Source organism: Vitis vinifera, chromosome 4 (assembly GCF_030704535.1).
Source record: "Vitis vinifera cultivar Pinot Noir 40024 chromosome 4, ASM3070453v1".
NCBI lineage: Eukaryota > Viridiplantae > Streptophyta > Magnoliopsida > Vitales > Vitaceae > Vitis > Vitis vinifera.
In genome coordinates this window covers 3,439,400-3,583,578 of record NC_081808.1, presented here as the reverse complement: position 1 = coordinate 3,583,578, position 144,179 = coordinate 3,439,400, and the positions used below count along the sequence as shown (strand labels likewise).

Here is a 144,179-nt window from a genome sequence, read left to right as displayed (position 1 = left end):
AGAGGTCCCAACACCCTCTCCATCATGGCCAAATGCTCCAAGTTCTCATGTGTCTGAAATAATGCTTCACCCTGTCAAAATTATACACAGTTTAGGAGTTCTGATCACAATGTTCCATATCACAACAGGGCTTAATACATCAGAATAAGTGGGGACTGACCACACAAAGTTCCACTAGTATGCAACCAACACTCCATAAATCACATGGATAACTCCATCCCAAACCTGCAATAAATGCATTTATAATGTGGATGAGAAAAAAGGAAATCACTAAAAACCGGGGCACTGATAAGCCACACAGGATTTAAAATGTGCTTCAACACGCAAAATTCTGACAAGTCTTGTATTGTCAATAAGCTGATCACTAGAATAATATCTCAAAATGAACAGGGACGCAAACAAAGTTTTCTTTCCAGAAGAAGAAGAAAAGAACAACTAGAACCACTCTAGCAATGAACTGATCCAAAAGTTCTGCCGACAAAAAGCAAATTGCACTATTGTACTAATTATTTTAACTGTATTATTTAATAGTTTTGTTCATTATTGTAAGTCTGTATTATCTAATAATTCTGTTCATTATGGTAAGTAGTTAAACCAATAGATTCAACATATCGCAATGCAGCCAAAGTAATGTGTGTGGTTGAAACAAAAACAAATTTATCTCTAATTGAGAGGAATCGTGGGATGTTTGGTCCTACGAATAATGTTAATGTGGTGCTGTTCTTATTAACCATTTTTGGGAAATGTGAGTCTCTGTTTATAGAGCCTGCAATGCATTCTTTTCTATTTCATTCTCTTTTAAATCTATTTCCAAGCACCAATTTGGAATACTGTTATCAACCACCAGAATTTGTGTGGTTGAAACGAGGACAGAATACACAAACGGAAATAACATAAGCAACAGATCTGTATTTTGCCAACACGATAACTAGTTACCTAGAATAACCTCGGGTGCTCGGTAATGCCTTGTGGAAACAATGGAGCTATGGTTCTGATTATCATATGCAGTACTACCAAAATCAATCAGCTTAATTGCACTCGACTTTGGCAAGCACCTGAAGTGAGTTTCATCGGAAGAAAACCTCTGTACCATTCCAAGCATTTATTTAAATATTATAAATGCATCTATACCCAAATCCAAAATGGAATGATTTTCCAATTGTAAAAGGCCAAATACCTTGGAGCTAGGAAGCTTTATACACTCAGATGATACAAGAAGTATATTTTCTGGCTTCAGGTCAGTATGGATTAAGCATAAATCATGCACATCTGTTGGATATTGTAAAGCAAGGAAAATCATGTTAAAACAAAAAGGACACAAACATAATACAGAGGTACAGTCCTGGACAAACAAAACAGGCCCAAAAAACAGATCTGGGTAATTGGTTAGGTTAGAAAATAAAATACAGAATGAGAGATAAAGCAAGGGCCAAGGACAATGCACACACATGCTACAGATTCCAAAAGCTGACGTCCAAATTCCCGAACAAGATCCACAGGAAATGGGCAGTATTTATTTCTCTTTAGAAAATCAAATAAACTTGGTCCAAGCTTCTCAAACACCTGGTAACACCATTAAAGTGCATTCAAAGGAAGATTTCAATGTTAAGTTTCCAGTCTTATGAATGAAGTCCACAGGGAGAAATTAATTCAAACTATCACAGCAAATTTTAGCAACTCTATTTATTTAGAAGGTACATATGAAAAAATCCACTAATACCATCCAACTCAATGATAGTGAAGAACAAAATGGCCAAGTGCAATCAACAAGGAGATAGAAATGAGAGTTAACAAATATTTCAAAAAACAAGTAAGCCACACATTGAATTAGACCCATCTGGATGTTAACTGATCCCCAATCACATCTTTTGGGAAATATGAGGACCTTTTAAGAGGTAAATAACATTCTCAAGATAGAACGCAAACTATACAAGAGGACAAGTAACATAATTTTCTTAACACAAGCAACAAAATCAACAGAGAGAAACAGGACAAATTTCATTGGAGTACTCACTATGCATATGTGATTCCGGTAATCAAACCAGTGCTGAATCTGCACACATCTGTAGAAAGCAAGAAAATTCATAAACATTAGAGCAGGGCATAAAGCCAACTAGCGTCAACCTTCCATTCAGCAGAAAATCTAGTGGATATGTACCGCAATCTGCATTTATCATTCTTAACAAGTTGTTGAAGCACACCAATTTCAACCATTGCTGCATCACGGTACTTGCTTATGCTTCGAACTACCTTGATTGCAACATATTCCCGTGTATCACGATCCCAACATTCCAAAACCCGGCCAAAAGTGCCTACAGTACTAGCAATTTGCTGAGATCATAGAAGCAGAATCACAAAAATATAAGATCTTGCAGACAGCAGAGCACTTGACAGCTAACCTTCACCCATCTTGCTGAGTATTTTATCTGCATAACAGAATATTAAAAGGAAGCACAATTGTTAGAATTTGGAAGGAAAAAACAAATAAATTGCCTAAAATATGAAAGCATGAGGTGGGTTGTATCATTAGCACTTTAGCATCAAACTTAAAACATAAGTTTACCCGCTTTTGATTTCCAAAATTCAAAGTGCTCAATGATGACACTTTCAGCCAGTTTGGATTAGAAATTTACATCTATTCCTCCAATAATTCAAAAAAAGAATTAAAACCAACAAAAATGAGTATAAAACAACCCAAAAAAAGGTTATTTGAGGCCGCATTGGTGTTTAGCTTCCCATATATCAAAATCTAGCATTCTAATTATCTATGAAAACCAAACAATGTTTCTTTAAAAATAGGCTGTTTTAAGGAAACTTGACACCATGTTTGGTTTCAATAAAGTATTGGACAAATGAACAAAAAGAAGTTGTTAAGGAAAATATTTTATCAAGAAAAATAAATGAAATGAGTTAAAAAAGGCATATACAAATCATTTATTTAACTTTAAATCTATTTTTTATTTTCCCTTTTTCATTTCTTCTATTTTCTTTTCTTTGCGTTTTCCCACAAATTTTCCGACAACCAAACATATGGTAAAGCCGTTATTTTTGGGGCTGAAAGAAAATTGTGCCTACTTCAAAAGATGAAAGTCGAAACCCACCCGAAAGAATTAGCTTTCAAACATGTTTTTTGGTTAGAAAATATTTTCCAGAAACTGGTTCTCATATCGCAGCCAAACAGTCCGAAACCACCACTTCTTTTGAAATAAATCCCAATTCATAACAGGACATCTACATGAACATAAATACAAAAAATCATTGAGAATCTGGAAGAATTGAGGAGAAACTCTTACATCTTGGAGTAAGATTTTCACCAAGACCGAAGACGTAATGGCCTTCACGATCGTCATCCCTCCTCGGCGGCGATTGGCGTCTCAAGCTTTCATGATTCACCGCGGTGGGCAGCCGATCAGCCTACAAACATTCACCGAACCATCCCACGCATGTCAGAATAATCAAATCCAGAAACCCTAGCTGTTTCTCTCACCAAATTTCAACCTCTGAGACCCCTAATCCTAACCCTAGGTTGATCCAAAAGAATGAACCTCTCGTTGCTGAGATGGAGCCACATCCCAGGCGAGACGACGTCGTTTCCTGCTTCTCTCCTTCTCCACCACTGATCCCAATCCCATGCTCACCATTAAGGCTACCGACTCTATTCCCGTCTCTCCGTCTGCATAAAAAATTTATGCAATAATCTAAGTGATTAGGGTTTGATTTATAGCAAAGAGGAAGTACTATTGCCAGAGGTGTTTTTTGCTGCTTCCACTCTTTTCACGCGCGGCTGTCCGTTAATGGGCTCGCATGTGAAGTTGTAGAACAGTAGACTGCTGAGCAAGATGGGCTGGGCCATGGACACCTTTATGGGCCTTGAAATAATTCATTTGTCTGCTATGGGCTTCAAGTTTGGGCCTAGCCCGTTTAATTAGGCTATCTTCATGTTAATATCATAATATACACTTGTATGTTTTTCTTTTTTTTTCCTTTTTTAACTTTTTGAAGACATAGATTTATGGATGAATATGTTTAAAAAGTATTTCCAAATAGATTTATAAGCACATAACCTTGGGCCGGGCCAAAATTCCGGATTGGACTGGGTTTTGAGCCATGGACACCCAATTAGAATTAAAATAATAATAATTTAATAGTATATGTGCTTATATATTTATATTCCTTTTTTATAATTAGAGATATTTCTATTAAACGATAATACGTCATATTTAGAAAAACGATTTCCACTATCAAAAATTATAAATTTAGAGTTAGTTCAATAATGATTTTAGAGAGTGTTTCTAATTTAAAAAAATTATATATTTGATAAAATTAAAAAAATATTTTTAAAAATATAATTTTTCATAAATTCAAAAGCCCCGTTTTCAATATATTAGAAACGCATCTTCAAAACGCGAATATAAGATAATATTTTTGGGCATGGAGGAGATTTTGGCTCCAAACAACTCTCCTTGCCGACGACAACACTGTGAGCTAACGATGAGACCACGAAAAACCGTGGTCCCGACAGCCAACAGTTTTTCTTTGCGATGGAATCCACGGTTAATCCAGTATTCCACTTCAAAAAGCGTGCTAACCACGCGACCACCACGAGCCACCCGCCCACCACTATAAAAGCCAACAGGGGAAGGAGTGTAGACTGTGGCCAACGAGATTTAAAATGCAGAGCCTACAGGAGAAGGCCTCGGAGTGGAGCGGAGTCTCCCAAAACGACGCCTTTGAAATCGACAACACCAATCTCTTTCAGAAATTGGGCCTTCAGACCTTCATCAACCTCTCCACCAATTTCTACACCAGGTTCTTTACCAACAATTACACAATTTTTTGTTTTTTAAATTGTTTTAATTTGACGTCTGTTTGATTGATGGGAGGAAGTCGGAAAATGGGGGAAAATTTTTTGAGTTGTATTATTTTGGTTATTTTGTTTAAGGAAATGTTTCTTATTTTTCATTTTTATTTTTTAAGTTTTTGTTTTAATTTAAGGTCTGTTTGGTTGCTGAGAAAATGTGTAAAAAAAGGAGGAAGTCTTTTGAGTCTTATGATTTATGTTGTTTTGGTTCATGGATGCTGGAGGAGGCTGATCAGATATTTTTGGTTGGTAGGTTCAAGGTAATGAAAAGAAAAATGTAAATTTTCTAGTTCTAAGTTTTTATTTTATGCTTGTATGATTCTCCGGAAAACTGAGATAGACGAAGAGAAGGAAAATTTTGTTTTAACGTTTTTTGGATTTTCAAGGGAATAGTTTATGGTTTCGATTTTAATTTTATCAAGTGTTTTGAAGTTGATTTTAATTTGTTCTCTGTTTGATTAATGAGAAAACTGAGCAAAACAAGCAGCTTGGCGTTAGTCTGGTTGGAGCTTTGTATGGATGCGTAGAAAATGCAGGAAAAAAATAATAATAATAGAAATTGAGAATTTGGATCATAGATTTTGCATTAGTTGGGATCCTCGAAAATTAAATGCCAAACTTCACTAAGCTCAATACAATCCGTTTGGTTTCTTTACAGAAATCTGGCAATAAAATTTTAGTTTTGAATCCTATTTTTTTTAATTATGAGAAGAACCTATGAGCATAGGACGATCATTTGCCTAAAAAAGAAATAGCTTTACTTTGTATTTTATCTTGATCTAAGTCTGTTTGGTGAGTGAATGAAGAAAAAACTAAGCAATTCATAATTCCCTCTTCTATCTTCTTTTTCTTAATTTTCTCAGCAATCAAATGGGACATTTTTTTAATTTAATTTTCTTAGGTAGTTCTATTCAATTTACGTGCTAGTTTGAGCTAATATAAGATTCTATATGATTATTTTGATATGGAAATTAGGGTTTATGACGATGAAGAGGAATGGTTTCGTTTGATTTTTGCTAATTCTAAGAAAGAAGAAGCAATTCAGAATCAATATGAGTTCTTTGTACAGCGAATGGGAGGGCCCCCTTTATATTCCCAAAGGAAAGGTAAGGAGCAATTTATTTGTTTATTTATGAAAATGCTATTCTTCGCATCAAATTCTTTTGACTCTAGATTGTGACTGGGATCATCACAAATCAGAAAAATTAGGGTTTGTACAACACAAACACCCGGTGCCTCCATCTTTCACTGTATCATATATTAATCATGTTAGTACCCAAAAAATTGTTTCCATGAAAGTTTTAATATCAGTAAGAAATCAGAACAGAAAGACATGCATATACATCATACCCACACAGAAATATCATCAGAGAGAGCTTGGAGAAAAAGATGTGGAAAAGAAAAAGAATTACATAACAGCCAAAGCCTCACAAATAGACTTCTGTCCCTCAAAACAAGCCCAGTATGTTAGCAATATAACACAAGGTAGGCAATAATTAGTTCACATGTTTTCATGATGTTCCTTAAGCCAAGTTTTCAAATCTTATCATACTTGTAATCAGATGTAGCTTCATAAAATGTCACTCTCATATCCACAGAACTGATACATATCCTTATTCTCCTTCATCATATCTTAAATTTATGGAATTTGAGTTGATATGTTCACCTCTTCCATGAAATATGTGTTCTTAGTGAATATGATTTCCAAAGCTGTTCTCATTCTTATTTCACCCTCTCAAGCCCCTGTTACAACCAGAACATAAACACTAGAGACAAAGTTGTCTCATCACAACTTTGTCATTTGCATTTCTTATAGAAAGTAAGTGATATCGGTGTCCTAGATTCTATCAGACTGAGGGTCACCACTTTCTTGAACTGCTTATGGAGCTAATTTTGAACATGCACTTTCACACAATTCTTGTTTTTAAAGGTTAAGATCAAATATATTAACAGCGCACAAAAGCATACACGATGTATGCAAAGGTATCAAAATGCCAAAACAAGGTGAGGTGGTACACAAAAAGCAACAACCATGCCTTAATTAGAATGTAGCCACTCCACAAAGTATCATGGTCAAGCAGCTATTACCTATATACACTTCAACCCACTCCAAAAAAATTACATGAAGGGCTATTTAATTGCTTGTTCTACTTTTTCAAGGTTTTCAAAAGCACTCCTACTTCTCTTCCTCCAAATAGTCTACAATAAGTAGTATAAAGGAGTAACTTTCCAAGCCTTTTCATTTCCACACAGAATTTAACTTGAAATTCAGCTTCCATGCTATGTTTTCATTCATAAAACTGCTACATTTCATATAATAGTACGAATAAATAGGTCTCCTAGATTCTCTTGCCAGGTGACTGCTGTGGAGAGGAATGTTAACTGAGTAACTTTTGTCCTTGGAAGATTATTTTGCATTCTTGTGGGTTTTTGTAATAGAATACAAGTCATGGTATGAGGTGGTCCACAATGCAAATTACCTATGTTAACAAATGTTCTCGACTGTTTGGGCGATGTCCTGTTTGTTTCTTAACATGATATTTTCTACAATAATAAAGTTTTGTATACCCATGTGCTATTTTGACACAATTACCTATGTTAACAAATGTTCTTGACTGTTTGGGCGATGTCCTGTTTTTTGTGTCATAATAGCACATGGGTATACAAAGCTTTATTATCATAGAAAATATCATGCTAAGAAACAAACACACAATGTCAAATAATTCTTGGTCATACTAATGGTTACTGCCGCAGATAAGCAGTAATGTTGAAATTGGCAGCAATGTAGTGGTAGTGATTCAGTAATGGATACAACTTGTGGTTCTTTATCAGACCTTAATTTGTTTGGCCTACTTACCTTGTGGGTTCTTATCTCACCTCTGGTATTCTATTTAGCTTCCAAATGAAGGCTTTGCAATAGATTGAACAATTTGGACTGTCAAAACCGTTTGATTTTGAGTTTTCTGTAAACTGAGGGAGAAGATGCCTAACATTTTGGATCAAGTGAATTAACCTTGTGATATGGCTTCTCTGGAAGCATTTTTTATCTACCAACTTTTATTTATTCTACAATAGTAAAGTGCAAAAAATAATATATATATGGAAAAATACACAACGAGAGAGAGGAGCAGTTTGCAAACTCTTTTGCAAGTCTAAACCCTAGTAAATTCTGAACTATGACATGATGCAAAATTACTGCTCATTTTGTGCATTCCAGTTAGAGAGTTCCTAAGATGCCCTTTAGTTCGGTTGTTACCTGCTTTGGTTCACTCCTCTAGCCATGAGAAACTGAAGTTCTTACTGATTAGAAGTAAGAGAAAGTTTAGCTCCACCATCATCTTTCTGGTTGTGCTTGGAATGCCAGAATAAGAAATAGAAATGGGAAATCCATTCCATTTCCCATTCATTACTACATCTGGATTACAAATTAGAAATAGGAATAGGAACAAAAATTCTTTCTCATGGAAACAAACCCACTCTTGTGAGGATTTTGATTTCTCTCCTGCACATGGTATTGTGATTCACACTCATTTCCATTCTCATACCTACATGCCAAACACTCACGGCTTATACTTTTTCCTCCTTCCTCCTGCTAATTACTGTGATTTAAGGATATAGATTCACCTATCAAGGTTATCTTTCAAATAGTATTAATAAGAAACAAAAATCTAGCAGCTTTGGTTCTTAACGTTAATGCCATCTGCAATTCTTTAGCTTCACAAATAATTAAATGGTATGTCAAATAAGATCCTTAAATTTATTTTCTGCAGGCCATCCAGCGCTGATTGGACGTCATCGGCCATTCCCCGTCACCCACCAAGCTGCGGAGAGGTGGTTGCATCACATGCAACAAGCACTGGATAGTGTCACAGAAATTGATGCAGATTCAAAAACCAAAATGATGAATTTTTTCAGGTAAATTAAACTCCCCCCCCCCCCTAATTAGCCTCTCATTGGTTGCTTTCTCAATTGATACCTAAACAGCATCTTTCATTTCAAAATTAGAACACATTGCATATCTGGTTTTGTTTTTCCAGGCACACTGCTTTCTTCCTTGTGGCTGGAGATGAGTTGAAGAATCGTAACCAAGGAGTTCCCTGTAAGCATGGAGCCAGCAAACCAGCTGCAGTATGACATAATTTCTTGCTTCCATTTTTAGAAGAACACATTTAAGATTTTACCATTTAAAAACTACTTTGATCTTATTATTATAAATGTGAAAAAGGGATAAAATTTTCACAGCCTTCATATCAAGAACAATCTTGAAAAGTGAATGTTTACATCCATATCCAGATTGATTCACAATATCTAATTATAGATCTGGGTTCTCGAGATTATTGAACATTTGCTTTTATCTTATTGCATTTTGGGAGCTTGCCTGTATCTGCCTTTCTGTGATTTGGGAAAGGGTTAAATGTGAGCTACTCTTGTATGATGTCTAAGATACAGCTGCATGGAATTACGGCAAACTTATTTTTCCTTTTTCCCAATGAAATTTCACACTATTTTATGAATTAAGAGTGCGTTTGACAATGATTCTAGGAAGTGTTTCTAGTATTTCTAATACTTGAAAAATGAATATTTTCAAGGGTTAGAAAGGCTAAAAACACTACCCACAACCACTGTCAAACACACTATAAGAGTGCATTTGATAATGATTCTAAAAAGTGTTTCTATTTTTTTTAATACTTGAAAAATAAAAAATTTCAAATGTTAAAAAAAACTATAAACACTTTCCTTAATCACTGCCAAACGTATTTTTATACTCAAATTGAAATGATTTCTGAAATTTAGTTCCTAAATGGGAATGTTTTTAAAAACAGTTTTTTAAAAATAGTTTCATGAATAAAATTCTATTGGGGAACTCAAAACATAAAAAATATTTTTCTTAGCTTATTCTTCTTAAAAGAACAACATATTTTCATATCTAAATTTGTTCTAAAAAATAACTTGCTTTCAAAATAAATTCTCAAAAATTTATTTTTTTGTATTTTTAAAAGCAGTTTCTAAATTAAATTCCATCGTTAATTTGAAGAAATGAAAACTTCTCAAAGAATACTTTCCAAAAATTGAAAAAATTTGATCAATGAAGGAATAATACCATTTGGCTAACTTTGATTAAAATAATTGGTTGAACCTCATGAAACTATTTTTGATATCTTTACTTTTACACAACAAATCTAACTTTGATTAACTTTAATGTGTAGATTAAATAGAGATTATCAGCATGTCCACACACACAAGCGCAACAAAAAGAATGGGACAATTTGATCAAAATGAAGATTCATGAAAAAGATGGAGAAAATTTAATCAAAATTGAAATAAAAGTTTGGTGTGGGGCCCATAGGTGTAGTCCTGCTCTAGAGTATATCATCAAAATATTTGACTAGTAATGGAAAGGTGGGATTCATGTCCATCCCAGTGTGGGCTTTCTTGGAATCTGATGGACTTCATTTTAATAAAGATAAAATTATTTAAAGAAAAAGGAAAAAAAAAAAAAAAACAACCTCTATTGGGTTTATATAACCATTTTTAATATTGGGATTAGATTTTATTTATATATTTTTTAATTTGAGTCTAATTTAGGTTGGGTCGGAAAAAAAAAATTGAACAATTATAATTTATAATATTCTATATAATAAAATATATATTATTTATTCTTCATTTTAAGGAAAAATATTAAATTATAATCATTCGAGATAGGTGTAGACCCCCTCAACTAGGGGCAGGTTTTTTTATTTTTATTTTTATTTTCATTCATTTTCTTTTTTCTTTTTCTTTTTCTGCTTTCTTGATCCACCCGAGGACGGCTGGAAGAAAGGGGAAGAGGAGAAGGACAGACCTGGGGGGACGGCTGGAGGTGAAAGGAGGGAGAAAGAGCTATCCTTAGGCAGCTTGAGAGTGGCGGAAGTTGATTTCATTGTTTGGGTTTGCTTTGCATGGCTACCTAGCCCACTTTTGAAGCCCACTAGCTTTCAAATTTTCAAAAGAACATTTTTTTTTAAAGTCCTAAGTTATTTCCCCCAAAACTCCTATTTCCTCTTTTTATTTACTTAATAATTGCTATAGTTTCCCATTTTATTTACTTAATAATTATTGTTTCCATTACTATCATTATACCGTTCAATCACTTATTTACTCATTTACAAAAATTCAACCTTTAAATAATACTTCAAAATTTCGATCTTTAAAATTCAATTCCTGAAAATTCTCATACTCACATTAATTTATTTAATCACTAATATTTATTTTATTTATTTTAAAATTCTATTTTGAACAATTCTTTAAAATTTCCGACTTCCAATTTTAAGTTCTAAATTCCAAAAATTCCGATATTCACATTAATCTGCTTAATTATTATTATCTTATTTATTTATTCTAAAATTCCATTTTAAACAATTCTTTAAAATTTCCGACTTCCGATTTTAATTTCTAAATTCCAAAAATTCCAATATTCACATTAATTTATGTTATTATTATTATCTTATTTATTTATTCTAAAATTCCATTTTAAACAATTCATTAAAATTTCCGACTTCCGATTTTAATTTCTAAATTCCTAATCCCGAAAATTTCCACATTCCCATTAATTTATTTAATCATCAGTATTTTATTTATTTATTTACTTCAAAACTCCAATTTAAATCAATTCTTTAAAACTTCTGATTTCCGAATTAAATTCATAATCCCGAAAATTCACGTATTCCCATTAATTTATTTAATCATCAGTATTTTGTTTATTTATTTTAAAACTCCAATTTAAGTCAATGCTTTAAAACTTCTGATTTTCGAATTATATTCATAATCCCGAAAATTCACGTATTCCCATTAATTTATTTAATCATCAGTATTTTGTTTATTTATTTTAAAACTCCAATTTAAATCAATGCTTTAAAACTTCTGATTTCCAAATTAAATTCCTAATCCTGAAAATTTCCACATTCCCATTAATTTATTTAATCATCAGTATTTTATTTATTTATTTGCTTCAAAACTCCAATTTAAATCAATTCTTTAAAACTTCTGATTTCCGAATTAAATTCATAATCCCGAAAATTCACGTATTCCCATTAATTTATTTAATCATCAGTATTTTGTTTATTTATTTTAAAACTCCAATTTAAATCAATGCTTTAAAACTTTTGATTTCCGAGTTAAATTCCTAATCCCGAAAATTCCTGTATTCCCATTAATTTATTTAATCATTAGTATTTTATTTATTTATTTTAAAACTCCAATTTAAATCAATTCTTTAAAACTTCTGATTTCCGAATTATATTCCTAATCTCGAAAATTTCCGTATTCCCATTAATTTATTTAATCATCAGTATTTTATTTATTTATTTACTTCAAAACTCCAATTTAAATCAATTCTTTAAAACTTCTGATTTCCGAATTAAATTCATAATCCCAAAAATTCATGTATTCTCATTAATTTATTTAATCATCAGTATTTTGTTTATTTATTTTAAAACTCCAATTTAAATCAATTCTTTAAAACTTCTGATTTCCGAGTTAAATTCCTAATCCCGAAAATTCCTGTATTCCCATTAAATTATTTAATCATTAGTATTTCATTTATTTATTTTAAAACTCCAATTTAAATCAATTCTTTAAAACTTCTGATTTCCGAATTATATTCCTAATCTCGAAAATTTCCGTATTCCCATTAATTTATTTAATCATTAGTATTTTATCTTTATTTACTTCAAAACTCCATTTTAAATCAATTCTTTAAAACTTCTGATTTGCCAATTAAATTCCTAATCTTGAAAATTCCAATATTCATATTAATTTACTTAATCACTAATAGTTTATTTATTTATCTCAAAATTCTATTTTAAACAATTCTTTAAAATTTCTGACTTCTGAATTTAATTTCCAATTCCAAAAATTCCAGTATTCCCATTCATTTATTCAATCATTACTTTCGTCCTTATTATTATTATTCCATTTATTTATTTGTTTCAAAATTCCATTTTTAAACATTTTCTTTTGAATACCAATTTCTGAATTTAATTTCCGATTTCCAAAATTCTAATTTCTTTCAAATTTAATATCCGAAATTCCAATTCTTAAATTTAATTTCCAAGACTCCAATTATCAGATAATCTTCGGGACTTCAATTTTCAAATAAATTTCAAAAATTCAATTTTCACTCGAACAGTTTCAATTCCACTTTGGTTTTCAAATAATCTTCTTTTTCTCTTAATTTTATATAAGCATGAATGTCATTTTCATAATTCCAGAATAATGGAATTTGTGAGATTAATTCGCGCAAGATAGATTGGGCTTTGGTGGGGGCCTCACATACATGATCTTATGATCTATTGATTGATTTGACTGATTGACTTGGTTATCATACATGATTTATTTTTCCTGCTCTCCGACATGCATGCTATTATTTCTTAATTGTGCACTAACCTCTCTCTTGATAGCGCATGGTGGCTCGTCGCCCAGGTACGCACCTACTTTCACTCTGGTAATTGTCCAAGCATATTTTGATTCTCACGTGTGCATGATTTATTCTGGGTACTCATTGATCTACTCGTCCACTGCCATGATTGCTTCATTTTATTAGTAGAGACCCGTTTTTAGGGACTTAAAAGGGTGCTACGGTTTTTACCGTACCTTCCTGATAAGTAACCTGACCCCCGAACTCGATCCGGTTTTTCACAGACCACCTTTTCCAAAACAAGGAGTCACACTTAGGGTTTTTCTTTTTTATTTTGTTTACCCTTTAAAAATAAAACAAAAATGAGTGGCGACTCCAAGTCATTTACTTTTAATCAACAAATCAATTTTTCAAATAAAAATCGAGCTCGCCATTCGAGTGGGAAACGCATGAGCCGAAATGCGGGGTCCACAAAATGGCGACTCCACTGGGGATTGTTTAGAGGGTCAAGCTTGAACTTAAGATGAAGCAAACATGGCATTTGATGAGTCTATCAGTGGGTACTCACTTCTTGATTGCACATTGAGGGTTCCCGAGTTTTCACTTGGGACATTGACATGATTGATTGTATTGGTTGATTATCTTGATTGGAGATTCTGACACAGTGATTTTCTTTGTGCTTCACTGATATATTTGTTTGAGATATTTGACATACTGATTATGATGATTGATTCGTATTGATAGAGGATTCCGAGATAGCTATTTTCTCTGTGCTTCATTGATATATTCATTTGAGGTTTTGATATGCTGATTATATTGATTGATCATTTCGTATTGCTTAGCACATTGATCCTGATTTTGCCATGATTATTCTGATCACTTCACATGCATACACTCACCACTGTATATCACTCAGTTTGACATGTTGATTCTTTGACTTGTATATCCTCTCGATCGTCTTTGAGCATGGTGTATATATTTATCGTTTTTTTATCTGTTTATCATGGTTTGTGTGGACATGAGTGATATACCTGTACTCTGCTTGACTGTATGGTGCATGACTACCCTTCTTTTGTGTGATTGCATGTTGCTTGTCCGTGTGGGCAGCACATATATCCCCTTACCTCCAACTCTCTTGGTTTCGGTCATTCCTTTCATCCCGGTTCTCACTATTGCAAGTGTGAGACCTTCTGTGCGTTTGCTCTCTGACCGAGCCAGAGATTAGGAGTAGGGTCTAGTGACGAGCTATACCGATGCACGGGAGCATTCTGGAGGAGAGCGACACTTTGATGTCGATTGGAGTCCGATCATTGAAGACCTGTATAGCCCGGAGCTAGGTTTCATGGATATTTGCGCGGCCAGTGTGTTTCCTTTCCCGTTTTAGCTTCCTAGGGTTTTCGGATGCACCCACACCGTCACTGTGCACTCTAGTTGACTATTGAGCGTTGAGAGTTTGAGAGGTTTCACCATAGGAAACCCCCTGGGATGCGAGGTAGTGCATGTGTGGAGGTGATGACCACCTTGCATGGAAGCGCCCCGTCTCTTCGGAGGCGTGCAGAGGGTTGCGTACCGTCGGAGGGTATGATCGCTTCTGCTAGGGGTCTTTAAAATCCACCCATATCCATTTAGAGCCACCTTGACCTCGTAGGTTGAGCCATAGATCTTTCGATTAGGACTCCCTCCCTACACGTGGGTGCATCTGAGGGCCTTCAGAGCCTCTTTAGTTACAGTTCGGATCCAGTGTTCCCTCTTTTTAGTCTCCAGTTGAGAGTGCTCGGAGATCGGTATGAGTTTGAGTACGGTTGGATCACCTTTCGTCTTGTCGCCTTAGTTCGTGTTTTTCATTTGATGAGTTTAGCATGTTTTCTCCCTAGGGCTTTTTTGTTCTCATTTCTTGGCTCGACACACCCCTCCACTTTGTTGTCACTCACTCGATATTTTGGGATATGTTCATTGATCATCTTTTTACACTGTATACCTATCATGGGCTCAGTACCTCATCATTTGTTTGATCCTTGGTTCGATTTTCGACTCGATGCTCATATTTTCATTATAGAAAGGTGAAAGACATATTTTCATATTCACACATTTTTCGAAGGATTCGCCTTGATCACCTTATCACTTTTTTATTATGGAGCTCGAGTTGGAGGTTGAATCAAGGATATTTTGGTCTAGATTGGGTATCGATCTCGTGTTAGTGTTGTTCTTCACACCCCATTCATTTTCTTCACACCTCGATCATTTTTTGGATCATCGATAGAAATTCTTTAGTCATATTTGTAGTTGTCTCACACCAGACACTCATGTGACTCTAGAGATTCTATCGTATATCCAAATTTTGATTGTCACCATATGATTGTGTATCGCACCCTGTCATGAATTGAGTTGTGTTGTATCATGCATTGGTCATTGTTCGTTACATCCCGTGTCGTTGCATGAGTCGTGTTTGGGTCGTTTTGCTCGAGTTCTTTTGTAGGGGTCTGTTTGTAGTCCCAGTCTTGGTTCAGTGTCCTGGTTTGAGTAAGAGAGATGTTGATTCGTATCGTTGAGCTGCTATAGACAGATTCACAGTCAGTTCCGATTGGTTAGCTTATCGCTTCTGTGTTTTCGACTCAGGAAGCATTGACCAATTTGAGCTAGAGGATGGATACTCAGTAGAGTAGGCATGTAGTGCTCGAGGACACGCCATCTGATTTAGTGACACCACCTGTTCTACCTGTTCAGATGCCAGCTACACAGACGTTGCCTACTGTTTCACATGATCATGCTGCCGACATTCCACCTATGGTCACACCAGTTACAGTTATTGAGGATCCTCATTCTCGTATGGACAGACTCGAGCAGAGGATTAGACGGATGAGAGATCTTGATGAGATGATTTCATGGGATGACCCCGGCGACGTGCCAGTGGCCACTTTGCCAGTCGGTTTCAAGATGCCTGATATAGAGAGATATACGGGAGTTGGATGTCCTCGTATTCATCTCAGACTTTATAGCACAGTTATGAGAGCTCTTGGTTCAGATGAGGCACAGTTGCTCACTTTGTTCCCATTGTCATTGAGCGGCATGACACAGAGATGGTACGCTTCATTAGAGTCATCTCGTCGGAGAACTTGGGAGGACTTAGCACAGGAGTTTCTGAGACAGTATTCCTTCAGCGGTGATACGAGTGTTACACGTAGAGAGCTTGAGTTTCTTAGACAGGGATCAGATGAGTCTGTTTCTTCTTTTCTCTCCCGCTGGAGGGAGAAGGCTGCAGAGATGATTGAGCGACCTATCGAGAGAGATCAGATGAGCATGTTTTTGAGGAGTTTGCACCCTAGGTTTGCTCGGCATCTGACAGGAGTCCCATTCCAGAATTTCAGATCATTGGTTCAGGCTTTGCTCGATGTAGACGATGGCCTATCTAGAGGATTATGGTCAGATATTATTCCTTCTTCAGATACTGAGGGGAAGAGAGTTGGTGGATCATTTGAGAGCTATGGAGACGTATGTTCAGCAGACTTTCAGCATCGACGACCTGGTTATCATCCCTATGTGAGATCATTGCAGATATCCAGGAGTGATTTCCCGCCTTTACAGCATCGTCATCCTCATCCAGTTCAGCAGTACCCTTCTACACATCCTCATGCTGTCACGGTGCGACCTTCATTTCAGTTTCAGCGTCCACAGACTGGCATCCCACGGCATGAGCAGTCTCGTCCCCATCGGCGACGTCAGAGGATTTATTCTGATTTGGGGACGCCTTTGGATAGAGCTTTTGAGCGACTCAGATCTACTGGTGTTTTAGTGCCATTGGCTCCTAAGCCACTCCCGAGTACCTTGCCTCCGCGTTTTCGTGCTCATGAGTTCTGTGCATTTCACCAGATGGCAGGCCACCGTACTGATTATTGTGCTTCTCTACGTCACACCATACAGGATCTTATTGAAAGTGGTGTAGTTAGCCTTCCCATATCGACCACAGACACTGATCTTGGTCCAGATATGACTGTGGATTCCTTTCTGGTTTATTCCACGCATGCGGTTCCTCCTCCTTCGGGCTTATACCATCACGTTTTGGACACCCAGGGCACTGATATTCACAGGACACTTTGATACCTTGTTGGTGTATTTTGGGACTACCTTGTTAGTTAGTTGTTTGAGTTTTTGTTCTCCTTTACTTTGTATTTGAGTCTTGTTTTATAGTTAGTGATTCGAGTCGTACCCTGTGTTTCGAGAGTAGACCTTACTGTCTTATTTTTCGCATGATGTACTCTCATTTCACTTAGTGATATTGTTGTTTTCTTGGGTATGTGTTTATGTCTTCTTTTTATTATTATCATTGTTTCGTATCATGCATTTTATGTGTTGTTATCTTGTGTAGCATCGTGTGGGTTTGTTTTGTCTCTTGCATGTGTTTGTTTTAGAGTCTTGGACAGTTTTAGTGTCGTGACTGGTCCCCGAGCAGAGATTGATGACATGATGGTTATGATATTTTCAGAGTACATTGAGATTAGATCTCTTCAGCTGAGGTTCACTATGTCGGACGAGATCACACCCATTACTCTTACTGCTCTTTATGAGATGATGGTGGATTTGACGCGGAGGGTTGAGAGGATTGAGCTTATTTTGTCAGAGCATCCATCGTCATCGAGAGGAGCTCCAGGAGTAGCGATGCCTTCATTGCCACATTTGACTTCACCGACACCTGTTACTTTGGGTGCCTCACATCCACGACCTCGCCCATTCCAGCAGCATTCCTCATCCATTTCATTGGCTACGTTGGCGCGACCTCCATCCCGGCTTCGGGGCCCTCCGGTCGTTACAGTTCCTCATGAGCGATTTCCCCCTCATCGACGATGTCGGAGACACTTTTCAGATTTGAGCACACCCCTGAGCAGAGTTTTTGAGACGTTCCAGGCCATGGGATTTTTGGCTCCTCTGGCTCCTAAGGCACTTCCAGATCCTGTGCCACCACAGTTTCGACTTGATTTATATTGTATGTACCATCAGTCAGTAGGACATCACATTGATCGTTGCACTGCTCTACGACATGCCATACAGGACATTGTTGATTCTGGGATGTTTGGGCATCCTCAGTCTGATATGTCTCTTATTTCTACCCCAGCTCAGGCCATGCATGCAGACGCCCCTTTACCAGCGGTCCCTGATCTTATTGATTTGGGCGATTGACTCATGATTGGCTTACCTTGGTGTGGTGGCACTTAGATTTTGTTCATTCTGTGGCCAGAGACGTGATGACAGGACCAGTCACTGTTTTTGTTTTTGTTTGTTTAGTCTTGTTTTGCTTTTGACTTTTAGAGACTATAACTCGATTCTTGAGTATTGTCTTTGTTTTCCTTCTTTTGCATGATGTACTCATCGGATTATCCCATTGGATGCATTTTCCTTTATGGACATGTGTTTGTGTTTTGTGATATGATGTGTTGTACTTTTGACTCGAGGCGTTTTTTTTTTTTTTTTTTTTTTACTTGCACATTGTGGTCTTGAGGATTTACCTATCATGGGGGACATTGAGCCTATTAGCCTAGGGTCAGAGATTTGACCTAGAGAGTTCGAGATTGTGATCCATCTTCTTATGATCAGAGCAGTACCTTGCTCACTTCCCGCACTTTGACTTTGCTTTGACCTACATCCATCCATTGTGAGATTTGCACAGCATCACCCTTTGAGACCATTATATGACCTTTCCATCCTCGGCTTTTCTAGTTTTGCATATCCCCTCTCTGATCCGACCAGGTAGAGTGTGAGGAGTTTGAGCCCAGGGTTGATCTTGCATGGCGAGGGATATCTTATGATCTTTGGGTGGTTTACGATATGTGGATTGGTCGATTGCTTGATGGGACTGTTACTTATTTTGCCATGAGTATAGAGATTGATATTGTATGATGAGAGTTGGCTTGTGATGGGCACTCGTGCCTGATGAGATCACCGTTCACTTTGCTTTGAGAGGATCATCTTTGAGATAATTATAGAGCATTTGGAGTACGATTTGATGCATGATTCTAGAGGTTTGACATGGTTATATCATATGGACATCGATCTTTAGTATTGATCAGTTGAGGACTTGATAGCACGATGTTTGAGACCGTGGTCGCAGGATGGGTGGCCTTCATTTCGGTTAGCTCACACCTTATTACCTTTATTGACATCTAGACCATTGCTAGCCCTTTGAGCCTCGCATGAGCATCATAACCTTTTATTTCTTATAGCCTTGCTCACCTTCTAGACCGGGATAGGGGCCCTTCAGTGTATGCATGCATTGTTTAGGAGTTCATGAGCCTTGGACCGAGGGGCACATCTTTCTCATTATCTTTTCCTATCATTGCGTCATTGCATTTCGTCACATCTCGTTGGTTCTTCATCCTCTTCTTTATTATATCTATCGTTTGTTCCGCTTCATCTTCTCCCATCCCGAGTGGTGATCCCCCTCGGTTCATTACATGGAGGGTAGTCACGTCATTTCCACTATCTATCATATGGACATTGATCCAGGGATCCTTAGCTTGAGAGGGTCACTTCGTCAGAGAGAGTTTATGCTACATTGGCATTTGAGAGTATGTTTATCCATTTTTACTTCGTCTTTAGATCTCTCTTGGTTTGCGTTCAGAGCATGTATATTTGTATATATGTAAAAAAAAAAAAAAAAAAAAAAAAAAAAAAAAAAAAAAAAAAAAAAAAAAAAAGAGGCTCATGTGTGTATTATTCTCTATCATTGAGTATGTGTATATTAGTGTTCGAGGGTCGCTTTGTTGGATATGTCTTGTTGACGAGAGTTCGTATGTGAGCTCCTCGGGACCTTTCATTCTTCGTATTCATTTTGTTGTATGTTTGGAGAGCGAGATGAGTGGCCTTCTCTTAGGAGCTCTGGGTCATTGTCCATTCCATCATTGTGTTCGTTATTGACGTGACCTCCTTTCATATTTGATTTGAGCAGATCATCACTTGTTGTCGTATTCTATGTTTCATCATCATCCTCATTTTCACTTCTGATTCATCATTCTCACTTCACCTCTTATTCTTTTCTTACAGTGACCCATCTCGGGTTTGATACTCTCTTCGCACCATCATTATACATCTCGTCATCAGTTCGATTTTTCTTCATTGCATCATCATTGTTACCATGTTCACAGTAGGCATCTTCATGTCCATGGCTCACGATATTTTCTATACATGTTGCATTTTATACATGAGGGCATGGGTTTTGATCATTGGGTATTTGGGCCTAGTTTCCCTTCATTTCTATCACCCTATCACCCTAGCCTACGTTACGTCCCGTGTCTTAAGACCACCCTGAGGCCATGACATCACACATTGTGTTTGATAGCTCTTATGTGAGCGATACTTGGGATTGATTCGGGAGCATTCTGTTTGTGATAGACCGGGAGTTATGGTATGACCCTACACTGGGGCATAGCCATCTCAGAGAGTTTTTTTTTATCTGATGACCATTATGTCGAGGCATACTCTTCTCAGTTGATGACGGATTTTTGAGCCATGTCCGTTCCCCGGAGGATATCAGATGTCATTTTTCTTCACATTGGAGCATGAGACATGATTGACGCATTTCATCTGGTGTACTTTACACAGAGGTATACCCCTTTCGGTCCATGATGGTTTTTAGGCATAGATGTTCCTTGGAGGCGATTAGATTCATTTTACATTGGAGTACGGGATATGATTGGGTGATTTCTTTGATGTGATCACGAGAGCATAGCATTCTCATCATTGTTGACATTTTTTGAGATGATTGGATCAGGACACGGGCACTTATGAGAGCATGCAGTATAGTTTAGTCATTCCAGGGTTTACCCTATACTGGGGCATAACCCTTTCATTGGAGGTTGATCTCAGAGACACCAGTTCACATCGAGACATGCTCTTTCTTTAGAGGAGATCAGATATCCTCTTCATATTACCACGATGACTTTGAGGAGCAGAGATTCATTTCGATCAGATGATGTATGATTGGTTGTACTCTTCTCATGGATGTTTGTTTTGGAGATGCTTACACTGGGGCATAGCCCACTCGTCTTGATGATGATTTTGTGAGATGACAGTTTATTGAGCACTTACTTTCCAGAGATCATTCTGCACTGAGAGCTTACCCATTCTGAGATGATGCATTCACACTGGAGCATAGCCACCTTGCCGATTTCGACATTGAGACTCCACCTCCTGTTTATGATTGTTGTTTTCGATGGATCATAGAGTCATTGACACCCTGGGCTCAATCTTCTCAGCATACCTAGTTTGATTTGGATATTCACTTACCTTTATTACACACCCATACATCCTACATTTGGCACCGGTATAGCTGCACCCATCTTATCAGAGCCTTACATCTTTTGAGCCCACGTATTTCATCGTCTTACATGACCTTACCCCATTCTCTTGATCAGAGGAAGATATGGGCTAGTCTTGAGCTTTCTGGTTGAGTTTTCACATGCCTTCGAACATTAGGTTCAACATCCCCATGATGGTAGGGCCTGTTAGATTGTTAATGCACTTGTGATGATGTACTCATATTGATAGTTGACATGTCGTGTTTTGATTTGCTTACAGTTCAGACCTAGAGTTTTGGTCAGCGTTTGTGTGATCCATTATTTTAGTTTTGCTTTGTCAGCATAGTTTCAGTGATGTTTGGACTTGTTTTAGCGTTTGTTCATTGAGGCTATGTATATCTTTTGCATTGCATCATCATTGAGCATATCCCAGAGTGTCTTGTATGGTGAGATTCCGTGTCTTATGTTAGTTACTATCCTACACTGGGGCATACCCCCATCCTTGAGTTCATCGGATCTTTTGCAGATTCTCTCACTACTCGATCTACTTCTTGATCTTCATGGGTCATCACACTGGGGCATACCCCCCATCCTTGAGTTCATCAGACTTTTTGCAGATTTTCTCACGACTCGGTCTATTTCTTAATCTTTGCGAGTCGTCATGCAGAGGCATACCCCCTTTAGCGTTTTTCTACTGGGGCATACCCCCTCCCGTTGGGTTTGTCATGTCTCGTGCTAATTTCATGATTGTCAGACGCATTTGTCGATCTTTGCGAGTTATCACCTAGGGCATCCCCCTACTGTCATCTTGTCTAGAGCATCCCCCTGTTGTCATCTTGTTTAGGGCATCCCCCTTCATTCAGTTATCACCACCATAGATCAGACATCTATGGGCATTTCAGATTCACCACCAGGGATTTTCATCCTTGGGCTTTGATCAGTTTATCACCACCATGGATTTTCATCCTTGGGCTTTTGAGATTATCACCACCATAGATCAGACATCTATGGGCATTTCAGATTCACCATCATGGATTTTCATCCATGAGCCTTTATTTCAGATTCACCACCATAGATCTTCGTCTATGGGCATTTCAGGTTTATCACCACCATAGATTTTTATCTGTGGGCATTTCAGATTTCACCACCATAGATCAGACATCTATGGGCCATTTCAGATTCACCATCATGGATTTTCATCCATGAGCCTTTGTTTCGGTTATTTCACCACCAGGGATTTTCATCCTTGGGCTTTCGGTTACTTCACCACCGTAGGTCTTCACCTATGGGCCTTCTAGTTTAGTGTTTAGGGTTAGGTTTTTTTGGTTTGGTTTGCAGAGCTTTATTTTCTTATTTTTCTAGTTTAGTGTTTAGAGTTAGCTTTTTGGTTGGCTTCCAGAGCTTTATTTTCATATTTTCTAGTTTAGTGTTTAGAGTTAGTTTTTTTGGTTTGGCTTCCAGAGCTGTTATTTTCTCAGTTTAGCGTTTAGAGTTAGCTTTTTGGTTTGGCTTCCAGAGCTTTATTTTCTTATTTCCTAGTTTAGTGTTTAGAGTCAGTCTTGTCATGCAGAGTCACAGCTCCTAGCATTCCTATTCACTGGCATTGCGTGTCTTACCTTCATGGATTTACACTTATTCTCACTCTCCTCACCTCGTTACCCTGTGCTTATCGCCTATTCATCTCGTAGTCCGCATAGGGCAGTCTCCTTTAGACGCATTCTTGTTCGTACTCCAGGGTGGTTCGACCGTTACTCACCTTTGACATCGATCTTCGGGTCACTTTTGGAGACGTTTTAGAGGGAGTTTGGATCCTTAGTGTGGCTTCAGAGGCATTTTGAGGCACCCATCTTTCTCTTTTAGGATTAGAGCCTTTGTGTTTGTCTTTTGGCCTGAGTGAGTTCACATCTCACTAGTGTCCCTATGGGGGTCTCCTTGGTTCTTCGGTAGAGTTCACTTCATTGCACTCACTATTCACACTTACTTTTCACTCCAGTGTTTATATTCTTTACACTCGTGAACTCTACCGAAGAGGGGCATATTTGTAGACCCCCTCAACTAGGGGCAGGTTTTTTTATTTTTATTTTTATTTTCATTCATTTTCTTTTTTCTTTTTCTTTTTCTGCTTTCTTGATCCACCCGAGGACGGCTGGAAGAAAGGGGAAGAGGAGAAGGACAGACCTGGGGGGACGGCTGGAGGTGAAAGGAGGGAGAAAGAGCTATCCTTAGGCAGCTTGAGAGTGGCGGAAGTTGATTTCATTGTTTGGGTTTGCTTTGCATGGCTACCTAGCCCACTTTTGAAGCCCACTAGCTTTCAAATTTTCAAAAGAACATTTTTTTTTAAAGTCCTAAGTTATTTCCCCCAAAACTCCTATTTCCTCTTTTTATTTACTTAATAATTGCTATAGTTTCCCATTTTATTTACTTAATAATTATTGTTTCCATTACTATCATTATACCGTTCAATCACTTATTTACTCATTTACAAAAATTCAACCTTTAAATAATACTTCAAAATTTCGATCTTTAAAATTCAATTCCTGAAAATTCTCATACTCACATTAATTTATTTAATCACTAATATTTATTTTATTTATTTTAAAATTCTATTTTGAACAATTCTTTAAAATTTCCGACTTCCAATTTTAAGTTCTAAATTCCAAAAATTCCGATATTCACATTAATCTGCTTAATTATTATTATCTTATTTATTTATTCTAAAATTCCATTTTAAACAATTCTTTAAAATTTCCGACTTCCGATTTTAATTTCTAAATTCCAAAAATTCCAATATTCACATTAATTTATGTTATTATTATTATCTTATTTATTTATTCTAAAATTCCATTTTAAACAATTCATTAAAATTTCCGACTTCCGATTTTAATTTCTAAATTCCTAATCCCGAAAATTTCCACATTCCCATTAATTTATTTAATCATCAGTATTTTATTTATTTATTTACTTCAAAACTCCAATTTAAATCAATTCTTTAAAACTTCTGATTTCCGAATTAAATTCATAATCCCGAAAATTCACGTATTCCCATTAATTTATTTAATCATCAGTATTTTGTTTATTTATTTTAAAACTCCAATTTAAGTCAATGCTTTAAAACTTCTGATTTTCGAATTATATTCATAATCCCGAAAATTCACGTATTCCCATTAATTTATTTAATCATCAGTATTTTGTTTATTTATTTTAAAACTCCAATTTAAATCAATGCTTTAAAACTTCTGATTTCCAAATTAAATTCCTAATCCTGAAAATTTCCACATTCCCATTAATTTATTTAATCATCAGTATTTTATTTATTTATTTGCTTCAAAACTCCAATTTAAATCAATTCTTTAAAACTTCTGATTTCCGAATTAAATTCATAATCCCGAAAATTCACGTATTCCCATTAATTTATTTAATCATCAGTATTTTGTTTATTTATTTTAAAACTCCAATTTAAATCAATGCTTTAAAACTTTTGATTTCCGAGTTAAATTCCTAATCCCGAAAATTCCTGTATTCCCATTAATTTATTTAATCATTAGTATTTTATTTATTTATTTTAAAACTCCAATTTAAATCAATTCTTTAAAACTTCTGATTTCCGAATTATATTCCTAATCTCGAAAATTTCCGTATTCCCATTAATTTATTTAATCATCAGTATTTTATTTATTTATTTACTTCAAAACTCCAATTTAAATCAATTCTTTAAAACTTCTGATTTCCGAATTAAATTCATAATCCCAAAAATTCATGTATTCTCATTAATTTATTTAATCATCAGTATTTTGTTTATTTATTTTAAAACTCCAATTTAAATCAATTCTTTAAAACTTCTGATTTCCGAGTTAAATTCCTAATCCCGAAAATTCCTGTATTCCCATTAAATTATTTAATCATTAGTATTTCATTTATTTATTTTAAAACTCCAATTTAAATCAATTCTTTAAAACTTCTGATTTCCGAATTATATTCCTAATCTCGAAAATTTCCGTATTCCCATTAATTTATTTAATCATTAGTATTTTATCTTTATTTACTTCAAAACTCCATTTTAAATCAATTCTTTAAAACTTCTGATTTGCCAATTAAATTCCTAATCTTGAAAATTCCAATATTCATATTAATTTACTTAATCACTAATAGTTTATTTATTTATCTCAAAATTCTATTTTAAACAATTCTTTAAAATTTCTGACTTCTGAATTTAATTTCCAATTCCAAAAATTCCAGTATTCCCATTCATTTATTCAATCATTACTTTCGTCCTTATTATTATTATTCCATTTATTTATTTGTTTCAAAATTCCATTTTTAAACATTTTCTTTTGAATACCAATTTCTGAATTTAATTTCCGATTTCCAAAATTCTAATTTCTTTCAAATTTAATATCCGAAATTCCAATTCTTAAATTTAATTTCCAAGACTCCAATTATCAGATAATCTTCGGGACTTCAATTTTCAAATAAATTTCAAAAATTCAATTTTCACTCGAACAGTTTCAATTCCACTTTGGTTTTCAAATAATCTTCTTTTTCTCTTAATTTTATATAAGCATGAATGTCATTTTCATAATTCCAGAATAATGGAATTTGTGAGATTAATTCGCGCAAGATAGATTGGGCTTTGGTGGGGGCCTCACATACATGATCTTATGATCTATTGATTGATTTGACTGATTGACTTGGTTATCATACATGATTTATTTTTCCTGCTCTCCGACATGCATGCTATTATTTCTTAATTGTGCACTAACCTCTCTCTTGATAGCGCATGGTGGCTCGTCGCCCAGGTACGCACCTACTTTCACTCTGGTAATTGTCCAAGCATATTTTGATTCTCACGTGTGCATGATTTATTCTGGGTACTCATTGATCTACTCGTCCACTGCCATGATTGCTTCATTTTATTAGTAGAGACCCGTTTTTAGGGACTTAAAAGGGTGCTACGGTTTTTACCGTACCTTCCTGATAAGTAACCTGACCCCCGAACTCGATCCGGTTTTTCACAGACCACCTTTTCCAAAACAAGGAGTCACACTTAGGGTTTTTCTTTTTTATTTTGTTTACCCTTTAAAAATAAAACAAAAATGAGTGGCGACTCCAAGTCATTTACTTTTAATCAACAAATCAATTTTTCAAATAAAAATCGAGCTCGCCATTCGAGTGGGAAACGCATGAGCCGAAATGCGGGGTCCACAATAGGTTTCTAAATTGTTTACAAATATATAAAAATTTATTTTTATTTTTTTATATTATCTTAAAATGATCTCATTTATTATTTAAATTTTGATATAAATATATAAAAAAAATGTAAAAAGTATTATAGGTGAAGTTCAAATCATATAATCTAATTAACCCGAGTTCCATCTGAAATTTAAAAAATTAAGATTAAGTAGAATTTGGATTGAGTATCTTGGGTTACCCAGAATTGAGTTGGTCTTAGCTATCAATTGATCTGTCCAACCAAGTTTTAGTACTAATTTGCGAGTATGTATACTTAAATTCCTTTTGATTATAAAAAGTAAGCATTATATCAATCTGAAAAAAAAATGATAAGATATACCCACTACAAAGCGAATGTTGGCAGGTCTGTCAACATTCTCATCACCTTGAAGAATAAGGGCCAAGGGGTAAAGCCATAGATAAATTGAGATGAGTCCCAACTCCCAAACTTAGTTTACTACTCTCATGATGGAGCCATTTGAATCTCTAAGACCCTCAATCCAAACACACCCTAAGGTATGTTTGGTTTCTGAAAAATATTAAAGAAAAAAAAAATTAAGAAAAATAATTTTTTCATATTTGATTATCTTATAGAAAATAATTAAAAAAATATATAAGTAAGATTAATTAAAAATTTATATATTTTTTAATTATTTAATTTTTATATTGAAAAGTGAAAATAAGTAAAATAAGTTTAAAATAGCATGTAAAAATAATTTATTAATTTTAAATTCATTATTATTTTTCTTCATTTTTTTTTTCTTCCATTTTTTCTTTCTATTTTTTTTTCTCTCACATTTTCCATCAACCAAACAAAGCCTAAAAGAATAGATTAAAAACCCAGACAAATCCTGCAAGATTCCTTGTGCTTTTCATCATTGTGCTTTCCACATAGAAAAGGGATAACTTATTTGTGGCCCAAAGGGAAAAGATAAAAAAAAAAGCCCCAAATTTAGGGGGGAAAAAAGGTGGGGGACATCCAAGCTTTTCCTCTTTGTCTTGTTCTGGTGCCTCCTATTCTATTAACAACTAGGCTTAAAAAGAAGAAGAAAAGAAAAGAAAAAAAGGGATTTAGCTCAAAGGTAGGCGATAGAGTATGAAGGAGTAGAAGGATTTCATAGCAGTATAGTAAAGAAAACAGATATACCATTATGTATCAACATCGATCCATAAGGTCATTATCTTGCAAAATCTTGGATGGAACAGCGAAGCGTGCGGAGAAGGACCTGAACCTGTTTTCAGGATCCGTCCACCCTGGGCCTTGATCGAAATTCTGCGAGTAGGAGTCCATGTCATAAGACGCCAGACGCGATGGAGGGGCAGAATTATGGAAAATTTTCTTGTTTTCTTGCTTTATTTTTCTCCAAAGTAGTCTCCACTTCGACCCCGAATTGCAGTCGCCCAATCGAACGCTTTTGCCGCGAGAATTCGACCAGAGCTTGATCCCCATTTCCAGCAAATGTAAGCATGACCAGACTTCTGCCCTTCAATTCGAAGCTGTACTCCTCCACGAGGTTCGTCTACATATAATAATTGTCCTAGTCCTCGACTTGGCTCTTCTCATTGGCCGACTCTTTCCTTTCTCTCGCTTCACAAAAAGCCCACAAAAAAATCTTAGAAATCTGCCTGGCACAAGATAGATAAACCCATATTTTTACCAAAAATGGTAAGACTTCAAGTTGATATTTTTATTTTATTTATTTATTTATTTAAAATTACAATGTAAATTAACAAATAATTTATCATTTTTTTTATATATATTTTACTGATTTTGGGAGTTGGGTCTTAACAAGTAAACCAAAAACCAAATATAAAATTAGAAAATAGAAGGGTAAAATAAGGTAAAAAGTGATGGCTCAGAGGTAAAGCCAATGTGTAATGCAAGTGCAACAGACTTTGAAGTGTCAAATTAGGCCAGCCTCAAGGGTCTATTTTTGATAGCTGCAAACCAATCTCCTTCTTCTTTCACATTACTTATTTTAGTGAAAGAAGCTTCTCTAAAGTTCAAAAAAATGATGATGATGATCTGACTGGTCAGGTTCAATCTTCAAACATTAGAGCCATAAAAATTTGCCAACAGTTTTAAGACTTGGATTGTAGTTCAAGACATTTTGAGGTTGAGTTTGAAATGGACAAATAAATCCACAAGCATTAAGGGTCATGGTTTAGGAGGAATTTTCTAATAGGTTTGGGAAATGTGGTTAAATTTTGATATTGAATCATATGATGTTATATATGCCCTACAAATAATCTTATTGCTTTTGTAATTTTTCACTCTCCACATGATTAAGACTTGGTACATATATAATGTCAGCAACTGAATTGGTCCTTATGCTGAACTCATCAGTTCAAGAAAAATAAAAACACCCTTTGGCTCACTTCTCAGTCCTCTTTGACCTTTTCTAGAAATGCATTGAACTTTAATTTTTAGGCTTCAAATTCAGATAGTCCCCTTTGGGGGCCCATGATCGGATATATAACAATATTTCTACAGATGAACAAGAAAGACTATAGATACTGCAGACGAAGAAAAGGGTGTCTGAAACAAAAACTTAGCAGAGGAGAGGTTTAATTTAAAGCACAAAAAAGAAGGAAAAAAAAAAGAAAAAAAGAAAAATCTCACATTGTTAAGAAGAAACACCATTTACGCTTTGTGATTGAGTGATGGCCTTCAGTCTTTGATAGGCATCAGAACAGGCATGAGTGTAATCTGTCAAGGCCCGGAAGAGCTCAGGCAACCGAAGTTTGAGACTTCCCAGTGATTTCTCCCTCACCTGAACACAATGTCTTTGGTGAGCTTCAACTTCCTCTTCCAACTTCTTCTTCAAGCTCTCCACCACAAATTGTTTCTCTGAGATGGGGTCCTTGGGATTGGCTTCGTCGCCCTTCTCAGGGTCTGTTTCATCTGGCGGGGTCCTACGCTGCATGTATTTCTGGTACCAGTCCTGAAATGCTTGATGCTTGCGCGAATACTCCTTTTGGGTCTCCTCGCACTTCTCTTTTAGTTTCATCTCTTCCTCCTGATGAAGGATGATGGTTTTTATCACAGCAGCAAAGGAGGAGATTGCTGATTTGGCAAGCTCATGAGGAAGCTTCTCCAGAGAGTCATGCCATGAGTGAAGGAGGGCCTGGATGGGAGGGTGTTGAGGTCTCGGAGGAGATGAGATTTTCTCCTTCAAGCTGCTTTCAATGGGAATTAGATTTAACTTCAACCAGCTGTTGAGTGCCTGGATGTATTGTTTTTCATGGGTCACAAGCTTTTCAAACTGTGAATGCCATCCTTGGATCTCATTCCAGAGCTGGATGGTGCGTTCATGGTGATGCTTGCTCGTCTCCTTGGGAGCCTGGGAGATGTCAATAGATTTGAGGTCTGTAACCATCTTTAGCTGGCTATTGTGCTGCATGCACATGTCATTCCACATTTTCGCCATCCTGCAGCATATACCAAAGATTAATAAAAAAACCCCACATTTAGTTTTGGAAGATACTACTACATGCAGATGGGTATTGAATATTTTTGCTATCATACAATGAAAGATCAAATTTAGGGCATGAGGTTGGTTGGCAAGGGCCCATTCATATGATATGTATGAGAGAAAATGGCATGTTTCAAAGAATGAAAGAACCAAAACATGACAGCAGCAAGGCAAAAAGTCACATGGGCCAACCCTAAAACCAAACCCCACCTTCCTTAAGTTCACATACGACATTGAAGAAATGCACAACTACTGATTTGTGTGCTGGAATGAAGACAACCAGATGAATACTTTTGACTCAGATCACTACTTTGACTGACAGCATACTATTTTTGTCAGAAACCATCCATAAAGAAAAACAATGATGCATGCCCAGAAAAGCACATGAGGATCCAATGTCCAAGAACACAAACAAAAGCTTTGTTGGTTAAAGGGCCTGACTAAAAACTAAGTAAAAAAGGGTCCACTAGAAATGAAATCCAGTAATGTGTTGGGATATAAGATTGTGTCAATCAGTAGATATGATTAAAGATTGAATAATAGAGGAAGAGAACAAAACAATCTGTAGTTTGTTTTCTATTTCTTTTTCTTTTTGGCTAGATCTGTTCAATCAATAGACATGTATTATGAAAAAATAATTAGAAAAATATTTCTTTCAGCAATTATAGTTGAAACAAGAGTGCTGTAGCATGTGCGTTGTGTGTGGGAGGGGGGATACTTTTAAAAAGAAGCTATGTTGTGTTCATCGAAAAAATATTGTGAAATACTAGAATGTAGAGAAGGAATCTTCAAATTTCCTGAATGGAAACTTACCCGTCCACAAGAGCAACAAGTTTTGGGTACAATTGATCATCACGGATGTGATTTACTTCAGAAACAGTCGAATCCATGGACTGCATGTCAACTATATATCGCGTATGCAGATGACTTACAGCTGCTTTCGTTTTCTCCAATGATTCAGTACTGGCACTGCGTTTCTTCTGCTTGTTAAGCAAAGCAACCTTCCTCTGATACTCATGCTTCATAAGCTCACCTGCCTATCATCATAAAGCAAATTGAAATAAGATTTCAGTATATACAATGATTAACTTGCATAAAACCAGTATTATTTTTTTTTAAAAAAAGGTCCCCAAATTCAAGAGTATAAACTCTCACTTCATACAGCTATCTCAAAATACACCTCTAAGTCATGTGCATTCAGTTCTTTCAGTAGGATTTTTAACATAACTGGGATTTCTGAAATCATGTACAGTTGGTACTCATGACCTGTAATATGAAAAATACCCAGCATAGCAAATAATTTATCACACTAAAAGATAAAGGATAAACATTCCAAACCAAATGAAATGACGAAAATGTACCTTCACTTCATCATAAAGTTTTTTTTCCCATGCCAGCAACTTGTCCAGGACAGTTGCGTGAGTTTCATATTCTTCTGCATCAAAAACATCCTTCTTATCATCAGCATTGTGCATACCTCTGATTGACTTATTCCATGTAATAACGCGCATGACCCTGGCAGAATGGTCAATATGTCCTGCAAAACTTAAAGCACAGTAGTTTAATTAGCAAGAGACTGACAGTCTCCATTAAACAACAAAAATGGATTCTATTCACACACACACACACAAAACAAAACAAAACAAAACAAAAATGACAAAAAAGTCTTAAGTAATTAGGTCCACATTGTCATCCCAGTGGATTTGTAACTTCTCCAAACAGTCAAAACTGTTTCCACGGTAGAAAGCAAATAATTTGTCCTTGTATCATACTGCCACCAAAAGGGCTACCTACTCCACCATCAGGGCCACCTCCTCCACCATCAGGGCCGCCTCCACTTGCACCACTGTGTACACCACCTCCACCACCGATCAACTGCCATCTCTTGCACCACCATTTCATATTTCCTTCCTCGCAAACACCACAATTGCCTCCACCTCATATGCCACCACCATGTCTCTGTGGTGCCGTCTCCATGGTACTAGTTCCCGTTGCACCACCACCATCATCAATACTCCATCCACCACCAACAAACTTCTGTTGCAGGCACCACCATTTTCATACCTCTTCCTCGCCAAAACTGCAATTCCCTCCACATCATATGCTGGCACCACTGCAACAATCATACCTCTGGGACCTCATTCTTCATCACCACTGGCAAGACCTACCATCCCAGTCCATATTGCATTACACCACCACCACCACACTACTGCCACCAGGACAACCATTGCCACTGCCACCTCTACCACCAGACCCACCATTGCTTTCAACATTAAAACCACTCTTTTACAGTCAAATATATTTCTTTTCCAACCTTCTCAGGAGCACTTTCTAAAAGCTTAACAACCACCCCCCACCCCACCCTAAAAGAAAAGACAACAAAAAAAAAAAAAAAAAAAAAAAAACACAACCAGACTAAACATATTAATGTAAACCCCCTATTTACATGGAGGGGGAAAAGGCATTCAAATGCGGTTAGATCTATGCTTTCTTTTCTTTCTTCTTTATTATCATCATTATTTTTTTCCGCTGCAACTTTTTACATAAAGCATACATGAGTATTTACCAAACTTTGAGAAAAGGGGGATTCCGAATATTCAATCAGAAAATTAGGATAAATTCAAACAAGAACAGAAAGGGGAAAAGATCATCTGGAAAAATGAATTCAAATGGATCTACGATTCCTTAAATCTCCAAATTTTCAGATGCATTAAAGAACTTTAAGAAAAGGAATTGGCCAGCAAAGCAAAAGCAAAAGCAATTACCGCCATTATCTGCAAAATTAGAGTGATAATGCATCCGATTTGCCTCTAGCATCTTGGTAACCTCTTGGGCACTCTCGGACGCCTTCAGAAAATGATCGTCGATCACATTCAGTATCTGCATAAGATTAATACTAGGCTCAATCACCCCCCTCCTGACCTCCGGCAACGGTGCCGTATTGGCATGTGTGAGCTGCTTTGCCTTCTTCACAAGCTCCTCATCCTCCTTCTCGGCTGTCTTCTGCGGTGTCTTCGGCTCAACCCCACCACTCTCCTCACCACCATCGCCACCCACATTGCCCATTTCGTGAAATACCTCACCCTCATCCTCGTTCTTCTCACCTTTAATCTCATCCTCTTCAGTCAGCATGGTTCCAGCCATGTTCTCCACCATAAAGAAGTAATCCCAAGACATCCCCTTCGCATCCGGAGGCGGCGGCGGAACCGCATTCATCGCCGGCGTCCGCGGAGGAGTGGGCTCCTCCTCCCTCGCTCCACCGCCATTTCGCCGCCGCATCAGCTCATCCTTATCATCCCGCTCATCTTCTTCAATAACCTTCGGAATACTCAACCCAACGGGCGTTTTCACCGGCGAAAGCTCCGGCATGCTCACCGCGCGCTTGAGCGGGCTCGGTGAGTAGTTGGGAAGAGGCGGAGGCGGCGGCGGGAGGGTGGCATCGATCGCCGCCGCTTCAGAGACCGTTCCAAATGCCGAATGGAGATGCTGGTCGTGGTTATTCTCGGCTTCTCCTTCGCCGTAGTCGTTCAACGCGGCGCCGGTATTCTTCAAGGCCATGGTGTAACCAGTGTGCCCCGCAGCGAAGGCGTTGCGAGCCGCCAGCGCCTCTTTCATGAGTATCTTCCGCTCTTTGCATCTCGAAACCGCCTCCTCATTCTCAATTCTCGATTGCGCACACCCCATTTTCCCGATTCTCTTTCAATCTCTTATCGATTCACCCAACGTAAAATCCAAAGAAAAAAAAATCGTTTCGCATGGAAGAAAGAAAATGTGGCAGTTACTGCAAACAACAACAGAAACCTTCAAGGCCGAAGACGGATTTATTAGGGTTAGGGTTAGGAGAAGGAGGAGACGGAGACGGAGAAGGCGTGGTGGGGGGAATGGGAAGAACACATGGGAGTGAGTAGGAGAGAGTATGAAAAAGAGACGCTGACAAGCACAGCCAGACTGGTACTGCAGGAGAGTGGAGGGTTTCGTGCTTTTGGTAGAGTATACAATTCTCCTCTACTCGCTTCCCTTTGAATTCCTGGTATCCCTCTCACACCATATTTCCAATAACGGTCACATTTTTCAAGGTCATAAAGCGACGTCGTTTACTATAGGTGTTAGTATTGCCAATTTACCAATGGAGTTAGTACACTATTTTTAACGGTTCAATTTCAAAATTTTTATCCGAATTTTAAGCATAAATAAAAGGTAAATAGAACGATAACCCGTGAGAGTATGTTTGGATGGCTATGGATGACAGATCTTATTTCAGTCATCATCACATCAATCATCATGCCTCTTGTTCAATATAAAGTAAGTGGTGACATATTATTCAATTTTTTATTTTTATTTTGATAATCTAAAATTTAATTTACAATCATAAATTTATTCTTCTTATTATTATTTTATTTTTTATATTACTTATTTTGCACATTTTAATTTAAATAAATTAAATTTATTATTAAGGAAGAAATAAAAAATATGTATAAAATATATTATAAAATAATAGTCATATTGTATATATTTAATATAAAAAAAATTATTTTTATATATTTAATAACATAATATTACATTTTTTATAAGTTTTAAATATTTAATCAAGAATATTATTACCAAATAAATAAAAACTTATTAAACAATCATTTCCAAATCATATTCTTTTTTAATAGCCACTATTGAAATGCAATATAATTTTAAGAAAATATCTAACATTAAAATGTGATATGGATTCCATCCAATTTTTCCCCTTTTACAAATCAAATATAAATAACATACACCTTGGATATCATATATATTTTTTCCATTATTATTCCTAATGATATTATATCTACATTAATATATATATATATATATATATATATATATATATATATCATATGGACATGATATTATAAGGTAACATATAAAATGAGATATATTATGCTATATTATATTTATATTTAATTTATGAAATGAATAAACAATAATATGGAATATATAATATTTTTTATGTAGAAAAAGTGAAGTTTCTTTTATATTTAACAATATTCATGATTGAAATATTTAAACTTTATAAATAAATTTTTTTATATTATATTATTCAATATATAAACATAAGATTAACATATTCCATATAAAATGGATAAAAAAAAATGGATTGAGAATATATCCCATATGTTTGGTTACATAGGAGAGGTTAAGTGATATAATAACTTTTTACCGTTTAAATATGAGAGGAAATATAATATCCTTTTTTTTATTCTATCCCATGTTATATCCTACCAATCAAATATAACTTATATGGTTAGCAACATGAAATAGAATAAGATATGAAATGATTCATCATATTTTGTATTAGGTGGATAAGTCACCATATCCTAGATATAGTCAAACATGAGATACGATTAGTAGTGGAATACGTTCATTCGAATAAGATAATCATAAATTGAAATATGGGTGTTGATGTTGTGCTAACTAGATGTAGGTCCATCTAGTTTCACTAGGATTAAACAAATTTCTTCTCTGCACAAAAGGATGTCTAGACAGGTGGTCCGGACACGTCCCTCCGAAGCTTAAGTTAGAATCTAGTAAGAGCAAATCTAACTTTTTGGATGACTATATGCACGGGTACCTTTTTCATGGCTTTAGAGGGGTTTTTATAGAACTTATGACTCCATCGTCGCAACGTTGATTGTGCATTCATGTCTTTCCTGTGCTGATGAATGTTGTTGCGACGGATACTATGCCTTCATAAGATAATCAATGTCATTTTTTTCAGTTTGGATTGGACAATCATACCAAATAAGAGTTGCTAATTGGTGTCATTTGTTGTTTATCGTGCAAGAATTACAGACCATGTCGTTGACTGTGCATTTACATTTGTCAATGTCGTTGATTACGTGTAACGATTGGGCAACATTGATTTTTTGGTATAAATGTCATCTTGATTATCGCTCAGGCATTGGTGATGATTAATCATTTGTCCAATGACTAGAATTTCCAACTAGTTTGGTTTGTCCATTTAGAACCCCCCAATCGGCTTGATCTATTCATTCTGTCTGACATTGGGGAAGAAGGAAATCTGTTTTTCCTCTTGCGCTAGACAAAACTTGTCTTGGTCTAGATGGATTGCTCCCAAACGGATTATCTACTTGCCTTGGACGACCAAAAGGTCTTGAACCTATGAAAGACACATGGAAGGAAGTTTCCCACAATGGGGTATTTATATTTCATAGATAATAAATTTATTTTTCTTATTCATTTTTTTTATTTTTTTCTATTTTTTTAGACATTTTCTAAAAGAAAAAAAATTGATTTAAAAAATTATAGTTGAATAACCTTATTACAATTCTCAATTCAATTTCAGGAGCAAATCTTTTTCAATGACTTATCATATTCTTCATTTTCCAAGAAATAAAATTCCCATCTAATAAACCTTAATTTGAAAAAAATAAAATAGTGTAACAATAACAAAAGAGTTGGACAACAGTCAAATTAGTTATATTAACTTAATCAAAATTAATACAATTAGGTTTCATTTGAATACATTTTTTTTTTAAATATAGATTTACCTTACACCCCTAAAATTATTCTAAAAAAAAATTAAAATTTAAGATAGTAAAAAATTTCTAATACCCAATTTTAAAAATAGTTTTTAAAAATTATTATATTTTCAATTTAAGTTTTTATCAACTTACTATTATTTTATATTTTAAAAAATAAAAATAAAAATTATATCCAAACAAACACTTAATCATATTATTAAAAAATTTATTAATTTTTTACTAAGATAAATTTATTAATGGGATAAAAAGGTTTGATTGGTTTTTTAAAAAATAATTTTTTTTTAATCAAAACCAACTAATTCAAATGTATTCATTGCACCTAAATTTGAAACCCCATTTGAATAGAAGGCTAAAGATACATTTCAAATTTCATGCACTGCTCAAAAAATTTACATGGTTGGGATGAGGTTATATAAATTCACATTTCTCTTACCTTTGTCATAAGGAAAATTACACATCTACATGATGGAAAGCAAACTTTTAACTGAAAAATCCTCCCCTTCTCTATGTGCTTAACCCTAATAATTTGATTTATTAATTAAAAAAAATCTCATTATTTTATTTGATGACATTAAAAGTCCATATATATATATATATATATATATATATATATATATATAGACACACAATAGAGAGAAGGAGCTTTTGAATGTATTGGAGACAAATTAAAATTGACTCCGTATTTTGCTTCCTAAAAATTAATGAATGGTGGTGGTGGTGATGGGAAAAAAGCCACCAGAGATTGTGTATAGCATTACACAGAAAAATCCTGCACATCCAGTGATTTGTGAGGTTGGAATTCTTAAATAGATTTACACTCATCCATGATGGAATACACAGTATGGATAATAGTGAACCAACTTGGCCACGGTTCCTTTAAACACATGATTTGCTTCCTAAACAACCAAAACTGGAACCTCGGAGTATATGTACATGTGCTCAGAGTCCAAAATTTCCGCATTCCCACAAATGCACCAGCTCTGCCCTATGTTTCCTGTGTTCCACAATAACCCTGCAAAGAAAAACATCTAAATGAACATTTGTGTCTCACTTTTGTCTCAGGTACCGACTAGAAAGATTACTAACTGAGAAAGACTAGGTTAAAGGAACTCCATGAGCTTTGTAGAGGATGTGGCAATTAGCATCAAATATTTTTATTTTCAAAACTAAATAATGAACATGTACATTGTTTAATGGTTTCAAAATGGGGGAAGTGTTCCACAAATATTTTTATTTTCGAAATGTGGAGGTGTTTAACATAGAGAAATATTTGATGTTTTCCCACAATGACCCTTTTCCAGGAAACACTTGGGGAAAAAAAATTGTCTAAAACATGAGGTATTAAACAAATTTTCTATGCTTTATACCTTTTTTTTTTTTTTCAAAAATTATCCACTTGGCTACAAAACAAGCCCATTTGTTTTCAGTAAGTGAAATTCTACAGAAGAGGATAAGTGAATCTGGAAATGGAATGCAGATCTTTACCAGTGCATGCAAATTAAATATTGGGAATCCTCTATTTAACTTCATGTGACAACCATGTACAGCAAGACCATCTTCTGGTGTGAGCCTTGGACAGATTGACACACTGTACATCAGAAATGTGGCAGTCAGAAGTTTCAACATAAATCAGACTGTTCCACAAAGTTCACAAAATGCAGGTAACAGTATCATGTCATGAGAAGGCACTTACCAAGCAAGCACCATGCTCGTAGCAATTGCCGCTTATTTGGATTTCAAACTAGCTTTGAGCTTTCTCAACTCATCCCCTTGTCTCTGGAGAAATTCAAGATACCCAGTTCAACAACAGCAAAGGAAATAGATCATGGTGGTATTAATGAAAATTTTTAATACCAATAAATATAGAGAAATCTTGGAATTTGTTTGAAACCTTATACAACTTTTTCCAACAGCTATCTGATCTTTCTTGTTGTAAGCACCAATCCATGGCCATCTCATATTCAATTGTGTTAGGCTGTGAACAGTGTGAAGTGGATACAGCTTGCTTCTGGGAAAAAGAACACCAAGAGATCAGAATAAAGGAATAGACAAGTCATAAGAGACCAAGGATAGATCAAACATCTGTGTCTGTCTCTGTATGTGTGTGTGTGTGTGTGTGTGAGAGAGAGAGAGAGAGAGAGAGAGAGAGGGAGAGGGAGAGGGAGAGAAAGTGAGAAGGAAAGAGAGAAAGAGCAAGCGCATAATAAACATACCATCTCCCGTTGCATTTGGACTTTAACCTTATCGATAGAGAGATGACCAACAAATGTGGACTGCTTCCCTGGGAAGCAAGGAGTTCCAAAGCTGCCAACAAGAGGCCTGCAAATAAAAGGATCAATCAAGCAGACACCCTTTGCGTCTTAAGCAATTTCAGTAGTCACAGCTGAAAAGGTCGAATGCTTCCACAAGTAACTTTCAATACAGACAGATTATTAGAGGCACTATACTAAATATATGGTTAAAGATCACAAGAATATTAGTCAAGAATTTTAAATCATCAGATGAATATACTAGTCAAGAATTTATGACTGAGCATGCATGCTACCCATTCTACTAAAAGGCTTTAACCATTTTCATATAAGAGTTAGATTACATATGGACAGTTTACTAAAGCAAAGATGTCTGTTGTGAAGTCTGTTAGCCAAAGCAAAAATAGATTCCAGTTTATTGAAAGCCTGCTGTGAAACTAAGAAAACAAAGGTAATAGATAAATGCTCCAGAGCTATTGACAACAAGGTGAATATATAACAAATTACGGAGGCTACTAAATCACAAAATGAAGATTCTAGAAAAAGGAAGATCAATGCCAATAAGTGAGAAAAATATAGAACTAATTATAATGATCATGTAAGGAAGATGAAAACAAAGTAGGTGAAAAATAAGATATGAACAAGAATGAGTTGAATGTTCAAAAACAAAAATCTTGTGGCAGCTGATTTTCTCCTCATCTGGAATAGTTTGCATGATGCATTGTTATGATTCTCTTGTGTTGGCATGGGTTCATGAGAAAAAACAGAAGAAAGCTTTGAAGATTGTTCTTTGTTTTTAATTTGGACCATATGAAGGGAGAGAAATAGGTCTCTTTGAAAATGTGGAGCTCACGGAGCAAGGGCTTAAATGCTCTTTTATGTGTAATTTTTTAGTGGGTTAGATACTATATAGATGAAGTGTCAATGACACTATTTGTTTGCAACCAAATCCATTTTTGGAGCTAACTAGGTTACTTATTTTCAGAGCTCCTATGGCACTCAATATTTGCTTAAAAAAAATCCAATTTATTAAGCTACCAACTTTCATGAACTTAAAGCTTTTTAAAATATGGAATGACAATACCTACCAGGCCAACACATCCCCTTCCATGCAGCCTAATACCCGCATACATGGAAAGACACGTGGAGAGATAAAGAAGCAATTACACTCATAGATAAATAGACAATGAATACTCAGTAAAAGAGACTCAAACTCAGGACATCTAGCTAACTATAGCTTCAATGCTAAGTTAAATTACCAATGTTCCCGAAAGCTTACCCATGTTCCACAATTAATACCAAACAAAAACACAATTCAACTAAAAAAGTCTTAAATCCAGGTATTTGGAGTCAGCTATAATAATCATAGTATGCAGCTTCATTTAAGGTCGATTTAATATTTGACTACAATCTCCCATAAACCTTTCCTTTCTTAATTTTTTACAGGTTTTAAACAATTGCATAATAAAATAGATTGAGTTAGAAGCCAACTTGATTCAGTTTGACTTACACAAGCTTCAATGATGATGCATATATGTACATAGATGTAAATAAATACATCGACAGCCAGTTGAATGAAAACATTTACATACCTCCCATTTGATAGAAGTAAGCATCCTTCTTCTAATTTTCTAATAGCCGACACTGCTGCATCTCTTGTTTTGAAAATAACAAAAGCTTGACCTGAGGCACCAAAGCCTATCATGAGATAGTTGATAACACACAAACCCAAAATGATCATTTTAGCTGTGCCATGTCATAGTTTATTTGGTGTAAGAGAGAATAACTTCTGTCTTGAGTTATTCTCTCTTCTTTCTTGTCTTCCTTGCAAAATCCAGAACATGCTTAATAGCTTAATAAAGTTATTGAAGGGACTGATCCTTCCTTTTTTTCCCTCATACCAGAATGTGGGCTAGAAATTGCCGTGTGTTGTATCATCCTTGCTGTACAAGATTCCTTAAAGCCATGCCAGACAATATCCTAAAACATAATACACTGGATTGTTGAGATGGTTGAAAAATATTCTCAAAGAAATACATACAAGATGACAACTGCACTGGAAGAGTAGAAACAAAAAAAAATGAAAATAGATATCAACCATTGTATGTGTTCATTTGACACAAAACAGAATGTAACCATGCTGCAAGAACAAAGATATAAAAGAAAAAAAGCCCTTTAAAATACAGGACGATTACCTCCACTTCTGCTGAGGTGTATGCTGGATCCAAATTTTGCAGTAGGACAAGTGTTCCTTGCTGATGGGCAGTCTGCATTCTTTCTTCCCAAGGCTGGTATGAATTATGATATTAACTCATCACATCATATGATACTAGAAATGTAATGGACTTTCAGCAGCTATTACAAGAAATACAAGAACATGGTTTTGCTTCATTAAACTAAATAATAATAAATAAATAAATAAATCCCTATTTATATATTCTGAACCTGATAATATCTCAATGTTACAAAATATTCAAAAGAATGTTAAAATCCCTTATATGATTATGATAAAGGGAAGCTTCCAAGTAAAGTCTTATTACACTAGTATGCTAAGATTAATAAAACTTTCTTTTTTGCTAGGGAACCAATACGGGGGAGGATCCTAACCATAGATTTCTTATGAGGAGAGAATGACTGATGCTAAATAGATGCTATCTCTGTTAAGATAGTGAAGAATCAACAAATCATATTCTAATTCATTGTGGTAGGACAAAAAGGTTGTGGAATTTCCTTCTAACAACCTTCAGGCTGAAGTAGATGTTTCCACATTCAGTGAAAAATTTATGGGATGGAAGATTAGGGGTTTGGATAAGAGGCAAGGAAATATTTGCCACATGGCTTTCCTATGTTTATTTTGACGAATTTGAAGAGAGAATAATAGAGAGATTTTCAACAAGGAAGAGGAGATCTTCATTAAGCCCCTCTTGGAGTGGTCTTGTGCTTTGTTCGGAATGGAGATCTACACATTGTTGGGATTTTTAGATAGCCTCAATTGGAGATAGTTAGGTCTTTATGGTGGCTGTCTTGCCTAGAAGTCCTTTATTCTTTCTTTTCTTGGTACTTTTTGTATACTACTTGTGTGCATGGGGTGTAACTCTTTTCTTTATGCACTGCTTAATATATTCACTTAGCCTGTCAAAAAAACAAAAAAAAAAAAAAACCTCTAGGAACAAAATTACATTGGCCAATCACATGTAGTAGAACAATTCATACAATTTTTTATATTTAATGAGATACACATCCTTCCTAGATTGTAATATTTAAGGTTTTCTCAATTTAGTTCCTCTGCTTTTTGTCAAGTAAAATAAAGAGAGAATCAAGGTAATAAAATCAAATTTTCAATAGGAATAACCACACCAAATTATCTTCAGTATTCATACTAATGGAATGCCCATGCAACCTCCCAAAAAAGACTTCTATCTACTCTAATTCCCAATCATGCAACTATCTTATAAACATAGGGCTCTAACTACCTCTGTCCCATACATCAACTACCCAAGTGTTTTTTGAAAAAGCTATAGAGTAGAGCTACAAGGAAGTCTCCCTTAAAAGAATGTCCCTTTAGCACTTGTCATTCCAAAATTTCACCCAACTCCCAAAATCCACCTTAAAGCCTGTTTTACCCTTGAAAGCCTCCCAACTACCTTTGATTGCATTCCACACCCGTCACTCTATAGCCCTCTCTCACTTCTCTGGAACACCAACCCCCTTCTTCTTGCTCATAATTGCCCATAATCACCTATTTCCAAAGAGGATTCCTTTCACTCACATATCTCCAACACCATTTTTCAAGGACCACCTTATTAAGTAGGGATAAATTTTTTTATGACTAATCCCCCTTTACGCATGTCCATGCAAACAATTGACCAATTTAGCAAATGCAGCTTATTGTCACAGACTTAGTCTTTTCCTAAGCTCGTGCGGCACTTAGACAAGTCAAGACACTTGATCTTGCTAAATCAGCCTAACTCCCAATGCTTAGCTTGCTAAACTAAGATGCTCACGACTCAGAAGTTTTAGAAGGCGTAGTAGGCAACTCTTAAAGAATGGAAGCTTTATTTCTCAAAAGAAGCTTTACAAGTGCTTTTGGGAAGTCACTTGCTTTGTTGGTTAGGTTCTTCGGTGGTATTTGGGTGGTGCCTAGGCCAAATGAGGGTCTCACCTATTTAGAGGCACCAATGGAACTCTCTGGAACCTTGGAGGGTTCCTTACAAATCAAGAAGATTCTAGAACACCCTACATAATTCTATGTACAAGAATATACAAGAGATTTCTAGATTTCTCTAGAAAGCCTTGGACTCCTCTCATGCCTTCTATCATAGTGTAGAGATGTGTGGACTTCTCTAGGCATCTCTAGAACTTTCCACACTCTTCCCACTAATGGCTAAGTGTAGGAGTCTCCAAAAGCTTCCTGGGTTCTATATAAGCCCATGGGGAGGGTCATTTGAAGCAACCTATAACACTCTCCCCACCTATGCCGTCAATGTCCCCATCGTTACCTCTTCTTGAAACCTCTTGATGTGCTTCCAGAACCTTCTCAAGGCATCCGCATGTTCCCAGCTTACCTACCTCTTAGGTAGTCCTTTCCATCGAACTAGATACTCTATCACAGGAAGGACCCCTTGTCTCCTGGTGACCTGTTAAACCAGGATATTTTTCACCTCCTTCTCCTATGAGGCTTTAGATGGATGCAGACACCTGCGCTTTCGATGCTTGAAGTGTTGCTTCCTCTTGCCCGTCAAGTTCACCTTTCCCTTGGTGACCTTGTCCATGTGTGTGCGGGCTACCCCAGTTTGCTCCCCTTTTACCTCCTTTACTTGCACCCTCGATAGTAAGGAGGTCTTAGGCGTACTAGGCTTTGGGTTGACTGGGAGGGCACCTAGCAGCTGCATTGAGCTCATATGTGCTTTGCCCTCCTGTTTCCTCTCCTCGATCATGGCACTGAGCGCCTTCCTCTTTGGACAATCCCATGCCCAATATGGACCATCACACAGGAAGCATTTGATTTTAAGCGTAAAGTCCTTCCTTTCCGCCTTACCCCTTACTTCCTGGACGTTAGGCGTCTTGCCTGATCCCATTCTAAGAGCATTGTGGTCCCTTGAAACCTCGTCTCCCCCACCCATGGCGCGGCTATCCTTCAAATACTCAACCTTAGAGGAGTCTCATCTCTTATAATCCGTTAAAGACTGTGCTACTACCATAGCAGTGGCTGAGTCTTGAACGCCTCGGCGCCTTAATTCCTACTCGGCCCACCCTTGCAGGTTATCCATGAAGTTGAATAGCAACTCCTCCTCAGTCATGTTAGGAATCTCAAGCATGAGCGAAGAGAATTCCTTGACATAGTGGCGTATCAAGCCTGTGTGCTTGAGACGCCTCATGTTTTCCTAGCTAGGTAAGCCACGTCCTCGGAGTAGAATTGCCTCTTAATCTCCCTCTTGAAGTCCTCTCATGTCTCTATGGTACAAATGTCTTTCTCCATATCGGCAAACCTCCGACGCCACCGTAGAGTAGCTGTGTCAATAAGGTAGAGGGTTGCAATCCTTACCTTAGCCGCCTCATTAGTCAATGCGATAGCCTCGAAGTATTGCTCCATATGCCATAAGAAGTTGTCTAACTCTTTGGCATCCCGCTTGCCACTAAACCCTTGTGGCTTCAGCACCTCCACCCTAGATGCCTCTTGTGTGGCCATGACCCGTGCCGACACAGCAGCCTTGTAGATGGCCAACTCCTGCCTAACCTCCTGGTCTCGAGACTCCATTCGAGTGGCCAAGGCCTCTATCCTTGACTCCATGCTAGCAAGCATGCTCAAGACCTTTTCTTAGAAAGACACAAACTCCTCGTGTGACACTGGCTAAACTTGTGAAACTAGCACCCCCTCACGAAGGTCTTGGATCTGCTCCCTTAGATCCTCTAAGCCCTTCTCCATGCCCTGCTCAATTAAGTCCAACCCCTTCCGAGTGTCCGTCATGGCTAGCTCCACCTTAACTCGTGCGACACTTAGACAAGTCAGGACACTTGATTTTGCTAAGTCAGCCCGACTCCCAATGCTTAGCTTGTTAGGCTAAGATGCTCACGACTCATAAACTTTAGAAGGCGTAGTAGGCAACTCTTAAAGAATGGAAGTTTTATTTCTCAAAGGAAGCTTTACAAGTGCTTTTGGGAACTCACTTGCTTTGTTGGTTAGGTTCTTGGGTGGTATTTGGGTGGTGCCTTGGCCAAATGAGGGTCCTACCTATTTATAGGCACCAGTGGAACTCTCTGGAGCCTTGGAGGGTTCCTTACAAATCAAGAAGATTCTAGAACACCCTACATAATTCTATGTATAAGAATATACAAGAGATTTCTAGATTTCTCTAGAAAGCCTTGGACTCCTCTCATGCCTTCCACCATAATGTCGAGATGTGTGGACTTCTCTAGGCATGTCTAGAACTTTCCACTCTTCCCACTAATGGCTAAGTGTAGGAGTCTCTAGAAGCTTCCTGGGCTCTATATAAACCCATGGGGAGAGTCATTTGAAGCATCCTATGACATTATGCTCTAAAGTCTCCCTTTCTAATCCAAAGGGAAAATCCCCAAGAAAGTCGTTTCCTATGCAAAGAACCCTATATTTGTTGGAACTCATGAGTTCCAAAAGGCTTTTACTAAATATTTCCTAGCCTTCTAATCCTTCAAAATCAATCTCTCCTCTACATTTTTCATCACTAATTTCTCTTGCAACCCCATGAGAAACACCTCAACCATATCCAACTCCCAATCATGGAAAATGTCTAGAGCAAGAGGATCTCCAATGACCTCCTCCACTTGATTCTTGCCTAACATTAGTGACCTAAGCATGCTTTGAGTACGCAACCGCAAACAACAAGGGGAAAGATACACTCGAGGAACATTCCAAGAATAATAAGAAAATATTTCTAGCAAGGTAAACAACAAGCACACTCATACCATAAAGTTCTTTACCAATAAACCCATCCTTTGAGAAAAAATTACTAATAAGGACGTATTGTAAGAAAGAAGGGGGCATAATTCTTGTGAAGTGAGAGAAGGTATGGAGTTGGGTTATGTAAAATTATGGAAAAATATCAAAAATGGATGGGACATTTTCAGCAGTAGCACATCTTTTGAGGTGGTAATGGGGGGAGTGTGAAGCTTTGAAAGTATAAATGATATGAGAACGAACCTTTATGTGTGCCTTTCCCCTCATATGCTTTAGTAATGTTAAAAGTGGCTTGGGTGGTTGATGTTTGGGACAACCAAGGCAATGAATGGAAAGAAAACGTAAGAAGATCTGGAAAGTTGCTCTATACATTGTTTTTTTTTTAGGAGAATTTGGAAAGAAAGAAATCAAATGTTCAAATGCAAAGAACCATTTCAATTGCTTAAGTGTTATTTTCTTAGAAGTCTATTATGGGTTATAAACGTCTTATGTACTTTGGACTATAGGTTTTTCTGTTGATCATCTACATATAGTTTCAAACACAAAAACAGAGTTTAAAAAAATGCATTTTCCTACTAGGTTTAGACATTGATAACTTGAGAAAAATGCCAATTATTAAAAGTTGTAAGATAATATACAAATCATCATAAAAATAAAGATTAATTAGATATTTAAACAAATTTAACAACAAAAAGTTATAAAGCATGTAAGATAATGAATGAGGAAGAAGTACTTACAAGTCCCCTAAACCATCTGCTTCTATCCTGTGAGCAAGTCAAAATGAAAAAAATGTAAGAACCAAGATTCATCTAGAATAGAAACATATCAAGAGTAATAAGCAAGCACAAATGTAATCATTTGCATGACAAAAATGAAGAAGACTGGGTTTGCACTTAGCCTTAAATAATATTTCTTAGTTAACAAATCAAGCACAAGACATTTTACCAAACACATATAGGCTATGCTTGCATTGGGTTGTTCAACCACCATTTAACAAACACTTAAGCTAGTAGGTAATAGCTTAGCAATGTTTGTTTGTTTGGTTTTTTTTTTTTTTTTTTTTTGTTTAATAAATTGGGTTAACAATGTATATTTAACCAACTAACACTAGACTAATAGCTTTAATACCTTGTCTTATGTGTGGCCTCTTGACTAGGGTACTTGGGCAGGTTGGTCAAGTTGATGGCCAACCCAAACCCAACATGAATTAAAAAACAACCAACTTGAGTCCAAATTAGCTTGATCCCTAGCTCAAGATACTCAACCCAACTCCATTTTTCTAAGCTCAAGTTGATTTTGAGCTTTTCAGATTAGACTCAAATTCGTTGGGTTGATCTAACTATATAATTCAAAATCCATCCACAATGTTTTTTTTTTTAAAATGCCTTTATATATTTGTACCAAAATGTAAATAATAAATGAATCAAAATTGCAAGATAATAACAAAAAAGTAAAAATAAGCTTATATATCTTTCTAGAAAAATGAAAAAATATATGATATAATTATAATTTGATATTTTCCTTAAAATCCTTTAAAGAAAATAATTGAAATAAACATTATATAGAATATTATAAACAAAAAATATTAAATTGGGTTTGGGTTACACTTGAATTGTCTAAACTTTGACCTATGTACAACCTGAATTGAGTTTGGGCTGAAAAAACTTAATCGAAACCCAACCCGACTATTAAAAATAATTGTTTAAGTCTATCCAAAGGTTAGGTTGGATTAGGTCAACCCACACAAGTTATGCCCCTAATTTCAATAAATTGTGGAATAAGCAAGTGATTAAATTTATACTATTAACCTCGTGAAAATTCAAAACTCTAATACAATGATAAGCCATCAATCTCATTGAAAAGCTTAAGCTTTTGGGCTAAATTAGTTTTTTTTTTTTTTTTTTGATAGATAAGCACAAATATATTAAGGGGCAAAAAGCCACAAAGCATATAGGGAGTATACATAGCAGCCTAAAACAAGAACGCAAAAGACAAGCAACCTCACCAACCCTTAAGTGGCCGCTAGCCACTCCAAAAAGCCTAAGAGCGAAGAGGACTCCTCTCCAATGTACACTTTAGCCCAACTCCACAAATTACATACAAAAGAATTTTTGAGTTTCTATATAGCTAAAGAACCCCCCCTAAAAGCTAATCTATTCATTTCCTTCCATACCGTCCAGAAAATACACAACGGGATGGAATTCCATATATTTTTCCCCACCAAAAGGGCCCCTCCAACTAAATAACACCTCTTTAACTGACTCTGGGAACACCCACTAAACCCCAAATAGGGCAAGGACGATCTCCCAAAGGACCCTTACCACTATACAGTGTAAAAAAATGTGATTTACATTTTCCTCTTCACAACCACACAAAAAACAGCGATTAGGGAGTTGCCACCCCCGTTTTTTAAGTCTATCCAAAGTGAGAATCTTCCCCCACGTGGCTTCCCAAGCAAAAAAAGTAACTTTGGTTGGGACCTTATCCACCCAAATGCATTTATTCGGGAAGGCGCAAGCACTGGGGACAACCAGTAGATTATAAGCACCCTTAACCTCAAAAATGCCATGACCCCCTTCTTTTAAGAACACTGAGTCCTCCTTTGAAGATATCCTAAAGTCCCTCATCATATTAAGCAAGTCTCTTATCAAGTCCAGCTCCCAATCATTAAAATCTCTAGAAAATCTGAGATTCCAACCTCCTTGACCAAGGCTTGAGTCCCACACTTCATTGACTGTTGCATTCCTATGGACCGCCAAGGCAAATAACTGGGGAAATTTTGGGACACGCATTGCCACACCACTGATCAGTCCAGAATTTAACTCTAGTCCCCTTCCCCACCTTAAACTTTATGCCATCCCAGCACCAATTTGCCTCCTCCATAATCTCCTTCCAAACCCCCACTCCAAACGTCCCACGAGCTTCCTTAGTCCTCCACCCAAAGCCCTTTTGACCATATTTCACCTTGATCACCCTCTTCCAAAGATTGTCCTTTTCAGAGGCAAATCTCCAGATTCATTTACCTAACAAGGCTTTGTTCAAGAGATCAATCTTCCGTATGCCTAGACCACCCTTCTCCTTTTGAGTGCACACCACCTCCCAATTAATTAAGTGGACTTTCCTCTCCAAGCTTCCCCCTCCCCAAAGAAAGCCTCTTAGTAATTTTTCAATCCTTTTTGCAACAATCTTGGGCATTCGAAAGAGAGACAGATAGTAAATAGGCATGCTGGCCAGTGTGCTCTTAATGAGGGTGATATGCCTGCCCTTAGATATATATTGTCTTTTCCACTGGGCTAATCTTCTCCACATTCTCTCTTCCACCCCATCCCACATAGAAATAGCTTTGTGATGGGCTCCAAGGGGTAGCCCCAAGTAAACACTGGGCAGAGACCCCACTCTACACCCTAGCTCCACTGTCATTTCCTCAATCTCTTCAACCTCACCAACCGGAATTAAAACGCTCTTAACTAGGTTAATTCTTAGACCGGAAGATGCCTCAAACCAAGCCAATATCCAGCTTAAAGTGGTTAGTTGCTCTTTCCTAGCTTCGCAGAAAATGATTGTATCGTCAGCAAAAAGAAGGTGGGAGACAATCATCTCCACTCCCCCTCTCCCCCGAAGTCTGCAGCCTGACAGAAGCCCCCATCAACAGCCCTTCTTATTAGAGTGCTTAGCACTTCCATACCCAAGACGAAGAGATAAGGAGAAAGAGGATCTCCTTGCCGCAACCCCTTGGCGTTCAAGAAGAAACCTGCAGGCACCCCATTGACCAAGACAAAAAATTTGGCAGTTGAGATGCACCACCAAATCCACTCCATCCACCGAGACCCAAAACCCATTTTAAGCAAAACCTTCATGAGAAAATTCCAGTTGATGCTGTCATAGGCTTTTTCGATGTCCAATTTGCAAATCAACCCTTTCTTTTTTCGTTTATGCCAGAAGTCAATCACCTCATTAGCTATAAGCGAAGCATCCAAAATCTGTCTGCCCCTCACAAAGGCATTTTGATCCACATAAACCACCTTTTCTAAAGCCTTCTTCAGCCTATTCGCCAGCACCTTAGCCAAAAGCTTGTACAATCCCCCTAATAGGCTGATTGGCCAGAAATCCCCCAGGTCTTCAGCACCTCCTTTCTTAGGGATGAGGACCAAGAAGGTGGTATTAAGGCTTTTGGAAAAAGATATTTGATCATAAAACTCCTTAAACAAATCCACAATCTCCTCCTTCACAAAATCCCAGCAAGCTTGCCAAAAGGCCACTGTGAACCCATCCAGGCTTGGAGTTTTATCACCATTCATTTCCATCAGGGCAGAGTGAATTTCATCCTCAGTGAAAGGCAGCTCCAAAACTTCAGTTTCATGGCAGTTAAGGCGATTGAGGTGCAGCCCCTCAATATCAGATCTCCAGCCTGGCTCTTCTGAGAGCAAATGCTGAAAAGCATTCACAATCCTCTCCCTCACCTCCTGTTCCTCAGTCATCCACACCCCATTAATCTTAATTCTATCCAGGGAATTATTTCTTCGGTGGACATTTGTCATCCGGTGAAAGAAGCCTGTGTTCCTATCCCCTTCCTTTAGCCACAGCTCCCTTGACAATTGTCTCCAGTGGATTTCTTCCATTAAAACCCACTTTTTAAAGGATTCCTTAGCTTCTTTTTTCAGCTATGTTTCTCCTTCAGAAAGGCTCCTCTCACTTTCCACCCTATCCTAGTACTCAACTTGTTGAAGAGCTGAGTTTTTATTAACTTCCAGCCTTCCAAACACCTCCCTATTCCAAACTTTGATTTTTTGCTTCAACTCCTTCATTTTAGTGGCTAGTCTGAAACTAGCCCTCCTTCTCACCTCAGACCCTTGCCACCATTCTCGAAGAAGGTCCTTAAAACCATCAACTTTAAGCCACATATTTTCAAATCTAAACGGGGAAAGACCCCGCCTTAACCCACCACCCATCAGCAAGATGGGAAAGTGATCTGAGGTGGGTCTGGGCAACCTACTTTGGGCGACCCCACTGAAATGATTTAGGAACCTATCTAGTCTAGCCCAAGCTTGATTATTCCTACCCCTACTCCAGGTAAGCGCACCCCCTTGCAAAAGAAGATCAAGAAGCTCTAACTCGTCAACAATCTAGGCGAACCTTCTCATTGCACCAGTTAGCCTTCCCTGACTACTCCTTTCCCTTTGGGAGAGAATGACATTGAAGTCACCCCCTAAACACCATGGATCATCCCAAATGCCTCTGATCACCCCTAGCTCCTCCCACATACAATCCCTATCCTCTCTAGAGAACGACCCGTACACACCAATAAAAATCCAAAGTAGCCCATCTTCCACATTCCTGAGCCTACAGGAAATTGAGAAGTTTCCCAGCTCCATCTCAAGCACCTCCGGGGTCCTTTTATCCCAACAAATCAATAACCCTCCCGTAGAGTCATAGGCATCCAAGGCACCCCAGTCTAGAAACCTACCAGTGCCCAAGCTTCTCACCAGCCCCTCTGACATTGCCTGAATTTTAGTCTCCTGGAGACAGAACAAATTCACCATCTGACTTCTAATCATAGCCTTAATCACCTTTCTTTTGGAACTGTCGTTAGCTCCACGTACATTCCAACTCAAGAGTCTTAGCTTCATTTAACTTCCATGACCTGACACCCTCTTCCTTGCATTCCACATTTTTGCTTCCCCTCCCCCTCGTAGTTAATGGAGCACTCTAATCCTTTCAATTCCCTTTCGAACTTATATTTCTCCAGAAGAGTTTTGTTGTGGACTCTTTCCCTTCTCTTTCGGATTTTAACCAAAAATTCCAAAATGTTTTTCTCCAAACCTTCTATCGGAAACCCCAAGAACTTCCTGAACCTAGCCAGATCACTTTCCTCCCAACTAACCTCCTCCTAGCCCTTTACTTCTCGTGACCTAGTTTGAACTAAGCACAATTCCTTTCCACATTCTTCATTGCTGCCATTGTTAACCTCCATCAGTTCCCAGCGATTGACAGTCTCATCTTCTATAGGCCCCAGAGCATTGAGCATGCGTAACGGGGTTTCCCCATGGAATGTCTCCCTACCGTCCCCAGAATAGTCGTAATACTCCCCCAATGGAGTCCGACAAAAAAAAAAAAAAGAAGGAGAAGAGGAGAACCCAGAAGCCAACAATCCACAAGGGTTAAGAGCACTCCCATACCTCGACGCTTCCTCAATTAAGGCAAGGTCAGTCTTCGATCTCTCCTCAGATTGGAGCTCTTCCTCAATTTGCTTCCGCACGCCATCCTTCACCCAGAAATGAGAGATTTCAGTGTCTGGACCCCTCAAAAGACTTGGGCCAGACCACACTGAGGGAAGAGCCACACCAATGTGGGCTTTGTTCCCCTCCAAAGACTGGGGTGGGTCTCGGCAATCGTCCAGCCTAGTCGGCCCAGGCGCCACGAAGGCCTCCATAGCCTTGACCCACCTAGGGTCCTCCAAAGACGTCGGCCCAGAAGAAGACTGGATCTAACCCAACGGGCCCAGAGCCCCGATTAGAGCTCCGTGGGTCCTCATATTAGAGCTCCATAGCCTTTTGGGCTAAATTAGTTGTTTAGCTATAAAAGAAAGTCATGCATGAAATAAGGTGTCAAGGATATAACTTAAGAGTTAGTTGGCCTCTATTATTGGCCTATTACTTAACAAGTAAGTTTTTGGGTCAAATGTTAGTCTAACACAATATTGAAGTTATAATCCCATGTTAAATTACCAATTTAATATAAAAGCTTAAGCTTTTGGGATAAATTGGTAACTAAACATAGGTCATGAGTATTACCAACGGTAACTAAACATTGGTAATGAGTATTACTAAAGGTGATTAACCCAAACAACCGTTAACCATAGTTTTTAGCTCCCCACTTATCCCCTAATAGTGTTGCCATATGTATCTTTCCAATAAGACATTTAATTAGAGAAATTAAAGTATCATGCAATGGTGCTTATATAACTATATATCTATATATATATATATAAATAAATACATCGTTTAATGTAAAATTTACCCACCAATGAATAATGTCATATATATTAAAAATTTTGATCTTGGAAAAGAATAATATTTTTCAAAATGCTAACAACACAACTTACAGCATTAGGTCTTCGGGTGACCTCCATTATTTGGCCCTCAATTTTGGTGTCCACGCTTGGAGACCGTCTAGCAAATGCTTTAATCAAATTGCCATTGGAAAGTTTCGTCATCTTCTCATATGACTTTAGTTTCTTGGATGCTTCCTTCTCCAGTGAGGGAGAATCCTTAACAAGATCTAATTTTGTTTTATCTTTAGTGGTAGTGACAGTTGATACTGAAGCTTTCATTTCTTTCACATGAGAATCAATATTTGACTTTTGCAAACTACGGTTGTTCCTATCCTCGGATAGTTCAGTGGAACTACTGACCTTTGCTCTCTTAGAAGGCCTACTATCCAATAAACCAGAATCCCTGGTAGATTTTACTTTTTCCTCAACTTCAACTTGATTGACAAGAACTTTACCCACTTTATCATCATATTTAACAGAATCAACCTGCAATTTGGAACCATCACCAACAATATTTTCCCGTTCAACACTAATATTAGTCATGTTATCCAAAACCATATCAGCATCGGAAGCATGCTTTCCTCCAAGTGAAGATTTATGTTCAACCAATGAAACCTTCACATCAACATTTTCATTTGCCAAAGCATCCTTAGAATTTCCATCTATCTTTAGATCTTTGTCTTCTCCAGATGAGTTTTGCTCAGGAAGTTGAAGTGTTTCACTACTTGCTACAACTCTCCCGATATCTTCTTTCCGATTTGAATCCATTTTTGGAACCTCATTAGAATTCTGACACACCCTTCGGTTAAATATAAACTCAACTGTAACAAATTGAAAAATAGAAAAGATAAAGAGTTTTTAACCATTAAAAGTCACAAGGGCATGCATCCAATTAAGAATCAAATTTTACGAGCATACATGATAGAGAGAAAAAAATACCTTCAACCCCAGCAATTTTGTCATCGATCTTATCTAATATTGTACAATTTCCAACATCAAATGTACGGTAAAATACATGGTCAGCCATTTGAAGTTCTTCATTTGAGGGTTGTGGATTTCGACTGTCCTTCGAGATACAAACAACATTACACTTGCCAGCAATCGCTTCCTGAGATTACATGTGTAAATTAGAGCCAAGAAGTATCAAGGACGATAAAATTTGTAGGTACAAGTTAAAATATTTTTAAACAAATGAAGATCTTAAAGTTCATTTTCAGTTATTCATAGTAGGTTTTAATCAAGGAAGGTTGGTCTTGTCGTTGATAAGATATATTAGTTTGAGATGAGAATGAAACAAAGTGAGAAGATGGAGAGAGTTGGAAAGCAAAGTGGAAAATTCACAAAGTAAGCTTCTAAAGAGGCAAGACTAAGTACTGCAAAAAATCCAATAAAGAATTTTTTTCAAATATTGATCCCTTACACCTATTTATTGAAATCCTTTTGATAAAAGTTAACTCTACTAAAAAAACCATACACCAATAAGATAGAACCACATGATCACCCAATTGACCCTTTTGGCAAAAATGTAAGATAGTGACATTAATGTAGGACAACCCTAGGATGGTTGTCTACACTCAAAGTAGGTGAGCTAGGGTTTTTATTTTTAGGGTGTGAGGAGAGGAACAAGGAATAAATTTAATAGTAGAGAAAATAATTGAAAAATAGAGAGAAAGAAGATACGATGAAGAAGAGATTGAAACCTAGAGTCTCACCTAGAAGAAAATCAATGGAATTTCACTATTGAGAATTGTAACACTTGTAATGCAAAAAAATAATATAATCAATATCAATCAATTCATTACTTTGATTTACATCGATTAGCCTTATAGGCTTCTCTAAAAAATCCAAAGTCTACTGGGGACTTTAATAGCCTATTATGACTCAAATTCTAATTATATTATAAACCTATTATGACTTAAATTCTAATTATATTATAACCTAACTAGCTAATCCTAATTTGATTTCTACAAATACTAATCCTAATTTAAAATTCCTATTATCATTAATTCTACTTAAAGTTTATTTATATCTTCCCTTTCCTCCTTGAATAGACTTTAAAAGACTTTCCCCCATCATAGGGTTTTAACAAAATCAACTTAACAAAACAAACTTTCTAAACATTGAAACATAATTTCAAGTTCTAAATTCCAAAACATCCAAGTTTCCACTAGTCCCCAACCAACATACGTAATTTCCAAAAAAGAAACCATTATCACATACAAACATTATATGATTGTGTCGATTATCAGTAGGATATCGACTAATCGTATACTCATTCATTGTGGGTTGACACCTAATTTGCAGTCTCTGATGTTCACTTTTTTCATCAACTTTTTTCTTTTTTTTATAGGGTGGGATCTCAACATATACTCATTTTCTGTGGGTTGGCACCTAGTTTACAGCCTCTGAAGTTCACTTTGTTCAGGATTTCTAGGCTGGGCCCCTGGTCTCTAAAGAAGTTACTGTTAGGTTGGCATGAGTGTATTGTTGGAAAGAGGTAGAGAAGGGTTTGGAGACTTGCCCCTCTTTGCTTGATGTGGTGCATTAAAAAAGGTCAAAAAGAAGATGCTCTAGGGTGAAGAAAATTCAAGTGATTGTGAAAACTGTACACTTAAAAAATTGTTCTCTTGATCTAGTCATATTTTGTTCAGATCCTTATTACATTTTATCAACTTTCCATAGAGGGTTTAGATTTGGTTTTGCTTGATGGTTTTTCTCTTTTTAGCTTTTTTAAGGTTTTTCTATACATCATATGAGCTTGAGTTGTGCTTGGGTTACACACCAGTTCACTAAGGACCAATATGAATGTATATTCTTGTGGCCTATACACACACACATGGTATTCTACACACAGTATTCGACCTGAAAATGTATTTATCATTTCATGTATCATATATGTAAAATGAAGATATATATATGTACACACAAACATAGTATTCTACCTGAAAATGTATTTATCATATCATGTATCATATCTGTAAAATGAAGATATAAACCACCCATTAATATTTATCATTCTACATGAATAATGCATCTTATTGTATTTACCAAATCATCTAACATAAGTTTTCAACAACCATGTACATGATCACATGACATGTGAAGATTAACTCTTTTGCACCTGCACATTTAAGTGGTTGATCCCATGGTTTTATAAGGTGCAAGACGCACCTAAGGTGCAAGACGCACCTAAGGTGCAAAAGTCTCCTGTAGCTTAGGTGTAAGGCACAACAAAGGCATGCATCTGAGTGAAGTGAAATGTAACCTAGGATGCATATTGATGTTAATCTAATCCAACCAATAAAAATTTAAGATTATAAACATTTAAAAGAAGTATTCAACAAAAAAGTAATAAAATTATATAAATTTTAATGTACAGTAAAAATTTCAAAAATAAAAGTGTTTAAAAAATAAAAGTAAAGTAGACAGGATGCAGCCTCTCCAACAAGATGCATGCCTTGGCAAGCAAGGCACTATAACTAGGTAGTGGTTGAGCCTTGGGTCTGAGCATGCTTTAAGCACACCTTTTAAAACTATGATTCATCCATTCGCAAGAACAAAGCTAATCTCGCCAAGAATAAAAACAAGGATGGTGGTCAACTTTTTCCTTATGAAAGAAGATCATAGCCATAAAAGAAAAAGGCACATCAAAAATTTTAATTTTTACCCATCAAAAAAGAAAAAGGCACACAAAAATTATAAGTTGTATGTAGATATGGATGTGATGGCATCGCACAGAACTAATTATAGCAAATTATTTCCGAAAGACGGTAAACATGCAAGTAAAAGAAAATAAAGCTAAAAATAATTTATCTAAATTCAATTACCAGAGGATTAACATTTGCTAGACCAACACCTTCACCAGAGGCCAAAAATAACTCATTCTTGATTGTCTCGCCATCTCCAAGCCATTTCAAAATCTCACTAGGGTGGAAGAACCATAGAACCTTTATTTTCTTTTCCTTATCTGGATATTCCCATATCTTTATAAGTTTGCCTATATAAGGCTCAGGTTCACCTTCCTTATAAAGATAAACACAGTCATACAGGGAATATTCAACACCATTATAAGTAAAAGACTCATAAAATTGGACCTCTTTCCTTTTTCCACCAACACCTCTTTTTTTGCCCCACTTAAAATCACAGTCCTCCACTTTGTCCACTTCTGTCAAATGAGTCATTGCAGCCTCTCTCTATGTCAAGTGGTTAATAGACAATGTCAAAAATCTTGAACCTGAAAACAGCAAAAAAAAATTATTTTGAGAAAATTTGTGATCAAGAACCAGAGGAAATCAGAGTGATCAAATTCGAACCTATGTCTTTTTTTTCTTGATAGCATAATGGGACTAATGCTACTATGAAGAAATTTTGGATATCAATAGGAAACAATAATGGGGAATTTTGCACTCGTAAAATTAAAGCAGATTCAGAATAAATTTTTCTTTCCAAACAAATGGTGATTTTCAAACTGCGCTCTAAACAATGCCACAACCCAAAACCATCCAAACAGATCGGTTGAGACACGAAAATGACCAGTTTCTTTTGCAATAAAACAATTATTTTTGTTTTGTTAGTAAACTAAAGATTCTCCGTCCCGACAGGCCTTTCCCAAACCCTAAATATTTACATTCGAACCAATGCTGCAGAAGAAACGTATTGAAAAATAGTAATCGAAAACGAAGAACTAATCAAGAGATACAAAACATATCTATTGCTTCAAATTTCATTTTTCCCTCGGGAATTTCCCCAGCCAACACTTTCCGTCGCAACAAACAGAGCCGTTTCCGACCACTGAAGTTACATTCCACCTAATGCCACGGCGTAAAATCTCAAAAAACAAGTACCTCTTTGTAGGATATGAAAACTATTGCCGTCTTGTAAAAAAACCTTCGGGAATTTTTTTCCGGATAAACAAACAAAGGTTTTTCAACCCCTAAATTATTAATGCTTGAAGAAATGGGATTGCAGAAAGCAATGGAGACATTATAGACATCGAAGAGAGGATTGGCGGCAAACTTACGATTCGAAGAATTAAATGCTCTGCCCGAAACCCTAATGTCAGGCGTCCGCGCGTGTCGGCTCTCTGCTTTTTGGTTCTCTATAGCGTTTAACACTCTCGTATAGATGGGTGTGACAATGCACCGCCAATGCAGGTTAACACTTCAATTGAAGCTCTCTGCTGCCAGCCTGCCACGTTCCCTGAAAAAACCGGTATTACTTGTTTAGCCGGTTTCCATAATATGTTACTCTAATTATTATTATTTTTTCATATTATTGTTACTTTCTTAAGGTCATTTTTTTAAAATAAAAGTAGAGTAACTTGCAATAAAAAAAATTAAATAATATGAAAATTTTAAAATTTAAAATAAATAAATAAGAGTTTGCTATGTGTTAGCCCAAGGGTTCTCATAATCGGGTTTTGATGATAACAAACCATGGTTAAATAACTAATTGATTTAATGTTTAAGAATCTCAGGTATAAACTCGAAAATTCATCAAAGGACCAAATGAATACAAGATCAAGACGTTTGGAAGACTTGAGATTATAGGAAACTAATGTAAGATGAATGCATGAGTACACTTAGGATTTTCATATGTTTTCATGCATCTTATAAAACTTGGTTTATTCTTTAAAACGTTAACTTCATTAAAACCCGAGTTTTTAACTAATTTACCTTAGGTAAAATGTTTCAAAATTGACTTAATAATTTACCTAAAGACCTTGCCTAAGTGTTAGAAAAGAAAGGAATCAAAAAATAGGTTTTTCAGGGCCAAAAAGGCTCAACCGGTCGAGGCTATGGCCAACCGGTCAACCGGTTGAGGAACCGGTTTAGGTCGTCTGGTCGAGGAAGGTTAAAAATCTTCTCTCTCTCCCAGTAGCCTTCTCTTCCCGGTCGAGGTGATTCCTTTACCGGTTGAGGTCCGGTTGAGGCAACGGTAACCTGTCTGCATTAAATGCTCTAACAGCTAGTGAACCGGTCGACCCCTAGCTCGATCGAATGAGGTTGTCTTTTACTGATTTTGACTCCCGAGCTTAGAAACCTATAAATTGAGAGCTCTACTTCATTTATTGATAAGAGAACACTTGCATTCAAAGCCCACCTACCTGTTCTTGATCAAAAAGCTCTCATTTCTTTCATTATACATTAAATCACAACTTGCATATCATTTAGTGCACTCTTGTTTATCATCCTAGTCTTGTCTTGTATTTGAACCATCTTTAAGCTAGATTGAGTGATTATATCTTGTAACAATCCGAGTGTTAAAGCCTTCAAGAGGGTTGAATCTTGAAGAGGTTGTGTAAGAGCCCATTGGAGGCGGAATCCAAGTGTAAGAAGATTGGAAGCTTGGTTGAAGCTTCAAGTTAGTGGAACCCTCACTCGGTTAAGAGGTTGAGGAGAGTGGACGTAGGCAAGGAAGTGTCGAACCACTATAAACTCGAGTTTGAATTCTTTCAACTCTATATTTTTACTTTGCTTATCTTTTGTTTAATTTTATTGAGATTGAAAAGATTTTAAAAACCCAATTCACCCCCCCCCTCCCTTTTGGGTGTTTTTCTTGACTAAACATAGCCTTTTGTTTTCTTACTATGTAATTTTTTGATTGGTTTAGTTTTAGGTAATGTATGCTCTTTGAAAGAAAAATAATGTTAAAAATATATTTTTTATTTTTTATTTTATTATAAAATATATAAATATAATTAAAATTAATTCTTTTATTTTATTTTCTTAAAATTTTCAATAACCCAACATAATCTTCATCTTCTTTAATTTTTTTTTCTTCACTTTTATTTTTTTATTTCTATTTTATTTTTCTAAAATCATCTTCATCTTAATTAACATGAAATTTAAGTTATACATATTTATAATTTAATATGCCTCTAGTGTGGAAACCCTTCTTTTTTCCTTAATTATAAAATGGTATTCCTAATTAATCAAATATTTCTTAAATTCTTGAAAGTTCCAAATTTGTTTTTGTAAATATTTTGTTCTAAATTTAGAGCAATTGAAAAGAAAAATCTTTATAAAATTCTATTTCTAAAATTTGCCCCATTAGAGTTACTCCCTATAAAATCTGGAGTGATTAAATGTTATTTGTTTATTAATTAATTAATTATATCCTATATGAGATAATACATACAAATTTTATTAAAAAAAAAAAAAACAATCTCTTGAGCTATTATCAAAAGAGTACTTATTTAAACACCTATGAAGTAATTATGTGACATAAAATCTCAAACTTTTAATTTTAATAATAAATATATTTATATAATTATATTATTGATTTAAAACACTACTAACAATAACAATAACAATAATAATAATAAAGTAATCACTTATTTTTTTATTTTAAAAATAAAAAAACCCTAAAATGACTTATTTTTCAAGAAAAATTATGTATCGAATGTACGTTGAAGATTAGGTTACTTATCGGGAATGTATTGTAGGATAGTACCTCTTTTAAGTCCTAAAGAGTTTTTTACTAAACAAGTTGATGAAATTATGTTGACTAATAGACTATTAATATCAACAAACAATAATTCCACTATTAATATCAAAAGGCTCGTAAGGGCTAACAATAATTCCACTAATCTCAAATTTGCAAGGATAATTTATGTTTCCAAAATCAACAAAAAGCTGAAAATCAAAGGTTCGAAACGAGTGATGTTGGCTAAGATTATGGGTCATGGTTTAACTATAGGGCTTCGGCACTTTCTCAACCCTTAAATGAACACTGGATTAAGTTCATAAGAAGCATAAAATGCTTAATTAAAACTTAGATTTGGAAATGAGAACTAAAATGTAGACAAAAACATCCATGGAGAGGTATGCTTTAATGAGAGTCCAAGCTATGTTTTGCACAAGTGGCAGACATTACTAACCAAAAATTAACCATGAATTTAATCCTCCTACAAATCATGAAAGTGTACTCACAAGATTGAAAAATGGTGCTCCAAAATTAGTTTTAAAAATCATGTAAGACTCATAAAACAATGAGAGTAGATAGTTATATTATCAAGTTAAAATGGTCGCGTTAAGCCTATGACTTGAGACCTAACATTTGACCACGAGATTGACCATCAAAATGAGTTTAAAATTTAGTCAAAAAAAGAACTTGAAAAGAAGGTTTTAAAGAGGGAATCAAAATAATATTTTCTAGGAAAAAAGTTTTGGGCAAACAACAAATGCATGTAATTCTCAATTTACAATTTCAAATCAATTAAAAACTCCTAAAAAACCAGCAAAATAAAAGGAAAACCAAATCCTAAGGACAATCCAAAAGAAGAAAAAACCAAATAACATAAACCAAAATGAGTTCAATATCCTTCTACAACTCAATGGGTCGCTAAAAGAAAAGAAAAAAAAAATCAGCAAAACTCAATCAACCAAGGCTTGAAAAATAATTGGAAAAAAAAATGATGTAGACAAATGAACAAATATCTAGCAAATGCTCGAAATGACAATAATGAGGCATGATAGCTTAGAACCAAAAAATGAAAAGAAATACCTAAATTAATCATATAACATTTCAGTATCCACAACCCATATAATCATCATCTAATAAATAAACAAAAACAAACCAAGAATATATACCAAGAATGAAACCTAGGAAAACTCACCAAAGAAACCCCTCCTAAGTGAGTGACTTCTAGTACAAACTTCTTCTCCAAGCCAAAGTTCACCTCCAAATCTTTCAATATTCTCTTATCTTTCTTTTTCTTCAAAGTGGGTAGAGTTTTACTTTAGAAAACCAAGAAAAAGCTACTAAAATTGAGCATAAAGGCTCATATTTATAAGCAAGGATAAGGATTATGACACATGTCATTATTTTTATACAAACTCAAAATTCTATTTAAAACTCTCTCAAATTAAAACCCAACAAATGAGACCCAAAGTCCCAGGTTTAAGCCCTAAAAAACTCTCCTAAAACCAGCCTAAGAAACTAAAAAAAAAAAACTGATAAAAATAACTAGGCAAAGAAAGGGGCACAAAAAAAGGTTAAAGAGAACAATTTGTTGTGTTTTCAAAAATAGAAAACTATTTTCTATTTTTTAGTTATGTTTTCTATGGAGAACAAAAAATTGTTTTAAATTTCTTGAACCTTTTTATAAATACTTTTCATTGTTCTAAAAACAATTATTCATATTCTTCATAATCACAAAGAAAAAAAAAAGAATTATGTAAAATGAATAATGAGAAAGAAAATATGTAAAAAAATAAAAGAGACCCAGAGTTTGTTTGAATATATTTTTAATTTAAATTTTGCACAGATAATATTTAAATAATAAAAGTATTAACGACTACATTATGATACCAAATTAACTTATAAGATTATAAAGCAAAGAAAAAAGCTGGATTAATTTTGCAAGATAAGGAACCTTTCTTGTTCTTTCATGTCTTGAGTTTCTTTGAATTGCTGAATTTATGGCAGAAGCTTTAGGGATAAGCCTGTTCAAATTCACTGGTGTGCTGAATTAATTTCATCCAATTTCCCCGATGAAAATGGCTAAAAAGACAAAAAAGAAAATCCACTCATGTATAAGAACTTTTCTGAGAAGTACTGCTGCTTCAGATTCTATTAGAAACCACAGATTGATTTCAGTTGTTGCAGATCTTATTCATGGTCCAGTTAAAATGGACTGCGGCACCCCTCTGTTCAAATGGGCTTCCATAATATTTTCCACTTCATCGAATTTCACAAAATCAACATCTGTTTGGTTCCTGGGAAAGCAGAGGAAAAACCATGAAAACATAGTACATGACACATTGGCTTTGGACTCTGGAGTTGGTGCTGTGAGACTGTAGCATGGGCAATGGAACAATATGGAAAGTTTAGTTCTTAGCCTTTGATATAGATATACGTATTGACATTGCTCAACCCCTTATGAGGAGTAGGCCAATGGCTGTGACTATGAGAGTTGAAGGAACACCAAACTTGAGGTGGCTCCAGAAAGAGAGAGTGTAGCCATAGAACCGAGAACGACGAGCCTGCTCGCACACTATCAGGTTTGCAGCTGACCCCATCAGCGAAAGGTTTCCAGCAACCGTGCTCACCCATGCTAAGATCAACCATGCCCTTTTCTCTTGGCCCTTAGATATCATTGCTGCTGATGCTGCCACTCTTGCTCCAAGCAAAATAACTACAAAAAACAGATATCTTCAAGTTATGTGTCGGGCTCCCTCGTATGTGAGGGAGTGAGCCCCATATGCTTGGGGCCAAATCAGTTACATTTTAAAAAAAAAATAGAGACAAGAGAAGGGAGAAAGAAAAAAAAAAAAAACACATATATCCAGATTTTATCAATAAGCCGATCCCACTTTATTTGTGGTCCGATTGAGTTGAAATTTGGAGAAGAGGTTCGAAACTCGAGTAGCTACAATTTGAATAGAGAAGATCATATTTTGAGCTCGGGAACTGGTGTTACTACCCGTGAATAGTAATGACGTGTTTTTAGGTTTCTTTCTCCAATTTTCCTTGTTTTTTTGCCAAGAGAGATTATATAATTCAAGGCTATATGTGCTCTTGATGTATTTGACAGCTTCTAAAGATTATTCTAGAGAAGACAGGTGTAACCCATTATTGTTGATAATGGAAGTTTGAACTGGACTAGATCCCGTGGTTTTTCCCTTCGCATTGGGGGGTTTTCCACGTACAAAATTCTGGTGTTTGATTTATTTTTTCGTTGCATAAGATTATTTATTTATTGCTGCTAATTGCTATTACCTATTTAATTTTACACAAATAAATGATAGAAAAATCTTGGTGTTTGTTGAAATATTATGAATTCACCCTAACAAGTGGCATTAGAGCCAAGTTGATTTACAATGAGATCTCTTGTATGAATTAAATTGAGGAGGTTGGCAGTGGAATGATTAAACTCACAACTTCCAATTATTCAATTTGGAAGACTAGGATAAAGGATATTCTATATTGCAAAGAGTTGTTTGAGCCCAATGAATATAGGGGTTATAAGTTAGTTACTACAATTGAGGATGAGTGGAAGAAATAAAATAGGAAAACCATTGGACAGATTAGGCAATTGGTTGATTAGAGTGTCTTCCATCATGTAGCCAAGGAAGTTGATGCATATAACCATTGGCAGAAATTAGAGAGTTTTTATGAAAGAAAGATTGCACAAAACAATGCTTTTATGATAAGAAGACTTGTGGATTTAAAGTACAAGGATGGTAATAGTGTTGCAAAACATCTTAGTAATTTTCAAGGACTATTGAATGAATTGTCTACCATGAAGCTTGAGCTAGATGATGAGATACATGCTTTACTTTTGTTGAGTTCCTTATTAGATAGTTGGGAAACTTTGGTGGTATCTTTGAGTAATTCAGACCCAAATGGTGTGATAACTATCAACATGATAAAAAACAATATGTTTAATGAAGAGGTAAGAAGAAAAAAATTAGGTATTTCCTCTAATACAGAAGCACTTGTTACAAAGAGGCGGGGGAGAAGTAAAAACAGAAAACCTTCTAGTGATTATAATCGTGGCAAGTCAAGGGAAAGTCAAAGTCCCGAAAAGAAATAAAGTGTTTATATTGTGACAAGCTAGGGCACATTAAGAGAGAGTGTAGAAAATTCAGAAGATAATAGTTTAAAGGAAAATGTGAAGAATAGAAAGAGGACAAAAACATTGCAGCAGTTGCATCTGATGGTGATACGATCATTGTTTGTAATGATGTGTGTGCAAACCTTGCATGCTAGGATTCCACTTGGGTGGTTGATACAACATCGTCGTTTCATATCACTGCACGTAGAGATTTCTTCTCTTCTTACACCAGTGGCAGTTTTGGTTGGGTTAGGATGGGAAATGAAGCAAAATGTGAAATTGTTGGCATGGGAGATGTAGAACTAGAAACTAGCATTGGGTGCAAATTGATTATGAAAGATGTTAGACATGTTCTTGAAATGCGCTTTAGTTTGATCTTTATTGGGAAACTTGATGATGAGGGCTACCATAGTCACCTTGGAGAGGGTAAGAGGAAACTTACTAAGGATTCTCTTGTTTTAGCTAAGGGGAAGAAAAACAATACTCTTTACAAGACAGAAGCGAGACTAGTCAAGGGAGAGGTGAACTTTGTTGAGAATGAAGCCTTTATCAAGCTATGACATAAGCGGCTTAGTCACATGAGTGAAAATGGACTTCAGGTTCTTGCCAGAAAGAAACTTCTACTAATTAAAGGTACATCATTATTATCTTGTACACATTGTCTATTTGGAAAGCAAAGTAGAGTTGCATTTTGTAGATTTCCTTCACATAGAAAACCAGATATTCTTGATTTAGTTCACACTGATGTTTGTACTATGCAAAGTAATACTCTTGGTGGTGCACTTTATTATGTGACTTTTATTGATGATCATTCAAGAAAGGTGTGGGCATATGCTTTGAAATCCAAAGACCAGGTTCTTGATGTATTCAAAGATTTTCATGTGATGGTTGAGAGGCAAACTGACAAGCAGTTAAAATCTGTCATAGTAGACAATGGTGGTGAATATAGGGGGCCATTTGAGCAATACTGCAGAAGTCATGGCATCAGGCTTGAGAAGACGGTTCCTAAGACCCCATAGCAAAATGGTGTAGCTGAGAGAATGAATAAAACCATTTGTGATAGAATCAGGAGTATGCTCTCTCATGCAAAATTGCCTAAATCTTTTTGGGGTGAGGCCATGAGGACAACTGTTGATTTGATTAATCTGTCTCCATCATATCCTTTAGAGGGTGATATTCCAAAGAAGGTTTGGACAGGAAAATTTGTTTCCTTTGAGCACTTGAGAGTGTTTGGCTGCAGGGCATTAGTTCATGTTCCTAGAGATGAGCGATCCAAGCTTGACAGGAAGACTAAACAGTGTATCTTCTTGGGTTATTCAAATGAAGAGTTTGGGTACAGGTTATGGGATCCAACTACCAAAAAGATTATAAAAAGCAGAGATGTTGTCTTTTTTGAAGATCAAACCATTGAAGATTTGGATTAAGTTAAGAAGCCAAAGTCTTTCAGTGAAGAACAAATTGATTTGGGTCCAATCTCTCCTAACTCTATGGAACATAATGAACACAGGGAAGTTGTGCAAGAAGAACAGGTTGATACAGTTAACAGCAATGATGAGTTTGTAGTTGATGATGTAGAAGAAAATCCTACAATTTAGAATGATGGCCTAGAACAGTAGCAAGAACAAGCTACTTCAGAGTTGCCTATTGAAACACAATTAACAAGATCTACTAGAGAGTGTCAACTTTCCAAAAGGTATACTAGTGATGAGTATTTGTTGCTTTCTGATGGGGAAGAGTTAGAAAGTTATCAAGAGGTTTTATTGCATGATGAGAAAAAAAGAGTGGTCGAGAGCTATGCATGAAGAGATGAAATCATTGCATAAGAACAACGCTTATGAATTGATGGAGTTGCCTAAAGGTGAAAGAACATTGAAAAATAAATGGGTACTGAAAAAGAAGCCTGAACCAAACAGATCATAACTAAGGTACAAGGCAAGATTGGTTGTGAAGGGTTTTAGTCAGAAGAAAGGCATTGACTTTAAAGATATTTTCTCACCCGTGGTTAAGATGACTTCGATCCGAGTTGTGTTAGGCTTGGCTGCCAGTATGAATCTAGAGATTGAATAGCTTGATGTGAAGACTGCTTTCCTCCATGGTGACCTAGAGGAGGAAATATATATGGAGCAACCAGAAAGGTTTACAATCAAAGGCAAGAAACACTCAATGTGTCAACTAAAGAAGAACTTGTATCGTCTCAAGCAGGCACCGAGACAGTGGTACAAGAAGTTTGATTCTTTCATGGTTGAGCATGGGTATGATAAAACTACTTTTGACCATTGTGTGTTTGTGAAGAAATTCTCTGATGGAGGATTTATTATTCTCTTGCTATATATGGATGACATGCTAATTGTTGGTCGTGATACTAATAAAATTGATAAACTTAAAAAAGAGTTGAGCAAGTCCTTTGAAATGAAGGACTTGGGGCCTGCAAGTCAGATTCTTGGTATAAATATTTCTCGAGATAGGACAAATAGAAAATTGTGGCTATCTTAAGAAAGCTATATTGAGAAGGTTTTAGACAAGTTCAACATGGGCAAGGCAAAACCAGTGAGTTTTCCACTTGGAAGTCATCTAAAGCTAAGTTCCAAATAAAGTCCTTCAAGTAAGAAAGAAAATGAAGAAATGTGAAAGGTGCCCTATGCATCAGCCGTGGGTAGCTTGATGTATGTCATGGTGTGCACGAGGCCTGATATTGCTCATGCTGTTGGAGTTGTCAACAGGTTCCTTTCTAATCTTGGCAAAGAACACTAAGCTGTAGTGAAATGGATTCTTAGGTATCTGAGGGGTACTTCTAAGACATGTTTATGTTTTGGGACTGACAAACATGTGCTTGTAGGATGCACAGATGCAGATATGGCAGGGGATGTTGATTCCCAAAAGTCTACTTTTGGTTATTTGATCACTTTTTCACGAGGAGCAGTGTCATGGCAATCAAGGTTGCAGAAATGTATTGCTTTATTGACCATAGAGACTGAGTATATTGCTATTGCTGAAGCTAACAAGGAGTTATTGTGGATGAAGAAGTTCCTACAAGAATTGGGTTTACAATAAGAAAGGTATCTACTTTAATGTGATAGTCAGAGTACTATTCATCTCAGTAAGAATCCAACTTTTCGCTCTAGATCCAAGCACATTGATGTGAGATATCATTGGATTCGTGATGCACTAGAGATGAAATTGTTTTGCCTTGAGAAAATCCATATTGATTAGAATGGATAAGATATGATGACAAAACTAGTACCTATAGAGAAACTACAATTTTGTAGAAAGTAAGCGGGCTTGGTAGAGCCCCTCACATAGTCGGGAGGGGGAGATTTGTTGGGCTCCCTTGTATGTGAGGGAGCAGGCCCCATATTCTTGGGGCCCAAGTCAATTACATTAAAAAAAAAATGATCGGGAAAAGAAAAAAAATTAGAGAGAAGAGGAGAGAAAGAAAAAAAAACACATATACCTAGATTCATTAACAAACCGATCTTGCTTCATTTGTGGTTCAATCAAGTTGAAATTTGGAGGAGAGGTTCGAAACTCGAGTAGCTACAATCTGAATGGTAAAGATCATATTTTGAGCTCGAAAACTAGTGTTATTGCCCGTGAACAGTAACAATGTGTTTTTGGGTATTCTTTCTCCAATTTTCCTTGTTTTTTTTTTGCCAAGAGAGATGATATAATCCAAGGCTATATGTGCTCTTGATGTATTTGACACCCTTTAGAGATTATTCTAGAGAAGACAGGTGTAACCCGTTATTGTTGATAGTGGAAGTTTGAATTGGACTAGATCTCGTAGTTTTCCCTTTCACATTGGGGGGGTTTTCCATGTAAAAAATTCTGGTGTCTGATTTATTTTTCCGTTGCATGAGTTTGTTTATTTATTGTTGCTAGTTGCTATTACCTATGTAATTTTACACAAAGAAATGGTAAAAAAATCCTGGTGTTTGTTGGAATATTGTAAATTCACCCTAACATTATGTAACCATTAATGTTACACAAACTCATGCTAGGACTAATACACTACATTGGTTTTTTGGTCAGAAGTTTCATTTGTGTCAATGGAAGTCATCTTCCTCAAAATCCTTGGTTTGAAGGGGTTTCCCCCACTATGGATATTACTCCTTCAATCTCTGGTCTATTATGTCCTTTAAAGATGGCTTCCGTTGAAGAGAAAAGAGGTGGAAACTCTTGCTTCAACAACAATTTTGATGGTATATACTATATATCATGGACTTACCAGTAGGCACATTTGAAGCAACATTTGAGAGGACAAGAATGACTAAGGTAAGAACTACGATCCCTCCAACATGATTGATTCGTGCATAAGGCTCGGTTAGGTTCCAGAGAGTGCTAGGTATTCCTGTACTGTTAAAGCCATCCACTGTGATGAACATGCCACAAAAGAAGATTAAGAGAGAATATGAAACCTGGTTCAAAAAAGAGATGGAATTAGGAACTATGACAATTTAGTAGCTCAAAGGAGCCTTAGGTATATACTAGTTGATATTTCAGGAATGTAGTTGGATCAAAACTTTTAGATTCTACCTTTTGTAGGCATGGCTGAGCATCCTTGAAGTCGAGAACCACAAGAGCAAGTGCTGTAGTAAGGGTTGTCCATGACATGTTTAGACCAACAAGCAATGCTATCAGCATGCCAATTGTAACAAGGTAAACACGTGTTTTCCATAGCTGTCTTTTCCATGGCTTGGCCGACCTTTCATTTTCTTCCAGAGGCTGCATTGGGACAGGGTCTCCCTCAAGTCTTCTATAATAAAAATCTTCCTCCCTCGGTTCAGGGAAATCATCACCACCCACCCCCTCTTCGTAAGCACTTGAATTCCTTGTTAACTCAATGTTACCACTCAAAGTCCCCTGCAAATTGCTCTGTTTTGAACTTACTCTATTTCTAAGAGTCTCAGTATGGATTGTGCTCCCATTTGAACTTGAGGAGCTCCAGGTAATCATTGGTTCCAACACAGGATTCAATTCTTGAGAATTTGAAGCTGTGGGATTTGACATGGCTGCAGGTGAGAAGCGGTGGGAAGCCGAATCTTCCTCGGAAATCACTTCATCCAAAGTATGTTCTTCATCCTTTTCAATAGACAGCAGTCTCCAATACATGCATAGAAGGATCAAAGCATTGACGAAAACACCCACCAGCATTGCAGGGAGGAGTCCCAACAAGAATTCCCCAAAAGAGAGGCTACTCTTGATGGCAATGACCAAGTTTTGGGGATTACCAATTGAAGTTGCAGAAGATCCAATATTTGCGCTCGAGGCCAAGGCCACTAAGAAGGGACCGGGAGGGACATTATTCTGCCTAGCTATTTTCAGAACAAACTCTGTCAGCACAACACAACTGGTGTCATTGGTGAAGAGTGCACTTGAAATGGCAGAAACTACACATATCCGGCAAAGCAAATCCTTTGCACCCTTACTCTTCCATGAAAGCAGTACACCCAAGTATTTGAACATATCAGCTTGTTCAAGATAGACGCTCACGACCATAGTTCCAAAAAGAAGGCCAAGGATTGAGAGGTCAATGGCATCATATGCTTCATCTGGGGTTATGACCCTGAAGATGACCATGAGCATGGCTCCTAGGAGAGACCCTGCAGTCCTACCAATGGGTAGAAAAGGAACTGCTGGGAACACTGCCAAAACCCAGAAGATTGCAAAGGCTATTGAGCCTAAAACCACTTTTTCAGTAGGGGCCAAGTCCATCTCTGCAACTTAACAATATTAAATCTTATACAGGCAGGAAAGTTAAGCCAAAGAAATTGAGATACCAGCAAGTCTTATTAAACCATGCTCCTAAAGCTTGAGCTGTTAAGAAAGCTCACAAAATCAATGCAATTCCCTATTTATTAGAGAGCAATGAATATGAAAACCTTCAAGAGTTCCTGTCTCCATGGTGGAATATGGCAAGATAAAAATCAACCCCGGAACATCCAAGATACTCAAGAGATTCTCACTCCTTTTTCATCTTCAAATTCTATGTAGTTGAGTCAACATCTTCATGCGGACTTCCTTCGATATTTATTTATTTATCTGAGTTTATTGTTAGTTGGAAAGATTTGATAGCATTTCTATTGTGGAAGAGGAGATGCCACGACTCAAATGAAACGAGAGATCGATTATTATCCAACTTTCAACATCGGTTTATCCCCGGCTTCTCTCAATCCAAGGTTTGAATGGCACAACAGAAGGCGACAACTTGTTAATCATCAATCATTATCGGATGTTGATCTTTTGACTATGCTCCCCTGCTCTTACGACCTCTGCACTGTGATGGCACCATTAAAGCATGGGAAGCTCACATTTCTACTGGGTCTCACCAAGCAAGGTCTACAAAAAATTTCCCAAGGTCATATTCAGTATATATATTCAGCTTAGTCATGGTTAGTTTCAACATGGATAACTCTTATTTAACTAACAATACATGAGAATGTTTCTTAAAGACTCCGCAGCTCTTAAGTATAAAGCAATCTTCACAAAGTTCCCAGAGTATAACGATTCACAGAAGGGTAGTTATTCTTTAGCATAAGGACATCAAGTTTAATTAGTAAGACAGGTAATGACCAATACCACAGACAGGACCTTTTCAACAACCCTTCGAAGCTTAAATGGCAAATCCTTTTCACTGGGTGGGTAGATGATAGAGGAGATCCGATTAATCATAGCCAAATGTCTAAAAAATTAGGCAGGAAAATATAAGGTTATCGTCATCCTATACGTCAAACAGTTGATTACAACCATAAGTAGATCTTGCCTAATAATGGACGGTTGCCAAACCTCTGGATATCTTTGCAGACCAAAACCTAGTCAACAGTAGGCGACAATCGCATTGCCATCACTGCCCGGATATCCGATTCTTTGGGATACTTCACCCTTAAGATGATCATTTAAGAAGTGAATACACAGACAACTGCTGCAATAGTGACTTCCAAGTGGTGATCATGACCCAACCCTTCATGTTTATCATTGAGTTGATGTCACTATTGTGATTACTCAAACTTTTCCTCTGTTCATTAAGAGATTCCCTTCTGGTGAAGGGAGTTTTAGTTAAATTGATAGACGTCTGCAGCAACCTTATCTAGTGTTAGGATTTATTTCAAAAAATAATTTATACATATATAAATTACATAATTTTTTTTTTCATTTTCAATGTTTTCATACTTAAATAGTTTAATACAATTTTCTTTTTTACCATTTTCAATATATTTTCATATTTAAATATTATATATATTTTGTTTAATAAATTTAAAATATTAATACATTTATATAAAAATAAATAAATAATATCGTAAATATTATTAAAATTTAATTATATATATTTTAAAATTATCTTTTATTTTAATAAAATATTAATCGTATATTTATGACGTAGGACTACTTCAATCACCAATCCGACTAGTAAACCATGAACTAGTAATTTTTTCGATCAAATGTTCGATCCAGTTCTGAAAACATTGTGCATCATATCCACTATTTTTTTCTTTTTTTTTCTATAAATAATTTCTTTATTTATATAAAATAAAAACTATTCCTAGATAATTATTTTTAATTATCGTAAATGATTATAAAATTATATTAAATTTTAATTTTTTTTCCTCTCAAAATTAGATTTTCTTGAATTGGAAAAATGAAAAATAAAGAAATTATAGAGCATAAAATAATTACACTTATTTAAATAAAATAATATATTTTAAAAAAAGGAAAATCTCAATCACATCCTTTTTATTTTTATTTTTAATTAAAATAAAAAATATTCATTATAGACAAATAATAATGATGAGGAAATTAATATTTACCAAATTTAAAATTTAATTTTTTAATTTAAAATATACTTATTTTCTAATTATAACATATGTCACAACATTAAGATCTATTTTTCTTATAAATATCTTCACTTTCGTACCAACATCAAACCATGAATAAAGGAAAATATGAGAGAAAAACATATATTTTTTTTTTTAGTTTTGTAAGAATTATAAATTTTATTTGAATAAGATTATTATTTTAGTTTTAAAATTCAATAAATAATAAAAAATGTTTTTTTATTAAATAATTAAAATAAATTAAATTAATTATAATTTATTTATTATAATTGATTAATCTAATGAAGAAATAATTAATTCATTTTTATTTAATATTGAATTTTTTATTAAAAATAATAAAAATATGGAAAATAAATAAAGAATTTATTAATTTATTATAAAACTTATTTCCAATTTTAATTTTAATATAGATGGTACGTTATTGAATTACAATTTGAAATATTATTATTTTTAAATAATAAATAAAATTTAACCTTATCTTCACTTTAAAAAGTAGATATAATTTGACCTATTAATATAATCATTTAATAAATATAAATGTTTTAAAATAAAAGATATTCAAATACAATCACAAAAGAGATGAATATTAATTTTTTTAAAATTTAATTAAATAATTAAATTTAAATTTAAGTATAAAAAAATACATTATTAGTGGAATAAGTCTTTTGTAAAAGTAGCAAAATGGCTGGTGGAAGAGGCTTGATTAATATTTCACAAAATGATTTAACCAAATTAAAATAGTTTTTGAACATAATTTTTCTTTATTTATAATTTAAAATAGAAAATAATGTTGATTTTCAATTATTTATATAAAAAAATTAAAAATAATGAAAAATCCAAATTGTTAAAATAGAATTATTATGGTTGCATGAATAGTGGTGTAAGAATTGTTAAAATACAAATTTTAAAAAAGCTTATGTGAAATACCATTGGGCATTTTAGTCCATTATTATTTTATATCCTTAAAAGGTAATATGTGGAAATTTGAAGGGTATATTGGTATTTAACATCTTATATCATTTTTATTAATTATGTAAGTTATTTGGACCAAATATTAATTTTTGGGTTGGACCCAAAACACAATTATCCCTTTTTTTAATACTTGATAAAATATTTAAAGTATTAAAAAGATTAAAAGCACTTTCTAGTTTCTACTACTCGAAGTTAAACCATTAATACATATTATTACCATATAAAGTTAAACTTTACAAAAACTCGATAAAGTCACCAATATCAAATTTCATTATATAAATGCACGAATTCATGAATAATATCATATGCTATAAATATTAACTTTACCGAATCAGTTTTGAATTCCTAAATCGTATCATTAAATCCTTCCATGTATTACCTGATCAAGTCGCCGATTGAGTGAATTTCCAAACCACCAAGCAAACAGAGAGGAGAGCGTAACGCTGCACAGTTCCCGAACTCGTTGCCGGCGATGGAACCCGATGCCGGTGGAAAGAAGCTGGCATCGATCATTCGCCGCCGCCGCCGCCGCCGCCGCCGCCGCCGCCGCCGCCGCCGCCGCCGCCGCCGGTACCAATTTCAATTTTCAAGGTGGCCAAGGCGACTAATGGGTTGAAGACTCAGATTCTCGGAGTCACGGGTCTTAACGATTGTTGAACCTTTCGCTTTGAAGGTAATCGTTGATTTTTCAGAGACTTCTCCAATGAATTATGACACGGGTTTTAAAATTGAACGGTTAGATTCGCAGTAATGCAGAAATAATTAGGAATTGTCTTTGTGGATTTTCGCAGTTTGATCGCTCTGATTGCTCCTGGTTCTTGATCACAAATTTTCTCAAAATGAATTTGTTGCTGGTTTCAGGCTCCAGCTTTTTGACATTGTCTATCAACCACTTGACATAAAGAGAGGCTGCTATGTCTCACTTGGCAGAAGTGGACAAAGTGGGGGCAGAAAAAGAGGTGTTGGTGGAAAAAAGAAAGAGGTTCAATTTTATGAGTCTTTTACTTGTAAGGAATTTGAACCTGAGCCTTATATAGGCAAACTTATAAAAATATGGGAACATCTAGATTAGGCAGAGAAAATAAAGGTTCTGTGGCTCTTCCACCCTCAAGAGATTTTGAAATGGCTTGGAGACGGCGAGACAGTTGAGAAAGAGGTATTTTTGGCATCTGGTGAAGGTCTTGGCCTAGCAAATGTTAATCCCCTGGTAATTGAACTTAGAGAAATTAGACAACTTATATTTGTGGCATCTACTTTTTCTTTCACAAGGAAAAAGTAGACCATCCGGTGTTTCTTTGTGAGATTAACTTTGTTCTTGTAAAGGGGTCACCTGTTAAAATGTGCAGGAGCAAAAGAGTTAATTTCCACATGTCATGTGATCGTATTCATAGTTGAAAACTTATGGTAGATGATTTGGTAAATACAGTAAGATGCATTCTTCATGTAGAATGATACATATTAATTGGCAGTTTATATCTTCAGTTTACATATGTGACACATGATATGGTAGATACATTTTCTACTATGTGTGTATTAAATAGTACATGATGTTTTACACATGACACATATGACGCACACATGATACATACAACATAATGATATTCGACTAATTTTAATAGTTCTTAAGAAAATAAATTTTGTAATTTTTCTTTTAGAAAAAATTATTATCGTTGTTTTTTAATAGGTAAACAAGGAATATGTATTAATAGGCCGGCCCTTTGTGAAAGGGTGTGTTGTGCAACCCAAGTGCATAGGATGTATATAAAAACCTTCAAAAGGTTCAAAAGAGAAAAACTACCATGCAAAATCAAACTTTAGCCCTTCATGGACGATTGATGAAATGTAGGAAGGACCCATTTTGAAAATCCCCAAGTGAGAAGACTTGACATGGTAGTAGAGTTCTTCAAGTGCATTGCTTTGTTAGATAGAGATTGTTTAAAGGGGCCTGTCGGGATGATGAGGTGATCATAGCACTCTTAGACTTGGGGGGAGATAATGCACTAGGGTTGGATTGTTTCTCAATGGCTTTTTAGAAGTTTTGTTGGCCTATGGTAGGAAAGGAAGTGATGCAACTATTCAAGGAATTTTATTTGAAGGATTCCATGGTTTATAGCGTCAATGTGGCATTTTTGGTTCTCATTCTAGCTAATACTTTGAAAATAGTGGTTTGCATGGTCTAGTAGGGAAAGGGTTGGGGCAAAGGGGTTTAAAAGGATTCTTGATGTAGTTTAGATGCAAATGAGATTATGGTTCAAAGCATTGATTGAGTCTAGTACAACTCGACCTTGACACTTTTCGCATTGACTCTGATATCTGATACTATCCTAAACATAGAGTTGGACATGAATCTATTAAACTTGATTGGCTTGATTGAGATTCCACATTGAATCGATTAGATTGTTCGAGTCATCAAATTATTCCCAAGTTAAACTTGAGTTAAAACCAAAAATCATTTTTATTGCTTCAAATTATAAAAAAACATTAAAATAGAGAAAACTTTGAAAAATTATAGATTCTCTTAAAAGGAAAAACTTAAAGACCCTTGAGATGAAAAAGAATAAATAAGAAATTAAATGATCAATCTAACCTGTGATTGGGTTTTAGGTTTGTAAGAAGAGGAAACAGGCTGAGGGCATTTCATTACTAACCCCACAACGATCATTCAGTGCTTTGGTGTTGACGATGTTGTTGTGGTGAGAGACATTATATTCCTTCATTAGCAATGAGCTTGGTGATTGTTACATGTCGTTGTCGTCTTTCTCTTTACTTCTAGTCTGCATGGTCTACATGATGTGGGTGATTGAGTATGCCCTTCTTATTTCTTTGCCTTTTATTGTGGTGTTTGGGAATTAGGAATGTGAAGTAGATTTGGTAATTGGTGATGTGTTATTTTAAATAGTAATAGTTTATTATTTTATATGTGTAAGAGGAATTAAATCAGAGTAGATTAGGTGATTTGTTATTTGATATGGTAATTTTACCATATATGGTGTATTATTTTATACGTCAATGGTGTGGTTTGACTTTAATATGAGCTGACAATATATTATTTTGCATGCTAATGGTGTGGTATTCTCATATACTTCAAATGTGGATTTAATCATATTGTAGGATTTACTAATATGATATAAATATTATGATTTAATGATTTGAACTTATTTGAACTTATTTAATTGTATTTATTTATCTAATAATTTCATAATAATTTTATAATTTATTGATTTTTTAATTATCATATTTTGTGTATTGCCTGATATTGAGTTAAGATATTGAGATTGATGTGCCTTTGGACCCTCCGGGTCAATGACTTAGAATGACTTTGAACCATGTATGAGGTTGTTGATTCAAGGAAGAAACATTCCAATATGGGCTTAGTTTGCAAATTGGATATAGAAAAAGCTCATGATCACGTAAAGCAGGAGTTTTTCCTTTTAGTCTTAGAAAATATGGGCATTGGTTACAAATGGCAAGAATGGATTCACTTTTCCATATCTTCTGTGAGAATGGTAGTCATTGTCAATGACACTCGTATAAATTTCTTCTTAACCTTTAGAGGCTTGAGATAGAGGATCATTTTTCACCCTATCTTTTTGTGTTGGTTATGAAAGGTTTAGTTGCCAAATTGAAAAGGCCAAACAGAGGAAGAGTTAGAGGTGGAAAGAAAGGTTATTGGCATTCCTAATTGGACTAGGGTGGTTATGGATATAAAAGATGGTAGATTAGTTGGTTGGTTACGTGCAAGAGGAAAATATCGCAATATGTCGGCGATATATTGTGTATCGGAGGGTATCGATACGATACTTCATGGAGAAATATCGGTCCGACGATATTTCGGGAGAAATATCCAAAAATCGGCGATATCTCGCAATATATCAGCGATAAATTGCCGATTTTCCCGATATATCATTTGGTCAACGCGCTACAGTGCCTGAAAAACCTTTTGTTGTTGAGGGGATTTGAATTGTAACGACCCGCACCCAACCATGTAGATATTGTCCACTTTGGGCCTAAGAGGGCCCTCACGGCTTTAAAACGCGTCTACTTGGTTAAGAGGAGTCTCTACATATATAGCGCCAGGAACATTCTCCCCTATCCGATGTGGGACATCACAAACACCCCCCCCCATGCAGACACAACGTCCTCGTTGTGTCCCATGGGATTGCGGGGCCAAACAGACAAACACCCCTTACGGAGCCAAACAAACCCCCACACCGGGGTCGGGGATCGGCTCTGATACCATTTGTAACGACCCGCACCCAACCATGTAGATATTGTCCGCTTTGGGCCCAATGAGGCCCTCACAGCTTTAAAACGCGTCTACTTGGTTAAGAGGAGCCTCTACATATATAGCGCCAGGAACTTCCTCCCCTATCCGATGTGGGACATCACAAAATTAAAACGCGTCTACTTGGTTAAGGGGAGTCTTTACATATATAGTGCCAGGAACTTGCTCCCCTATCCGATGTGGGACATCACAAATACCCCCTCATGCAGACACAACGTCCTCGTTGTGTCCCATGAGATTGCGGGGCCAAACAGACAAACAAACCCCCACACCGGGGTCGGGGATCGGCTCTGATACCACTCTGTCACGCCCCAAGACCCACTCCAAGGGCATGACGGTCATTTCACACCTTAAACCCGAAGGCTTAAAGTATAATCTGACCCAAACAGTCATATTGTAACTGGATGTTACCAATTACCAAATACCTGCTCAGAGTAGCGGAAACAAAATCTAAAATCCTCAAAATTCAATTTCCAAATAACTTCCAAATACCAAATGATCCAAAATAACATAACTAATAGTTAAACAAAATCCAACATAAAATCCTAAGTCAAATCCTAATGATGACCATTCCTCAGCCTAGCCATCACTCCTCACCCGAACTAAGAGTACCTGAAAAATTTTCAACAATTGGGAATGAGCTCACAACCCAGTAAGGGAAGTTAATGCAATATTTATAAAATTAAATTATTTTATATGTTATTTTGAATTGTGGAAAAGAAAATGATATTTTATTACTAATGCATGGATCAAACTGTTTTGCATTAAATATTATGTTGGAATATTTTGTTTTATTTATGACACAAAATATGGAGATATTATGTTGTGTAAATTTGAATACTTGAACAAAAACATCACTCTGGTTTATTTGGCCCTTGTCAACGGGATATAATAGTTGACTATTCGGCCCTGTCAACGGGATATAATAGTTGACCTTTACATTTCATGGTGGGAATGTAATTGATTTGAACCCCAGCCTCTAGGGGTTTGGTTAGAGGTTACTAGTACTAGTAGTGTTTGGTTCCGTCCACCAGGAACAATTTGAGGCTAGCCACCCATTTGAAAAGTCCCACCTAACTGGGCATTTGATATTTGATAACCAGAGTAATGAAAAAAATTGAATGGATTTGATTGAGTCTGATGTGAAAGTGTTTGAATTTGATATGAAATTGGTTGGTTGAATTTTGAATATATTGGTATTTTTTGAAACTCTGATATTTGATGAGAAAAAAAAAAATTTGATATCTCCTATTTGAAATGAAAATATTTGATCCATGAATTGCATTAATATTCCTTATTGGGCTGTGAGCTCATTCCCAATTGTTGAAAATTTTTCAGGTACTCTTAGTTCGGGTGAGGAGTGATGGCTAGGCTGAGGAATGGTCATCATTAGGATTTGACTTAGGATTTTATGTTGGATTTTGTTTAACTATTAGTTATGTTATTTTGGATCATTTGATATTTGGAAGTTATTTGGAAATTGAATTTTGAGGATTTTAGATTTTGTTTCGCTACTCTGAACAGGTATTTGGTAATTGGTAACATCCAGATACAATATGATTGTTTGGGTCAGATTATACTTTAAGCCTTCGGGTTTGAGGTGTGAAATGACCGTCACGCCCTTGGAGTGGGTCTTGGGGCGTGACAGAGCTCTGTCACGCCCCAAGACCCACTCCAAGGGCGTGACGGTCATTTCACACCTCAAACCCGAAAGCTTAAAGTATAATCTGACCCAAACAATCATATAGCTCTGTCACGCCCCAAGACCCACTCCAAGGGCGTGACGGTCATTTCACACCTCAAACCCGAAAGCTTAAAGTATAATCTGACCCAAACAATCATATTGTAACTGGATGTTACCAATTACCAAATACCTGTTCAGAGTAGCGAAACAAAATCTAAAATCCTCAAAATTCAATTTCCAAATAACTTCCAAATATCAAATGATCCAAATGAACATAACTAACAGTTAAACAAAATCCAACATAAAATCCTAAGTCAAATCCTAATGATGACCTTCCTCAGCCTAGCCATCACTCCTCACCCGAACTAAGAGTACCTGAAAATTTTTCAACAATTGGGAATGAGCTCACAGCCCAATAAGGAATATTAATGCAGTTCATGGATCAAATATTTTCATTTCAAATAGGAGATATCATTTTTTTTTTCTCATCAAATATCAGAGTTTCAAAAATACCAATATATTCAAAATTCAACCAACCAATTTCATATCAAATTCAAACACTTTCACATAAGATTCAATCAAATCCATTCAATTTTTCATTACTCTGGTTATCAAATATCAAATGCCCTGTTAGGTGGGACTTTTCAAATGGGTGGCTAGCCTCAAATTATTCCTGGTGGACGGAACCAAACACTACTAGTACTAGTAACCTCTAACCAAACCCCTAGAGGCTGGGGTCCAAATCAATTACATTCCCACCATGAAATGTAAAGGTCAACTATTATATCCCGTTGACAAGGCCGAATAGTCAACTATTATATCCCGTTGATAAGGGCCAAATAAACCAGAGTGATGTTTTTGTTCAAGTATTCAAATTTACACAACATAATATCTCCATATTACCATTTGAGCAAACTCACCCTTGATATATAATATGCATTAAACATATATATAGTTAAACTCATTATATAAAAAATATATTTTAAAGAGCAAATTAATTATCATTATTTTCTAATTAAATGCAAAATTTTCTTTTAATTGATTATCAAAAATATAAAAATTATATAATTTTCTTCATAATGTTTTTAATATCATTAATAATTAATTAAATATTAAAAAATTATACATATTTCATAATTTATTTTATATTGTTTAATACAATTGAATTAAATGAATCATAATTTTAATATTAATATATATTTTAAAATTAGACATATTACAATCAAATATCATAATATTAGATGTAATTTAATAATAAATGTACACTTATAAAATTCATATTTTTATCGATGCATACGATATTATTATCAAATATGATAAATCATATTATACATATATCAAATTATTTAATAAAACAACTTAAAAATATCATTATACTTCTAATTACATTTTTATGAAAATTTTCTTATATTTTTATAAATTTTGATCAATTTTAGGCTTATCGATATTTTTTTCCAAAATATCCGCCAATATATCCGTAAAATCGAAGCACTGATATATCCGTAATTACTGATATTTTCATCCTTGGTTACGTGGAATAATAAAATGATTAGTTTCTTCATTTGTAGACATAGGAAAACCTTTAGCATTGAGACAAAAGTTTTAGAAGTAGGATATATTTCTACACAATTAGAATGTGCTTAGTTAGCCTAAGCAGGTTTACCAATCTTGATACAACACTTTTTAGACATATGATTAGTATGCCCATAATGGATATAATATAAATTACACCCTTGAGGTCTGACTCAAGTGGTAAAAGGATGGGGAGGGTTTGTGGGAGGTTCCAGGTTCAAGTCCCAATAGGGACAAAAATTTACTTATATATATAAAAAAAATACAACACAAATCACCTTTACTTTTACCACTGCCTCCTCATGAGTCACAACCTTTACCGTGTCGGGAGAGATTACTTGTACCATGACCTATAGTAGAAACCAATGCTACTTCTTGACAAATTTGAGAAGAAGATTATATTGTAGATGATTGAACACTAATTCGATGAAAGTGAGAATATGCACTATTAATTGTGGGGAACTTCTTGTATGATAAAGTAGTATTTTTTGAACTTGCATACATAAGATTTAAACCAAAAAGAAACTTGGCTACCTTCATTTAAGGAAAAATGAAGAGAATAACAGGTACCATTGTACCTTCACTTTTACGTAGTGTAGGAGGATGCGAGTAATAGATTTTTTTTTTCACTCTTGCAAATGAGACAACTATTTGACATCAACCGCTCTTTCTTTTGAAGTCGATCCTATGTCAACACTTTTTCCCAATAAGTAAAGAAACATACTTTAGACATGATTATAAATAATGCCCTCTTGGAAAATAAAATGTTGCCTAGTTCTAGGGCAGAATATAATGATTTGACAAAGGAAAAACCATTTCTTGAGGCTTTTCATACTAAGTTATCCTTTCCTTCTCTCTTCATGAACCTTCCTTGCAACTCGGTGAAAAAGTCTCTACATTGCCAATCTCCTAATCATTGAAATGTCTAGAGAAACATGGGTTTTAGTGGATCCCCTTGCCTAGGTTATCCCAAACATCCACCATTTAAGCCTTTTTTGATATTGCTAATGCATTTAAGAATTGGAAACATGCACATAAAGGTTCGCCTGCACACCACCTATTATTCTAAAACTTCACCATCCTTTGATCACCTACCTCAAATGATGTTCTATTGTGGAGCATGTTCTATCTGTTTATCATATTTTCCCATAATTTTCTATAATCCAATGTCATACCCTTCTTTGAATTTGCAAGAACTGCACCCCATTTTCTTCCATACCGTACTTATAAGTATTACTTTTCTTAAGGGATGGGCTTGTTGATAAAGAATTTTATCGTATGAGTATGCTTGTTTTTTTACTTTGCTAGATATATTCCCTTATTCTTGTTGGAATTTTCCTTGAGTGTATCTTTCCCCTTGTTTAAAATTGCCTACTCAAAGTATGCTTGGGTCAAGAATGTTTGGGAAGAATCAAGTGAGAGAGGGAATAAGAGATCCTATTGCTCTAGATGTCTTCGTTGGGAGTTGGATAGGGTTGAGGGATTTCCCATGGAGCTACAAGAAAAATTAGTAATGAGAAATGTAGAGAATAAGTTGACTTAGAAAGATTAGAAGGTTGAGAAATATTTAGTTCAAGCCTTCTAGAACTCATGAGCTCCAACAAAGATAGGGCGAGAAACGGCTTGGTTGAGGATTTTCACTTTGGATTAGTAAAAAAAAAAATGATGGACTTTTTGGAATAAAAAAGGAGGGGGAGTGATGGACTTTGGTGAATCCTTGCTAACTTTGTAAGAGTGATGAAGAATTAACTAATCACAATTTTCTTCATCATGCAAAAAATAAATATCTTGTGGTATTTGTTATTCTTTATTTTTTAAGTGGAGTGGGTGTCTTTCTTTCTTCAATTAAGAAATTCTTATACATTGATGTGGAAGTTTTGTAGGGTAGAAGTGTAGGCAGGCGTGGAGGCTTTCACATTTGTGCCTATTTTAGACCATTTGGAAAGAGAGAAGTTCAAGATTATTTGAAATTGCAGATTAATTAATAATTTTTTTGTTTTGCCTATTGATTACCTCAGTATAGGATGTAGTGAAAGAGAGATTCCAAAGGAGACTTGCAATTTGGAAGAGATAATATTTGTTAAAGGGAGAGAGACTAACCTTGATCAAGTGTACTTTGTCAAGCGTTGCAATTTATTACATGTCTCTATTTCCCATTCTTTGTAAAGTGAGTTTGAGGCTAGAAAAGATTAAAGAGATTTTTTTGTGGAGGGATCTTTAGTTAATATACCTTATCTTATTGACTGGTTAGCTATTTGCATGGAAAAGAAAGGAGGTGGGCTTACTATCGGAATCTTGGCATCTCTTAATAAGGCTATGATTGGTAAATGGACTTGGAGATTTGCAATAGAAAGGAAAACTCTTAGAAAGATAGTTATTGAAGGGAAGTTTGGGAAAGAAGAACGGGGATGGAGTTTTAGTGAGGGAGAAGATAATTAAGAAAGCTTGGGATGTTGTCAAAAAAAGATCTTGCTTCATTGTAGGGAATGGAAGAAGCGTTTTAGTTTTGGAAGGATAGGTCATGTGGAAAGTTAACATTGAGTGCTTCTTTCCCATTTCTTTCTTGCTTTAGCTTTTGCAAATGATGCTTAGGTAATAGATATGTGGGAGCGTTCAATTGGAGCCCTTGATTTTTTAGACAATTACATGATTGAGAGTTTGAAGGTTGATGATAGTGGAGGGCATGAGGAGATATGTTTTTATCCTTCTTGAGGACTTCGCTTTTTTAGGTGCCCAAAATAGAGTAATTTTTCTAGAGGCCACATTCTTTTTGTCTTCTGTCTTTGGGCCTTTGGTTTTTTTTTTTTTTTTTGTTCCTCTCATTTTTTTCATACATATTTTCCATTATCGAACACTACCATGACTTTTATTTCCAACTTTTCATGTGCTTTACTTTTAATTTTGTCTCAATTTCTTTGCCGAAATGTAAAAAATTAATAACCCCTAGATACCAATGGTGGAGAATGGAATTGATTTTTCATCTGGAGACCTATAGAATGTCCAAGCAACATATAGGTTGGAAATCTTTTTTTGAAGTGGTCACACTTTGTTCTCACTTTTCGTAAAGGAAAAGGGAAATTGAGCCATCTCCTTGACACAAGTCCTCAACATGATGATCTAAAATTTGAAGCTTGGGATGAAGAGGACTCCATGGCCATGTCTTGGTTGTGGAGTTCTATGACTCTATAAGTGAGTGATACCTGTATGTTTTTTACCACAGTAGGGGATATTTGGGACATGGTACATCAAACCTATTAGAAAGTTCGTGATGCTACTCATATTTATGTAATTAAAATGAAAATCTTAGCCACCAAGCAAGGAAGCTGATCTATTATTGAATATTCTAATATACTGAAAACCTTATGGTAGGAAATGGATCATTATCAATGCATCAAAATGAAGTGCAGTGAATATGCGACAATACTAAAGAAGTTCTTTGAACGAGAGGGGAATTATGAATTTTGGCCTGTTTGAATATGGAATTTGACCTGGTTAGAGTGTAAGTCCTAGGCAAGGAAGAACTACCTACCTTGAATGAAATTATTACTATAATCCGAGTAAAAGAAGGAAGAAGAAGATTGATGATTGAATTTCAACCAATTGAAAGCTTGACTCTTACTGTGAAAAATTTGCCTTCAAAGAAAGGAAGAAACTCTGGAATAGAGCAATAATTTGGAGGAAATAAGAATTTAGATTCATCAAAGCTAGGGAATAGAGATTTATGATGCGTTTACTACAAAAAGCTTTGTCATACCAAGGATAGGTGTTGAAAACTTCATAGGAAGCCACTGTCTACATGATAGCCTCATCAAATGCAAAATTAGAACTATAATGCTAAAAAAATGCAATAGAGATGACATGGGCAAACCAACATGACTAGTATAGCACCTAATGATGAGGCAAATTCTTAAGGACAAGGAAAGTTCAACAATTGAGAAACTAAGAAGCTTGCTAAGGACATTTGAAAAACTATTAGGAGGAGGTATGTGTTCGTTTGCACTTTCTGGTAAGAATCAAACTCCTTGTGTGTTTAATGTTTTAGACCTTTCTTGCATAAGTTTATGATGGATTATTGACTCAAGAGTCACAAAGCACATGACACAGTCTTCATATCAGTTTATTTTTTATAACCCTTGTTTGAGTAATAGGAAAATTGCCACTATCGATGGGACCTTAACTACCGTAACTGGCTTAGGTGGTATGATATCCTTATCAACAGATCACTCACACTTAAAAATATTCTCCATGTCCCAAGATTGTCTACCAATCTTATCTCTATTAATAAACTTACACAATATTTGAGGAAGATGATTGGGTGTGCTAGGTTGAAGGATGGACCTCACTACCTTGAAGAATCTAAAGAGCAAAGTAGTACTAAGAATAAGTTACTTGTATCATTGTTTTCTGAGTCTAGTTCCTTTAATAAAGAAAAAAAAAATGGTGTCGGTATTTTTGTCTTAGTCATCCTTCATTCAATACTCTTAGAGTCATGTTCCCAATTTTATTCTAAGGAATTTGTGTTGAAAATTTCCAATTTGAGGTGTGTGAACTTGCCAAGCATAAATGTGATGTTTTCCAATAAGCAATAAAAGAATGTTTGTTTCTTTTTCACTCATTCATAGATCTGTTTGGGGACTCTCCCAAATTCCTAGAGTTTTTGGAGCTTGGTGGTTCGTTTTATTTATTGATGATTGTACTTGTGTGACACGGTTATTTCTCTTAAAAAACAAGTATGATGTTTGCACCATTTTTCCTCATTTCTTCAAAATGGTGAAGGATCAATTTGGTGTCAGTATTAAAAGGTTTAGGTTAGATAATGCCAAGGATTATTTTAACTAAATCTGTCAATAGTTTTTCGAAAAGAATACACTATTGATAAATCATTCTATGTTAACACACCCTAACAAAATGGTGTGGCAGAACAGAAAATTGGCCATTTGCTTGCAATCACTTGAGCCTTACTTTTTCAAAACATGTTCCTAAACAATATTGGGAGGAAGCAGTATTGAGTGCAACCCATCTAATCAATAGGCTATCTTCTTGGGTTCTTGGTTCCAAAAGTCCTATTCAAATTATTTTCAGTTTTTTCCCTAATACTAATACTAATACCTAAAATAGTTTGACTCATAATTTTTGGTTGTGTGTCCTTTGTTCATATTTATTTACATAATAGAGGAAAATTAGATCCAAGGGCTCTCAAGTGTGTGTTTCTTGGTTACTCATTAACTCAAAAAGGTTATTAATTAGTGTTATCACCCTCCAATCATATATATATATATATTTGTCTCAGTTGATGTAACCTTTGTTGAAAATGAAAGCTATTTTACTAGATCTTATTTTTTGGGGAAGAGTTCACTTAAATAAGATAAGGATTAAGATTGGTTTTTGTTTTTTTTTTTTTTCCCAATATTTCATATATTTTCCCAATTGTTCCAAAAAAGTTCATTTCTATTCCCCCCTCAACAAAGCCAAATGAGTCAATCTCTCCTCATATTCCCTTGGAAAAGGATACAATGATACAAGATAGACTCATTTAGAGTACCATTTGCTCTTTGAAAGTCTATATGAAGGAAAAAACCTATTGTTCAACCTGTGCAAGTTCATGACTCAAAACTGGTCCCTGAAACATGGATAGACATCCATTCTATAACCCATCAAGAGAGTTTGTCAAATGATCAAAATACCAATGTTGTTGATAACGATGATCTCCCATTTTGGGAAAGGCACAAGAAAATGCACCTAACGTCGTCCTTTATATCCAACATCTCATTTCCTGTCCTATAAGAAATTGCCTCTCACTTGAACATTGTTACCATACCTAAAATAGTGTCCGAAGCATTAACATAAGGAGTGGAGGAATGCTATGGAAGCTGAAATGGAGGCTCTAGAAATAAAACAAGGCTTTAGGAGTCAATAGAATTACCAAAAGGTAAGGATCCAGTGGGGTACAAATGGATGTTTATAGTGAAGTATAGAGCTGGTGGAACTCTGATGAGGTATAAAGCACGATTGGTGGCAAAGGGATATACTCAAATGTATGGTGTTGATGACCTTGAGACATTTACTCCGGTGGCTAAGATAAATATAGTAAGGATACTTTTATCTTTGACAACTAATTTTGGATGGGACTTGCAATAATTTGATGTCAAAAACAACTTCCTACAAGACGATCTTGAAGATGAGATTTATATGGAAAATTTCCCAAGTTTTAGCATAAACTTTGAGAAGAATGTATGCAAATTGAAAAAAGTGCTATATAGGCTAAAACAATCTTTGAGGGCATGATTTGGAAGGTTTGCAAAAGTAATGATTTCTATGGTATATAAACAAAATCAATGTGATCATACTTTATTTATTAAACACTAAAACTCAGGGGAAGTAACCGTGTTGCTAGTGTATGTGGATGATATTGTAGTCATTGGTGATGATTTGAAAGAAAATGAAGAATTAAGGAAATACTTAATTGAAGAGTTTGAAATAAAAGAGTTAGGCATGTTGAAGTATTTCCTTAGTATTGAAGTTGCTCAATCTTGACGGAGAATGTTTATCTCCAAATAGAAGCATGTCTTAGACCTATTGAAAGAAATTGGGAAACTCGATTATAAACCTGTCAAAACCCTTACTGAGTCAAATCACAAGCTTGGAGAAGATCTTAAAGACAATGTGATGGATAAAAGAATGTATCAAAATCTTGGTGGAAGATTAATTTATCTTTCACATACTTGATCAACTATAGCTTATCCTGTTGGAGTTGTCATCCAATTCATGCATAATCCTAAGAAAGTTCATCTTCGAGTAGTGGTTTGAATCATACAACACCTTAAGGGGATACCAGGTAAATGAATCTTGTTCAGAATAGGAGAAAAAAATGTCTTTAGAGGCCTATACAGATGCAAACTATGTAGGTTCAATAGCGGATAGAAGACCCACCTTGTGTTATTGCACATTTCTTGGATGAAATCTTGTAACCTGGAAAAGCAAGAACCAAAATATGGTTGTAAGATTGAGTGTAGAGGTTGAATTTAGAGCAATGACATTGGGTGTTTGTGAACTCCTGTGGATAAAAATAATTTTGGACGACTTCAGTTTAATATGATCGTACTAAGCACATTGAAGTGGACAAACACTTTATAAAAGAGAAGCTGGGCTATGAGTTGATTTATACACCGTATATACCAATGGGAAATCAATAGGCAGACGTGTTGACTAAAGGACTAAATGGCATATCATTTCAAAGAATCATTAATAAGCTAAGAATGGATGATATCCACTCACCAGCTTGAGGGGGAGTGTGAAAACGAATTTCCTAATTATGGGAAGTATATCCAAATGATAGAATGATAGGTGTAATTGGATAGGATATTAGCCTAGGAATTAGGTTCTTGATTGTTAGGGATGTATTCCTAGTTCTTGATTTGTAGGGATATTTACTTTCCCGTCTTTATTCTTTCCTATTTTTCCACTCACTGTATTATGGCATGTGTATCTAATTTGTTGTAATCTTGTATTATGATTAATGAGAGAAATTGATTGCCCATTTTCATAGATGCTATAGTCATGAAGATTAGCAATATTGGTTTTTCTTTCTCCAAAGCTTTGTCTAGACATTTGGATGCTTCATGGGAACTTTGGATGTTTAGTGGATTATAGCCTATTGAAAGAATTGAGGGTGTCACCATTTGGTCAATTATCTCTTTTAATGATTTAGGTTCAAATTATTGCTTGGAATACCATGAGGGTAAAAGGAAGACTATGAAATTGTTGTTAAGATCTCATAGGGCTATGAGCTAGGTGCTGCTTTTGGTTAGTGCCTTTTCATGACAAGATAACTACCTCTAGTGTTCTATGTCACTATGTCCAAGGCCCACACCAGAAGATGGTTATACTTCTACATGTTTGTCGCATGAAGTTCATTTGCGTGCATCGGTAAAGATCTGCATCCCGTTTCTAGATTCACTTATCCTTTCTTGTAGAATTTCACTTATTGAGAAAAATATTGGGGCTTGTTTTGTAGCCAAATGGTTGATTTTGAAAACCAAAAAAAGAAAAAAAAAGCATAGAAAATATGTTAAACATGGGGAACACTCTTATGTTAGAAATCTATGGACCTACGGTTTTTATGTGCATTTCCACTTAATAGCGAGATTCAAATATTACTTAAAAAATTGATTTTTTAAAAAGTTGGAATTGCTATTTACTTTTATCTATTTTTAAAAGATGAGATAAAAAAAAAAAAAAAAAACTCTATGTGACTTATTTGAAACAAAGATAAGTTTACAAATAAAAAACGGAGTTACAAGTTAGATTACCTATCGAGAATAGGAGAATGAAGGAAATTATGATAATTAATTAATTAATCATGGTATCTAAGATTAATGACACATATGAATATACATAAGAAAATAATGATAAAAGCTTATTACAAAAATATATAAGATAAATAATAAGAGAATTATGATTTCAAAAATTAAAATTTCAAGAAATTACAAAAAAGTTTTAATTTATTTTGAATAAGTGATTTGATTCGATTTTATTTTTGTATTCAAGTTTTATTTTCAAGAAAACTATTTACTTAACATAATTTATTAAAATCAATTTTATAAAAAATTCAACTTGATCTTATTTACAACAAAATGATTTTTATTTACAAAAGTGTTCCAATTTAATTTTTATTTTTAAAAAGTGCTTTTTACAAATTGTTTAGAAAAATGATTTTTTTTTTGTACAAATTTATTGTAAAAGATGTTTCAATTCAATTTTATTTGCAAAGCAAATTGATTTTTATTATTTTGATAGAAATAAGACTTTTATATTTTTATTTACAAAAATATTAAAATTCAATTCAATTTTATTAGTAAAAATGATTTTTAATAAGAAGATGACTTTTAAAAAATTATTTACAAAAATACTTCAATTCCTTTTTATTTTCTAAAAATGATTTATTATTTGATTTCATAAAAAAGATTTATTGATAAAAAGGATTTTATCTTCCTTTCATTTAAGGAAAAGTTTTTTGATTTTATTCGGATTAAAAAAAAAATTGATTCTAAGAGAAAGATTTCAAACTTATTGTTTTTCTCAAAGGTTTCAAATTTATTAAAAAATTGTTAGAAATGATTTATATCCGACTTTGTAAAAGAGAGATTTTCATAATTTCATCCACACAAAGTATTCCAATTTTCCAATTTGGTTTTTGTTTTCTTTTAAAAGGACTTAACAAAAGAAATTGGTATTTTTGCAATTTTATTAAAAAGGGAATTTTATTTGACTTTTATTAAAAAAGACTTTTTATTTACAAGTTTATTTTAAAAAAGGATTTTTTTCCTAGATTTTATTAAAAGAGATTCTTTTAAAAAGGACCTTTCAATTAAAATTTTATTTATCTAAAAATGATTTTTCAATTTTTATGAAGGAAATACATTTTTTTTTAACATATTCATTTATCACATATATTTCAATCCATATTTATTTTTTTAAAATTGATTTTACAAGAAAATGAATTTTTTTCTAGATTTATTTTATAAAAATAAGAAGAAAATTTCAATCTAAACTTTGAGATTTCAACAATTTTATCTAAAAATGTATTTTGCTTAAATTTATTAAAAAATGATTTTTAAATTTTATTTATACAAAATTATTCTAATCTTAATTTTATTTAAGGAAAATGATGTTTAAAAATTTATTTAGAAAAAAAATCCTTCAAAAATTTTATGAAAAGAAGGACTTTTGCAAATTTAGGATTTTTATAAATTATTTAGATAGAAGATTTTTACAAATTTATTCTAAGAAAAAACCCGAGTCAATTTTCATTTCACCCCAAGTTGATTTCATTTGGAAAGTTTATTGAAAAAATCTTACTTTTACTTGACTTTTACTAGGAAAGATTTGTTAAAAAGAATTTTATTTTTATTTTGTTTAAAAAAAAAAGTTTTTGAATTTTACTTAAAAATCTTTGCAATTTATTTTTCTAAAAAATTATTTCCATTTTATTAAAAAAAATCAAATTTTTTATTAAGTTTATTTCAAGAAAACATTAGGAGATATTTTATCCTTATTTTATTTAAAATTTTCCTAGTTTGTTTTAAAGATGATTTCTCTATTTCATTAAAAAAAAAAAAGGATTTTCAATTTTATTTAAAAGGAAAATTCATATTTTTATTAAAAGAAGGTTTTATATTTATATTAAAAGAAGATTTCCCGGTTGACTTTACATAAAAAAATCCAATTTTAATTGAATTCTTTTTTTAAAAAAACTGTTTTATAGTTTCATATTGAGAAAAAAGAAATCAATTTATTAAGATTTTATTTTATTTTATTTTTATTTGCAAAGAGGAATCAATCCCGTAAAGGTTTTTTATTAAGAAAAAAGCTTTTTAGAAAACAAGATTTTTATAAACTCATTTACAAAAATATTTCAATCCCTTTTTTATATTTACTAAATCTGATTATTCATTTATTTTTTAAAAAAGATTTATTAACAAAATTGATTTTACCTTTATTTCTGTTTAGTGAAACGATTTTCTTTTATTGAGGCAATTATTTTAAAATTTTCTCTTTCACTTTTCTAAAAATTTCTCATTTCTAGAACTCTTTTAATTTATTCCTAATTGTTTTTTAACTATCTTTACAATAATATTTTATCAAAATTTGCATAAATCATAAGCACTAAAATATGTTCATGTGGCTTGTTTACATAAATCATAAGTACTAAAATTTATTAACTACTGATTAGGGAAGATCAGGGAATTTACATAAATCAAACAACCCTTAAAAAAAGCCAAGAAATTTAGAAAAATAATGATAGGGGAATTGTACCTATTCAAATGTGTGGCTTGTTTTCCTTAGACATTAGCATAGTAGCAGCCAAAGTAAAAAACCCACCTAGAGAAGACAGTACTTTAGCATATATATAGATAAAAGTTAAAGACTGAAAAGAGAAGAAACAGTGAAGTACTTAAGGCTCACGGGGAGGAAAGCCAGAGACATGGTCGGGAAGAAGATAAAACTACATTAATAAAGCTCTGAAATTGCAGCAGAAAGCCCAATCCATTTCAGAGAAAAGGACCAAGGTTGGCTAAGCTTGTAAGAAAAGCAGTGAAGTTGTTTGTATGTATAAGGAAGGAGAGATAAATTATTTTTGTTTTTCATTATAGTTTTGAAATATTTTCTCATTTAGTATAAAATGTATAGAAAATAATATTAAGGAAACATGCATTGCTTCGGCATCTCTAACTATTCGGTTAGCATACCAACAACACCTCCCCAAGATAACACTCATCCCCACGTTTTTGCACCTTAGATCGCTTCCCTTTTTCTCTAAGGTAGAAAGGAAAACTTGCTGTTGTTGCCCAAGCTCCTTCTCGGACGCAGTTAAATCCTATGTCATACCTATCATTAGTTGAATAAATTGGCGAAGCACACCAGAATAAGTAGCATTAGTATTTAACTAAGAGAAGGCAATATCTGGCACGCTTACATACCTAATAGATAGTACAAAGAGTGAGGGTTGCAGCTAGCATATATACACTGCATAAAAATTCCAAATTAACATCAAGTGCCCCTCACGATGATATTCCAATTCATAACATTACCGAAGAACTCAGATGAGTTTATTTATTTATTCATTAATTGCCCATCTCTACTTTGCAACCCAGACGACATGGTCCTCAGGAAGGAAGTGGCAGATGGGAGCAGTTCCCGGCTTGACTTTGAGCAGTTGAAAGGCCAAATGATTGGGGTTCCATTCCATTGTATTTGCATGACACACTGCAACTGCTTTTGCTTTTGTCCCATCCCTGCCCACCAAGGGAACCATATAAGCCCTTGTGGCCTGGATCTTATGACAGTAAAACACTGCATATGGGTAATTCATTTTATGGCACACCACAGAGAAGTCGCCTCCCATCTTCTCCAAACCAGCTGCAATTCTGTACTTCATCTGGGACTTGTTTTCTGCCTCTGTTGAAACGGCCTTGACACCCTTATTCCCCAGCTTCGAGGTGCTGAAATCAATCATGGATTCTAATGAGGTTGCACAATACTTTTCCTCCCCTTTAATTCCAGGGTCCTCACACTCTTCAATCGTATTCTTGATTGTCTCAGCTTCTACTGATTCTGGTTTTATGGACAACTGGTCCAGAATTTCAGCCAACTTGTCTGAAGAGAAGGGTAATGAATTAGCTACTTGGTGAGGTAAGAAAGTAGCATTTGTAGTCTTGGTGAAGTGCAAGGTCAGCTTCATGCCGGGATGCATGTCCTTCTCCAAGAAGAAAATGGCCACATTAGGGTAGGCATGGAGCTGATCCTTTGTAGCAGCATAATGGTATGAGAAGGGCATCGCTGCTTTCGCTGGCTTAACTCCAGCATACATGTTCATAGCTCCTCCTTCTTTGCTGAAACCCATACTAGTGCCTTTCCCTATCTCTACAGGGGTGCTTTGGTCTTCCAGCAGGTCTGCATATTCGATCACCATGATGCTAAGAATCAGAATCCTGTAACACCCTCCTAAAATAATTTATGGCAAACTCTTAAACTTTCATAACCAACCTGGACGTAGACTATTCTTGACAGCTTGTGGCATCGGGGTGTTTGGAAGCACAGAACTCCAGTAAACTTCAGAAGGTAGATCAGCATCACCGGCTGTTAGAGTTAGCTGCAACTGAAGTTCAGATACATTATTGTTAGATTCTTATATTTTTAATTTATTTTTCTCTTAACACCCAAAAAGTGAAGAAAAAGAGTAAGTTAGCAGAGGAGTTTAGAAATTAGAAACGAATTACCAGGCCTCCAGAAAACCCACAAAACTTTGGCTTGGGAGTGTTTGGCAACACCAAGGGCCAGTAAAGCTCAGATCGCAGAGAAGCACGGCTTTCCACCACCACAAGCTGCCATAGTTTCATGCATAAAAGTTCAGTTACAAGAAATGAACTATATAGCCTATATAAACACTAGCTCTAATGCTCTTCTACATCAAAGTTAAGGAAAGCCCATCTACAGAGATCATGACAGCTATAATAAAAATGATGAACATGTTACAAACTCTGTTCCCTTTTCTGCATATTTTTTCAATATTTTCAGAAAAATATTTTAAAAATGCTCAGTAAAGTATAGTTTCATCTGGGCGTTGTTTTGATTTTCCAAAATATATAGAGAACAGGTTTAATTTTCAGTGCCAAATAGCACAACCAAGGCTTGTAAATAACTTAGTGCCTTATGAGTGTGTTAGAAGTAGGAAGGTAAGGCTCACAGAGAGAAAAGCCAGAATGGGAAGGAGGTAAAACTCCATGAAAGCTCCCAAACTGCAGCAGAAGCAATACTATATTTTATAGATCAGAGGGATGTGGCTAAGCTTGAATGGTAGGAACTGAAGTGAGGTGCCTCTACATATATAGGGATTCTTTCAGGGTAGCCATGTGATGAGGGAGAGTTATTGCAAACAACTAATCACCACTCATTTTTGAATGCTAGATGAAGCAACTTTCATAACATGAGTACATTATACCCTTCAATTAGGTAAGGGCAAAAATTTGCTAATGGTTCTTTAAGGTTGTGGCAAAAAAAATAAAAAAATAATAAAAAAATTATATATATATAGAAAGGTACTACAAAGACATGTTAATTGTGTGATAAATAATGAAAACTTGAAATTTATTTAAAAATTATGCAAAATAAAAAATATTTTAGTGTCGTTTATTTTCTAGATTTTACTAATAAATTTTGAAAGTTAGAAGAAAAATAAACTTCAACATATGATCTTTGAATTTAATTTTAAGAAACAAAAATAGAAATTAATATTGTAGCAAAAGTTTAATTTTTTTTTTCCGATTTCTTTATATTTCAAAAGTTTTTTTTTCTTCTAAGTTTTGGGATTAAAATAGAGGATTAAATACATTTTACCATTTTAATCTTTAGCGGTTTTATATTTTACTTTATCGCATTTAGAACTCAAGACTTTGCCCTCCAAATTCGTTATAGAGCAACACTTAATCCCCCAATTACAAAACTTTTTATTTTTTTGCACCCGATTTGATCAATGGATTAAACCTGGGTAAAGATGATAATTTTAAAGTGGACTTTTCCAAATGCCTTTGAACTATGACAATTATTAGTTTTGAATTTTAATTTTAAAGAGACATTTGTATATTTATTCAAGATTTTAAATGTAATTTTGACTTTGAATAACAAGTATTTTTCTTTATATTTCAGTTTTACTTTTTTACTTAATATGTCGTTTATTGACTTTTAATAAGTTTAGGTAGCAAAACGTTGTTTAATAACAAATTTGGAGGGCAAAGTATAAAATTTTGAATGCGATAGATAAAGTATAAAACACACTAGTAACCAAACATAACCTAACATCCTTTTATTCCCTTTCACTTTATTTTATTTTTCTTCCCTTCTTATCGACTCCAATGGGAAGGGAAGGAAAATAAAGTGAGAAAGGGACAGGATGTAGTGGGAGCAAACATGATTTCAGACGTTGCTTTTTTTCCCCCTTTTGTTTTTTCTGTCATAAAGATGGTAAAGATAAAGGACGATAAAGGATTCCATCCAACTTGATTAATTATTTTATAAACACTGGGCTCCATGCATGTCCCTTGTTCCAAAGCACACCAGATCATATATACAATATCCCACACGCATACATAGTTACATACAAACATAATACATTAGGGCGAGGGTGGCAGCAAACAACTCATAACTCATAAGTTCATTACATTACCGATCGAGGTACTAAAGATGGATTATTTTCTTTATTTATTTATTGCCCCTGCATTTCTATTTTGAAACCACCCAGATGATCTGATCCTGAGTAAGGAAATGGCAGATGGGAACTCCTGGCTTGACTTTGAGCAGTTGAAAGGCCAAATGCTTGGGGTTCCATTCCTTTGTATTTGTGTGACACAATGCAACTGCTTTCGCTTTTGCCCCATCCCTGCCCACCAGGGGAACCATATAAGCCCTTGTGGCAGCGATCTTGTGACAGTAAAACACTGCATATGCATACTCCATTTTATGGCACACCACAGAAACGTCACCTCCCATCTTCTCCACACCAGCTGCAATTCTGTACAGCGTCTGGGACTTGTTTTCTACCTCTGTGGAAACTGCCTTAACACCCTTATTCCCCAGCTTTGAGGTGCTGAAATCAATCATGGATTCTAATGAGGTTGCACAATACTTTTCCTCTCCTTTAATTCCAGGTCTATCACAATCTATAATAGTATTCTTGATTGTCTCAGCTTCTACTGATTCTGGTTTCACAGATAATTGGTCCAAAATTTCGGGCAACTTGTCTGATGAGAAGGGTATTGAAGTGGCAACTTGGTGAGGTAAGAAGGTGGCTTCGTTTGTATTTTTCATGAAGTCCAAGTTCATCTTTGTGCCAAGACGCATGTCCTTTTCCAAGAAGAATAGAGCCACGCTTGGATGAGCATGAAGTTGATCTTCAGTAGCAGCATACCTGTAAAAGAAAATAGGTTTTTTCGCTTTCGTTACTCCAACATACCCAGGCTTTTCCTCGTGGCCTGTGCTCACAGACACTCCTCCTTTGCTGACGCCTATATCAGTCCCTTTGCAAATTAAGAATCAGAATCCTGTAACCCACTGAGAAAACGATATATGACGAACTCTTAAACTTGTATTATAACCAACCTGGGCGTAGGCTATTCTTCACAGCTTGAGGCATCGGAGTGTTTGGAAGCACGGAATTCCAGTAAATTTCAGAAGGTAGATCGGAATCACCCGCTGTTAGCGTTAGCTGGAACAGAAGTTCAGATACGTTAATTCTTGTTACAATCTTATATTGAATGGTCTGTTATTAAAAATGCCTTCGAAAATATAAAAGGAAAATTGTTAAAAATTATGCAAATTGTGAACATATTTTTCTGCAAAACATCTCATTCCCAAGTTCCAAAAGCCATTAAAAATAGCTTCAAAGAAAATCTAGTTTCTTTTTCTTAATTAGAAAAGTATGTTAGAACTCCTTCCTAGTTATAGAGAGCTAGCTTTTCACCTTTCCCATTTCAAACCAGATATAAGGAATTTACTAAGAGAAGCTTAGATGGCTAGGGGCTCATGAACCTGTGACAGAAAGCTACAATACCGAATTTAATCAGAGAATGAAACCTTTTTATTTTTTATTTTTTCACAACCACCAAAAAAATAAAATAAAATAAACGAAATTAAAGAAATGGAGCAGAGGAATTTAGGGGTAAGAAAAAATTTAGCAAGCCGCAAGAGAACCCACAAAACTTTGGTTTGGGAGTGTTTGGCAATACCAAGGGCCAGTAAAGCTCAGATCGCAGAGAAGCATGGCTTTCCACCACCACAAGCGGCCATAATTCAGTTGCAAGAAGAAATAAGCTAGCATTAGCAAATATATACGATGACTTAAAATAAAAAAGATGAAGATGCATGTTGCCAACTCCGTCCATTTAAATTTGCATATTGTTTTTTTCAATATTTTCAGAAAAATATTTTGAAATTGCTCAGTAAAGAATAGTTTCATCTGGGCTTTGTCTTGATCTTCCAAAATAGAGAACATGTCTAATATTTTTCCTGCAAAATAGTAACGTAGTGCATGCTTTATGATATGCTCGGTGTATGTAAAGTTGGAAGTTAAGGCTCACAGAGAGAAATGCCAGAAGGGGAAGGAGGTAAAACTCCATGAAAGCGCTTTAACTGAAGACGAATGTGGCTAAGCTTGAATGGAAACAATTGAAGGGAGGGGCCTCTATATATGGGGGCCAGGACTCCTTTGCAGTAGCCATTTGATGTGATGAGAGAGAATTATAACCACTCATTTTGAATACCTGATAAAGCTACTTTAACAGCATAAGTGATAAGCTCTTTAATCTAACATAATTAATTAAAAAGTGATAAACCTAGCATAAGTGACAGTATATTAGAGTCATTCCTTCTCCCTTTATATATATATATATATATATATTTTCACATTTTAATAAAACAATATATATTATAATTTAAAAATAATAATATCTAAGTTCAAGTTTCAACAAGTTACTCATATCTTCAACTCACACCAACTCGGGCGCCATATATTTTTCTAACCCAACCCCAAGTCTAACCTTAATTCATTTAAATATTTTCTATGCTAGTCGAAACCCTTATTCATTTAAACCTTAATTCTAACTTGAACAATATTTAAAGATTTATTTATTTTTGAATGGAAGACTTCATATGCTAAAATGAATTTGATATAAAACTCAAACTTTTGAAGCAAAATTATTAGGGAGAGGTGTAAAATAATGGAAAGTATTTTTTTTTTCTTTATAAATATAACAGATTCTTCTATTCATGAACGTAGTTGTGATATATATTAAAAATAAATAAAACGAAAATGGTGGAAATGAAATAGGATGAGTGGAGAGGGAAGGGAAATAAAGTGAAAATCAAAGGTTGGTTTATTGTTTATATATTAATAATGAAAGGAGAAAGGGACTAATCCCATCAACTTGATTAATTACTTTGGAAACATTGGGCTCCATGTGCTTTGTCCAAAAGCAGGTGGTGCTTTACAAATTCAATTATAGAGGTGGAGACACCCACCACTGTTATCTACCTAGAAAAAACCATCCGACATTGTACAAATTTAACATAATTCAATATTTTTTATATTAATTATAATAATTTTTAAAATTAGGGTGACTCTAATATATAGCTTAAAATAACTGTGAAATTGTAAAGGTAACCTCTTCCTTTAATTTTGTTGAAAAATGATCACCCTTTTTGAATATTTTTATCCCTTTTTATTTTGTTTACTTTTAAAAACATTACCTTCCCATTTTTTTTCCTAGACAAATTAAGTGTAGATCCCAAAATTTATCCTAAATTCATTTTTTCATTGATTTTGACCCAATTTTATCCTTAGATTTCAAATCTAATTATATTTGATTCTTTTTATTTTATTTTTTTATTTATTTTTTTCCATCTTCAAACATCTCCACTGCTACTCTCTCTTCTTTTCTTTGAAATTGAGTAAGTTCTCATTTCCTTATTTATTATTTATGTATTTTTATTTTCTTATTATAATTAATTTTTTATCTCTACAGTGCATTATTTATGAATATAGAATTTGAGTTTGTGAATATATTGTTTTTGTCGGTTAATTTGAGATATTTGGATTAGGCCAATTATATATTGTTTATCCTATTTGGACTTGAATCTATTGCTTATTGGTTATTTAGTTGGGTTATTGAATTGAGCTTGAGACATTATTTCCTTTGACCTTGTATATTATTAATGTGGATTTGTTAATTGATATGAATTTTGGACTCATTTTTTGTTGGTGAAATTTGTTAAATTAATTGATAATTTATATGGGTTCTCAATTGAATTATTTAATTTGGGCATGAGATAATATTGTAATATATTTTTGTTACATTTGGGCTTTACACATTAACTTGAGTTGATTTTGATTGTGGATTTGGGTTTGTATGTTAAATTAGGCTTGAATTATTGGATATTAAATTTTAGTCTAATGAAATTTATTTTAATTTATCATGTTTTATTAGGTTCTGCTTGTATTTTGGTTATTAATTTGAAAATTTTGAACTGAGGATTATGACATGTGGAATATTTCTATTGGGTTATATTTGTTAATTTGGGCCCATTTTATTGGTGAAATTTATGATACTAATTTAAAGTTTGAATTTGGGCTTTAATATTTATTTTGAACTTTGTACATTTTTTTATATTTACATTTGCCTTATTTTTGTTTTGAATAGGCCTATTCTACTACTTACCTTGGTATTTTGTTGGCTGAGCATGAATTCATGACACATGGAGTTTGGAGGCACATGAAGATATTGAACTTGTTGTAAACTTATTTGAATACACGTTTTATTCTCACTTTTCTATTGGTTCCTGTAAATATTTGTTTATAAAAATTTATTGAGTGTGTATATAATTGAATATCAAACAAATAAGAAATTTTATTTAAATAAGATAAATAATTCAGTAAACATGTTTTAATAAAATAATAGTTTTAAAATATTATTCTTAATAAAATATATTTTTTATTAATAAAAAATTCAAATTAATAATTATCCGAAAATTTCTTTGTTCAATAAAAATTGTTCCGAAAATTGTTTTGTAAATGAAGTTGTCCAAAAAATTAATTTTTAATAAAATTATCCAAAAAAATGTTTTTTTAATGATAATAGGAAGAGAGTTATTTTTGCAAATTAAAGTTGTAAAAATCATTTTCTTAATAAGATTGGATTGACTTTTTAATATTTTTGTAAATAAAGCTATAAAAGTCTTTTTTTTAATTAAAATTTCTTTTGCAAATAAAGTTATATTTTTTTTAAATAATTTGTATAAATATTATTCTTTGATTAAAGTTAATATTTAGGAAGCTTGGGAGGTATTTTTATATTATTTTGACACTTTAATATTGTTTTGTAATTAAAATTGATATATAGGAAATTTAGAAAAAGATATTTAAATTCTTTTTAGTTTATTTTTTAATAAGAATTTATAGTATTATCTTTCTAACAAAAAGATAACTTTATAATATATCTGGATCATCCATTAATTTATTGACTAGGCTAGGCTTATAAGAAAAATCTAAGCAAGTAATTGTGAAACCAACTAGCCTTGGACATTGACCATAGTAGACAAAGATTGCCATCAACTCAAAGTTTGAATTTTTTAGTAGAGATATTTTACTCCCAACTTCTGAGCTCTCTAAAAGATCACAAGGAAAATAAAGTGAGAAAAGGGAAATGATGTTGGTGGGGGAAAACATAATTTCAAATGTTTATTTATTTATTTATATATTTATTTATTGTCATAAAGATAGTGAAGATAAAGGATTTGAACGAAAAAAAGATATGTCATGTCCCAAAACCTATTCCATGCGCAAAAAAAGATATGTCATGCCCCAAAACCTACTCCATGCATATGATGGTCATTTCACACCTTAAGCTCGAAGGCTTAAAGTGGAAACAACATAAATATTATTCTTATAACTGAAAATTACCAATTACCAAATTCATGTTCAGAGTAATAAAATAAATAAATTCTATAGTTTTCAATTTTCAACTTTAAAAATTAACACATCAACTAAAGTGTTATTGTCCAAGTAACTCCAAACTCAAATAATTCAATCAGGAATTAAATTTTAATGTCTAAATAAGGTCTAAGTTTGAATCAAAATTATAATAAAGAAAAATCCTTCAGCCTAGCCATCACTACTCACTCAAACTGAAAGTACTTGAAAAATTATCAACGAAGAGACATGAGCTCAAAACCTAATAAAAAACATTAATATAGTTTCCACATAGAGAAACGCTAGAAGGGGAAGCAGGTAAAACTCCATGAAAGCGCTTTCATTGAAGACGAATGTGGCTAAGCTTGAATGGAAACAACTGAAGGGAGGGGCCTCTATATATGGGGGTCAGGACTCCTTTTTGCAGTAGCCATTTGATGAGATGAGAGAGAATTATTACCAGTCATTTTGAATACCAAATAAAGCAACTTTAACAGCATAAGTGATAAGGTCTTTAATCTATCATAATTAAAAAGTGATAAACCTAGCATAAATGACAATATATTAGAGTTATTCTCTCTCTCTCTCTCTCTCTCTCTCTCTCTCTCTAACCTTTGGAATACCAGATAAAACAACTTCAAGGGCATAAATGATAAGGTCTTTAATCCAACATAATTAAAAAGTGATAAATCTAGCATAGCATAAGTGGTAAAGACCATATATATATATATATATATATTATAATGATGGTAAATATTAACCACCAAACACCATCCCTACCCATCTTCTTTTATTATTAATATTATTATATTTTATTTATTTTTTTTCTTTTCACAATTCTTCATTTTCCACAAGCATGCATTCTTTTTTCTTTTTCTAATATTTTCTAATCCCTTAAGCCACATATAACAATATATTTATTTACTTATTTATTTTAATTTTAATTTTAAATTTTATTACTTAGATCTATTTATCTAAGAAATTTTGAATTTTCCTATTTTCATCAATAGAACAACCTATATTCCTAATTTCAATATTTTGACCTAAAAATTTTAAAATAAGTTAACCCTAACCGAAATTGAAATTTTCCAGAGAATCATTTTTTTTTCAAAAACTTAAGATTTCCCAATTTCTATCAACAAAACCACCAATAATCCCAAATTTTCAATATTTTGATATTAAAACAAATTAAAAAAAATAACTAACTCTAATCTAAATTAATTTTTTTTTCAAAGAATAACTCGTGTGTTCAGAATTAACTAACGAATATAATATATTAATTTTGGGTTAGAATCTTACCTGAAAAAAACCTAAACTTCAACTCTAAATCTCTAACTCTTGAGCCCTATGATCTCCAATTCTCTACTTCTAATTGATAGAGTTTTCTGAATGAAGAAAACAAGACGAAAATCGAATTTATACCTAGGATTTTTAATTGTAAAATGACTCTTTCACCCTTAATGAATTTAATTAATTATTTTATAAATTACTACTTTGCCCCTAGATTAAATTTTGGGGTGTTAAAACAGGTTGGCTCATTGCGGGGCAAAGGACTAATCCCATCAACTTGATTAATTATTTCGGAAACATTGGGCTCCATGTCCTTTGTCCAAAAGCAGGTGGTGCTTAATGAGTTCAATCATAGAGGTGGAGACACCCACCATTGTTATTTGTATATATATTCGTCTCAAACTGTCTTCTTGTAGGTGTTTAAATATAATACTATGTGCATGTTTAGCAATCGCTGCAATGGGTAGCAGTAGCACTAAAAGGGGGAAAAAAAAACCAAGGAGAGTCACTCATTACTGAATAATACTGCACATAGGTGATAGGACACACATTCCTCAACCCTTGCAGTTATTCATAGCACACAATATATTACAGAAATGTAAGCTAGCCAACAATTGGGTTTGAGGCTTAGTGAGAGTTTCAATTGTTTTGGCTATGTTAGCATGTTGTTGTGAAGTAAGTGTGTTTGTTATCATAATAGCATGATGGCATTAGAATAATCAATAGAAACAATGACCATGTCATGCATTGCCTTGGAAACATCACTACGAAATGTTGGAGTAGTCCTACTTCTAGGCTCATTGTCTTCTGCAGAAGAAAATAACTCAGAGTTTGAAGGCTCTTTCGGAATAGAGGTTGGGTGTGGTACCACTCACTCAATCGTGTGTTTTTTCTTTTACCTCCAACAAAGCTAAAGAGATGTTTGGGTTCTTGGGAGTAGTTCCTTCATGATTTGTAGTTTGATCAAAGAAAGAAATAACTAGAGTTTGTTGTTGGAAAGTTGCTTTTGCGTTGCTTTGAGTTATTGGGTTAGAACTTTTTCTAGACTCCATATAGATATTTTTTGTTTGAGAGATAGAGATTGTCTCATTGGGTGTATAAGAAATTTGTACAAGAAAAATTAGTAGTGAAATTGAAATTTAATTAATTTAAGGAATGATGTACAATCTCTATATGGTCCTCTAATTCTTCTAAAATGAACTTGAATTGAGTCTTGATTTAGTTTAGACTTTGGCTTGGCTCACATTTATTGACAAATGCTTAATTAATCTCATATCAAAGATGCTACAAACTTAGTATCTCTTAATCTTCAAAACTTTTGAAAAACTTCTTTAATTTTGGGGGCAAGCTTTTTTCACTTTTCTCAAGTGTGGTAGTCTCCCAAGGCCTATCATTGTGATTTTGAAAACGAAGGAAGCCACCTATTTATAGAAGTTAAGTGGAACATATTTAGATAGTTTTACCACCCATCATAGATATTATTCTTTGATTAAAGTTAATATTTTGGAAGGTCTGAAGGTATGTTTGTATTGTTTTGAAAATTCAATATTATTTTGTAATTAAAATTAATCTTACTTCTTAGCTTATTTTTTAATAAGAATTTATAATAGATAACTTTATAATTTATCTGGATCATCCATGAATTTATTGACTAGGCTACATTTATAAGAAAAATCTAAGCAAGTAATTGTGAAACATATATTTACCAACTAGCATTTTAGTAGACAAAGACTACCATCAACTCAAAGTCTGATTTTTTTTAGTAGATATATTTTACATCCAACTTCCTAGTTCTTTAAGAGATCCTGTTTGGGCTCTTTTCATCTCCATCATTTTATTCCCTTTCTCACAAGGAAAATGAAATGAGAAAAGGGAAAGGATGTTGGTGGGAGAAAACATAATTTCATATGTTTATTTATTTTTGTCATAAAGATAGTGAAGATAAAGGGTTTGAAGGAAAAAAGGTTAGGTCCATCCAACTTGACTAATTATTTTATAAACATTGGGCTCCATGCACGTCCCTTGTCCAAAAGCCAGTGGTCTTTTACATACCAACTTATGAATTCTTCAATTATAGAGGTGGTGGTACCCACGACAGTTATTGACTTCGCTCCAAGCATTGATGAGAAGCATACCAGAATACATACGATATCCCACACGCATACAAGCATACATACATAACACATTGGGAGAGGGTGGCAGCAAATAACTCATAAGTTCATAACATTACCGATCGAAGAACTAAAGATGAGTTATTTTCATTATTTATTTATTGCCCATGCATTTCTATTTTGAAACCACCCAGACGATGTGATCCTTAGGAAGGAAGTGGCAGATGGGAGCAGTTCCTGGTTTGACTTTGAGCTGCTGAAAGGCCAAATACTTGGGATTCCATTCCATTGTATTTGTATGACACACTGCAACTGCTTTCGCTTTTGTCCCACCAAGGGAACCATATAAGCTCTTGTAGCCGGGATCTTTTGACAGTAAAACACTGCATATGCATTGTAATCTTTTAAAAATGATGAACATGCATGCATGTTGCGAACTCCGTCCATTTAAATTTGCATATTGCTTTTTTCAATATTTTCAGAAAAATATTTTGAAAATGCTTTGTAAAGAATAGTTTCATCTGGGCTTTGTATTGATTTTCCGAAATAGAGAACATGCTTAATTTTCCTGCAAAATAATAATGTAGTGCATGCTTTATGATTTGATTAGTAAAGTTGGAAGTTAAGGCTCACGGAGAGAAATGCCAGAAGGGGAAGGAGGTAAAACTCCATGAAAGCTCTCTAACTGAAGAGGAATGTGGCTGAGCTGGGATGGAAAGAGCTCAAGGGAGGTGCCTCTATATGGTGGGGCCAGGACTCCTTCGCAGTAGCCATTGGATGTGACGAGAGAGACTTATGAATTATCACCACCAGTCATTGTGAATGCCAGATAATGCAACTTTAATACCATAAGTGTGTGACACCCTTCACCCCGGCAAAGGTAAAATGGGAAATGATTGCAGAATAAAGTGAAAATGAAGGGACGATGATGGGAGCGAACTGTAATTTCAGTAATGAAAGGAGAAAGGGACTAGTCCCATCAACTTGATCAATTATTTTGGAACCATTGGGCTCCATGCCCTTCGTCCAAAAGCTGGTGGTGCTTTACAAATTCAATGATTGAGGGGATTGTCCAAGTTTAACATAATTAGATACATCACTATATTAATTTTAATTAATTATAATAATTGTTAAAAGGGCGATTCTAATGCAGAACTCAAAATAATTATGAAGTTGTAAAGGTAAAGGTATCCTCTTCTGGTGGGTGTGTTGATATAATAGTAAGTGCATGCTAAGCTGAATGATAGAGAGAGTCACTCATTACTGAATAATATTGCACATAGGTGGTACGACACACATTCCTCAACCCTTGCAGTAATTCAAACCCAAATTTTGGCCATTTTCCTCCACCCACAGGAAAAAAAAAAGTAAATAAACAAATGAATTTTCTTTTTTTCTTTTTTTTTTTAAATAAAAATATGAAATCCATTTAGATAAAGTTGAGATTTTTATTTTTTAAATAATCCGAAAATCATGCCATTAATAAATTGAAAACCTTTTGACCGGACATTATCCTATTTTTTGTGTGTTTAATTTGATTTTTTTTTAATGTAACAAAATTAAAACAGCTTGCAAAAATTCTTAAATAAAATGAAAAATCTTTTTACTTAAACCATGAAACAATAAAAATCCTTTATATATATATATTTATATTTCTTTTTGAAACCATCAAAATCTCTTTTTTAATAAAAATAAAAATAAAATTATAACCTCCCAATTAAAATGGAATTGAAAACCCTTCTTTCCTTATAAAATTGGTAAAATTATCTGAATAAATTTTGCTTAATCCGAATAAAAAATTCGATTGGAATTCTTTTTTTTTTTTTTTAATTTTTTTAATTTGATTTTTTAAATAATAAAGTTGAGATCTTTTAATAAAATCCAAATAGTTTACGAAGTTCACTTAATAAAATCAAGAAACTTTTTTTTTTTTTTTTTTTTAAGCCAAACATAGAGAATTTCTTTTTACTTTCTTTTTTTTTTTTTTATCAAATTAAGGATAAAATAAATTATTTTCTTAAAATTAAAAAGAAGAATTGAATTCTCTTTTGTAAAAGTTATTTTCTATCAAACCTTTTTTTACCAATATATTTAAATTGAGTTTTAATACTCTTGTAAATAAGATTGAGTTGAAAAATACTTTGTAGATGAACTTATAAAAGGATTTTTTTCTTTAAACAATTTGTAAAAGTTATTTTTCCTAAATAGAAATTAAATTGTAATACTTTTATAAAATTGTAGTTGAAATATGCTTTTAAGCACAGTTGATCTTCCTCCTCTAGTTGGCTATAAACTGTGTCAAGGACTATGCATGGATTTACATGCTTTTAAGTAAAAATCAGATGAAGCATTTCAAGCCTTTCTTAATTTCAAGTCTCAAGCTGAGCTTAAAATGGGTCGTAAAAGAAAGGCTATACAAACTGATAAGGGCGGAGAATATCTTACCTTCACACATTATCCTTTCTCAAATGACATTATCCAGAGAACCTCATGTTCCTACGCCCATAAACAAAATGGAACAACTGAGCATAAACATCACCTCATTGTTGAATAAGGACTCACCCTCCTAGTACAAGCCTCTCTACCCATCAAACATTGTGATGAGGCCTTTGCACATGCATTTTTCTTACTAACAGGTTACCCGCTCTGGTTCTGGAGAATAAAACTCCATTGGAACTCTTTTTCAACACACAACCTGATTACTCTCAACTAAAAGTGTTTGGGTGTGTATTCCACCCCAACCTCTGACCTTACAATAAGACTAAGCTTCAATACTTGTCCATTCCATGCATATTCCTTGGCTATAGTTGTTAGGAATTCCCTATCCCTAGATCTAGTAGGCGTATGCATCTATCCATAGGTATGTATAAATCTATCACAATGAAATAAAATGGTAGCAAAAACTATTATTAATTATAGATCTAGAGATATAGTATTCATACCTAAATCTGAATGTTCCCTTATCAATTTCTCACGCGATGAAGAACATGTCTGAATAGTTTGGGAGTCGTGTTCACCCAAGATTTTCTATATGATAACTTAAACCATAATCTTGACACTCCAAAATGTGGGCTTTGAAATTGTGGAAACCTATGTTCTCTCTTTGAGATGGAAGACAACTGTCTAAGGCCATGGAAACCTTAGCCCTAATTTTTAAAGGGCATTTATAAGATTTTCTTACTAGGTTTAAGTGACTTGAGTTTTGGTTACTTAATCTACCCTAATATAAGTCATAATTGATTAATTAACCACACATGACTATCTAATTAATCAATTAGTCCAATCTAAAGACCTTGTTCATTATCTCCTATACAACTTTGTGTAATTACCAAAACTCTTTAATGCACAAGAGTAAGCTTAAAGTCAATCCAACCCTCATAAACCATGCCAACACAATGCATGAGTTCATAGCAGAGACCATTAAGACCTATAGGAGTATTGACTCTCTTAGAATCCAATTATGAAGTTAATTCAACATTCCATTATAGAAAATCAACTGTACTTCAATACCCTATGTAAATAACAATGAGATGGAGCTCTGATCCATGACCTACTATCTACTATATGTAGATTCCCCATGAATTGGTGTCTGTGAATCTCACTTTTTCACTCAAAGAGTTGCACCACTATTTTTCTCTCAATTATAGGATAAATGGAATGAGGAGAAGAGACCTCTATTTATAAGCTCCTACCACCACCAATTTTCCACGTAAATCACATCTTATTTTCAAATATAAGTGGCAATACATGATTCAAATTAGGTTGTGTCTAGAATTTCCTTATCCAACATTCTTTATATATATCATACATATACATAGACCGAGATTTGGTATGTGTATTCCGTGTCCTTAAATCAAGGACTCCACCACCAACATGAGAATAATAAGTTTTTCATCAATATTTTTTTCTCAACTACAATCTTGAATTATCATAGATGTAGGAGAAAAAGTGATATTACAATTTAAAGTGTGCTAGTGGTTATTCTATGACATAGGAATTGAGGTTAGGAATGATAATCTAATAAATAATTTGGATAATGTACCTTACGGTCTCTAATAAATAATTTGGGTTATTTACTTTATGGTATCTGACACCAAATTCATAACTTAAAGAATTAACTAGGGTTAGAAAGTAAAATTTAATTAATAAGAAGCCTTTGAAGATTTCTTGCAAGAGCAGAAGAATTATAGACACTTTCGGACTCATCAAGCTTTAGAAGTTGTTGGAAAAATTGACCCAGCAAGGAAGGAGAGAATTTTGCAACGACTGAGCAGCATGCATGTGTATATACCACTCATTTTGAATAACTGAGAAAAGCAACTTTCATAATTAAACTATATCCATAAGCTAACAAAGGGAAAAAAAAAATTAAGAAGAAAAAAGACAAATATATTTAATGCTTTTTCAATTGATACATAGACTGAGCTTTCCATATAAGGAAAGCTGAAAGCCTGAAATATGCTTCTGTAAAGCAACACTTATATGACTATGCCCGCGTATGAATGGAAACATGGTTCATATTTTGTTTGCTTTGCTATTTCTAACAACAAAAAACATATAAAATAATTTAGGTTTTGCTTGGTAATTATTTTTAAAAATATTTATGAAAAAATAGTTTTTGAAAACAATTTTTAAAATTGTTTTCTAGTTTTTATAGAACAAAAATCTATTTAGAAACCTAAAATATTTTTAACTCATTTTTAATATTTTTAAAAATAATTTTTATATTTAGTGTTTTATTTTTAATCATTCAACGTGTTTATATAATTATTTATTAAAACAATCCTCAAAAAACAAATAAAAACAACATAAAATAACTAAAATGTATTATTTAAAAACATTTTGTTTTTTGTACTTAAAAACAAAAAATAGAAAATTATTTTAAAAAACAATTCTCAATCATACTAATAGGTTCTGTTACTTCTATGAATAAAAGAAATATTTTGTTAATAAAAATTTTATTAAATAAATTTTTAATGGTGGTTTATTTTGAGATGTTTAAATATTTTGGACTCTAATGTTTAACTAAATAATGGTGAATCTACAATGATACTTAATTACAAGTTCACTTACAACTCTACAACAAAAGTTAATTTGATTATTATCAATTAGTTTGTATTAGTTATTTGAAAAAAAAAATATTAAAAGAATTGCTAAATTCTTTTAGAAATAATTTTTTTTTTAAAAAAATCATTATAAAATATATTAAAATTATTGATAATGTTATTTTATATTCTTTAATATGCAAGACATAAAATTATTTAATATAAGTTTCTTATTTACCATTCATAATTTTTTCTAGCTGCCTCCTCATGACAATTTCTGCCCCGCCATCCTAAAAAAAAAAAAATTACTTTCTATTAGCTAACAAGTTATCAAAACACTTCTAAAAGTAAAATTTTAATATAGACATTATGAGATTACTATTGATAAAAATATTACAAGCTTTTTAATATGCTAGAACTTTTTTTTTGATAAAAGCATTACAAGCCATAGTTTCATATATGTAATCTCAAACTGTCTTCTGGTGGGCGTTTAGATATGATACTCAGTGCATGTTTAGCATTGCAATTGCTGCAATGGGTAGTACTGAAAGGGGAAAAAAAGGGAAAAAGGGAGAGAGTCACTCATGGCTGAATAATATTGCTCATAGGACATACATTCCTCAACCCTTGCAGTTATTCAAAGCACACAATATATTACACAAACTGCAAGCCAGCAATTGGGTTTGAGGCTTTCTGCGGATGGATCTCTGCCTAGTTTGGAACCCACACAAAATGACCATTGGGAAGGAAATGACAGATGGGCCAAGTTCCTGGCTTAACTTTGAGCACTTGAAAAGCCAAAGCATTTGGGTCCCAAATCGAAGTGTCCTCATGACATACTGCTAAAGCTTGAACTCTGGTTCCATCAGCTCCCACCAATGGAACCTTGTAAATTTTTGTCATGTGAAATGCATGGCAAAGAGCCACAGCATATGGATAGTTCAGCTGGTGGCACACCACTGATTTCTCTCCAAGCATCTTCGCTCCCTCTCCAAATTTATATTCCTGGATTTCCCCTTCCACCACATTTGGGAGTGCTCGAATGTTTTTTCCAAGCTTTGAAGTGCTGAAATCGATTAGGGACTCCAACGATCTCGCACAGTACTTCTCTTCTCCTTCTATAGCCGGTTTCTCACATTCTTCTATTGTTTTCTGTATTATCTTGGCTTCTGCGGAGTTTTCTTTCACTGAGAACTGATTCAAAATTTCTGGTAGCTTGTTTGATGAAAAAGGTATGGATTCAGCAACTTGCTGGGGCAAGAAATGAGCTGCACTTGAGGTTTTTGTGAAGCGCACCATCATTTTAGTCCCAGGATGCAGGTCTTTTTCCAAGAACACATTACCTGTACTGGTACCATCTTGGTGTCCTTGTTGCATGTTTGGACTATTTTTGCCCGCGCTTACAGAACTTCCGCCTGCTTTTTGAGGATTTCCATAGACCCTCTCGTATTGCATAGTTCTACTAGGCTTACCAGCATTGATATCAGTGCTTCCACTTGCTTTTCGAGGATTTCCGTAAACAGTCCGATATGAGGCAGTTGGGCTAGCCTTGCCAGCATCAATAGAACTTTCACCTGCATCTCGAGGGTTTCCATAGGCTGCATAATATCCGGCAATTGAGTTGGCATCCTTGTGGGCATTGATGGAACTTTCACCTACTTTTTGAGCGCTTCCGTAGACTGCATCATATCCGGCAATTGAGCTAGCATCCTTCTGAGCATTAATAGAACTTCCTCCTGCTTTTTGAGGGTTTCTATAAACTGCATCATATCCGGCAATTGGGCTGGCATCCTTATGAGCATTAATGGAACTTCCTACAATTTTTTGAGGGTTTCCATACACTGCATCATATGATCCGGTGATTGGGGTAGCATCCCCTTGTTTTTTGGGGTTTCCGTAGACTGCATCATATGGTCCGGTAACTGGAGTAGCAGCTCCTTGTTTTTTAGGGTTTCCATAGACTGCATCATATGATCCGGTAACTGGGGAAGCATCTCCTTGTTTTGTGGGGTTTCCATAGACTGCATCATATGATCCGGTAACTGGGGCAGCATCTCCTTGTTTTTTGGGGTTTCCATAGACTGCATCATATGATCCGGTAACTGGGGCAGCATCTCCTTGTTTTTTGGGGTTTCCATAGACTGCATCATATGATCCGGTAACTGGGGCAGCATCTCCTTGTTTGTTGGGGTTTCCATAGATTGCATCATATGATCCGGGGTAGCATCTCCTTGTTTTTTGGGGTTTCCATAGACTGCATCATATGATCCGGTAATTGGGACAGCATCTCCTTGTTTTTTGGCGTTTCCATAGATTGCATCATATCCGACAAGTGAGCTAGCATCCTTGGGAGATTCGATAGAGCTTTCATTTAACTTTTTAATGTTTCCATGAACTAAATCGTATTGATCAATTTGGCTAGCATCCTTGTGAGCATTTATAGAACTTTTCGCTGCTTTTTGAGGGTCAGTGGGGATGGTCTTGTCAGCATTGGTAGAACTTCCGTCTTTTGTTGTGTTTGCAAATTCAACAATTTAAAAGGTTAATTATGATGACGATGATAATAACTTGAGAAATAATTAAGGACACATATTTTCTAAAGCCACACATAAACCCATGATTGATGGTGTAACTTAGGCCATTTAATTTGTTGCATTATGCAGCAAATATTTTATCAAAACATGGTTATTGATAATTTCACATGATTATAACTCATTTATACTCGATGTTACGTACATTTTATTTTTCAAATTCGTCATTACCTATAATCCCCATAATTGACATAAATATTAAAATAAATAAATCTCATCTCTACTCAAGTTATTTTTTAGTCTATTATGGTCATTCAAACTAGCAATAGTTCTCAAACAGGTTTAGAACTCATTTGATATTTGATAAAATTTTAGGAAATATCTTTAAAAATATGAAAAATCATTATTGAAAAAATACTTATAATATTTTGTGAAGAAATATTTGATAGATGATTCTCATAAATACATTATTCAACACACTATTACTATGAGCCAACAAAAGAGGAAGTTGGAAACCAACCAGGCTGCATTAAGAGATTCCGCATAGCTTTCGGGAAGGGAGTGTTAGGCAAAGCCGACTTCCAATCAACCTCGGAAGGTAGAGAATAAGCATGGCTGACCACCACCAGCTGCCACAAGTACTTCATGCCATATATGTAAGTTATATTCCATCAAATATAAAAACGAAGTGTTCAAGAAAAGGTGGAAGTGAAGGCTCACCAAGAAAGAAGTCAGAATGGGAAGGAGATGAAACTCCATTAAATCTCTGAAACTACTCCAACTCGTACAAAGCTAGCCGCCTAGAACCCAGAATGGAAAGTAAGGAAGTTCATGGCTTCCTATTTATTGTTGATTTCTTCTCTCACTCATGTCCCACAAGCATTAATCAAAATGCTGGTGGCATAGGCACAGACAAAGCTAATTCCATTAAACTACTACGTAAGGCATTCATGTGTGAGAGGTTGTCGCATCGTCAATATCTAATTGAAATTTAAGACAATATCCTGTGTGAGAGGTTGTTCATCGGCTTTATCTATCTGATAGATGCTTTCCAATGGAATTGGCTGATTGATTGGAATCTTGATCCCGGAGAATTAGATAGTATTCTTATACATTTCTTTTTAAATAATGAACAAATTTTACTCCCCACTTGGTATATTTTAAAGTTATTTCTGTCACACACAGTAATATGAATTTTGTGCTAAAGCTACCCTTTTTTTCTCCTCTACAAACTCATTCCGATGGGAAACCGACATTATTGTCGACAGGGTATATTCTCATGCTCTCCAAAGAAAGAACCAAACTGAACCAAACTCATTAGATATATACTCTCTACTATTGATTCCATCGGACCTATGCAGACTATCTCCGAAAGATCTAGACTAATGAGGTCATCATGGAAGAGGTTGAAAGGAGGGTAGCGTAGCCACATTGGCTGCCAAGTTGGACGGCGGTTGAAAAATGGTGATGGAGATCATATTTCTTTATATTTGATAATAATTTATTTGATTATATATACAATTTTTTAATTTAAATATTATTTTTTATGTTCTTAATTTTTATAGGTGATTCCATTTATTTGTACTTAAGACTCGTTCCTTCACACACTGGTTTTTTGATTTCTTCGATTGCATCGATTTCGATCATTATAATTATATAATTGATGAGGAATGTGATCACCTAGAAGAGAAATAACTAAAATACACCAACAACATGTTCTCGATTGTTGGAAGCTCCACCATAATGCAGCCTTCACTTTGCCATACCATCGTAATAATGTTTATAATAATGTCCTCATCAGGAAAATTATCATCGACCGCTCCCTCATCTACAACTACGATTGGAAATGGGGCAAGGAGCTTCAGGGTAATAAATTGTCAACATGGATAGCACATTTTTAGGTTGCAATAGGTATTAATTGGTTTTTAAATTATTTTTAAAAGTTATTAGATTTGTTAAAGAGTTTAAAAGATCAAATACCGTTTGATTTGGTGTTTTTCTTTGTATAGCAAGAAAATTGATAACCACAATCAAACTAATATTTATTTAAAATTTTGATAATTTGAAAAATCTTTTATAAAATATAAAAATAAATAAAAATAGAAAACTCGATGGAAAAAAAATGGATGGGTGTGGAAATTAAGTAGGTAAAACAAAAAGAGATAAATGTCATATTTTTACTATCATTCAAATAAAATAATAATAATAATAATTTTCAGTGTTGTTTCGATCAGGACTATATTCTTTGAATAATTGTGACATGATTATTGTTGAGGTAATTAAATAATGAAATTTTTGCTTTTATTATTACTTAAATAAAATGATTATAGTAAGTATTGTCACTATTCTTTTGGTCACTGTTTCCTTTTATTTGCGATAGATAATATTAACAGAAAAATAAAAGTTAATTTCATTCACCATTTTTAAGATTTTGATTAAATATATTTAGTTCTCGTAAATTTAAAATTTCATCGTACATTTCCTTTATTTTGAATGAAATAGGTAATAAGTGAAAATAAGAAATGAAAAGAATAAGCCTAATATTTAATGAAATTTTAAAATTATGGGAGCTAGATGTACTTAGTTGAGAAAAGGTGAATGAAATTAACTCGAAAAAAATAAATAATCCAAGGAGAAAGTCACTCGTTACCGAATAATATTACACATAGGAGTTAGGACACACATTCCTCAACCCTTGCCGTTATTCAAATAGCACACAATATATTACAGAAACTGCAAGCCAGCAATTGGGTTTGAGGCTTTCTGCGGATCTCTACCTACTTTGGAACCCAGACAATATGACCATTGGGAAGGAAATGGCAGATGGGCAAAGTTCCTGGCTTAACTTTGAGCCTTTGAAAGACCAAAGCCTTTGGGTCCCAAGTTGAAGTGTCCCGGTGACAAACTGCTACAGCTTCAACTCCGGTTCCATCAGCACCCACCGATGGAACCATGTAAATCTTTGTCATGTGAAGTGTATGGCAGAATGCCACAGCATATGGATAGTTCAGCTGGTGGCACACCACTGATTTCTCTCCCACCATCTTCACTCCCTCTCCAAATTTATACTCCTGGATATCCGCTTCCACCTCATTGGAGAGAACTCGAATGTTTTTTCCCAGCCTTGAAGTGCTGAAATCAATTAGGGACTCCAAGGACCTCGCACAGTACTTAACTTCTCCTACTATGGCAGGTGTCTCACATTGTTTTATTGTTTTCTGTATCATCTGGGCTTCTGCGGAGTTTTCTTTCACGGAGAATCGCTTCAAAATTTCTGGTAGCTTGTTTGATGAAAAAGGTATGGATTCAGCAACTTGATGGGGCAAGAAATGAGCTGCACTTGAGGTTTTTGTGAAGCGCACAGCCATTTTTGTCCCAGGATGCAGGTCTTTTTCCAAAAACACATTAACTGCACCATAACTCGCAACTGGGCTAGAATCTTTGTGAGCATTGATAGAACTTCCTCCTGCTTTTTGTTGAGAGTTTCCATAGACTGCATCATATCCAGCAATTTGGCTAGCATCCTTGTGAGCTTTGGTGGAACTTTCTATTGCTTTTTTAGGGGTTCCATAGACTGCATCATATCCGGCAATTGAGCTAGCATCCTTGTGAACATTGATGGAACTTCCTTCTGCTTTTTGAGAGGTTCCATAGACTGCATCATATCCAGAAATTGGACTGGCATCCCCTTGTTTTTTCGTGCTTCCATAGACTGCAGCATATCCAGCAATTGGACTAGCATCCCCTTGTTTTCGAGTGCTTCCATAGACTGCATCATATCCAGCAATTGGACTAGCATTCCCTTGTTTTTTCGTGCTTCCATAGACTGCATCATATCCAGCAATTGGACTAGCATCCCCCTGTTTTTTCGTGCTTCCATAGACTGCATCATATCCAGCAATTGGACTAGCATCCCCTTGTTTTTGAGTGCTTCCATAGACTGCATCATATCCAGCAATCGGACTAGCATCCCTTTGTTTTTGAGTGCTTCCATAGACTGCATCATATCCAGCAATTGGACTAGCATCCCCTTGTTTTTGAGTGCTTCCATAGACTGCATCATATCCAGCAATTGCGCCAGCATCTTTGTGATGAGCATTGGTAGAACTTCCTCCTAATTTTTGAGGGTTTCCATAGACTGCATCATATCCGGCAACTGAGTTAGCATCATTGTGAGCCTTGATAGAACTTCCTCCAGCTTTCTGAGGGTTTCCATAGACTGCATCATATCCGGCAATTGGGCTACCATCCTTGTGAGAATTGATAGGACTTCCTTCTACTTTTTGAGGGTTTCCATAGACTGCTTCATATTCGGCAATCGAGCTAGCATGCTTTTGAGCATCGGTAGAACTTCCTGCTTTTTGAGAGTTTGCATCTTAATTTCAAAATGCTACTACATACAAGTTGGAGAATGATTGTTTGTGAAAGTCTATTACTCAAGGGCCTAGTTGGGCTTGTTATTTAATATCTACTCATGATCGTTAGTCTATCATTAGAGGTAAGAATTGGATCCTCCTTTCACATGTTAAGGTAAAAAAATTATAAAATTTACAAATTGTAAACATAACCTATCAAAAATTTTCAAGTGAAATATGTACTCGTCTAAATCAAATATAATATTTGTATTATTAAAAGGTAGTATTTCGATATTATTTTTTTTATCTAAAAGCGTATAAATTAACAAATATTTTAGGATAACACTTTGAAATATGAAAAAATGGTTTCCTACCATGCATATGCTTTCAAATAAACGCATGAAATATACTTTTCTCATTTACAACAACTAGTGATATGTGGGGTTTAATTATAATCGTGTTAATATGACACAATAATTAAAATGATTATATATAAGCCACATTATAATCATTTCAAAACAATTAACTAAATAAATCAAAATGAATAGTGCCAAGATTGAAGCCATCAACTCAATTAAAATGACTTGTTTGATAAATGTTATTAGGCAAGTTCACCTAAATAGGAGTAATAACAACTTAAACCTATTAATTTGTTGTCATTTTTAAGAGTATGTTTCATACTGATTTTAGAAAACATTTATAGACTTTTTAACACTTGAATAATAAAAACTTTCAAGTATTAAAAAGGTTAAGAGTGCTTCCCAAAATCATTATAAAACGGGTTGCAAGTAGGTCAAACATTAAAACTCTTTGCAATCATTTTCAAACTTTGAGGATAATTGTTGATATAGTATAATTCAGCATGGTATTAGGTGTTACATATTGACTACTTATTATATATAAAGGTGTGTATATATATATATATATTAATTTTTATCTTTTATATACTAAAATTAAATTAAATAATGTTTATTTTTATATTCATTAAAATCATTTCAATTTATTTTTATTAATTCCATTTTTATTTATAAATTTAAATATCAAATTAAAAGTTTAACATTTATGTTAAACGAGCATAATATTTTATTTTTAGAATTTATATATCAAGTCTTAGTTTTATTGGATTATTTCATGTTTATACTTATTCAAAATTTTATTTCTAAAATTATTAACTTAAAATTAAATACTTTAAATCAAAGTCACCCCATTTTTTTTAATAATCATATTATATCTTCAACATGAAAAAAAAATGGTAATATGATCTTCAGTATTATGTTTGAAACTAGTTGTTATTAATATTCCTCTTACACAGCAACAAACTATAGAATAACATAAACAATTTTACTACAACTATATACTTGAATAAAAACAATTTTAAGTTATTGTTGCTCTTTTATCGGGGTATTTGGAAAAAAAAATTTATATGATAAATGACAAATTTGGTCCTATTATATATTTAACCCTTTTATATATTAGAGTTTTATTTTTAAAAAAGTGTGGTTGCAATTGAAAAATGTTTTATGGCAAGTCTCACAGTCTTGTGTGTCTCCCTTTATTATATATTGGCTTCCACAGACTCCTTTCAAGGAAAACAGACTAAACCGCACGGAATGTGCACCAGCGCCGCACGGACGCCTGAAACTTGCTTGAAATGCGCCTCAATTTCATGCTCTCCGGAAACCCAAATCACCACCCTCCCTAATGCCCTCCATGGTGTTTCAGGGGCACGAAAGGAAGCCAACTGAGGGTTTTGGTGAAGGAAAGTGAGAGCATTTCGATATTTTTATTTTAAAAATGGTAATTTCTTAATGATTTAACATGTTGCTCTGATACCAATTGAAATACATCACCATTATTAAGATAAAAGAAACTCTGCCAAGAATCTCATGTTAAACCATACATGTTAAATCATTAAGAAATTACCATTTTTAGAACAGTAAGACTTAAAATTTGGATTAGAAAATGTTCATTTTTTAAAGAAAATTTAATGTAAGTACCATTTTCTGCAAAATAATATAACTAGCATTGCCCTTGTCATGTAATGGGTTACGTTAGAAAAATAAAAACAAAAGAAAGGTAAAAGCGAAGTCTCACAGAGAGGCAAGTTAGAATGGGAAGAAGATGAAGCTCCATAGAAGCTGTGAACCGCAAGCTAAGCTGTACGTTGGTATGAAGAAATGAAATCAATTGATGGATATATATAATGGCTAAGTCGGCATATATAAACAAGATAGTAAAAGCATCCATGCATGATCAAGTTGCATGTGGCCCAACCTTCGCATTCAATTCTCATTAATTATTGAAGATCCGTAAAGATTCTTTGAAAAATAGAAAAATCCACTTTTAACGACTGCCCCGTTGCCTTGAATTGGTAAATTCAAATTCAAATTCAATTCAAATTTATTGAAATTCAAACTCAATGAATTTCACATGTCTTTCACTGCAAAAGGGAGATGCTTTGATTCTTTTGAAGTAAATGATTGTGGCTGCTCCTCTGGATGAAAAGGCAATAATTCCATTTCCCTTTTTATTGTACCAACTCTAACTCCAAAAAGCCAACTCTACACTTACTTTAAGGATGTAAAGAGAGTGAGAAGGGGAGGAATGGGATGAGGAAGATAGTATTTCTCATTAATTATTGAAGATCCGTAACGATTCTTTCAAAAATAGAAAAATATAAAATGGAGTAATTAAGGAAGATAGTGGGCCGATCTTAAAATAGCAATCAACTACAGGACCCACGCTAACTACCAATCCTTTATTCAAATATTGTGAAAATGTGTGGGAATCCCCGTACTTAGAAATGATTTCTTGTCAAAAACAAAAACAAAAAAAAATGGATGAGAAAACAGTAAAAGCATTTCCATTTTAGTGCCTATAATAATCAGTGGTAGTTGCATTTAATAGATGGATTTTGAAGCCAACAATTGCATTTAGTAATAATTGTAGTATTATGTTAAATCAAAATTTTCTTTCATCTCTCCAAAACATAATATCCGTGGTTGTTGAATCCTGGAAACTCTATTATATATATAAATTTAGAGTACATTTAAGGGTGATTTTAAAAAGCGTTTATAATATTTTTAACACTTAAATAATAAATTTTTTTAAATATTAAAAAGATTAAAAGTGTTTTCTATAATTACTATCAGATGAGATCTTAAAACATCGTCTTAAAATGTTTTTAATATAAGCATTTTCTTTAAAAATGTTTTTAGGGAAATTAATAATAAAGGTTTCTTAAAAAAAAAAAAATCTAATTTTTTCATATTATAAGTAATTTTTAAGATTTTTAAAAATATTTGATAAAATTTTTCAAACACTTAATTTTGATTTAAAATGTTTTTAAGGTTAAAAGTTTTTTTTAAAATCATTGTTTAATATATTCTAAAGATCCATTTTGTTGTGATTTTAAGGAGTTCTTTTAATATTTCAAAATTTTTATCTTTCAAGTATTAAAAAAACCAAAAATGTTTTTAATAATAATTCTCATATTGTATTTGATAATAATTCTATAAAATGTTTATAGTATTTATAACACTTGAATGATAAAAAATTTCAAGTGTTAAAAGGGTTAGAAGCGCTTCATAAAATTACTATCAAATGAGCTCTCAAACACACTCTAATAACTCGTTTAATAGTGATTTTACGAAATACTTTTAATATTTTTAACATTTCAAAAATTGCTCTTTTATCGGGGTATTTGGAAAAAAAATTTATATGATAAATGACAAATTTGCTCCTATTATATATTTAACCCTTTTATATATTAGAGTTTTATTTTTTACAAAGTGTGGTTCCAATTGAAAAATGTTTTCATGGCAGGTCTCACAGTCTTGTGTTTCTCCCTTTATTATATGTTGGCTTCCACAGACTCCTTTCAAGGAAAACAGACTAAACCGCACGGAATGTGCACCAGCGCCGCACGGACGCCTGAAACTTGCCTGAACCGCGCCTCAATTTCATGCTCTCCGGAAACCCAAATCACCACCCTCCCTAATGCCCTCCATGGCGTTTCAGGGGCACGAAAGGAAGCCAACTGAGGGTTTTGGTGAAGGAAAGTGAGAGCATTTCGATATTTTTATTTTAAAAATGGTAATTTCTTAATGATTTAACATGTTGCTCTGATACCAATTGAAATACATCACCATTATTAAGATAAAAGAAACTCTGCCAAGAATCTCATGTTAAACCATACATGTTAAATCATTAAGAAATTACCATTTTTAGAACAGTAAGACTTAAAATTTGGATTAGAAAATGTTCATTTTTTAAAGAAAATTTAATGTAAGTACCATTTTCTGCAAAATAATATAACTAGCATTGCCCTTGTCATGTAATGGGTTACGTTAGAAAAATAAAAACAAAAGAAAGGTAAAAGCGAAGTCTCACAGAGAGGCAAGTTAGAATGGGAAGAAGATGAAGCTCCATAGAAGCTGTGAACCGCAAGCTAAGCTGTACGTTGGTATGAAGAAATGAAATCAATTGATGGATATATATAATGGCTAAGTCGGCATATATAAACAAGATAGTAAAAGCATCCATGCATGATCAAGTTGCATGTGGCCCAACCTTCGCATTCAATTCTCATTAATTATTGAAGATCCGTAAAGATTCTTTCAAAAATAGAAAAATCCACTTTTGACGACTGCCCCGTTGCATTGAATTGGTAAATTCAAATTCAAATTCAATTCAAATTTATTGAAATTCAAACTCAATGAATTTCACATGTCTTTCACTACAAAAGAGAGATGATTTGATTCTTTTGAAGTAAATGATTGTGGCTGCTCATCTGGATGAAAAGGCAATAATTCCATTTCCCTTTTTATTGTACCAACTCTAACTCAAAAAAGCCAACCCTACCACTTACTTTAAGGACGTAAAGAGAGTGAGAGGGGGAGGAATGGGATGAGGAAGATAGTACTTCTCATTAATTATTGAAGATCCGTAAAGATTCTTTCAAAAATAGAAAAATATAAAATGGAGTAATTGAGGAAGATAGTGGGCCGATCTTAAAATAGCAATCAACTACAGGACCCACGCTAACTGCCAATCCTTTATTCAAATATTGTGAAAATGTGTGGGAATCCCCGTACTTAGAAATGATTTCTTGTCAAAAACAAAAACAAAAAAAATGGATGAGAAAACACTAAAAGCATTTCCATTTTAGTGCCTATAATAATCAGTGGTAGTTTCATTTAATAGATGGATTTTGAAGCCAACAATTGCATTTAGTAATAATTGTAGTATTATGTTAAATCAAAATTTTTTTTAATCTCTCCGAAACATAATATCCGTGGTTGTTGAATCCTGGAAACTCTATTATATATATAAATTTAGAGTACATTTAAGGGTGATTTTAAAAAGCGTTTATAATATTTTTAACACTTAAATAATAAATTTTTTTTAAATATTAAAAAGATTAAAAGTGTTTTTTATAACATCGTCTTTAAATGTTTTTAATATAAGCATTTTCTTTAAAAGTGTTTTTAGGGAAATTAATAAGAAAGGTTTCTTAAAAAAAAAATCTAATTTTTTCATATTATAAGTAATTTTTAAGATTTTTAAAAATATTTGATAAAATTTTTCAAACACTTAATTTTGTTTTACAATGTGTTTAAGGTTAAAAGTGTTTTTTAAAATCATTGTTTAATATATTCTAAAGATCCATTTGGTTGTGATTTTAAGGAGTGCTTTTAATATTTCAAAATTTTTATATTTCAAGTATTAAAAAAAACCAAAAATGTTTTTAATAATAATTCTCATATTGTATTTGATAATAATTCTATAAAATGTTTATAGTATTTATAACACTTCAATGATAAAAAATTTCAAGTGTTAAAAGGGTTAGAAGCACTTCATAAAATTACTATCAAATGGGCTCTCAAACACACTCTAATAACTCGTTTAATAGTGATTTTACGAAATACTTTTAATATTTTTAACATTTCAAAAATTGCTCTTTTATCGGGGTATTTGGAAAAAAAAAATTATATGATAAATGACAAATTTGCTCCTATTATATATTTAACCCTTTTATATATTAGAGTTTTATTTTTTACAAAGTGTTGTTCCAATTGAAAAATGTTTTCATGCAGGTCTCACAGTCTTGTGTGTCTCCCTTTATTATATGTTGGCTTCCACAGACTCCTTTCAAGGAAAACAAACTAAACCGCACGGACTGTGCACCAGCGCCGCACGGAAGGCACACCAGCGCCGCACGGACGCCTGAAACTTGCCTGAACCGCGCCTCAATTTCATGCTCTCCGGAAACCTAAATCACCACCCTCCCTAATGCCCTCCATGGTGTTTCAGGGGCACGAAAGGAGGCCAACTGAGGGTTTTGGTGAAGGAAAGTGAGAGCATTTCGATATTTTTATTTGAAAAATGGTAATTTCTTAATGATTTAACATGTTGCTATGATACCAATTGAAATACATCACCATTATTAACATAGAAGAAACTCTGCCAAGAATCTCATGTTAAACCATACATGTTAAATCATTAAGAAATTACCATTTTTAGAACAGTAAGACTTAAAATTTGAATTAGAAAATGTTCATTTTTTAAAGAAAATTTATTGTAAGTACCATTTTCTGCAAAATAATATAACTAGCATTGCCCTTGTCATGTAATGAGTTATGTTAGAAAAATAAAAACAAAAGAAAGGTAAAAGTGAAGTCTCACAGAGAGGCAAGTTAGAATGGGAAGAAGATGAAGCTCCATAGAAGCTGTGAACCGCAGGCTAAGTTGTACGTTGGTATGAAGAAGTGAAATCAATTGATGGATATATATAATGGCTAAGTCGGCATATAGAAACAAGATAGTAAAAGCATCCATGCATGATCAAGTTGCATGTGGCCCAACCTTCGCATTCAATTCTCATTAATTATTGAAGATCCGTAAAGATTCTTTGAAAAATAGAAAAATCCACTTTTAACGACTGCCCCGTTGCCTTGAATTGGTAAATTCAAATTCAAATTCAATTCAAATTTATAGAAATTCAAACTCAATGAATTTCACATGTCTTTCACTGCAAAAGGGAGATGCTTTGATTCTTTTGAAGTAAATGATTGTGGCTGCTCCTCTGGATGAAAAGGCAATAATTCCATTTCCCTTTTTATTGTACCAACTCTAACTCAAAAAAGCCAACCCTACCACTTACTTTAAGGACGTAAAGAGAGTGAGAGTGGGAGGAATGGGATGAGGAAGATAGTACTTCTCATTAATTATTGAAGATCCGTAAAGATTCTTTCAAAAATAGAAAAATATGAAATGGAGTAATTGAGGAAGATAGTGGGCCGATCTTAAAATAGCAATCAACTACAGGACCCACGCTAACTGCCAATCCCTTATTCAAATATTGTGAAAATGTGTGGGAATCCCCTTACTTAGAAATGATTTCTTGTCAAAAACAAAAACAAAAAAAAATGGATGAGAAAACAATAAAAGCATTTCCATTTTAGTGCCTATAATAATCAGTGGTAGTTGCATTTAATAGATGGATTTTGAAGCCAACAATTGCATTTAGTAATAATTGTAGTATTATGTTAAATCAAAATTTTCTTTCATCTCTCCAAAACATAATATCCGTGGTTGTTGAATCCTGGAAACTCTATTATATATATAAATTTAGAGTACATTTAAGGGTGATTTTAAAAAGCGTTTATAATATTTTTAACACTTAAATAATAAATTTTTTTAAATATTAAAAAGATTAAAAGTGTTTTCTATAATTACTATCAGATGAGATCTTAAAACATCGTCTTAAAATGTTTTTAATATAAGCATTTTCTTTAAAGGTGTTTTTAGGGAAATTAATAACAAAGGTTTCTTAAAAAAAATCTAATTTTTTCATATTTTAAGTAATTTTTAAGATTTTTAAAAATATTTGATAAAATTTTTCAAACACTTAATTTTGTTTTAAAATGTTTTTAAGGTTAAAAGTTTTTTTTAAAATCATTGTTTAATATATTCTAAAGATCCATTTGGTTGTGATTTTAAGGAGTGCTTTTAATATTTCAAAATTTTTATCTTTCAAGTATTAAAAAAACCAAAAATGTTTTTAATAATAATTCTCATATTGTATTTGATAATAATTCTATAAAATGTTTATAGTATTTATAACACTTGAATGATAAAAAATTTCAAGTGTTAAAAGGGTTAGAAGCGCTTCATAAAATTACTATCAAATGGGCTCTCAAACGCACTCTAATAACTCGTTTAATAGTGATTTTACGAAATACTTTTAATATTTTTAACATTTCAAAAATTGCTCTTTTATTGGGGTATTTGGAAAAAAAATTTATATGATAAATGACAAATTTGCTCCAATTATATATTTAACCCTTTTATATATTAGAGTTTTATTTTTTAAAAAGTGTGGATTCAATTGAAAAATGTTTTCATGGCAGGTCTCACAGTCTTGTGTGTCTCCCTTTATTATATGTTGGCTTCCACAGACTCTTTTCAAGGAAAACAGACTAAACCGCACGGACTGTGCACCAGCGCCGCACGGACGCCTGAAACTCGCCTGAACCGCGCCTGAATTTCATGCTCTCCGGAAACCCAAATCACCACCCTCCCTAATGCCCTCCATGGTGTTTCAGGCGCACGAAAGGAGGCTAACTGAGGGTTTTGGTGAAGGAAAGTGAGAGCATTTCGACATTTTTATTTTAAAAATGGTAATTTCTTAATGATTTAACATGTTGCTCTGATACCAATTGAAATACATCACCATTATTAACATAGAAGAAACTCTGCCAAGAAGCTCATGTTAAACTATACATGTTAAATCATTAAGAAATTACCATTTTTAGAACAGTAAGACTTAAAATTTGGATTAGAAAATGTTCATTTTTTAAAGAAAATTTATTGTAAGTACCATTTTCTGCAAAATAATATAACTTGCATTGCCCTTGTCATGTAATGAGTTATGGTAGAAAAATAAAAACAAAGGAAAGATAAAAGTGAAGTCTCACAGAGAGGCAAGTTAGAATGGGAAGAAGATGAAGCTCCATAGAAGCTGTGAACCGCAGGCTAAGCTATACGTTGGTATGAAGAAGTGAAATCAATTGATGGATATATATAATGGCTAAGTCGGCATATATAAATAAGATAGTAAAAGCATCCATGCATGATCAAGTTGCATGTGGCCCAACCTTCGCATTCAATTTTCATTAATTATTGAAGATCCGTAAAGATTCTTTCAAAAATAGAAAAATCCACTTTTGACGATTGCCCCGTTGCCTTGAATTGGTAAATTCAAATTCAAATTCAATTCAAATTTATTGAAATTCAAACTCAATGAATTTCACATGTCTTTCACTGCAAAAGAGAGATGCTTTGATTCTTTTGAAGTAAATGATTGTGGCTGCTCATCTGGATGAAAAGGCAATAATTCCATTTCCCTTTTTATTCCCTTTTTATTGTACCACTTACTTTAAGGACGTAAAGAGAGTGAGAGGGGGAGGAATGGGATGAGGAAGATAGTACTTCTCATTAATTATTGAAGATCCGTAAAGATTCTTTCAAAAATAGAAAAATATAAAATGGAGTAATTGAGGAAGATAGTGGGCCGATCTTAAAATAGCAATCAACTACAGGACCCACGCTAACTGCCAATCCTTTATTCAAATATTGTGAACATGCATGTTGCGAACTCCATCCATTTAAATTTGCATATTGCTTTTTTCAATATTTTCAGAAAAATATTTTGAAAATGCTTTGTAAAGAATAGTTTCATCTGGGCTTTGTATTGATTTTCCATAATAGAGAACATGCTTAATTTTCCTGTAAAATAATAATGTAGTGCATGGTTTATGATTTGATTAGTAAAGTTGGAAGTTAAGGCTCACGGAGAGAAATGCCAGAAGGGGAAGGAGGTAAAACTCCATGAAAGCTCTCTAACTGAAGAGGAATGTGGCTGAGATGGGATGGAAAGAGCTCAAGGGAGGTGCCTCTATCTGGTGGGGCCAGGACTCCTTCGCAGTAGCCATTGGATGTGACGAGAGAGAATTGTGAATTATCACCACCAGTCATTGTGAATGCCAGATAATGCAACTTTAATACCATAAGTGTGTGACACCCTTCACCCTGGCAAAGGTAAAATGGGAAATGAGTGCAGAATAAAGTGAAAATGAAGGGACGATGATGGGAGCGAACTGTAATTTCAGTAATGAAAGAAGAAAGGGACTAGTCCCATCAACTTGATTAATTATTTTGGAACCATTGGGCTCCATGCCCTTCGTCCAAAAGCTGGTGGTGCTTTACAAATTCAATGATTAAGGGGACACCCATCATTGTTAAACCATCCACCATTGTCCAAGTTTAATATAATTAAATACGTCATTATATCAATTTTAATTAATTATAATAATTGTTAAAAGGGCGATTCTAATGCAGAACTCAAAATAATTATGAAGTTGTAAAGCTAAAGGTAACCTCTTCTGTGGGTGTGTAGATATAATATTAAGAGGTGTTTGTTTTTTAGTTGAATAGAAAAAATCAAATATTTGGCTTTTTCTATTCAACTAAAAGTAATATGTTGACATCATCCAACATAATTAAAATAAATATATTATTAATAAGTTCAGTTTAATTATATTGAATAATGTCAACATGTTATTTTTAGCTGAATAAAAAAAGTTAAATATTTTGACTTTTTTTATTCAATCAAAAAACAAACCTAACCTAAGTGCACGCTAGGCTGAATGATAGAGCGAGTCACTAATATTGCACATAGGTGGTAGGACTAAGGGTCTCCAAAAAGCCCGCGGCCCGACCCGGCCTAGCGGGTTAAAGCTCGGCAAGCCCGAGCCCATTCTTGGATGGGCCAGGCCATGGGCCCCAATTTAGGCTCGGCCTGGCCCGCCACTTAAAAAAAATCTATATATAAAAAAAAAATCATACAACATTTCTAATATATATATAACTAATACAAAATAATTACATAAAAGAGGGTTAGTTCAGTTGGTGGTTAGCTCTCCTTATGGATCCGTATGGGAAAGGGTTCGAATCCCCTTCCCTTCAAACCTAAAAAATACTTTAATTTTTACCCAGCTAAGCCCGCCAACCCGCCCAGCTTAAGGGCCCGGCCCGGCCCGTTGAAGACCCTTAGGTAGGACACACAATCCTCAACCCTTGCAGCAATTCAAACCAAAATTTTGGCCTTTTTCTTCCACCTTTTCCTCCACCCACACCCTACTCTTTTCTCTTTCCTTCTATTTTTTAACATTTTTTTTCTTTCTTTTCATTTGTTTTCCTTTCTCAGCCTCTCTCACTTTCCCTCACACGACCACCCACTTCTTCCTCTTCTTCTCATTTTCCCCCATTTTCTTTCTTTCACTTTATTTCTCTCCACCCCTTTCTCTCTCTCTCTCACCCTCCTTTCTTCCATTTCTCTCTCACGCAGCTCCACTACCATATTCATACCAATTATGCACCTCACAGGCCCCCTCTGACAACCTCATCTGCATCAACTATCGAGACCTTCATTTCCATGACCCTCACTTCAATTTTGGCCTTAGGTTCTTCAAAAGAATGAGGTGAAACCCTTTCCTTTTGATCTTTGAAATTTCATTATAAAATTTTGGCCTTGTTTCAGGGTCTTCCAAAATGAAATCGGAAGCCTCTTAGAAAAAAAAAAAAAGAAGAAGGAAAATAAATAAATAAATAAATGAATTTTTTTAATAAATAAAAATATGAAATCCTTTTAGATAAAGTTGAGATTTTTATTTTTTAAATAATCCGAAAATCATGCCATTAATAAATTGAAAACCTTTTTAAGACATGATCCTATTTTTTGTGTTTAGTTTGATTTTTTTTTTAATGTAACAAAATTAAAACAGCTTGCAAAAATCCTTAAATAAAATGAAAATTCTTTTATTAAAATTGTAAATAAAACTAATTCTTAATAAAATTCTCTTTTTAAATAATGTTATGAAAATATCTTATTTTAATTAAAATATAATTCTATTAAAATTAAAGTCCTAATTTTTTTTAATAAATTAATAAAAAATTCCTTTTTTAAGGAAAAATCCAATTGGAATCCTTTTTTAAAAATTTTTTTAATTTGATTTTTTTAAATAATAAAGTTGAGATCTTTTACTAAAATCCAAATAGTTTACGAAGTTCACTTAATAAAATCGGGAAACTCTTTTTTTTTTTTTTTAAGCCAATCATAGATAATTTCTTTTTCTTTTTTTATCAAATTAATAAATTATTTTCTTAAAATTAAAAAAGAATTGAATTCTCTTTTGTAAAAATCATTTTCTATCAAACTTTTTTTACCACTATATTTGAATTGAATTTTAACTCTTGTAAATAAGATTGAGTTGAAAAATACTTTGTAGATGAACTTATAAAAGGATCTTTTTCTCTAGACAATTTGTAAAAATTATTTTTCCTAAATAGAAATTAAATTGTAATACTTTTATGAAATTGTAGTTGAAATATGCTTCTAAACACAGTTGATCTTCTTCCTCTAGTTGGCCATAAACTCTGTGTCGAAGACTATATAGATGCAATCTTTGAAGGCCTTTCTCAAGAATATGAAACCTCTATCATCTCAGTAAGCTCAAGGATTGATCCCTACACTACGGAAGAAATTGAATTCAGAATTGTCCAATACTAGTCTTGTTAACTTGGCCACAACCAGTGGATCCTCACACTTGAATCAAAGAATTCATGGGAAGGAAATAAGAAACCCCAATGTCAGCTATGTGGGAGGATAGTACATGTGGTTATGCAATGCTACTACTGGTTTCATCACTCCTTCACTGGAATTCACAGCTGCAAAATCATCCACCTCAAGGGAACATTACTCACGTTCCACAACAATACTTGAGGCCATCACAGCAGCATGAAGGACTCTTAATTGCACCCACACAACAAGCCTCTTCAGATATTTCAGAGGTAACCTACTGGTATCCATGTTCCGGAGCAACACATCATCTAACACTTGAACTGAACAACATCTTGAACAAATCACAATTTTCGGCACCAGATCAAGTTTTCATGGGAAACGGTAAGGGCCTCCCTATTCATCATATTGGTAATACATCATTCTCATCTCCTTTTAATCTTTCCAAATCACTTACCCTGAAACAATTACTTCATGTTCTAAAAATCACCAAAAATCTTCTTAATGTTTCTAAATTTGCAAATGACAACCATGTATATTTTGAGTTTCACCTCCACCTCTTGTTTTGTTAAGGATCTTACCACCAGAACAGTTCTTCTACAATGCCAACTTAAAAGGGGTCTCTATGTGTTCGATAACTTGAACTTCACTTCCTCACATCCTCAGAACTCAACCGTCTCCTTCAAGCTCTGCACAACAACCACTACACCTTTCTCTTCCAAGCCCTTCATAACATCAGCTACAAGAAAGAGCATCATTTGATTTATGACACAATAGACTTGGCCACCCATCTGCTCAAACCATGTCTCAAGTACTAAATATAGGTAACCTTTCTCACCTTAATAAAAGATCCTCTCTTGTTTGTTTTGCATCTTGCTTGGGAAAGATTCACTAGTTTCCATTTCTTACTTCTACCTCACCATACACAACACCCTTAGAACCGATACATTCTCATTTATGAGGCCTTGCATCAACACCCTCTTCTAATGGATATCAGTATTACATTCACTATGTTGATGCCTACTCTAGGTATGCATGGATTTACATGCTTTTAAGTAAAAATCTAATGAAGCATTTCAAGCCTTTCTTAATTTCAAGTCTCAAGCTGAGCTTAAAATGGGTCATAAAAGTAAGGCTATACAAACTGATTAGGGCGGAGAATATCGTACCTTCACACATTATCCTTTCTCAAATGACATTATCCAGAGAACCTCATGTTCCTACGCCCATAAACAAAATGTAACAACTCAGCATAAACATCACCTCATTGTTGAATAGGGACTCCTACAAGCCTCTCTACCCATCAAACATTGTGATGAGGCCTTTGCACATGCATTTTTCTTACTAACAGGTTACCCACTCTGGTTCTAAAGAATAAAACTCCATTGGAACTCTTTTTCAACACCTGATTACTCTCAACTAAAAGTGTTTGGGTGTGTATTCCACCCCAACCTCTGACCTTAAAATAAAACTAAGCTTCAATACTTGTCCATTCCATGCATATTCCTTGGCTATAGTTGTTGGGAATTCCCTATCCCTAGATCTAGTAGGTGTATGCATCTATCCCTAGGTATGTATAAATCTATCACGATGAAATAAAATGGTAGCAAAAACTATTATTAATTATAGATCTAGAGATATAGTATTCATACCTAAATCTGAATGTTCCTATATCAATTCCTCACAATAAAAAACATGCTTGAATAGTTCGGGAGTCTTGTTCACCCAAGATCTTCTATTTGATAACTTAAACCATAATCTTGACACTCCAAAGTGTGGGCTTTGAAATTGTGGAAACCTATACTCTCTTTGAGATGGAAGACAACTGTCTAAGGCCATGGAAACCTTAGCCCTAATTTCTAAAGGGTATTTATAACATTCTCTTATTAGGTTTAAGTGACTTGAGTTTGGGTTACTTAATCTACTATAATATAAGTCATAATTGATTAATTAACCGCATATGACTATCTAATTAATCAATTAGTCCAATTTAAAAACCTTGTTTATTATCTCATATACAACTTTGTGTAATTATCAAAATTCTTTTATGTACAAGAGTAAACCTAAAGTCAATCCAACCCTCATAAACTACGCCAACACAATGTTTGAGTTCATAGCAAAGACCATTAGGACCTATAGAAGTATTGACTCTCCTAGAATTCAATTATGAAGTTAATTCAACATTCCATTATAGAAAATCAACTATACTTCAATATTCTATGTAAATAACAATGAGATGAAGCTCTGATCCATGACATACCATCTACTACATGTAGATTTCCTATGAATTGGTATCTATGAATCTCACTTTTTCACTCAAAGAGTTGCACCACTATTTTTCTCTCAATTATAGAATAAATGGAATGAGGAGAAGAGACCTCTATTTATAGGCTCCTACCACCACCAATTTTCCACGTAAATCACATCTTATTGCCAAATGTAAGTGGCAATACACGATTCAAATTTGGTCATGTCTAGAATTTCCTTATCCAACATTCTTTATATATATCATACATATACATGGACCGAGATTTGGCATGTGTATTCCGTGCCCTTAAATCAAGGACTCCACCACCAACATGAGAATAATAAGTTTTTCATCAATATTTTTTTCTCAACTACAATCTTGAATTATCATAGATGTAGGAGAAAAAGTGATAATACAATTTAAAGTGTGCTAGTGGTTATTCTATCACATAGGAATTGGGGTTAGGAATGATAATCTAAAAAATAATTTGGATTATATACCTTATGGTCTCTAATAAATAATTTGGGTTATTTACTTTATGGTATCTGACACCAAATTCATAACTTAAAGAATTAACTAGGGTTAGAAAGTAAAATTTAATTAATAACAAGCCTTTGAAGATTTCTTGCAAGAGCAGAAGAATTATAGACACTTTCGGACTCATCAAGCTTTAGAAGTTGTTGGAAAAATTGACCCAGCAAGGAAGGAGAGAATTATGCAACGACTGAGCAGCATGCATGTGTATATACCACTCATTTTGAATAACTGAGAAAAGCAACTTTCATAATTAAACTATATCCATAAGCTAACAAAGGGAAAAAAAAAATTAAGAAGAAAAAAGACAAATATATTTAATGCTTTTTCAATTGATACATAGACTGAGCTTTCCATATAAGGATAGCTGAAAGCCTGAAATATGCTTCTGTGAAGCAACACTTATATGGCTATGCCCGCGTATGAATGGAAACACGGTTCATATTTTGTTTGCTTTGCTATTTCTAACAACAAAAAACATATAAAAAATTTTAGGTTTTGTTTGGTAATTGCTTTTAAAAATATTTATGAAAAAATAGTTTTTGAAAATAGTTTTTTAAAATTGTTTTCTAGTTTTTATAGAACAAAAATCTATTTAGAAACCTAAAATATTTTTAACCCATTTTTAATATTTTAAAAAATAATTTTTATATTTGGTGTTTTATTTTTAATCATTCAATGTGTTTATATAATTATTTATTAAAACAATCCTCAAAAAACAAATAAAAACAACAGAAAATAACTAAAATGATTTATTTAAAAACATTTTGTTTTTTGTTCTTAAGAAAAAAAATAGAAAATTATTTTAAAAAATAATTCTCAATCATAGTAATAGGTTCTGTTACTTCTATGAATAAAAGAAATATTTTGTTAACAAAAATTTTATTAAATAAATTTTTAATGGTGGTTTATTTTGAGATGTTTAAATATTTTGGACTCTAATGTTTAACTAAATAATGGTGAATCTACAATGATACTTAATTACAAGTTCACTTACAACTCTACAACAAAAGTTAATTTGATTATTATCAATTAGTTTGTATTAGTTATTTGAAAAAATAAAATAAAAGAATTGCTAAATGTAATTAAGTATATATGTAATCTCAAACTGTCTTCTGGTGGGCGTTTAGATATGATACTCAGTGCATATGTTTAGCATTGCAATTGCTGCAATGGGTAGTACTGAAAGGGAAAAGAAAAAAAAAGAAAAAAAGAAAAAGAAAAAAGGAGAGTCACTCATTGCTGAATAATATTGCTCATAGGACATACATTCCTCAACCCTTGCAGTTATTCAAAGCACACAATATATTACACAAACTGCAAGCCAGCAATTGGGTTTGAGGCTTTCTGCGGACGGATCTCTGCCTAGTTTGGAACCCACACAAAATGACCATTGGGAAGGAAATGACAGATGGGCCAAGTTCCTGGCTTAACTTTGAGCACTTGAAAAGCCAAAGCATTTGGGTCCCAAATGGAAGTGTCCTCATGACATACTGCTAAAGCTTGAACTCTGGTTCCATCAGCTCCCACCAATGGAACCTTGTAAATTTTTGTCATGTGAAATGCATGGCAAAGAGCCACAGCATATGGATAGTTCAGCTGGTGGCACACCACTGATTTCTCTCCAAGCATCTTCGCTCCCTTTCCAAATTTATATTCCTGGATTTCCCCTTCCACAACATTTGGGAGTGCTCTAATGTTTTTTCCAAGCTTTGAAGTGCTGAAATTGATTAGGGACTCCAGCGATCTCGCACAGTACTTCTCTTCTCCTTCTATGGCCGGTTTCTCACATTCTTCTATTGTTTTCTGTATTATCTTGGCTTCTGCGGAGTTTTCTTTCACTGAGAACTGATTCAAAATTTCTGGTAGCTTGTTTGATGAAAAAGGTATGGATTCAGCAACTTGCTGGGGCAAGAAATGAGCTGCACTTGAGGTTTTTGTGAAGCGCACCATCATTTTAGTCCCAGGATGCAGGTCTTTTTCCAAGAACACATTACCTGTACTGGTACCATCTTGGTGTCCTTGTTGCAAGTTTGGACTATTTTTGCCCGCGCTTACAGAACTTCCGCCTGCTTTTTGAGGATTTCCATAGACCCTCTCGTATTGCATAGTTCTACTAGGCTTACCAGCATTGATATCAGTGCTTCCACTTGCTTTTCGAGGATTTCCGTAAACAGTCCGATATGAGGCAGTTGGGCTAGCCTTGCCAGCATCAATAGAACTTTCACCTGCATCTCGAGGGTTTCCATAGGCTGCATAATATCCGGCAATTGAGTTGGCATCCTTGTGGGCATTGATGGAACTTTCACCTACTTTTTGAGCGCTTCCGTAGACTGCATCATATCCGGCAATTGAGCTAGCATCCTTCTGAGCATTAATAGAACTTCCTCCTGCTTTTTGAGGGTTTCTATAAACTGCATCATATCCGGCAATTGGGCTGGCATCCTTATGAGCATTAATGGAACTTCCTACAATTTTTTGAGGGTTTCCATACACTGCATCATATGATCCGGTGATTGGGGTAGCATCCCCTTGTTTTTTGGGGTTTCCGTAGACTGCATCATATGGTCCGGTAACTGGAGTAGCAACTCCTTGTTTTTTAGGGTTTCCATAGACTGCATCATATGATCCGGTAACTGGGGAAGCATCTCCTTGTTTTGTGGGGTTTCCATAGACTGCATCATATGATCCGGTAATTGGGGCAGCATCTCCTTGTTTTTTGGGGTTTCCATAGACTGCATCATATGATCCGGTAACTGGGGAAGCATCTCCTTGTTTTGTGGGGTTTCCATAGACTGCATCATATGATCCGGTAACTGGGGAAGCATCTCCTTGTTTTGTGGGGTTTCCATAGACTGCATCATATGATCCGGTAACTGGGACAGCATCTCCTTGTTTTTTGGGGTTTCCATAGACTGCATCATATGATCCGGTAACTGGGACAGCATCTCCTTGTTTTTTGGGGTTTCCATAGACTGCATCATATGATCCGGTAACTGGGGAAGCATCTCCTTGTTTTGTGGGGTTTCCATAGACTGCATCATATGATCCGGTAACTGGGGCAGCATCTCCTTGTTTTTTGGGGTTTCCATAGACTGCATCATATGATCCGGTAACTGGGGCAGCATCTCCTTGTTTGTTGGGGTTTCCATAGACTGCATCATATGACCCGGGGGTGGCATCTTCTTGTTTGTTGGGGTTTCCATAGACTGCATCATATGATCCGGGGGTAGCATCTCCTTGTTTTTTGGGGTTTCCATAGACTGCATCATATGATCCGGTAATTGGGACAGCATCTCCTTGTTTTTTGGCGTTTCCATAGATTGCATCATATCCGACAAGTGAGCTAGCATCCTTGGGAGATTCGATAGAGCTTTCATTTAACTTTCTAAGGTTTTCATGAACTAAATCGTATTGATTAATTTGGCTAGCATTCTTGCGAGCATTTATAGAACTTTTCGCTGCTTTTTGAGGGTTTTCATAAAGGGTGTCGTATTTAGCAGTGGGGATGGTCTTGTCAGCATTGGTAGAACTTCCGTCTTTTGTTGTGTTTGCAAATTCAACAATTTAAAAGGTTAATTATGATGACGAGGATAATAACTTGAGAAATAATTAAGGACACATATTTTCTTAAAGCCACACATAAACCCATGATTGATGGTATAACTAATTAAGGCCATTTAATTTGTTGCATTAAGCAGCAAATATTTTATCAAAACATGGTTGTTGATAATTTCACATGATTATAACTCATTTATACTCGATGTTACATTTTATTTTTCAAATTCGTCATTACCTATAATCCCCATAATTGACATAAATATTAAAATAAATAAATCTCATCTCTACTCAAGTCATTTTTTAGTCTATTATGGTCATTCAAACTAGCAATAGTTCTCAAACAGGTTTAGAACTCATTTGATATTTGATAAAATTTTAGGAAATATCTTTAAAAATATGAAAAATCATCATTGAAAAAATACTTATAATATTTTCCGAAGAAATATTTGATAGATGATTCTCATAAATACATTATTCAACACACTATTACTATGAGCCAACAAAAGAGGAAGTTGGAAACCAACCAGGCTGCATTAAGAGATTCCGCATAGCTTTCGGGAAGGGAGTGTTAGGCAAACCCGACATCCAATCAACCTCGGAAGGTAGAGAATAAGCATGGCTGACCACCACCAGCTGCCACAAGTACTTCATGCCATATATGTAAGTTATATTCCATGAAATATAAAAACGAAGTGTTCAAGAAAAGGTGGAAGTGAAGGCTCACCAAGAAAGAAGTCAGAATGGGAAGGAGATGAAACTCCATTAAAGCTCTGAAACTACTCCAACTCGTACAAAGCTAGCCGCCTAGAACCCAGAATGGAAAGGAGGGAAGTGCATGGCTTCCTATTTATTGTTGATTTCTTCTCTCACTCATGTCCCACAAGCATTAATTAAAATGCTGGTGGCATAGGCACAGACAAAGCTAATTCCATTAAACTACTACGTAAGGCATTCGTGTGTGAGAGGTTGTCGCATCGTCGTTATCTAATTGAAATTTAAGACAATATCCTGTGTGAGAGGTTGTTCATCGGCTTTATCAATTTGATAGATGCTTTCCAATGGAATTGGCTGATTGATTGGAATCTTAATCCCGGAGAATTAGATAGTATTCTTATACATTTCTTTTTAAATAATGAACAAATTTTAATCCCCACTTGGTATATTTTAAAGTTATTTCTGTCACATACAGTAATATGAATTTTGTGCTAAAGCTACCCTTTTTTTCTCCTCTACAAACTCATTCCGATGGGAAACCGACATTATTGTCGACAGGGTATATTCTCATTGCTCTCTAAAGAAAGAACCAAACTGAACCAAACTTATTAGAACCAAACTATTGATTCCATCGGACCTATGCAGACTATCTCCGAAAGATCTAGACTAATGAGGTCATCATGGAAGAGGTTGAAAGGAGGGTAGCGACATTGGCTGCCAAGTTGGACGGCAGTTGAAAAATGTGATGGAGATCATATATCTTTATATTTGATAATAATTTATTATATTATTAATACATTTTTAAATTTAAATATTATTTTTTATATTCTTAATTTTTATAAGTGATTCCATTTATTTGTACTTAAGACTCGTTCCTTCACATTGGTTTTTTAATGCTTCGATTGCATCGATTTCAATCATTATGATTATATAATTGATTAGGAATGTGATCACCTAGAAGAGAAATAACTAAAATACATCAACAACATGTTCTCGATTGTTGGAAGCTCCATCATAATGCATCCTTCACTTTGCCATACCATCGTAATAATGTTTATAATAATGCCCTCATCAGGAAAATTATCTCCCTCATCTACAACTACAATTGGAAATGGGGTAATAAATTGTCAACATGGATAGCACATTTTTAGGTTGCAATAGGTATTAATTGGTTTCTAAATTATTTTTAAAAGTTATTAGATTTGTTAAAGAGTTTAAAACATCAAATACCGTTTGATTTGGTGTTTTTCTTTGTATAGCAAGAAAATTGATAACCACAATCAAACTAATATTTATTTAAAAATTTGATCATTTGAAAAATCTTTTATAAAATATAAAAATAAATAAAAATAGAAAACTCGAAGGAAAAAAAATGGATGGGTTTGGAAATTAAGTAGGTAAAACAAAAAGAGATAAATGTCATATTTTTACTATCATTCAAATAAAATAATAATAATAATAATTTTCAGTATTGTTCCGGGACTATATTCTTTGAATAATTGTGACATGATTATTGTTGAGGTAATTAAATAATGAAATTTTTGCTTTTATTATTACTGAAATAAAATGATTATAGTAAGTATTGTCACTATTCTTCTGGTCACTGTTTCCTTTTATTTGCAATAGATAATATTAACAAAAAAATAAAAGTTAATTTCATTCACCATTTTTAAGATTTTGATTAAATATATTTAATTCTTGTAAATTTAAATTTTCATGGTACATTTCCTTTATTTTGAATTAAATAGGTAATAAGTGAAAATAAGAAATGAAAAGAATAAGCCTAATATTTAATGAAATTTTAAAATTATGAGAGTTAGATGTACGTAGTTGAGAGAAGGTCAATGAAATTAACTTGAAAAAATAAATAATCAAGGAGAAAGTCACTCGTTACTGAATAATATTACACATAGGAGTTGGGATGCATATTCCTCAACCCTTGCCGTTATTCAAATAGCACACAATATGTTACAGAAACTGCAAGCCAGAAATTGGGTTTGAGGCTTTCTGCGGATCTCTGCCTACTTTGGAACTCAGACAATATGACCATTGGGAAGGAAATGGCAGATGGGCAAAGTTCCTGGCTTAACTTTGAGCCTTTGAAAGACCAAAGCCTTTGGGTCCCAAGTTGAAGTGTCCCGGTGACAAACTGCTACAGCTTCAACTCCGGTTCCATCAGCACCCACCGATGGAACCATGTAAATCTTTGTCATGTGAAGTGTATGGCAGAATGCCACAGCATATGGATAGTTCAGCTGGTGGCACACCACTGATTTCTCTCCCACCATCTTCACTCCCTCTCCAAATTTTTTCCCAGCCTTGAAGTGCTGAAATCAATTAGGGACTCCAAGGACCTCGCACAGTACTCAACTTCTCCTACTATGGCAGGCGTCTCACATTGTTTTATTGTTTTCTATATATATATATATATATATATATATATTAATTTTTATCTTTCATATACTAAAATTAAATTAAATAATGTTTATTTTATATTCATTAAAATCATTTCAATTTATTTTTATTAATTCCATTTTTATTTATAAATTTAAATATCAAATTAAAATTTTAACATTTATGTTAAACGAGCATAATATTTTATTCTTAGAATTTATATATCAAGTCTTAGTTTTATTGGATTATTTCATGTTTATACTTATTCAAAATGTTATTTCTAAAATTATTAACTTAAAATTAAATACTTTAAATCAAAGTCACCCCATTTTGTTTAATAATTATATTATATCTTCAACATGAAAAAAAAAATGGCAATATGATCTTCAGTATTATGTTTGAAACTAGTTGTTATTAATATTCCTCTTACACAACAACAAACTATAGAATAACATAAACAATTTTACTACAACCATATACTTGAATAAAAACAATTTTAAGTTATTGTTGCTCTTTTACTGGGGTATTTGGAGAATCTTTTTTTATATGATAAATGACGAATTTGTTCCTATTATATATTTGACCATTTTATATATTAGGGTTTTATTTTTTAAAAAGTGTGGTTGTAATTGAAAAGTGTTTTTCGAGAGTTTCATCGTTGTAACCTTTTTCATTCATTTTAATATAAGATAGAAGACGAATTTGCTTATATTATATATTTAACACTTTTATATATCATGGTTTTATTTTTTAAAAAGCGTGGTTGCTAGATGTACTTAATCGAAAGAAGGTAATGAAATAAACCCGAAAAAATAAATAACCAAGGAGAGAGTCACTCGTTACTGAATAATATTACACATAGGAGTTAGGACACACATTCCTCAACCCTAGCAGTTATTCAAAGCACACAATATATTACAGAAACTGCAAGCCAGCAATTGGGTTGGAGGCTTTCTGCGGATCTCTACCTACTTTGGAACCCAGACAGTATGACCATTGGGAAGGAAATGGCAGATGGGCAAAGTTCCTGGCTTAACTTTGAGGCTTTGAAAGACCAAAGCCTTTGGGTCCCAAGTTGACGTGTCCCGGTGACAAACTGCTACAGCTTCAACTCCGGTTCCATCAGCACCCACCAATGGAACCATGTAAATCTTTGTCATGTGAAGTGTATGGCAGAATGCCACAGCATATGGATAGTTCAGCTGGTGGCACACCACTGATTTCTCTCCCACCATCTTCACTCCCTCTCCAAATTTATACTCCTGGATATCCGCTTCCACCTCATTGGAGAGAACTCGAATGTTTTTTCCCAGCCTTGAAGTGCTGAAATCAATTAGGGACTCCAAGGACCTCGCACAGTACTTAACTTCTCCTACTATGGCAGGCGTCTCACATTGTTTTATTGTTTTCTGTATTATCTGGGCTTCTGCGGAGTTTTCTTTCACGGAGAATCGCTTCAAAATTTCTGGTAGCTTGTTTGATGAAAAAGGTATGGATTCAGCAACTTGATGGGGCAAGAAATGAGCTGCACTTGAGGTTTTTGTGAAGCGCACCGCCATTTTTGTCCCAGGATGCAGGTCTTTTTCCAAAAACACATTAACTGCATCATACCCCGCAACTGGGCTAGAATCTTTGTAAGCATTGATAGAACTTCCTCCTGCTTTTTGTTGAGAGTTTCCATAGACTGCATCATATCCGGCAATTGAGCTAGCATCCTTGTGAACATTGATGGAACTTCCTTCTGCTTTTTGAGAGGTTCCATAGACTGCATCATATCCAGCAATTGGACTAGCATCCCCTTGTTTTTGAGTGCTTCCATAGACTGCATCATAGCCAGCAATTGGACTAGCATCCCCTTGTTTTTTAGTGCTTCCATAGACTGCATCATACCCAGCAATTGGACTAGCATCCCCTTGTTTTCGAGTGCTTCCATAGACTGCATCATATCCAGCAATTGGACTAGCATCCCCTTGTTTTTGAGTGCTTCCATAGACTGCATCATATCCAGCAATTGCGCTAGCATCTTTGTCATGAGCATTGGTAGAACTTCCTCCTAATTTTTGAGGGTTTCCATAGACTGCATCATAACCGGCAACGGAGTTAGCATCATTGTGAGCTTTGATAGAACTTCCTCCTAATTTTTGAGGGTTTCCGTAGACTGCATCATATGCGGCAACTGAGTTAGCATCATTGTGAGCCTTGATAGAACTTCCTCTAGCTTTCTGAGGGTTTCCATAGACTGCATCATATCCGGCAATTGAGCTAGCATCCTTGTGAGAATTGATAGGACTTCCTTCTACTTTTTGAGGGTTTCCATAGACTGCTTCATATTCGGCAATCGAGCTAGCATGCTTTTGAGCATCGGTAGAACTTCTTCCTGCTTTTTGAGAGTTTGCATCTTAATTTCAAAATGCTACTACATACAAATTGGAGAATGATTGTTTGTGAAAGTCTATAACTCAAGAGCCTAGTTGGGCTTGTTATTTAATATTTACTCATGATCGTAAGTCTATCATTAGAGGTAAGAATTGGATCCTCCTTTCACATGTTAAGGTAAAAAAAATTATGAAATTTACAAATTGTAAACATAACCTATCAAAAATTTTCAAGTGAAATGGGTATTCGTCCAAATCAAATATAATATTTGTATTATGAAAAGGTAGTATTTCGATATTATTTTTTATCCAAAAGCGTATAAAAAACAAATATTTTAGGATAACACTTTGAAATATGAAAAAATAGTTTCCTACTTTGCATATGCTTTCAAATAAACGCATGAAATATACTTTTCTCATTTACGACAACTAGTGGTATGTGGGGTTTTATTGTAACCGTGTTAATATGACATGATAATTAAAATTATTATATATAAGCCACATTATAATCATTTCAAAACAATTTAGTAAATTAAATAAATCAAAATGAATAGTGTCAAAATTGAAGAAATAACAACTTAAACTTATTAATTTGTTATCATTTCTAAGAGTCTATTTCATACTGATTTTAGAAAACATTTATAGATTTTTTAACATTTGAATAATAAAAACTTTCAAGCGTTCAAAAAGTTAAGAGTAGTTCCCAAAATCATTATCAAACGGGTTCTAAGTCTTCTTTGTAAGTAGGTCAAACATTAGAACTCTTTGCCATTATTTCCAAACTTTGACAATAATTATTAATATAGTATAATTTAGCATGCATTATTAGATGTTATATATTCAAACTTATTATATTGTTATAAAGGTTTATATATTAATTTTTCTCCTTTATATACTAAAATTAAATTAAATAATGTTTATTTTATATTCATTAAAATCATTTCAATTTATTTTTTTTAATTTCATTTTAATTTATAAATTTAAATATCAAATTAAAAATTTAACATTTATGTTAAACATGCATAATATTTTATTCTTAGAATTTACATATCAAGTCTTAGTTTTATAGGATTATTTTATGTTTATACTTATTCAAAATTTTATTTCTAAAATTATTAACTTAAAATTAAATACTTTAAATCAAAGTCACCCCATTTTGTGTAATAATCATATTATATCTTCAACATGAAAAAAAAAAATGGTAATATGATCTTCAGTATTATGTTCGAAACTAGTTGTTATTAATATTCCTCTTACACAGCAGCAAACTATAGAATAATATAAACAATTTTACAACTATATACTTGAATAAAAACAATTTTAAATTATTGTTGCTCTCGGGATATTTGGAGAATTTTTTTATATGATAATTGACGAATTTGTCCCTATTATATATTTAATCCTTTTATATGTTAGGGTTTTATTTTTAGAAAAGCATGGTTGCAATTGAAAATGGTTATAACATTTTTCATTCATTTTAATAAGTAAATTCTTAAGTATTGGTGCACTCCATTGTGTGTGGGCATGACTTGGTTAACGGATCAAACTAGTAACAGTTCTCAAACAGGTTTATTGTGAGCCAACAAAAAAGTGAGTTGCAGAGTTATTGAAACCAACCAGGCTGCATTAAGAGATTCCGCACAGCTTTCCGGAAGGGAGTGGTAGGCAAAGCCGACTTCCCATCAACCTCGGAAGGTAGAGAATAAGCATGGCTCACCACCACCACCACCAGCTGCCACAAGTTCATGCCATATATGTCAGTCAAGCTATACAAAGAAGTTATCAAGAAAAGCCACCTACAAATGAAAAAAAAACTTGAAACTTTGAAACTAATATATATCTCAATGGATTTCCATTAAGTTTGTCACAAAAAAATTTCTATACGTGAGCTCTCTCAACTGCAAATAAAGGAAAAATGTAATCACAAATATCGGTTCACTGTCCTATAGATCGGAAAAGGTGGAAGTGAAGGCTCACCAAGAAAGAAGTCAGAATGGGAACGAGATGAAACTCCATTAAAGCTCTGAAACTAATCCAACTCGTACAAAGCTAGCTTACCTAGAACTCAGAATGGGAAGGAAGGAAGTGCATGGCTTCCTATTTATAGTGGATTTCTTCTCTCACTCATGTCCCACAAGCATTAATCAAAATGCTAGTGGCATAGACACAGACAAAGCTAATTCCATTAAACTACGCAAGATTTTCATGCGTCAGAGGTCGTTGTATCGTCATTATCTAATTGAAATTTAAGACAATATTCTGTGTGAGAGGTTGTTCATAGTCTTTTATCTATTTGGTAGATGCTTTCCATTGGAATTGGGTGATCGATTGGAATCCTGATCCCGGAGAAGATAGTATTCTTTATACATTTCTGTTTAAATAATGAACAAATTGTACTCCCCACTTGGTATTTTTTTTGAAGTTATTTCTGTCAAATGCTCTTAAACAGCAATATGCATTTTTTGACGGAGTATATACTCTCATGCTCTCCAAAGAAAGAACCAAACTAACTAGATATATACTATCTACAGTTGATTCCATCCGACCTATGCACACTACCTCCAAAAGATCTAGACTAATGAGGCCATCATGGAGGAGGTTGAAAGGAAATTGACCATAACCGCAATTAAATTAGTATTTATTTAAAAAATTGATAATTTGATAAATCTTTTATAAAAGACAAAAAAATAAAATTGGAACAAGATGGATGGGTTTGGAAAGCATGTTCTATTACTGGTTGAAATACCTATGAAAGGGATTTCTTAATATATAGATAGATTATAAGTTAGTGAAAAATGGGAACCATTTATTAATTACTTTTATAAATGGGTGTCACCTATGACGTACGTACATGCTCCTACCAACCTGACGTAAAAGTTAATATTCTATGACTAGGTTTTTGTTAGCATTCAATTTCTTCTAATGGCAATCAGACAAAGGTAAATTTAAATCGTACCCCACTTGCCACCTTTATTTAATCTTTCTTTAAATCATAAAACATATTAGAAAAGTAAATTTAAAAAGAAACCAAATTTATATGATTTGTGGTTATTTTCATAATGAAATAAAATAAAATAAAAATTTACAAAATTAATATATTTTTAATGTTCATTTATTTTAAGAGAAAGAGAAAAAATAAATAAATTTAAATGTATGTATAAAATTAACCAAATTTGTCAAATTTAAACCTTTTCATTATTTTCCTCTAATTTACTTGTCTTAAAATTTTCCCATTGAATCTATTAGAGCTTAATAACCCAAATTCTATTTAGTCAAATCTAAAAAGCTTACAGTGCAATATATATGATGAAGTTAAAATTATGAGATTTTTTACTAGGCTTATGGTGGTAGTAGAGGAATCAGATCATATATATATATATATATACACACACAATTATGTATATAATTTTTTAGGGTTATGATGATTATGCTTCTAGTATAAC

The 144,179-nt window shown here is 34.2% G+C and overlaps 12 protein-coding genes and 1 long non-coding RNA gene across 21 annotated transcripts in view; 2 read left to right on the top strand and 11 right to left on the bottom strand.

The window, feature by feature from the left end:
* Positions 1-3,752, bottom strand: part of LOC100261084 (serine/threonine-protein kinase AFC3) — a 4,477-nt gene extending 725 nt beyond the window's left edge. The window contains exons 1-10 of one of the 3 annotated variants that reach the window (XM_019219588.2): positions 3,546-3,752; positions 3,294-3,414; positions 2,400-2,426; positions 2,159-2,312; positions 2,015-2,063; positions 1,449-1,563; positions 1,178-1,269; positions 937-1,084; positions 161-225; positions 1-71 (exon numbers count right to left, since the gene is read on the bottom strand). The exon at positions 1-71 is cut by the window's left edge and continues 52 nt beyond it. In XM_019219588.2, coding sequence (XP_019075133.1) covers positions 1-71; positions 161-225; positions 937-1,084; positions 1,178-1,269; positions 1,449-1,563; positions 2,015-2,063; positions 2,159-2,312; positions 2,400-2,426; positions 3,294-3,414; positions 3,546-3,641 — 938 coding nt within the window. In that variant the 5' untranslated portion in view covers positions 3,642-3,752. Of the gene's footprint in view, positions 72-160; positions 226-936; positions 1,085-1,177; positions 1,270-1,448; positions 1,564-2,014; positions 2,064-2,158; positions 2,313-2,399; positions 2,427-3,293; positions 3,415-3,520 lie in introns of all 3 variants that reach the window. The other 2 variants (XM_002284452.5, XM_019219587.2) reach the window with 2 other exon arrangements.
* A 635-nt stretch (positions 3,753-4,387) lies between these two features.
* LOC100266294 (two-on-two hemoglobin-3) lies at positions 4,388-9,205 on the top strand. The gene is made up of 4 exons (XM_002284448.5): positions 4,388-4,809; positions 5,837-5,967; positions 8,632-8,776; positions 8,899-9,205. Exons 1-4 carry the CDS (start codon positions 4,673-4,675, stop codon positions 8,993-8,995), a joined length of 510 nt encoding a protein of 169 aa, XP_002284484.1. The 5' UTR covers positions 4,388-4,672; the 3' UTR covers positions 8,996-9,205.
* An 18,397-nt stretch (positions 9,206-27,602) lies between these two features.
* Positions 27,603-34,240, bottom strand: LOC100259547 (protein ALTERED PHOSPHATE STARVATION RESPONSE 1). Of its 2 annotated transcripts, XM_059736205.1 has the most exons (5): positions 33,012-34,240; positions 31,608-31,783; positions 31,060-31,283; positions 29,394-30,202; positions 27,603-28,358 (listed from the first exon to the last, which is right to left on the bottom strand). In XM_059736205.1, exons 1-4 carry the CDS (start codon positions 33,928-33,930, stop codon positions 29,398-29,400), a joined length of 2,124 nt encoding a protein of 707 aa, XP_059592188.1. In that variant the 5' UTR covers positions 33,931-34,240; the 3' UTR covers positions 27,603-28,358; positions 29,394-29,397. The 2 variants fall into 2 exon arrangements, with proteins under 2 accessions (XP_059592188.1, XP_002281782.1); XM_002281746.4 differs by having other exon boundaries at positions 27,603-30,202.
* A 3,210-nt stretch (positions 34,241-37,450) lies between these two features.
* Positions 37,451-58,163, bottom strand: LOC100852811 (protein ANTI-SILENCING 1). The gene is made up of 13 exons (XM_003631779.4): positions 58,034-58,163; positions 56,841-57,247; positions 53,953-54,121; positions 53,065-53,834; positions 46,700-46,726; positions 41,224-41,316; positions 40,930-41,008; positions 40,621-40,711; positions 38,993-39,098; positions 38,671-38,787; positions 38,473-38,555; positions 38,265-38,367; positions 37,451-37,791 (listed from the first exon to the last, which is right to left on the bottom strand). The coding sequence occupies exons 2-11, from the start codon at positions 57,192-57,194 to the stop codon at positions 38,505-38,507; spliced, it is 1,857 nt and encodes a 618-aa protein (XP_003631827.2). The 5' UTR covers positions 57,195-57,247; positions 58,034-58,163; the 3' UTR covers positions 37,451-37,791; positions 38,265-38,367; positions 38,473-38,504.
* Positions 58,164-62,667: 4,504 nt separating this feature from the next.
* LOC100243964 (silicon efflux transporter LSI2) lies at positions 62,668-73,847 on the bottom strand. The gene is made up of 4 exons (XM_002284417.5): positions 73,757-73,847; positions 69,110-70,912; positions 68,802-68,991; positions 62,668-63,154 (listed from the first exon to the last, which is right to left on the bottom strand). Exons 2-4 carry the CDS (start codon positions 70,286-70,288, stop codon positions 62,889-62,891), a joined length of 1,635 nt encoding a protein of 544 aa, XP_002284453.1. The 5' UTR covers positions 70,289-70,912; positions 73,757-73,847; the 3' UTR covers positions 62,668-62,888.
* A 52-nt stretch (positions 73,848-73,899) lies between these two features.
* On the top strand, positions 73,900-74,872 carry LOC104879007 (uncharacterized). Its single transcript, XR_785572.3, has 2 exons — positions 73,900-74,050; positions 74,239-74,872. It is a non-coding gene; the product is annotated as an uncharacterized LOC104879007 (long non-coding RNA).
* A 17,453-nt stretch (positions 74,873-92,325) lies between these two features.
* LOC100249127 (BURP domain protein RD22) lies at positions 92,326-94,382 on the bottom strand. Its single transcript, XM_002284398.4, has 4 exons — positions 94,165-94,382; positions 93,698-93,802; positions 93,465-93,576; positions 92,326-93,371 (listed from the first exon to the last, which is right to left on the bottom strand). Exons 1-4 carry the CDS (start codon positions 94,201-94,203, stop codon positions 92,557-92,559), a joined length of 1,071 nt encoding a protein of 356 aa, XP_002284434.1. The 5' UTR covers positions 94,204-94,382; the 3' UTR covers positions 92,326-92,556.
* Positions 94,383-95,462: 1,080 nt separating this feature from the next.
* LOC100252668 (BURP domain protein RD22) lies at positions 95,463-97,702 on the bottom strand. Of its 6 annotated transcripts, none has more exons than XM_010650245.3 (4): positions 97,550-97,702; positions 97,168-97,235; positions 96,573-96,678; positions 95,463-96,490 (listed from the first exon to the last, which is right to left on the bottom strand). In XM_010650245.3, exons 2-4 carry the CDS (start codon positions 97,231-97,233, stop codon positions 95,697-95,699), a joined length of 966 nt encoding a protein of 321 aa, XP_010648547.1. In that variant the 5' UTR covers positions 97,234-97,235; positions 97,550-97,702; the 3' UTR covers positions 95,463-95,696. The 6 variants fall into 6 exon arrangements, with proteins under 6 accessions (XP_010648547.1, XP_010648548.1, XP_010648550.1 ...); XM_010650246.3 differs by having other exon boundaries at positions 95,463-96,478; positions 97,550-97,612; XM_010650248.3 differs by having other exon boundaries at positions 97,199-97,235; positions 97,550-97,612.
* A 12,378-nt stretch (positions 97,703-110,080) lies between these two features.
* LOC104879006 (BURP domain protein RD22) lies at positions 110,081-111,309 on the bottom strand. Its single transcript, XM_010650239.3, has one exon. It carries the CDS (start codon positions 110,834-110,836, stop codon positions 110,093-110,095), a length of 744 nt encoding a protein of 247 aa, XP_010648541.1. The 5' UTR covers positions 110,837-111,309; the 3' UTR covers positions 110,081-110,092.
* LOC100257812 (uncharacterized) lies at positions 110,865-112,559 on the bottom strand. Its single transcript, XM_010650507.1, has 3 exons — positions 112,429-112,559; positions 110,930-111,635; positions 110,865-110,876 (listed from the first exon to the last, which is right to left on the bottom strand). The coding sequence occupies exons 1-3, from the start codon at positions 112,557-112,559 to the stop codon at positions 110,865-110,867; spliced, it is 849 nt and encodes a 282-aa protein (XP_010648809.1).
* A 2,100-nt stretch (positions 112,560-114,659) lies between these two features.
* LOC100250915 (BURP domain protein RD22) lies at positions 114,660-135,830 on the bottom strand. Its single transcript, XM_010650244.3, has 2 exons — positions 135,778-135,830; positions 114,660-116,266 (listed from the first exon to the last, which is right to left on the bottom strand). Exons 1-2 carry the CDS (start codon positions 135,800-135,802, stop codon positions 114,690-114,692), a joined length of 1,602 nt encoding a protein of 533 aa, XP_010648546.1. The 5' UTR covers positions 135,803-135,830; the 3' UTR covers positions 114,660-114,689.
* Positions 132,912-134,272, bottom strand: LOC100268089 (BURP domain protein RD22). Its single transcript, XM_010650240.3, has one exon. It carries the CDS (start codon positions 133,799-133,801, stop codon positions 133,058-133,060), a length of 744 nt encoding a protein of 247 aa, XP_010648542.1. The 5' UTR covers positions 133,802-134,272; the 3' UTR covers positions 132,912-133,057.
* A 3,344-nt stretch (positions 135,831-139,174) lies between the features above and the next one.
* On the bottom strand, positions 139,175-140,860 carry LOC132253603 (BURP domain-containing protein 3-like). Its single transcript, XM_059736101.1, has 2 exons — positions 140,857-140,860; positions 139,175-140,738 (listed from the first exon to the last, which is right to left on the bottom strand). The coding sequence occupies exons 1-2, from the start codon at positions 140,858-140,860 to the stop codon at positions 139,330-139,332; spliced, it is 1,413 nt and encodes a 470-aa protein (XP_059592084.1). The 3' UTR covers positions 139,175-139,329.
* Positions 140,861-144,179: the final 3,319 nt, after the last annotated feature.

What these genes read in the sequence shown, in the direction of transcription:
- LOC100266294 (XM_002284448.5), top strand. Translation starts at nt 4,673, where the DNA reads ATGCAGAGCCTACAGGAGAAGGCCTCGGAGTGGAGCGGAGTCTCCCAA. An exon ending in TTTATATTCCCAAAGGAAAG is followed by an intron (nt 5,968 to 8,631) that starts GTAAGGAGCAAT and finishes TATTTTCTGCAG; the next exon opens with GCCATCCAGCGCTGATTGGA. An exon ending in AAAATGATGAATTTTTTCAG is followed by an intron (nt 8,777 to 8,898) that starts GTAAATTAAACT and finishes TTGTTTTTCCAG; the next exon opens with GCACACTGCTTTCTTCCTTG.
- LOC100259547 (XM_002281746.4), bottom strand. Translation starts at nt 33,930, where the DNA reads ATGGGGTGTGCGCAATCGAGAATTGAGAATGAGGAGGCGGTTTCGAGA. An exon ending in TAATTTTGCAGATAATGGCG is followed by an intron (nt 31,784 to 33,011) that starts GTAATTGCTTTT and finishes TAAGTTTTGCAG; the next exon opens with GACATATTGACCATTCTGCC. An exon ending in CTTGTTGCTCTTGTGGACGG is followed by an intron (nt 30,203 to 31,059) that starts GTAAGTTTCCAT and finishes TATATGCTGCAG; the next exon opens with GATGGCGAAAATGTGGAATG.
- LOC100852811 (XM_003631779.4), bottom strand. Translation starts at nt 57,194, where the DNA reads ATGACTCATTTGACAGAAGTGGACAAAGTGGAGGACTGTGATTTTAAG. An exon ending in CAAAATTGCTGGGGTTGAAG is followed by an intron (nt 53,835 to 53,952) that starts GTATTTTTTTCT and finishes AATTTGTTACAG; the next exon opens with TTGAGTTTATATTTAACCGA. An exon ending in TCCAAATGCAACGGGAGATG is followed by an intron (nt 38,788 to 38,992) that starts GTATGTTTATTA and finishes TCTTTTTCCCAG; the next exon opens with AAGCAAGCTGTATCCACTTC.
- LOC100243964 (XM_002284417.5), bottom strand. Translation starts at nt 70,288, where the DNA reads ATGGACTTGGCCCCTACTGAAAAAGTGGTTTTAGGCTCAATAGCCTTT. An exon ending in CTCAGCCATGCCTACAAAAG is followed by an intron (nt 68,992 to 69,109) that starts GTAGAATCTAAA and finishes TTTTTGAACCAG; the next exon opens with GTTTCATATTCTCTCTTAAT. An exon ending in TGCTTCAAATGTGCCTACTG is followed by an intron (nt 63,155 to 68,801) that starts GTAAGTCCATGA and finishes TGTTTTTTGTAG; the next exon opens with TTATTTTGCTTGGAGCAAGA.
- LOC100249127 (XM_002284398.4), bottom strand. Translation starts at nt 94,203, where the DNA reads ATGGAGTTTTACCTCCTTCCCATTCTGGCTTTTCTCTCT. An exon ending in CCATTCTGGCTTTTCTCTCT is followed by an intron (nt 93,803 to 94,164) that starts GTGAGCCTTACC and finishes AAACTATGGCAG; the next exon opens with CTTGTGGTGGTGGAAAGCCG. An exon ending in CAAGAATAGTCTACGTCCAG is followed by an intron (nt 93,372 to 93,464) that starts GTTGGTTATGAA and finishes TCGAATATGCAG; the next exon opens with ACCTGCTGGAAGACCAAAGC.
- LOC100252668 (XM_010650245.3), bottom strand. Translation starts at nt 97,233, where the DNA reads ATGCTTCTCTGCGATCTGAGCTTTACTGGCCCTTGGTATTGCCAAACA. An exon ending in CACTCCCAAACCAAAGTTTT is followed by an intron (nt 96,679 to 97,167) that starts GTGGGTTCTCTT and finishes CTTCTGTTCCAG; the next exon opens with CTAACGCTAACAGCGGGTGA. An exon ending in GAAGAATAGCCTACGCCCAG is followed by an intron (nt 96,491 to 96,572) that starts GTTGGTTATAAT and finishes TAATTTGCAAAG; the next exon opens with GGACTGATATAGGCGTCAGC.
- LOC104879006 (XM_010650239.3), bottom strand. Translation starts at nt 110,836, where the DNA reads ATGCAATACGAGAGGGTCTATGGAAATCCTCAAAAAGCAGGCGGAAGT.
- LOC100257812 (XM_010650507.1), bottom strand. Translation starts at nt 112,559, where the DNA reads ATGAAGTACTTGTGGCAGCTGGTGGTGGTCAGCCATGCTTATTCTCTA. An exon ending in CTCTTAATGCAGCCTGGTTG is followed by an intron (nt 111,636 to 112,428) that starts GTTTCCAACTTC and finishes CATATGATGCAG; the next exon opens with TCTATGGAAACCCCAAAAAA.
- LOC100268089 (XM_010650240.3), bottom strand. Translation starts at nt 133,801, where the DNA reads ATGCAATACGAGAGGGTCTATGGAAATCCTCAAAAAGCAGGCGGAAGT.
- LOC100250915 (XM_010650244.3), bottom strand. Translation starts at nt 135,802, where the DNA reads ATGCGGAATCTCTTAATGCAGCCTG. An exon ending in GAATCTCTTAATGCAGCCTG is followed by an intron (nt 116,267 to 135,777) that starts GTTGGTTTCCAA and finishes CTCAAAAAGCAG; the next exon opens with GAAGTTCTACCGATGCTCAA.